Below are 114,327 nucleotides of genomic sequence, written 5' to 3' on the forward strand. Positions count from 1 at the left end.
CCTGTCTTCTCCATTTTTTCTCTACTAGTAATACTATACTATTATTCATTGCTCATATATAATATTGTAGTACTGTTCTCATCCCATTCTCCTATTTTGTGAAACTCTGATATGTAAATGATAGTGTCATTGACTTGCTCTATTTTTCTGTTCGTTCTCTTTAATTGACTTGCTTTATTTTATTCTATGTAGTTGAATTTGTTCCTTTATATAACAAAAAAAATGCTTGAAATTTCAACTTTTAAGTGGTAATTTTTTTTATAACATACGTCAAGAAGAAAAAAAAGGTGAAAGATGAAATTGATATCATAATCTATATATATATATATATATATATATATATAAGATGAATTTGTTAGGGTTTCTGTGAGTAGAATGAGATGAAAATGGATCTTAGTTGGGGGAAGAACCCTCTCAGCATAAAAACTGCGAACTCTCTCATTCCCTTGAATTTGTTACTCTTATCCCTCCTTTTATGACTCAACAATTATTTTATTTTTTTTACTATGAATTTTTCTTTTTATTTTTATATTGTGAATTTAAGATTTTTTTTATATTTTTAAAAAAGAAAATTAACATAAGACATTGCAGTATCTAATTTTTTAGGATTTAGGATTTATGCCTTCATTAGCTTATTTTTTAAAAAATAAAATATTGTTAAAATATTTGTTAGAATAATTTACATTTATAAATATCGTTAAAAAATTATCATATAATATATAACTAAAATAAATAAATATATATATATATATATATATATATATTCTCTATATCTAAATACTCCTATTTATATAAAAAGATTATATATCTAAATATTTTCTCAGTATCGAATATACTAATTTTTTTAATATAAAAAATTATCTTTTGTTTCGATATTTTCGTTTTTACATTTTTTTTATAATGATTGAGATATTTGATCCATTTGGATAGCCAAGATATATTCGATCTTGTATAATTGGTGTGCTTCTAAAAATAATAATATAATTTTATTGATTTTGTCTCTTATCCATAATTATTTATATAACTGGTTTTCAACATATATTATTTTAGTAATTCAAATGGGAGATTCACATGAAAATAATAAAGAAAAAGGAAAAGAGAAAGAAAACTATGAAGCTTAGACCAAGGAGGATTCCGATGAATTGTTACAATTGATAGTGGATGCTATAAAAAGATGATAGAATATTATTTAGAATTATTATTATTATTTATCTAAACATTATTGTTTTTTTTTAATTATTTTATCTTTGACTCTTTTTAAATTTGAATGTATGAATTTTTTTTAAATCTTATCAAATGTCAAAACTCCACAAAATCCCACAGAATCCATTAAAATCCTGATTTAAAAGTCTTGTAGAATCCATTAAAATCCTGATTTTAAATCTTGTAGAATTCTGCAAAATCTTAAAAGTCATGAAAATCCTGCAAAGTCTTTTAAAATCCGCAAGATTTTTTTTCACTAAAAAAGTCCTTTAAAATCCTAATCCAATACACCCCCCTAAGATGTCCTTCCTTCCCTTTTATAAAATAATTAAAATAATTAAACATATTTTCTCCTATTAATAAATAACATAAACATAATTCTTGATAAAAACATGTTCTCATAAAAATAGTCTTATGGCAATAATTCAAATATTAATTAAAAATCACGTTTTATATTAAAATAGAGCTTACAAAAAATAGATAAATAATATAAAATATATTTTTCCCTTTTAGTAAAAATAACATATGTTTTATATAAAAATAGAACTCATATCTACTAGCTAAATAATATTAAAAATCCTTCTAATAAATATATTAAAATATTAAAAAAAAATACAAACGTATCATTAATAAAATATATTTCATAAAAGTTACCTATATATCACTAATCAAAATAATCATTATAAATCATGTCTCATAAATAAAATAGAACTCATATAATTAATTAAATAATATAAAAACTCAAAAATAACTATATTAAATATCAAAATAATTCCAAAAATGTTATTTATATAAAGTATGAAAAATCAAGGTGTTACAACTCTCCCCTTTTTTAAAATTTCTTCCTTGAAATTTACCTGCTAAGAACAATATTGAGTACTCTTGTATGTGGCTCTCAAATTCGCAAGTCATACTCTCCTCAGTTCCCTATTAGAAACTATACTTGTAGGAAAATTCATATAACCTCACTACCTTATAGATGTACAACTCTATCAATCTCCCTAAGGAATATCTAATATCAAGAAGGATAAGGTGAGCAACCTTGGTGAATCTATCCACCACAACCAAATAGAATGAAATTTCTTAAGCATCTCAAGCAAACCTACAATTAAGTCCATTGATACATCATCTTACTTCCAAATTGGGACGTCTAAAGGTTGCAAAAGTCCTAAAGACTTATGGCGTTCTATCTTAGATCGATCTTCTTAAATTTAGGATTATTAAGCACCCAAACTTTATTCTTGAATTTCAAAACAACATCAACTCCTACTCGGAAAAGGGTTATCTATACTCCTACTAATCTTCTCCACTTGGTTCACTAAGAAAGGATCTAACTCCCGGTCTTCTCTAATCTCATCCATCAATTTACTAGTCACTTTAACATACTCAATCTAATGCCCCTAGGGGTAAGTTCACATATCACACTTAAGTTTCTAACCTCCTCAATCAGATCCAACCCTTAAATCATCAAAAATGATATGTGAATGTTCATCCTACTCAAAGCATCTACTACAATATTATCTTTACTTCTATGACCCTCTCAAAAGATCAAGCACCTAAGCATAAGTTCACTAGGTACACATACTCAGTCTCTAAGTGTTATCACTCCATCTATACCCAAAATAAATTTCCCTCCACTATCTTATTCTATAGCCTCGCGTTTTGCCACCAAAAATGAAATTTACCGAAGTAAATTTCCCTGAACCAAACCACTCACGACTTCCACACAAAGCATTCAATTAGTGCAATTTATTCACATCATCAAGTACAAGAAGTACCCTCTTATGGCAAAGTCTTTCCTTTAATATATTTTTTCTATATTCAATGTTATGTATCTTTGCTTTTGTTTCTTTATAGATATCAGACAAAAATTGTTCTTGTAAATAGACTTGGCCATTATTTTGGCCCCAAACTTTTGTAAAATGTGCTAGGAAACTCCTTCCCTCAAAATTGCGGCCAATCTTATTGTAGATGGCTTTTGCAATGGTTGGTTTACCAATCCCTCCCATTCCCCACATCCTTAGTAGTAAAACATCATTTGATGCTTCCTTAGATCCTTAGTAGTAAAATATTCAATCTAAAATGTTCTATGAATGTTGTCCTTGTGTTGCAGATGATCATCAATTGGAGGATGTTGATGATGAGGCTTAGACTTCAGTGGGCATGCTCTACTAGGATATGTGACATCGGGGCAAAATTAGGACTAATTTAGAATGTTGTTTCCATTGAACTGCTTTGAAAATCTCAAATTCCTTATATTTGAAATTTTTGTTTTGGATTTATTGGTTATAAATTATGAATGTGAATCCTCTATTTATGATAATTGAGATTTTGATTTTATTTCTAAAAGATTTTAGTTTTTATTTATTATGTAATTATGTATGTGTAGTAGAGAGTGTCACACATATTCTTCTACTGCTTTAACTTATGTTTCTTTGATTTCCTAAAAATATAGTTAAGTAAATAAGAATCATCAGTTTTAACATACCATCATTAATCGCTAACATTTATAAATATTAGCTAATTTACAATTTTTTTATGAACAAGTAATAATTACCATTTTTACTCTCACTCTGCCATATATATTTCCTCTCTGTTTTATCTTTTATATATTTCGCTTTTTATAAAATGCTTTTAAAGATGACCTCTCAATAATAAAAATAACAAGAAAAATAAATATACAGAGAAAGGTTGATTTAATCTATTAATAGCAAATTTAAAATTGCGCAATTTCCACCGTACATAAACTGTTCAATTCCGTGCCAAAAATATGAGAAAGCAAAAGTGTGTTATTCATGCAAAGACTCGGTGGTTGTTTTAATACACACTGTGGAACAATTGTTGTTATTTTAATATCGATAAGAAAACAAGAAACACTAAATTTACCCGTGTCCTAAGAGAGGCAATATATTAATATTATTGAACAGAAATTTTATCCTTTTAGATATTTTTTAAAAAATAACAAATTAACAACATGCATCACCACCACCTTGACGGTCAAAACGCAATAGACCAAACATAAACTTCATTTATACTAACAATTTCCTAACCATTGAGTATATTATATAATATTGGACGATTGTAGATTATGTTTCAAAAGTAAGATCCAATTTTATATTTTTTATGTTTAGAAACTTCATTTTCTTATGTAGTCCAAAATATTCATCTTACACTCTCCACTAGAGCCAAGATACAATGAATCGTGAATTAATGAGTCAGATTAACAATTTGTCTTTAACTTTTTAAAAAGTATAGTCACCACTTTTGGAAGAGGAAAAAAAAAGTCACTTTAATTCAACGGATGACTTCGAATAGTAAGATTTTTTTTTCTTTTTCTAAACTATTTTTATTCTCTCAACTTAAATATTATTCTTTGATCTAAATTATTACTACAATAATTAACAAAATCAGATAAAAAAAAATATTACCTTTATTTTAAAAGTAGAGTGTCTAAAGTGAACAAAAATTATCAAAATATGTAAAAAAAAATATTAACTAAGTAAATAAAAATTTAAATTTATCCAAACAAAAAAATTGTTAGATAAATTATTATTCATTTTTGTCCCTCTATTTTTTAATATTTAATTTGATTTTGTTTTTAAATAGTCCAATTTGGTCCTCTATTTTTTTTTTAAATTAATATTACCTTTCTATTCATTTCATTAATGGCATCGTGTCAATTTACATTAAAAAAATAACACTAAATATTTTTAAAAATAAAAAATTAATTTAAACTATTTAAAAATAATAGATCCAAGTTGAATTTCAAAGTTTAAAGTATAATTTATTAAAAGAAATTTTATTACAACAATCAAACTCTGTTCCCATTAAAGAAAAAGTAGTGCTAGAATTTTTATTAGAATAATCAAACTCTGATCCTATTAAAGAAAAAGTAGTGGTATAGGGAGCAAGTGAAGAAAACATCGCTAGCACGGACATTAAACAAGTTCCATCATATAGTAAAGGAATTATTGAACAAGGTTTATATCCTACTTTTAAAAGTTACAAGCATTCATCACCACCTCCACATTCTAAAAGCAACACACTTAAAAATGATTAGTTCTTAAAGCTATTCTAAACCCACCTCGACTTCTATATTAAAGTAATTAGAAAACTCCATTCCTAAATTTTATCCTTTGGTAAATAAGAAGTCCACATAATTATATCATGCTTAAAATATTTTTTTTAAAAAGGTTTCTTTATCTTTTACTTTTTATAGATTAAAATAGACTTTTTTATTTTCAAAATTTATTTTTAAAATTTTTTTAATTCATATAATTTAAGATAAATTTTTTTATTCCTTATAATTGTAGGTTTCTTTTAACCTTTTTAGTCTCTGTGTTAATTTTTTATAGCTTTATCTCTTTTGCATGTGTTGACATGATAGAAATATTAATTTGATTTTGTATATTTGATGTCGAATTTAATTTTCTGAAATTACTTTAAATTAAATCTTTTGATACTTTATATTTCTTTTGAATCCTTGCTAGTAACACCATTATTAAAATACCTTTTTTTTGCCCTCACAAAGTTAAAGACTTCTATGATATCAATATAAAACAAACAAATTTACAAACAAAAAATAATAATAATAGAAACTAAAAAGATTATAAAAATGAAAGTATATGGACTTAAAAATCTATCTTAAATTGTATGAACTAAAACGGATTGAAAAAGATAAATATAGAGATTAAAAAAATTTATTTTAAACTATAGAGACTAAAACTTAAAATAAATGAAAGCATAAGGGATAAAAAAAGTATTTTAACCTTATATCATTATTAGATTAGTGTTAGTAGGGTCGAACATGAGTTTCTTAAGGCCCTGGATGAACAAAAACATAATGTCCTTAATTATTTAAGTATGTTTTAATATTTTTTTATTGCAAGATTATTAGAATATCAAAAGTATTCTTAGGACCTGTTGGTTTAAAATTGGAAGGTCTCAAATAGTTAAAGGATTCATGAAGAATTCTTCGACAAAGTTGAAGAAAGTTGGTTACAAGCAGTTAGGGGCGATTCAAGGAAGTTACTCACAAATGCGTGAACATCAGGGTAGTTATATACCATAAGAAGTTGATATGTATTAACTGTTTCTTGAAGAAAGTATTCAAGGATTGAGAAGTGTAGTAAGTAGTTGCCAAAAGTTAAAAAACGGTTAAGAGAGGTTACACACATCGCGTAATGGGGAGCGGTTACGCATATCACGTCAAACCCATACAAAATTAACTACTCCCACTTAACCTCTATAAATAGGTGAGACAATCTCATTTCAAGAGGTCGGAAAATCATGCTTAAGGACTCTAACAAACACTCATTGCCTGCACATATGGCTCCCGTATACAAGATTGTTGAATATGACTTCTTGGCCACCCTTTTTCCTTTTCTTTTCTTAGAATAATTCTATCTTAGTGTAGCAAGGTGTAATTTCGTAGTTCATTTCTTTCTCAGAATCATCATGAGTTGTAATTAGGGATGGCAATGGGGCTCCGTGGGGGTGGGTAATAATAAACTTGTCCCCGCCCCGCTGAATGAAAATTGACCACATACCCACCCCATATTCGCGCGAGTATCTATTAAGCGGATATTCATGAATTTCTTGAATACCCACGGATATCCATGGATATTTATAATTTTTTTAAAAATTAAAAAATTATATTACAAATAATTTTAAGTTTGTATTTAATGTCATTGAAATATTAAAAATAAAAATTCAATGTTAACTTTGAACTTGTATTTAACGTTAATTTTGTTGACATAATAATAAAAATGCAAGATAATCAATAACTTAAAATACATCAATCTCACACAAGTAAGTGAAAGTATCATATCATAAAGCTATAATAATTCAATCTCATAATTCCAAACGACAGTAAATAACTTAAAATATATAAATCTTATTGGTCCAATCAAAGCTAGAAAATTAATCAAATTACATCCAACATAATTCTATGGAAAGAAAATAAGATGAGAGAGTGTAGTTTTATGGTTATGTGGTACAAGGATAATTAGGATATTTAAGAAATATTATTAAACGAGTACCTGTGGGTATATATATCATTATACTTGTCCGCGTCCCATTTATAAAAGGATAAAAAATTATCCATCTCGATCATCCATAGGCACCCAATTAGCCTATCCATTTATTATTTGTAGCGAATTTTACCCGCAGATACCCGTGGGTGTGAGTATTTTTGTCATCCCTAGTTGTAATCTGAAATTTACTTGAAACAAACAAGTTATGACTACTATTATCAACGTATATGTTGTCCATTCAATTTTCCTGAATATGTACATGCATGAAACTCGTTTTGTGATAACTATTGATGAATATTTGAAAATCTTTGCATTCTAATTTGTAAGGAATTGAACCTCGATTAATTTTATGGGTTTGTTTCGCTGTGATTATCTATCTTCTGTGTATATAAGACTCATTCCAGAAAAAATCATTGCATACTGAGAGAATGTATATTTGAAGTCCATATCCTAGCAATACATAAAATTTTAGTTACTACATACCTAAATTGAAAACTTTGCTAGTTTGAACAAAAAGGACTCATAAACGAATTTCACTAAACAATACCATTCACATTAAATATCTCATTAAATTTAATTTTAAGATTCTAGAAAAATATAAGAGATCACAAGAAATTCCCATCAATCAGTCCTTGAAGATAGGTTCATGACTTGGTGATAAGTTTGGATATGAATAACTGGAATCCGATGCTGAGCTGTAGACTTGAGATAAGGTTGGGCTGTCAAGGTGATAAGCATTATCTTCATGCATAAGAATTTGTCCACGTGTATCAACACTTTCAAGAATGAGTTGTTCTGCTGGAGACGTATTGACTGGTTGACATACTTTCTTAGCAACATTGTAATAATGTATATCTGGCTCAGGAGGACAAATGACATCTAGTGGCTTTAAGTTAGCACATGTAGAACTTCTGTTAATAACTTCAGCAAAAGTTCCGTTTAATCTGTGAAGTTCAATGATCAATTCACTCTGATAAAAAGGTGGTTGATCTTCTTGGGTAAACATTTGAAGATTGGGATATGTAGACCACATTTGAACTTGGTTTTGTGTCCATAATAATTTTGTTACTGGATGTTTAAAATATGGACGATGAATAATGGCAATAGTAACCATTTTCTCTAAGTTCCATTGACTAGGATCATGGTGCTATCGGATCCTTCTTTTTTCAGCTTCAAGGTCCTCAATCCATTTTTGTATAGGTTCATACCAGGACAGAAATTCCCATAATAATGAACCTTCATTTTTTGTATCCTGTAGAAAATTTATCATTTCCTGGGTAGGAAAGATTAATGGATATTGATGGAGTAATGAGACGCTCCATAAATACCACATGTCATCTTCAAGAAATGTTTTTCCCAATAAAATGCCAAAGATGTTCAGAAAGGGTGTGTCTGGATTAAACTAATTCGGTTTGGGTGGAATATGGTGTTTGTGGAGAGAGGCTGCCAGATAAGAAAAATATGTTGTCTGACAAAGTTTTGCAAAGTTGCAGGGAAAATAGGGAAGTCTAGTGTAATTTCTAGAGGAAACTGTTTCTTCCAAGGATTATGTTGAGAGGATGAGGATGATGGTTCATTCATCAAGATCATTGGATAAGTATAATTAGAAGATATTATACTTATATGATGTTGTTCAGGTTTTTTTGGTCTGGAAAGGTAGTCTGGAATAGAATTGTCTTTCCCTTTGATGTGCTTGACTGTAAAATCATATCTAGAAAACCATTCTTTTAGCCTGAGTATTTGTGCATTGGGAGGAACCCTGTTTTTGAATTCTAACATTCGTGGGAATGCAGAATTATCTAGTTAAATTTCAAACTAATGTCCTCTGAGATGGAAATCAAATTTTTGAATTCCATGTTTGACTGCTAGGGTTTCTTTAAAAATAATGTGGTAATGAAGTTCTGAATCTTTAAACCTTCCACTAGCATATCCACAGAAAAAGCTGTTGTCCTTGGACATCTTCAATCAGAATTGCACCCCAGTAATGATCACTTGCATTTGTTTGCAGAATCCTTTTTCCTTCGCCTAGTATTTTTAGCGGAGGAAGATTTTGAGCAATTTTCTTCAAGATTTTTCCTGCTTCTGTTTGGGCTGATCCCCATGGAGGGGGATTCTTTTTCAGTAGCTTTGATAATTGTGAAATATAAGGAGCAATGTTGGGAATAAAGTGTCTAACATAATTAATAATTCCCAAAAACTTTTGAATCTCTTTGACTGTCATATCCTTTTCTGGAAATTCTGGGAGTCTTTCTACAATGTGAGGTTATGGGATATATTTGCCATAAGAAAAATGCATACCAAGAAAATTAACCTCTTTGACTCCAATCTCAGATTTCTTTGATGAAAGCATTACTCCATACTAGTTACAGATTTGATAGAACTGTTGTAGGAGTTCTTTATGACTGTCTTCATTGGGAGAGAAGAGTAGTATGTCATCAATGTAGATCGAAGCACTGTGTAAGATGGGTTCAAAGGTTCGAACCATAGTCTTCTGAAACAATGAAGGAGCTACTTTCAAGCCAAATGGGAGGACTGTTCATTGGTAATGAGCATTTGGGATGTAGAAGGCTGTTTTTGGTCGATCTTTAGGATCTAGGCCAATCTGCCAAAATCCAGATTTAAGATTAAACTTTGAGAAATAGTATGCATCTTTTATGTAGGCATGGAGTGAATATATCTTTGGAAGAGGAAATTTGTCATCCTTTAGAAACGTGTTTAAAGGTCTGTAGTCGATGACAAGTCTCTTCTTGTTTCTAGCTTGTTCAGCTCTCTTATTCACATAAAATGCTGTACATGCCCAACTTGAGTTAGTGGGCTCAATGAGTCCTTGTTCTAACAATTGTTGGCATTCTTCTTTGCCTGCTTAATATTCACTTGGTGACATTCCAGGATGACAGGCTTTGGTTGGATTGATATCTTCATTCATCTTAAAAGGAAGTTGAACAAAAAATCTTTTCTTGTCCACAAAGGTTGTGGATGTTTGAAAAGATCATGACTGTTAGCACATAGTTTCTTGAGCTGATCTCCGATATCTTCAAATCCTGGAGGAAGTTCTGCTAATGAGAACATATTTGATTTCTTGCAGAAAGGCTTGAATTCTCTTTTGTATTTTAATTCATGAGCCAGAATCTGTAACTTGGTGCTCTGGACTAAAAGATCTCTACCAATGAGAATATCCTTTCCATGAAGACTATCTCCAATTACTTTCATCCAAATTGTACAATCTGGGAAGAGTTTAATCCCAATTTTTGAGGATGTAACTAAGTCTGTCTGATAAGTCTTTCCATTTGCAGCTATGAATTTATGAAGTTGAGTTGTCCATAAATTTGAAGGTAATATATATTGTTGGATTGAGCATCGTTCTAGATGCACCAGTATCAATGAATGCAATGACTTTGATAGGCACATGATATTTTGTTGGCAAGATGAATGCTTCAACATTTGTTAGTAATGGAATTTCCTTTTCCTTTTGAAAACATACCTCTTCTGTTTTCAATATGGGAAAATGATTGCACTCATCATCAATGTAGTCAGATTGTTCTGAGGAGCTATCAGTATCTCCTTCTGAGTGTGTGATACCAAAGACAGTTGATTCGTCTGGATTTTCTTGTTCATCGAATAGAGATTCCACATTTTCATCTTCTAGTTTGAGGGTGCTTATCAACTTTGTGGCCTTCTTTTTGTTAGGACAATTTTTTGCGAAATGTCCTTTTCGTCCACAAATAAAACACCGGTTGTTGGCTCCTTTTCCTCTGAAGGGTTTTTTCTTGAAGAATTTGAAATTTTTTCTTCCCTTCTTCTTAAAAGATTTAAACTTCTTTTTCTTGCTGGATCTATCTTTGCAATGGCAGCTGGAGTCTTTGTACTTGATTTGCAGATATCCTTTCTTGCACACTTGCTTGTATTTGGGTTGCTCATCAATCATCTTTTTGAACATTCTCTACTGATTGCAGATTTTGTCCAAAGTAGCAATGCTAGTCTGGTAAATTTCTCCCATAGTCATCTGGAGAACATCTTTGTTTGACTATTGTAATATCCTCCACATCTCTTCTTGTAATGCTTCTGGGAGAGAACTGACATATGTATTTTTTCAGACTGGCATCATTCATACCATTGAGCTGGTAAAACCTTTGGGACATTCTTTGATAATGACGATCAAGATCTTCCTTTTCTAGAGAGCAACATCTCATTTCAAAAATATTCTCTTCGGATAATTTGATCAAGGAGAGCTGATTCTCCAAGGAAATGATATTGAAGTCCTCCAAGAAATTCATCAATGGAAGTTCTGTGAAGATTATCTTGATTTACTCGTTCTAAACTCATGTACCATTCTTTTAGGGTGCCTGTCATGTTGGCACAAAATTCTTCAATAACCTTATATTGGTCTGCATCAAGATGAACCATCTTTGCATCTAACCATGCCTTGAAGTCTAAGAACTTCTTTCTCCATTGGGATGGTGGTATATGATCTAGAGAAAACAGTGGAGATCTTGTTGGAATATGAGTGTTAATTTCTTTGCTATGCAGGCCATCTCTTTCTTTTGCCATCATTGTTCTAATAATATGGCTGATATTTTCTTGAGAATCTGTTTCAACTGAAGTCTCTGTTAACTCAAAAGAGTTTTCTGAAGAAGTGTATTCGGATATAGAAAAGTTCTTTTCAGATTTTTCTTCTATATCTGAAGTTTCTTCTGTATCATCTCCCTCTGGTTTTACCATCAATGATTGAGTAGGAAATTCTTCTGTACATTCTGGAGAAGATGTTTCTACTTCAGTTTTCTTTGTTGATGGTTCTAGTAGAGGCGTCTTTTCAGGAGATTTCTCCTTTCTTTTTTCTCCAATCAAAAGGATTAGAGATAACTGGTGCCTTCTTTGGTGGGAACAAAGGAGTAGACATGCCTGGTCCTGAACTAGTTCTTGGAAAAATTCTTGTAGGTCTGATGTAGCATAGATCATCCTCTAGAATAGTAGGATGTTTCTTTTCTTCAACAAGCCTAACAAGTTCTTCATATTGTTCTTTAGCTTTGTCTAGGCTTCTTTGTTTGTTGAGAACTTCCATACTAAGTTTTTGGATCCCGTTGACTCCTGCAATTTCCTTTTCGAGTTGTTCAATTTTTTCCTTTAGTTCTTGATGGTAGGTCTGTAACTTGGTAGACAAAAGCTTGATATCTTGATCCATAGATATGTGCATTTTTTTCTATCTTTTGATTGATCTCCCTTAGCCATGTATTTTGGGCTACAACATTTTCTGTATGCCAATTTAGCACTTCCTCTGCTTGAGAAAGAGCTTTCATCCTGCCATCAGTGGTGACTTCTATCTTTGTCACAAAAGGTTTGACATCTACTCTGGTTGCTGGAGTGGTTCTTCTCTCAAGTGGTGGAAATTCCTCTTGAGAAGCCATCATGCAGAACTCTGTTCTTTGTACAGGAAGGACTGTACTGTAATGATTTTTTCTCCGGCTACACCTTTCTGGAGGAGGCCAAGTGATTAGTGAGGGTTCTTCAGGAGGTGGAGGAGAAGACTTTCTTTTTTCTCTCCTGAGAATTTCCAGAACTTGATCATAGATTGACAAGGGCCTTGGAGGTGTTCTGAAAGCCACTCATTGTTGTCTTCTGGGAGGAGGCTTTCGTTGTTATGATGGAGGTTTGCATATATCTTTTCTATCAGAATCAGAATCATCTGAATCTGAGTCATCATCTCAATCACCACCCCGATCCATCCAACAATTGCAATCAGGGTCGCACATTTCTGGTGCTACATCCCACATAAAATGTCCATTTATTTTATCAGAATAAATGGAGCTTCCATTTGGTCTAAAAGCATAGATGGGAACAGTTGTCTCCCTTTCTCCAAGGGAGATTATCATGGTGCTGAAAACGTCATTACTTGTTGAAGCCTCGATGGGATCTTTCCTCTTGAAGATGGTTTTAACAGAGCCATCTTTTAACCTTTGGTAGGAGTATTCAGTAGCAACTACAGGGTTCTGATTATTCCTGTAGCTTTCATAACTACTGATCCATTCTCGTGGAATCAACAGTTCTAGATCTCCTCGAGAGATCTGCTTTGGGATTTGGACTATGGTTGGCACTTGGTCTTCTGAATTGGCAATGACCATCAATGCATTTTCATTAAATTGTGCTTCTGTGGGAAGATCATAACAGTGATCTTGCACCCTGAAAATTAGTTGATGGTGTAAAGTGGCTACCAACGCTGCTTCTTCTTGCGGTGCTCCGACAATTTGTACTTGCACCTTGAACCTTTTTGGGAGAGTTGGATCTTTTAATTGGACATTAAAGTTTGGAAATATTGTTAAAACAACACTTCCAGCATTTAATGTTGTTAGGACGGATCCAATGACAGCATGCTCATAGTGATGGAAGGTAGAGTTTATAAGGGAGACTCTAGCGGTAACTAGAAGACCTTTTCTGCCATGTAAGGTTAAAACTAACCTTACTACTCCAAAGTGGAGAGCGACATATCCTTCTTTCTGCCAAAGCTTTATCAGGGATGGATTTATTTCTAAATCCACATACTGTTCTGCAGAGGTTGCCTTCAGGGCACACTAGTCCATCTTAGTGGTTTGAATGAACTCCTTTACTCCAGGTCGAGGAGTTGAGACTAGCTTTCGAACATTCCAGGTAAAAGAACTTTTGTGGCGTCTAAAGACATTGTAAGGGCTTAAGAGGGGTGGTAAAGTACTCTCGATCTGAGCATCCTCTGGAATGCGGGAATACTCAATCAAGTTTTCAAGTTTGTCGGATAGGGTTTGTTTACAAGACTTTGGGATCGTAAGGTTGATTTGTGAAGAGTGGGTTATAGAAGGACGTGGGTTATCTGTTTGTAGGTTACTCATGTTTGTGTAAATCTTTCCTTACTCACTTTCTTCTATGTAATTATACCTTATACCCTCTTCAAAAAGAGAGAAATACTTTGCTATTGCGTTTAGGCTCTAATACCATTCTGTACGGGAGCCTTAAATGTTATTAACATCATTATAAAACTCCTATCATTGAATATAATTATAATTAAGATTTCACGACCGAGCTTTTCCACACCCTTAGCGTACTTTCTCAGGTCCTGTTGTAGACCCCTAAAATTGTCCGGGTCAAAAATAAGACTCAAAGACTCTCGAAGACCGAAGGAAAGTCAGCCGAAAGGACTCCTGGAAGACCCTAGGATGATTCTTTGTAAGTCTAGGAGTCTTAGAGTAGCTTAGAATAAGGGTGTGCGAGGATTGGAGCTCAATACGCCCTCCCAGAGGTTCAGTATGGCCGTACTGAGCCATTTGAACTGCAATACGGCCGTAATGAACTCAATACGGCCGTACTGAAGTTTTTGAACTTCAGTACGGCCGTACCAAATTCAATACGGCCGTACTGTAGTTCAAAAGCCCAGTACGGGCCGTATTGACCTCCCAGGCCGTATTGCGCCTCAATCCTATAAATAGGACGTCATTGGCACGTCCTTCCACACTTTTTCCATACTTTTTTACACATTCCTCAACCCTCCTGCTGAGTATTCTTGGGTTTTTGAGCTATTCTCTGCCCTAGATATCTCTCCGGGAGCCGATCCGACGAAGTTCTTGAGTCATGAGCCATTAGCTTGAGATTCGAACAAGTCGAAGGGAAATCTCTTTGATTTCCATAGTAAAAATTTGTCTTTAGGGGAAAGGAGCGAGCGGACGTATAGTGGGAAGGAGCGCCAAAAAGCCTCCTAACGTTGTTCTGATATATATAAAAGCCCGCTTCGGAGGTTTCTTTCTAAATCCTTTCTTTTACCGCTTTTATTGATTTTTGATTGTCGCATTGCATGTTTAGAGCTTTCATCATGTAAATATTTAATCTATAATTGTTTCTAATAAATAGGGGTAATTTAGTAATTTTACATTGTTATTTATGAAATAATCCGTCATAGGGAACCCGAAAGGGGCGTTGTGGGGTGCTAACACCTTCCTCGCACGTAATCGACTCCCTTACCCGACTCTGGTTGTAATGGCCAAGGTTGATTTATGAAAATCAATTGCCTTATATCTTTTTCCAATGTTTTGAGTAAAATATTGGTGGCAACTCCAAGAACCCTTCTTTTTACGAAAACCACTAATCCATGGAGGGTCCCGCTTGGGATTAACATGGATTGGTGAGAGTCATTTAAATAAAATTGTTAGCTCGACGAGGTCTCAGTTTGAGAATAAGTCGTTCTAACAAACCATCATCTTTCAAAACTTAAAAAGAGTCCAACCATCGTCGCGAATGCCAACGTCCGTTTCGGCGGGTGGCGACAGATGGCGACTTCACTGGGGAAGCCTCGAGAGTCAATCCCATTTAGTGATGGATTATTTCTAAAATAATAGTTCAAAATTACTTCATTACCCCTCGCTTGTATGATAATATGTTTTATCTAGCTGGCTTTAATAACTGTTGCGTGTTTAAATTTTCGCAATTGTTTGAAATATAAACTGCACACGAACCTTTGCACATAACAGTTCCCTCTATACCCGGGGGCATGAGTGGAAAGCCATAGGGAGTGGATGTTAGTACGGCCGGTTGTCGAATGGGTCTATAGGTGCCCGTAGACAGTTGTCGGAAAACATCACTCAAGGTGATAACCATGAACTCGAGTCCGACAGTGCGTTGGAGCTTTCCATCGACTTACGACGAGAGGAATTGGGTCCCTATAATGGGGGCACCTTGGGGGCCTCAGACCAGTGAGAACAGTTAGAACCTCCTTGAATATGCACTTTTCTGCAGGATACCCCTACCTCGTGATTCGCTCGTGACTATTCGTGGATGAGTGAATTGTTTGTGCATCGTTTATGTGACATTGTTTGAGCATACATTGCATTCTTTAAACATACAACATTCCTTTTTTTTTTTAAAATAAGAATAAATAGGAATAAGAATCTTCCATTACATGGTGTTAACATCTACCCTCATCACATTCATGTAGGTAGTTTCCCTTTTCACCCCAAAAAATACAAAAAAACAAAATACCCAAAAAAGAAAAAGGGTTATTTATCCAAACCAAGCAATATCATGCATCATCTTAGGAATATCCTGAAAACATGATAATGCTTAGTTGAATAAACACAATGCATGCATATTCAACGCCATCATCTCATATCATGCATTCTTATCAAAGATCATGGAGGGATCTAGGTTTACATTTCATACATCCCTCCTAGTAATTCATTAATAAACATTAATAAAAAGAAAGGATTAATCGATGCGTATGTTCAGAATGGATCGCACGCCGTTTGTTATTAAGTGTAAACCAACAACCGCGCCAAGCGAACGCACATCAACTCCGTTGTTGGTAATCAAGACGAATAAAGGGGAAGGTCCGACACCGTTAAGGATCACTGCTCCAAGACCTTTTCCCTACGAATCGAATAAGGCTGTGCCATGGATATACGACATCCATTCTTTTGCCGACAGCGATATCTCTAACATCGCTGGACTTGGGGGCATGACTAGGAGTGGCAGGATCTACACTCCCGAAGATCTTCATGATAAAGCTCCCAAGAATAAAGGAAAAGAAAAAGAAAAAGAAAAAACCGAGGAAAATAAAGAATCTGAGGAGGAGACTGACGAGCTGTTAAAGTATATCCGACAGAGCGAGTACTCCATCATGGATCAACTTCATAGGACGCCAGCAAAAATTACTCTGTTGTCGTTGATCCTAAGCTCCGAACCGCATCGGCAAGCTCTGTTGAAAGTCTTGAACGAAGCATACGTGTCGCACACTATCTCCCAAGACAAATTTGAGGGGATTGTTAGTGACATCACGGCTAATGATCACCTCACTTTCACCGATGAAGAAATCCCCGCTGAGGGACCGAATCACAACAAGCCCTTGCACATCTCTGTAAAGTGCAAGGAATACCACATCGCTAAAGTCTTGGTGGATAACGGATCTTCCTTGAATGTGATGCCAAAAAGAACGTTTGATCAAGTGGCAATCAAGGGAATCCAAATGCGCCCGAGCAACATGATCGTCCGAGCTTTCGACGGTTCTAAAAGAGAAGTGGTGGGAGAAATTAATCTTCCAATCCAAATTGGACCCACCATCTTTAATGTCGAATTTCAAGTGATGGACGTTACTCCTGCATACAGCTGTCTCCTCGGTCGACCTTGGATTCATGATGCGAAAGCTGTTCCCTCTACGCTCCACCAGAAAGTCAAATTCATAGTGGGTGACAAGCTGGTGACTGTACAAGCTGAAGACGACATACTCATCAGCAAGCCATCTGCCATACCTTACGTGGATGCAGCAGAGGAAGCTCTAGAGACCGCCTTCCAAGCATTGGAGATTACCAATGTTGAAACGTTTCCCCGAGAAATGAAGAAGGTAGCCTACATGCTCACCAAGAATGGATACTTGCCTGGACAAGGACTTGGCAAGGACTCCCAAGGAATTCCCGAGCTACCCATCATCAAGGATAATCCGGGGAAACAAGGGTTAGGATACAACCCTAATAAAGATCAAAGGACGAAGAGGAACCAAGATCCTTCTCGACGTTCTTTAAGCCAGATCTTTAGGAAGGCCGGTTCACAAGCGTCAAGGCCGGTCGTCGTCATCAAGTGCTCTTCTCCTTCCGATAGGGATGTATAGACCTGATGACTGTTAGAGATCACTCCTCGGGGACAGCCCGACCCCCGAGCCTCGATAGGGCACATGTTTCCACTATGATTATAATAAAATCATTCTTTATTAATTCTTACTGCTTCTCTTCTCGCTTACAATAAATTTCTAGACCACATTATTCTTAACCCTGTTTGAATAAGCATGAATGAAGTTGAAATTGTCTTAATAACAATAAACCCGCATCATTTTAATGCGAAAGTGTGTGATAACTTGGAGCACCATTCCTTGGCCTCGACAAGCGCCATCATGGATAAAAAAGGAATCCTTTAAAGAACAAAAATCATAAAAACAAAAAAGAAGCTCGGCAGGAAACCCAAAAAGGGGGCTGCGCAAAAATAAGAGCAAAAGACCCGCTAGGAATCCCACAAAAGGGTGACCTAGGCAAAAGTTAGGGTTACAAAAATAAACAAAAACAAAGGTCCGCTAAGACGCCACAAAAGGGTGTTTTAGGCAAAAATAAGGACAATCAAAAAGCGAAAATAAATCCATGATGGTACCATGAGCTGAATTCAAAAAGAAAGGTTCAAGGAAACTATCTAAGTTGTCAAATCACAACGTCAATAACAAGACTTCCTTAACTTCATAAGTGTTTAATCAAACAAGCCTAAACACATAATCCTACCTTGGCCAGCCATTCTTACAAAAACCATTTTCGAAAAAATAATCCCCTCTAAAACACAAACTTCCGAACAAAAAATATCTTTCCCTTCTTTTCTCTTGTCCCAAACGATTTTAGAGTAATCTAGCGGAAACATGGAGATATAGTGGTCAATAGGAAGGTTAATACATCTTCTAAAGGAAGGGAATGATCACTAGGTTGATGACACCAATCTCGATATAACACGCATCATTCCTCGGTTACAGAAATCGGCAGCGCACAGCCCGTCTAAGAGGAATGGCAAAATCCAAGCAAAGAAACGCATCGGTTAATTCTTTTGAAAAATAAATCAAATAGAATTAGGTGCATCATACCGCATACATGCATACAGATGATAGGTGTACTGGAAGATCACTTATTCTCTGTTTATTGAAAAAACAAACAAAAAACAAAAAAAAACAAAAAAAAGCAAAACTTCAAAAAAAACAAAGCGCCCGTACCATGTTCAGTACACCCGTGCTAAAATTAGGGTTATGAACAAATTTTCAACTCAAATATGGGCGTACTGAAATGAATACGGCAGCATTGGCCATAACGTCCACACCAATACGGGCGTATTGAATTCAATACGGCCCGTATTGGCCCATTCTTTTGTACATCAACAACATCTTCATTCCTCTGCATACTTTATCTGTGAGTGTGTTTGAGATCCCTCCAACAGAAAAAGCCAAAATCGACAAAAAAAGGAAAAATTCAGAAAATCCAACAATCATACAGAATAACTGAGCCTGGAGAGGCTTGCCGAAATAATACTCCCCAGAGACATCTCAGCTTGCACTCTTGGGCCGAATTCCCAGTGAAAGCTATCAGAGCAAGATCAGCAAGATCCCCCAACGGAAGCATGATCGTCCAAACAAAATATCCAAGTCAAAGGACTTAGACTTCCTCAGTAGAAGATAGCTTTCCAACTCAAGCGACGAGTGAAGCTAAGCCTGAAGAGGCTTTCTAAATAATACTCTGGGATACATAAGATCCTCAATCCCCATTCGCCTACTCAGAGGCACTCCTCCAAAAAAGGGAAAATCCAAAAAGATCAATACCCATTCCCCAAGCGGAATTCGGTATTCAACCAAACACCGAACGTCAAGATAATCCGCCTAACAGAAGAGGCCAATCAAAATCATCACAATAGAATCCCCCAGCGGATAACAGCCTACGCAGAGGCAATAAAACCAGAAAATCAAAAAGAGTCACCCGAATAAGGATAACCGGGATACTCCACCACCGTCGAAAGGATGTCAGCCAACCATAAGGCACCGCTCACATCAGAAAGAGCATCTTTGTGTCTACATCCCCAAGGAATCAGAATTTTCCCAGTGGGCACCAACTACGCAATGGAAAGTTGGGACACTAGAACCTATGAGTAACTGCACATCCCCTAGACGGATCCCTGCGCTATTCAGCCCTCAGCGGCACCAAAATAAAAAACAACCGTCGAAGCAGCATCGTGGACTGTGGAGACAAAATCATCACAAATCCCTGGAGAGGGCAAACTCACGCTACCAAAGTGACCAGAAGCACGGAGGTATGCAACCCTGGGGAGGGCAAACCGCAGACCCTGGAGAGGGAAAACTCACGCTACCGAGGTTGTCAGAAACACTGAGGTATGCACGAGCCTGGAGAGGCGACGACTAATACTCAGCTACCCCGTCGTCAGAAACACGGAGGTATGTAGCTACCGAGGTTGTCAGAAACACCGAGGTATGCACGAGCCTGGAGAGGCGACGACTAATACTCAGCTACCCCGTCGTCAGAAACACGGAGGTACGCAGCTGCCAACATCGTCAGAATCATGGAGGCATGCACACCCTGGAGAGGGCAAACTCACGCTACCGAGGTTGTCAGAAACACCAAGGTATGCACGAGCCTGGAGAGGCGACGACTAATACTCAGCTACCCCGTCGTCAGAAACACGGAGGTACGCGGCTGCCAACATTGTCAGAAACATGGAGGCATGCACACGCTGGAGAGGGCAAACTCACGCTACTGAGGTTGTCAGAAACACCAAGGTATGCAACGAGCCTGGAGAGGCGACGACTAATACTCAGCTACCGACATCGTCAGAAACATGGAGGCATGCAGACCCTGGAGAGGGCAAACTCACGCTACCGAGGTTGTCAGAAACACCGAGGTATGCAACGAGCCTGGAGAGGCGACGACCAATACTCAACCTGGAGAGGCTACTCAACAGTTTTCCCACCTGAAGACACTACAAGTCGGAAGGGTGGCCTGTTCCCCGGACAATTGGGTCAACTCCTTTACTTATCAACCGGTACACCAAAAAGCCGTTTGACTAAGTAAAGGGGGGGCAGCTGTAGACCCCTAAAATTGTCCGGGTCGGAAATAAGACTCAAAGACTCTCGAAGACCGAAGGAAAGTCAGCCGGAAGGACTCCTGGAAGACCCTAGGATGATTCTTTGTAAGTCTAGGAGTCTTAGAGTAGCTTAGAATAAGGGTGTGCGAGGATTGGAGCTCAATACGCCCTCCCAGAGGTTCAGTACGGCCGTACTGAGCCATTTGAACTGCAATACGGCCGTAATGAACTCAATACGGCCGTACTGAAGTTTTTGAACTTCAGTACGGCCGTACCAAATTCAATACGGCCGTACTGTAGTTCAAAAACCCAGTACGGGCCGTATTGACCTCCCAGGCCGTATTGCGCCTCAATCCTATAAATAGGACGTCATTGGCACGTCCTTCCACACTTTTTCCATACTTTTTTACACATTCCTCAACCCTCCTGCTGAGTATTCTTGGGTTTTTGAGCTATTCTCTGCCCTAGATATCTCTTTAGGGGAAAGGAGCGAGCGGACGTGTAGTGGGAAGGAGTGCCAAAAAGCCTCCTAACGTTGTTATGATATATATAAAAGCCCGCTTCGGAGGTTTCTTTCTAAATCCTTTCTTTTACCGCTTTTATTGATTTTTGATTGTCGCATTGCATGTTTAGAGCTTTCATCATGTAAATATTTAATCTATAATCGTTTCTAATAAATAGGGGTAATTTAGTAATTTTACATTGTTATTTATGAAATAATCCGTCATAGGGAACCCGAAAGGGGCGTTGTGGGGTGCTAACACCTTCCTCGCACGTAATCGACTCCCTTACCCGACTCTGGTTGTAATGGCCAAGGTTGATTTATGAAAATCAATTGCCTTATATCTTTTTCCAATGTTTTGAGTAAAATATTGGTGGCGACTCCAAGAACCCTTCTTTTTACGAAAACCACTAATCCATGGAGGGTCCCGCTTGGGATTAACATGGATTGGTGAGAGTCATTTAAATAAAATTGTTAGCTCGACGAGGTCTCAGTTTGAGAATAAGTCGTTCTAACAAACCATCATCTTTCAAAACTTAAAAAGAGTCCAACCATAGTCGCGAATGCCAACGTCCGTTTCGGCGGGTGGCGACACCTGTTACTTTCTTAATCATAGCTATATTAATAATAAGAATTCTAATTCTAACGCTAATAACAATAAGGACCGTTCAAAAGGATCATTGATCAAATATATTTATGATGCACAGGTTCCACTTTCATGGCAAGTGCAGAACATACTCTATATTTAATAGTAGAGCAAAGTATTCTCTCACGGAAGGAAGTCTAAGACATAATAACAAGAATAGAGTTTTCAGGAAAGAGAGAAGTGTTTAGAAACTCATGAAAATATAAAACATAAGTTTTGTTTATGGTTGAGGTTCTCTGCCTCTCAACATTGCACAAGCCTTGCTTATATAGAGGAGCCGAGCTCTCGGACTTGAAATCCTCCTCAAGCAGGTTTAAGACCATCTGACAATATAGTATAATGACTCATCCCTATGGTACAATGACTCATACCTAATGAAAAAATTAAAAGAAATAAGTCAATAATATATTATATTATATATTACACTTTCATCTTTATATTTAATATCACCAATTTATTTTTCTAAAACCATATGTAAATTTTTAATTGAGAAATAGAAACATCACATATCAATTCATTAGTGGTTCTTAATTAATTAATTTATTTTATATAATAATATTTTTTTTATATAATTTAATTATGTAAAAAAATGTTTTTATATGAATTATAAAAAACTAGTACCCTCTTAAAATGGAACTGTAAGTGGTTATCTTTATCTGTGCTCACGACCACCACTAAAGATGTTAGGATTCGAAAGATTTGTTTTCAAAATGTGTCTCAACGAGGATCATAACTGATTCCCTAGGATCTCGCCCCAGACGAGGTCCCTTATTTAAACATATTATATCTTATCTCAGGCCCAAGGTCCAAAGCAACCCTAAATCACACCAAGGTATGTGCATTACTTATACGAGACTACTACTCATACAAACCCTAACTTTAGCATCGGAGTCTCTTTTGCAGGTACCCCTCCCATCTTGGAGCACCAGCGTACCGGTAAAGGAGGCTCACCGATCTTACCTGGCAAATCAGCTCTACAGTAGATTTTCGGTAAGAACATTTGGCGCCCACCGTGGGGCCGATCAAGACAGCTCTTATTGGCCACCTGTATGGTTTTCACCAGAAGCCATAGTAGACGGGCGACAGATGACGCAGATCATTCAATCACCATGGACAGCGACGCTGCAATCTTGAGGAGACTGATCGACCAAGTCGAACAGATGCGACAACAACACGACACTAACCTGCGCAACATGCATGCCCAGCACGAAGCCGATCTAGCGGCAATGCGGACAGCCAACGAAGCAGACCTTGCCGCGTTACGCGAAGAAAACGAGCGCATTCGCGCCCAACTCCCTCGACGCACCTCTGACCACTCTCCTCACGAGAGCAACATTCATGAAGACGAAGCGCACTCGGCCTCTCAAGCCCGGACTGCGACTAGGGCACCGACCTCACGACCCGCCACGCACCAGTCTCACACATCGACACACAAGTCGGGCCAAGGCGCCAGCAGAGCCCCCAGTCATGCCGCAGAGGGCCAAGAAACCTTCCACCGTCATCCTTTTGTGGATGGCATTATGGAGACTCCACTCCCCCGCGAATGGAAGCTCTCCATCTTGATCGCTACGACGGCTCGACGGACCCCGACGAGCACATCGACCTGTATACAACCCAGGTAAACCTCTACACTAACAGTGATGCTATCCTATGTAGGGTTTTTCCAACCTCGCTCAAGGGAGCGACACTCCACTGGTACACCCAGCTATCCGCCGAGTCCATCGACAGTTTCAACACCCTGATCCGGCGGTTTACAGCGCAATACGCCACAAACCGACCTCATCACACAACCTCGGCCGCTTTGGCCAACCTCAGGCAGAATGATGATGAACCTCTACGAACCTTCATGGAACGCTTCTCCAGCATCTCCGTGAGAATCCGGAACTTGAATCCCGAGGTCGCCATGCACTCCATGCTCATGGCCCTCAAAGCTGGCCCCTTCGTCGACAGCCTATGCCGGGATCCCCCCCGTGACATGGACGAGCTTCGCGCTTGTGCTGCCGGATACATCTAGATAGAGGAACACTCCGCTTTCCGTGACCAGGTTCGTGGAAAAGGACCAGCAAAGTCAGAACAAGGACACAAGGATAAAATCAAGGTCAATAACGACAGCCAGTTCAAGAAGTCAACAAGGACGAACAGAGGGGGCAGATACGACTTCTACACTCCCCTGAACGCACCTAGAGTCCATATCTTGGAGGAAGCCAGTAACAGCAACTTGCTCGCCCTTCCACCACCAGGTCACACTCCCAATAGTGCCGACAAGTCCAAGCACTGTCGGTACCATAGGAACCATGGTCACACCACGGAGGAATATCGCATGCTTAGGGATTGTATCGAAGAGCTCATTCAGGCAGGTCACCTCGGCCAGTACATCCAGCGACAACAGGGTAACCGAAGCGGCTACGGCGGCCGGATACGAGGTAGAGGCCGTGGTTCAGGAGCTAGCGCCGACCCACACCCGGGCTCCCAACAGAACGCCAGCAGCGCGGTACAAGCCGAGATAAGCCAAGAGACTGAGTCAGCTCCCTTACGAGGAGTAATCAACATAATTGCAGGCGGTTTCGCCGGGGGAGGCGCCAGCAGCTCGGCTTGGAGAAGACACCTGCGAAGCATCAACTACGTCCACTCTACCACCTCGGCCCCGCACCAAAGCTCACCGCCGATCTCTTTCTCTGACGAGGACTACGCTGGTGTCAGCCCTAACCAAGATGACCCCATGGTCATCGTCGTAGAAATAGCCAACTGGGAAGTGCAGAAGACACTCATTGACCAAGGAAGTTCGGTCGACGTCTTGTACTGACCGATGTTCCTCAGGCTGGACGTCCCCCATTCCTCATCCAACCTCACACGGAACCCCTGATCGGTTTCGCAGGAGAATGAGTTCACACTCGGGGATACGTGGACCTACTGACAACTTTTGGAGCACCTCCGGATACAAGGAGGGTCATGGTTCGGTACCTCCTTGTGGAAGTCAACACTTCCTACAAAATTATCGGGAGACCAACCTTGAATCAGCTCGGAGCGGTGGTATCCACTCCACACCTCACCATGAGGTTCCCAGGAAATGACAGAAAAATTATCTCTGTCAAGGCAAATCTGAAAACAACTCGGCAGTGTTACGCCGAGAGCCTGGAGATCTCCTCGTCCGGCAAGCAAAGCAAGGGGAATCCCCCCACCATAGCTCCCTAAGTTCCATCTCTTTTTTGTACATGAACGAAGTCGTGCACTCTTTTCCTGCCTCAGTCTTTGACTGAGAGGGTTTTTAACGAGGCACACAGACATAATAAATAAAATCACTCATTTTGCTCAATTTATATTCTTACTTTTGGTTTGAAGGTCGAGTTCGAACCTTAATTAAATCGTTGTACTCAAACTTGAGGTCGAGTACGAACCTCAAACACATAAATTTCGAGGTCAAATACGAACCTCGATATTCTCACCTAAGGTCGAGTCCAAACCTTAATTAAATCGTTTTACTCAAATTTGAGGTCGAATACGAACCTCAAACACGCAAAATCTGAGGTCAAATATGAACCTCGATATCCTCACTTAAGGTCGAGTTTGAACCTTAATTAAATTGTTCTACTCAAATTTGAGGTCGAGTACGAACCTCAAATACGTAAATTTCGAGGTCGAATACGAACCTTGATATTCTCACCTAAGGTCGAGTTTGAACCTTAATTAAATCATTTTACTCAAATTTGAGGTCGAATACGAACCTCAGACACACAAAACCTGAGGTCGAATACGAACCTCGATATCCTCACTTAAGGTCGAGTTCGAACCTTAATTAAATCGTTCTACTCAAAATTGAGGTCGAGTACGAACCTCAAACACGTAAATCCTAAGGTCGAATACGAACCTCGATATCCTCACCTAAGGTCAAGTTCAAACCTCAACTAAATCGTTTATCTCAAATCCGAGGTCGAGCCCGAACCTCGTCAGCCAAGGTCAAATACGAATCTCGGCACTCTCACTTAAGGTCGAGTTCGAACCTTAATTAAATCGTTCTACTCAAATTTGAGGTCGAGTACGAACCTCAAACACGTAAATTCTGAGGTCGAATACGAACCCCGATATTCTCACTTGAGGACGAGTCCAAACCTCGATATTCTCGCTTGAGGTCGAGTCCGAACCTCAACTAAATTGTTGTACTCAAACCCGAGGTCGAATACGAACCTCACAAAATCCGAGGTCGAATACGAACCTCGATATTCTCACCTAAGGTCGAGTTTGAACCTTAATCAAATCATTCTACTCAAATCTGAGGTCAAGAATGAACCTTAAACGAACCAAATCAGAGGTCAAACACGAACCTCGGTATTTTCACTTGAGGGCAAGTTTAAACCTTAACGCGTATATTTGAGGTTCGAATACGAACCCTAAGTATTCTCACCTAAGGTCGATAACGAACCTTGTAAAGATCCCTCTAACCCTATTTGAAGGTCGAACGCGAACTCTAACACATTTGTTTAAAGTCGAGTCCGAACCGCGTCATTCAAGGTCGAATACGGACCTCGACAACCGCTTCACCCAAATCCAAGGTCGAATACGAACATCGACGCTTTCGTTAAAGGTCGGGTCCGAACCTTAATCAAATCGTTTCACCCAAATCTGAGGTCAAATTCAAACCTCAAATAAATCAATTACTCAAATATGACGACGAATACGAACCCTAGACGCACCTAAGGTCGAGCTCGAACCTCAACTAAATCGTTTAACTCAAATTCGAGGTGAGTACGAACCTCAAACACGCAAAACCCGAGGCTGAGTCTGAACCTTGATATTCTCACCCAAGGCCGAGTTCGAACCTCAATTAAATTGTTGCACTCAAGTTTGAGGTCGAGTACGAACCTCAAACACAAAAAATCCGAGGATGAACCCAGATCTCGACACGATCAAAATGAGTTACCTAACAAAAACACAAGGCCGAATCTGGAACCCAGAACCTTTCACTCTGCTTCAACTCGAGGTCGGCTTCGAACCTCGGCGCTAATAACTTAAGATCGAACCTCACCTACTTGAAGTAAAAGTACCACCATATGCGAAGGCATACAACAGACATCAAACGTGTATCCCAAACCGCGCAAACAGAAAAAATTAAGGGCAAACACAGATAGATAAAGCAAAATACATACATACAAACTCATGTCCACTAGTTCAATACACGAATCCGACAAAACAAGCAAAAAAATGAGAACAGAGGAACCAAAAAGGCCTAGACAGAGGCATTGTCACTAGAGCTCTCCTCGACGTCATCTTCCTTGATCAACCTCCCAAAGCGGACAACCTTCTCCACATGCATGGAGGAAAAGTCGAACCCAGGAGCAAGGAGCCGCACCTGGCGAGCAGCCTTTTGGAAGCCCTTCTTGTGCTCCATCACAACGGAGCGCTCGACCTCCGCAAGCCTGCCTTCCACGGCCGCCTTCCCCTCCGCCAGCTCTGCAAGTTCTGCCCTTAAGGTGGCAATTTCGTCCTCCCGGCCACCTAGGACGACCTCGCTACGTAGGCGCTCCTCGGCCGCCACCGACAACTCTCCCTTAAGAGAAGTGACAACGTCCTCTAGAGCCCGCACTTGGCCACGAGAATACGTCACCTCATCCTCTAAAAAGCAGACGTGACCCCGAGAGAAGGCGACGAACTCCTGCAGCTCCCCCACCTGGGAGGCATAAGCCTCATTAGACCGCAAGGCGATCTCGAGAGATTTCTGTACCCTTGCAAGGTCGCCCCGCGCGGATCGGAGCTCGGCCTCCTACCGTTTTGCCTCACCAAGGGCAGCGCTAAGAGCTTTGTTCTCCTCCCTCAGGATCTTATTCGCATCCTTCCAAGGTCGGAGTCGGCCCCTCAGCTTGCCCAGCTCTTCCTGCTGCCTGGCCAGGTCCTCCTATTGCTTGGCCCACCTGGGCTTCCAGTGGCCCATTATGCCCATGGCCCTCTGAAGAAGGACTTGGGCAGCGTCGAAACTATCCTCAGGGCCGACCTCGTCTATCAACCCCTGGTCCTCGGAGCTCAAAGAGCCTTGAGGGAAGAACTTCTCAATGGTCACCCCCGCGCTCCACAGTGAGTCCGTGTCGGTCGAGGTGCTCACGTGATCCAGCCGCACCTTTGAAAGGCCCTTCCCGAAGCGATGGGCTAGATATCGACTCCGGGAAGCCCCCTATAATGAGCCAGACGGCAGCGCCGAAGCCGCAGCGGTGGACAAGGGAACCTTACGACTTGGACCCTCTCCATGAGCCTCAACAGAGGCAGAAGCCGGCGTCCCCTGCTCGGCATCTAGAAAGTCCACAATAGGGACCACCGACCTCGCCTGCGAAAACTAGCCCCATGTCAAAAAATAAACAAGATGGCGTACCGAGAACCACAAAAATAAAAAGAAACACTACTTATCTCAACAACACGGGCAGCTCGCCCAGTGGCTGGGGCCACTACTTCGGCAGCGGGAGCGGCTGGCCCAGCGCCGGGGGTTGCCATCCAGGCAGTGTTTCCTGCCTGCGAAAAACGACCCCAAAATCAGGCAGCCAGAAAGCATAAAAAAAGATAAACGAAAAATCCAAGAGACAAGATACTCACCACCTCGGCAACTTGAGCAACTTGCTCAGCAGCCTGGGCTCCTACCTCGGTGACGGCCGCCCCGGCCTACAAGAGGACCCATACCGCCTCAATAAACCAAACAAAGTCAACACAGAAGACGCGAATAAGGAAATAGGACACTCACCTTGGCGGCCTGTGCAGTAGGCTCAACACTCTGAGCCACCTCCCAAGTAACCACCGGAGGAGCCTCTTTGGACGGCGGACTCTCGGTGAGATCCACCGCATCAACATCAGCGGATTTGGAGGTCACCTCCTCAGCATCACGAGGGGCGGAGGTCCCCCCGACCTCTTTCTCCCCCCTCTTTCTTTTAGGAGGGCAACCTCCTCCCCTTGGGGCTCGGGAACATCAAGCTCGGTAACGTTGTAGCGATGCTTCAGCTCACGCCACAGGTTCCTCCCCATGATGCCTGCAAACGGAAAACCAAGCACATCGGCAAAAGAAAATTACGCAAGCCCTAACAAACTACCAAAACACGAAATACTCACTCTCTAGACCCCTCTCCTTGTAGGGCAAATTCGCAAGCGACAGAACAAGCTTGCAATCCAACGGACGAGGGAGCGCAGCAAGGTTATCAATGGCGGCCGCCTCTGAGGCCGTCAACTTCAGGTCACCCAAACCGTGAAACCTAGACGGTTTAGGGCACCAATAAAAAGGAAATTTCGACAACCCACCAAAATGAAACACCTCATCTTCTAAAGGGTCGACGCCCACAAGACTAACCCGGAAGAACTATTGTTTAAAATTCTTATATGACTGGGAGTAGAGAGTAAACAAACCCCTATCCCTACTCCCATTCAAGGACAAAATGCAGTAGGGCAGAACGCCTATCTTCAGTTGATAAAAATGAAGAAAGACGTGAAGAGACACCTCTATCCCCAGAACTGTACACAGGACTTGAAAAGCCCTCAAAAAACCCCAACTGTTAGGATGCAACTGGCAAGGAGCCGAGTTAATAAAATTCAAAAAATCACACTTGAACTGAGTGAAGGGAAGACAAACACCTAAATCCCTAAAAAAGCATAGGTACATATAGAAATGAGGAGGGCCGGTAGGTGACCCCATGTACACACCCTCTCCGGCCTGACAGGGTTCGAGCTGGATCATATGGGAAATGGAAGGGTCACAGACCCTACACGACCTCAGAATCCCGTTTACCTCAAGAAAGGACCGAAAAACACTTTGGACCTCCGCCATCTCACGTTTAACCCAGTGATAACCAGGGACGCTTGGCTCCAGGTCCTTGGGCGGCGGCGGATCCTTCTTCTCAACAGCGGCCCTTCCAGCGGCCACCGCCTTGCCGCGCGCCTTGCCCTTGGCAGGCGCAAAAGAACCAGCACCACTTCCACCGGCCATTAAAGAAAGGAGGAAACTCGGAAAAGATTTGAGGAATAAGAAAGAGGAAACAATAAAAAGGAAGTACCTGGTACTCCTCCTCAGAAAATAACCCTAACAACGAATGGGTTACTGGAAACGGCGGCGAAAACAGGAAAAAAGGAGACGAAGGATGAACAGAAGCAAGAAAACGGAAAGAGCCAACAAGAAGTCGAAAGAGTGAAAAGTGAGTAAGTGAAAAGAGGAAGAGGCGCGAGGGAGAGCAAAAAACTTTCCCCAAATTCAAAACGGCCACGCCACGTGTCAACCAAGGGGCACGTCTGACGATACATTAATTGCAAAACCATCATTGCATAACCGTCATTTCCCCTGACGCGTCACTTGCACGTTTCCAGGAAATGAACAGTTGTGACACATGGCATCTCTACAAGCAACGTACGCAAAAGGTCACTTCCCCCCAGCGAGCTCGGTCATAACTCCTCGACCTATGGTCTTTGGAGCTCGGGGGGCTAGTGCACTATCCGTACTAATAAGCCAAGCTCCGAGCTCGGCATCTCAGCACAACACGACCTCGGGCACGCGCTACATGACGTCATCTCGGCACTTAAGTGAATCATAACTGATTCCCGAGGATCTCGCCCCAGACGAGGTCCCTTATTTAAACATATTATATCTTATCTCAAGCCCAAGGCCCAAAACAACCCTAAATCACACCAAGGTACGTGCATTACTTATACGAGACTACTACTCATACAAACCCTAACTTTAGCATCAGAGTCTCTTTTGCAAGTACCACCCCCATCTTGGAGCACCAGCGTACCGATAAAGGAGGCTCACCGATCTTACCTGGCGGATTAGCTCTACAGCAGATTTCCGGTAAGAACACTTTGCATTAGAGATGCATGCATGCATGCCTTATTACCTTACATCATATATATAAGTTTCCTCACAATTAAATTATCTTAAAATTAAATTAATTTATCTTGGAGTAGATCAAGGGAAAAGAAAAACAACAATTCATGTAATTAGGTCCTAGTATTAGTTAATAATCTCTTGCAATTCAATAACTTATTATTAAAAGGGAAATAATGTTAACAGAATATCGCATTGTTCTAAATAACCAGCCCACACGTTAAACTATTTTGTTCAAGAAATTGTCTCCACAACTATTATTTTATGAGTACAAGTACCGAAGATGAATATTCAAATATTGTTTAAATAGTGATTTTACAGTGAAAAACAAATAAATGCATTCCTTTTCAGATGACCCAAAAGAAGAAAAGCGACCCTAGGCACACAGTACGTAAGATCTCCCGAAACAACTTTAACCAGCAAAGTGATAGCATCATTACCAGAATAGGAGGCATGCACAGCCAGGGATCAACTTCGAATCATGCTCAAGTTGGAATCTTCAAAAGCTAAGATCCCGAGCTAAGTGGACCTTCCCAAGCACCCTATGCTTAATCAACCAGAGCATTAGTAGCCACAAATCTACATGTAAAACCACTAATTAACTGCCCAAAACAATCACTAATCAATGCACCACAAATAAATGCATCAATACAAGAAGAATCAATATTGACCTAATAAACATCTTCACCATCTTTTAATTTTCTTTTTCCTTCTTTTATTTTTTTTTCAAGTCATCCATGTGGATTCCACTTGAGAACAGATCGACTTGACCTCATTCATTTTCATCATCACCAGAAGCAATGACATTCTCAATTGGTGCATGGCAATGCTCCACTTTTTCAACCACTGGCTCATATACAAGATAAATTGTTGTCTTGTTCACAATTAGCCTTTTCCCAAAAACAACAACAATTTCCACTTTGTTACCAGGCTCTATATTTGATACTACCCTCTACCACTCCTCATCTTTAAAGGAGGCCAATGCATCTCCCTTGTAAAGCAAAATGGTGGCTTTTGTGTAATTTTTCACCAACAAATTTTTTAGGTCATCTGATGTTACATTGTCTGGGGAAGAATAATGGACATCACATATCATTGTCTTCAAGTTATGCCTATTCACTTGAGGGATTTCGAAAATCACAGAAGAACCTTCGCTGCTGAAAGCCAACCAATCTGGATAACTATCACCTGGGACCAAACAACCACCGTGCTCACTACTCGACATATTCTGTAAAAATGAAAATATGCTCAAAAGTTTATTTAACAATACATTAATACCACCTTATAATTAATTCAAAACTTAAAATATATAACAAGTTTTCTTTTTAAAATTTGAAAAAAAGATATAACAAGTTAATAGCTCATTTTCAAATTAAAAAAAAAAATATGACCTTTTGATTGGGGAAAAAATATTTTGAATGGGAACATGTTATAGAAAAAAAAATCATTGAAAATTTTTTAGGCTATGCATAAAATATTGACTTCGATTATTTAAATAAAGATTGTTAGATCAACTCAAAATAATAAATAATAAATATATAACAATAAATGATTAAGTGAATTGTTGGTGGGTTAGGTTGATGGGTCTAAGTAGACAATTCGACACACTACGATTTCAATCGGGTGGACCGAGTCAAAAGTAGGTTGGACTGAATTTTATAACCAATTACGAATTTCTTTATTTTTTGGTCCAATCAAGTCTGTTTTTAAGGTAAGTCGAGTTGATCAATAAGTTAAAATCTACTTTGACAACTTTACCAGATGTGTATTTAATTAACACGTCATTTAATATATTTATTTGCTAATAAGACATTAAGTGCTTATAACTTATAATTAATAAATCTTTTAATTTTATCTTTATTTTTTTTATTCAAATGCTTTTTCTCCTCTTGAATCCATAAAAAATTAAATAATTTTTTCGCATATAATTATCTTTAATAAATATTTATTTTTAATTTTAAAATATTAGTTAAATATATATATATATATATATATATATATATATTAATAATTAGATTTGGTATCATACATAAATATGTATAAATATTTATATATTTTTCATATTTTTTTTTTAAATTTCTTTATTATCTTTATTATTATAATAACAATATATTATTACATGTAATTTTTTATTATATTAACATAATATAAATACAATAATAATTTTTTATTTCTTATAATTATAGTATCAGTCTACTATTAGTTTTTTTTTTAAATTAATAATTTTTTATTTGTTATTAATATTATTTTATTCACTTTCAATTAAGTTCAAAATTATGATATATATATATATATATATTAATATTAATATTTTCATTAAACATTAATCAAAATTTTATTATCATTTAGAATATTTTAAATACTTATTATAATATTCATTTACTGTACAGTATTAAGAGATATTTATTTTCTATTATAGATAATTTGAGTTTTAAGGTTATTTTAATTTTAATTTGAAATTTACATTTTCACATATTATACAATAAATTTAATGTATTTTTATTTAAATAATTTATTTTATATCTTACTAATTTAAAATATCTCGATAAACTTGACAAACCTTGGTGTAAATAATTTTTTTTTACATAATCTTACTTATCAATTTAAAATATCTTATATATTTAAGTAATATTTTGAAATTTCGTTTTTATAATATTATTTTATTATTTTTAAAAAATTATTATAATGTGTAGATTTTTTATTGTTTATTTGACTTTTTACCATATTGTATTTCCATTATTATAGACATTATTGGTTTTATTTTTATAATATTAAAAGTTTTTGAAATTAAGATTATATATATATATATAACTTTTATATTTAAATTCTAATCAGAATTTTAATTATTATTTTAAATATATTATGATATTTTAAATATTGTAATATTAAGAGATATACTATTTTAATAATATTATAAATAACTTAAATAAAAAATAATATATGTCACTATTTATTTTATTATAATTATCGTGCACATAAATAATATTTTTGAAATGTTATTAGTTATATATAATATATATAATAATATAATGTAACTATAATAAAATATACACTAAAAGTTTTGAGTTGTATTATTATACATTAAAATAAGATAAAATTATATAAAATATATAATAATACAATTTCATATTGAAAGTAGTTATTTCTTAATAATAGTAAAATAATATTTTAATAAATATCTAAGACATCATAAATATTTTAAAAATAATAAGATAATGATTAATATTTACAAGAAAATAATCATATAAAATTTAATTTTATGGTAACATCCCATATTTCTGAAATAAAATAAATAAATAAATAATAATTATGGACTTGATTAATTAATTAGTTCATTTTATAATATAGATAATATTTTTTTATTAATTAATAAAATAAGAAAGGGTTACAAAGGAAGGAGAGTTGGGTTGGACTCTAGGCCCAACTTAAAAGATATTCAAAACAAAGCAAGATGTTAGATTTTCATTACGCATCCATTTAAAACCCTAAAAGCACAGAGGAAAACTCTAGAGGAGACCATCGAAGAGATTGACTACAGAAGCTTATAGTGTAGTGGAATCATCACTCAAGGTAAAAAGGGGGGTGACATAATTGCAACTATGGATGTATATGAGGGATAAGGTAGAGAGACAATCCCTAAGACTCTTAGGTCTTGATGTGAATTTCTATGGTCCCTATATGTGAATTTGTTATTGCAAATGTTGTGGTGTTCTAATTAATAAAATTCATACATATCTTTTCATTAAGTTAATATATGATGAATTGATGTGTTTTGGAGGGTTAGGGTTATTATATGCATAAACTTTGGGGTTTTTGGGGTTTTTGATTTGATAGGATAAATTTGAATGATCAGATGATGTGGTAGTATTATATGAGTGTTATTTAATTGTTTGGTCGAATGAATTGAGAAAAATAATGACTTGATGGATTTTGGATGAGTTGAAAGGACCTAAATTGTGTACCTTGTGATTCTACAAAGTGTAGAGCCTACGACAACGCTTCATGGCACATGCGTGAATGCGTAGTTCCTATCACTAGGCATGAAATGAGTCACATCGAATGTAGAGATGCCAAAGAGGTCTCTGACTTTCCTACACCAGGTAATAGGTGTCTCATCTAAGGTCACATTGATGTCGTTTTTGAGAATGATTGATGTCGGGGCGTGACTTTGATCACGCCAGAAGAATTAATTCTAAAGTGACACCTAACATAGGTTACATCATGTTGAGCATGAATCTAGAAAAGAAACCTCTGATCTCTCCACATTGAGCGTAAGTTTAACCATGTTGGGTGCCATGCTTATTTCATTATTAATTGAGTTATATAGATGAATTAATAAACAGAGGAATCGTGGGGAGTGATTAAGTATTGGAAATTAAAGAATAGAATTAATGAGTTAAGTAATTGGATATAAAAGTATAAAAAAAAAGGAACTAAAGAGAGTTATGGCTGCAAGAGTTTAAGTGAACAATATATTCTTATAGGTATGCATAATGAGTGTGTATGATATTGATTTAGGAGAAATTATGAGGATGCATGATGTGATGAGTCACTATGAGGTAATATGGTGAAATGTGTGGATTAGTCCAGGGCTATGGTCATGAGGCAAGTTGTAATTGATGGTTGTTGTAGTTATGTGATGAGGTGGTATTGTTAGTAGAACCTATGCATACATGTTTTGTTGCATGATGGAGTGAGTTTATACAGGTAGGTCTCAAAAGTCATCTTCCCGGACCTTGGGAGTGTTATCGTGGAGACCCTCTAACGAGAGGCAGAGAAAGGTTCACTTTTTACATCTTCACATTCTTTGACACTTTGGTGCTCTGAAGAGAACGCATTTGAAGAGCAAGGAGAAGGGATCATCGGAGAGGAGGTAGAGGCTTAGATTTCATACGTTGCATCACTCTAGGTAAAAGGAGAAAGTGATAACACTCATCTCTGGGAATTGAATTTATGCATGAAGGGTAGAGGGATTGACCCCAAATCCCATAAGTTTTATATTTGATGAATTCTTGTGTGCGTTTGATGTTGTTTGTCAAGTAGAGTCCTAATATGAATTTTATTTGGTGATCTAATGTTTTGTAGTAATTAATTTGGCGTTTTGTAGAAAGGTGTTAGAACCCCAAGGGAAAAGAATTCATGAATTTTAGGGATAAGAATTGTAGATACTAATTGTTGAATTCATATTGGATGGTGAATTTTCTAGACATAAAACGAGTTTTGGTTGGTTATAATTTGTATGATTGATTATGGAGATGTTTGTTTCAAGATTCTGTTTCGATGTTTGTGAGTTTGGTGCTAGATCTCACACAATGCTGGGCTCCAAGGCTTTGAGCCAGGTGTGCCTTCATGTGTTTCAAGGCACTGCCAAGACGTGCTGGTGTCGGACAGGTAATTGTCCACACCAAGCATGAGATGACTTGGGTGCCCTCTGTCTCGCCTTGAAGCTGAGAGTGGTTTGGTGAAGCTAGGCACAAGATGACTAGGGTGCCCTCTGTCTCAACTTGAAGTCGAACATGGCCTGATGAGGTCGGGCATGAGAAGGCTGGGGTGCTTTCTATCTTAGTTTAGAGTCGAGCATAGGTTTCTAAGCTCGACGTAGATTGTCAAGAAGCTTCTTTATGATGTGTTAAATGATGTTATTATGATGTTGATGATTGATTATATGATGATGAAAGTGTATCAATATACCATGCGAATGATGATTATTACAAAAGATGCATATTTGTATATGAAAAAAAAGAAAAAAAAAGTTGTTAATTACTTTAAAAAGAAAGACAAATACGTGAAACACTTAGGAAGAAAGCATATTAGTTTCAAAATTTAGTCTTCAAGTTTTAATTCATTTTCTAGTAATGTTTACAACCTTGTATTATTGGCTCATCATATGTTTCCTAGGTACACTAATTAGATAAAAAAAATGGGTTTCAATTCACCGTAGATTAGGCTAGAAAAAATTGGTTCATCATATGCTACAAATATTGTTTGTCAAAACAAAAAAATTTTCCTAGATAAAAACAATATCACTTTCATGAAGTTCTTAGGTACCCTCCATGATCTCATGAGTAAAGCATGTATGTAAATTAAAGCATATGTAAAATCACAATTGAAGTGTTATATATGTTACCATGCATGTAATAATCGCTTGAAGCTTGATTTTATCATTTGCTAACTATAATCATATATAATAATGTTGGGTATTGGGCTCCCTTCCTATGTGGAGAAAAGGCTCAAAATTGAGAAGCCCAAATTTTATCTCACTTAAAAACCAAGTGGAGAAGGGTCTATCACAGGATAAGAGAGAGAGAAAATTACACAGCCGTCAGGGAGAGAAAGAAGAGAGAAAGAGAGCAGAAAATTTGGTTCGCATACACAAAACAGTTTCAGTAAAATTGCGATCTCCACTTTGTTTACCGTTGGATCGAGCTGGAAATTTGATAGCAAGTTCTTAACACGGTGATATTCATTTTGATCGTTGGGATCGTGGATTGGAGGTCTGTGGATGGAGAAATCAATTTCGTACAGTTGTTCTAATTTAAGGTTTCTTCTTCTTTATTCTTCAGTTGGAAGGCCTTGTTGCTTTAATATATCGGTTGGTTGTAAGCATTTTTTTATGCATTTGATTAGACTCTCTTGTAGCCTAATTTAATCATAGTTAAACTTGATTGACTGGCTTGCGCCCATGGGTTTTTACTTCTCACATTGAGAGGGTTTTCCCACGTTAAAAATATTTGTGTCTCTTTGTGATTATTTTCTGCCATTTATTTGTTTTCTTGCTCCTCGTTGGTTTTTGCAAGTTGGGGGAATTATTTTCGCAGCGTACTTTAGTACTCTTGATTATTATGTTTTCGTTTCCCCTATCACAGTGGTATCAAAGCTCTTTGGTTTGGGGCTATATTTACTTGCTTAAACAATGGAGGCAAATACAAAAATGGTTCCTTTGAATGGTACAAATTATCATTTGTGGAAGGGCAAGATGAAAGAGTTGCTATTTGTGAAGAAAATGCATCTTTCTGTCTTTGCTACTCAAAAGCCGAATTCTATGTCTAAAGAAGATTAGGACTTTGAATACCAACAGGTGTGTGATTTCATTCGGCAATTTGTAGAATACAATGTTTATAATCACATTGCAAATGAGACACATGCTAGAACTTCATGGTAGAAGATTGAGTCCTTGTATGCTTCTAAATCAAGGAATAATAAATTGTATTTGTTGAATTGTCTGATGAATTTGAGATATAGGGAGAGTTCTTCCATTTCAGATCACTTGAATGAATTTCAAGGGCTCCTAGATTAGTTATCTGGAATGGGAATCAAATTTTATGAATAATTTACCTGAGTCTTGGGAGACATTTCGGGTTTCTATTACCAACTCGACCCCTAATGGTGTTGTTTCTTTGGAAGCGACAAAGAGTGGTGCTCTTAATGAAGAGATGAGAAGGAAGACACAGGGTTCTTCATCTCAGTCTGAGGTGCTTATCACAGAAAATACGGAGAGATGTCGGAAAAAAGAACCGAAGGGTGGTAGAGAGAAAAGTAAGAGCAAGTCCAAGTCAAGATACAATAATGTAGAGTGTTATTATTGTAATAAACCTAGGCATATCCAAAAGAATTGTTTTCTATGGAAAAAGGAGAATAAAGGCAAGAAGGGTAAGCAGAAAGAGAAAGATCATGATGATGATGATCGTGTTGCTATTGCTACGTGTGGTGATCTTGTTATTCTCAGTGACCATAGGTTAATTAATCTTGTATCAGATGAGAGCATGTGGATTGTTGATAGTGGTACTACACTACATGTTACACCAAGGAAGGAGTTCTTCACATCTTACACTTCTGGTAATTTTGGAGTGTTGAAGATGGGTAATGATGGTGTGTCTAAAGTGATTGGTGTTGGTGATGTTTGCTTGCAAACCAACATGGGAACGCAGTTGTTGCTTAAAGGAGTCAAACATGCTCCTTATGTTCGTTTTAATTTGATCTCTATGCGTATGCTTGATGATGGTGGTTATGATAACCACTTTGGCTTTGAAAAGTTGAAACTCACCACTTTGTTTACCGTTGGGATCGTGGATTGGTGGTCTATGGTTGGAAAAATCAATTTCGTATAATTGCTCTAATTTGAGGTTTCTTCTTCTTTATTCTTCGGTTGGAAGGTCTTGTTGCTTTAATATATCGGTTGGTTATAAGCATTTGTTCATGCATTTGATTAGACTCTCTTGTACCCTAATTTGATCATAATGGAACTTGATTGACTGGCTTGTGACCGTGGGTTTTTACTTCTCACATTGAGAGGGTTTTCCCACGTTAAAAATATTTGTGTCTCTTTGTGATTATTTTCTAACATTTATTTGTTTTGTTGCTCCTCGTTAGTTTTTGCAAGTTGGGGAAATTATTTCTGCTACGTACTTTAGTATTCTTGATTACTGTGTTGTTGTTTCCCCTATCAAATAATGGACCTTCTTACTATCAGATGGGAAGCTTAGATTTGACTATAATAGGAGTCCTTCAACCCTCTCAAATTTATGACATTATTTGTTGATGGTGAGGTGTTTGGTAGCTTATATGAATGGTCAAGGGGGGAGTAACAGGGTGGGGTCGAAAACCTTGAGATGATGAGACACTACAAGGAAAAAGGTATCTAGCGAGAGTGACCTAAGTGGAAGTATTGCAAAGAAGAGAAGTGAGTAGGAAAGCATTATGTGACAGGGTAGGAATTTCTAAATTTTAAAAGAATGCACAAGGTAATGACTCGTAAGAAATGTATACAATGTAGTGAAAAATATAGTATTAGTGAGAAAGCATTGTCTTATGCTATGTTAGGATGGGATTTAAGAGACTAAACATATCTTGAAATTAAAATGGTGAAAAGACTTACATTGGTTGGTCTTAATTATTTCTTTTGTTTTTGTTTTACATTTTTTAAAATAATAAGATGTTGAATATTATCTATTTATTCACATTTATTAAATTATATAAGTGTTTCTCTTTTTAGAAGTTATTATTAATGAAAGGAATATTTAATCTTTACTTATGTTCTACTCTCTCTCTAATAGTAGCCTTAAGAGTAATAGGAGTAGCGTTAGGAATATATTATTGGGTGCTTTCATAAGCTTACTCCACCTCCCATGGATGATTATCTCTATACCATTTATGCTCAACTAAAAGCTCTACAATCCAAGCTTCATCCGCCAACAACTAAAAGACCTCTATTATGCCACTGACTTTCACCATGGACAGATTGATACCCAAGCTTATATCTATCAATTTTCCCCCAACCCCACTGTCAAATTCCTTCACATTTCAAAAGACCCTTTGCCTTAGAGACAATTCTCTTCAACCTCCACCCACCCAAAAAATTCATCTTCGTCCATTTTCATTGCTTTCCAACATATCAACTTGGCACCGACACATTTCATCCCAATAAATAACAACATTCCTATGCAGCACCACATAAATTTCCAATACCACACTCCCAATACCATCCAAGCTTCAAATGTCATGTCTCTACCATCCAATTTTCAAAGCGGATGATCTTAAATATTTACCTTATTTTATTTTACTTTTTTAAAATAATAAAATAATAAATATTAACACATAGGTAAATATTATCTATTAATTAATAGGCAAAAATATATTTTTCGTCCCTTATATTATTTATTAGTGTCAATTTAGTCTCGCTCTAGTTAATAGAATCAATTAGTCCCGCATCTTTAAAATGTATCTCAATGTTTGATCTTCCGTTTCTTCCCTTTAAATACTTAACAGATGTGACATGTGTCATGCTATCATACCACGTGGCATGACATCATGACACGTGGCATGACACATGACGTGATACGTGGCATGATAACATGACACGTGACATGATAGCATGACACGTGGCATAGAAGCATGACATGTGTCAAGTCATCATGCCACGTGTCATGACACGTGTCAGATCTATTAAGTATTTAAACGGAAGAAACGAAAAGTCAAACATTGAGATACATTTTAAAGATGTGGGACTAAATTGATTCTATTAATTAAAGTGAGACTGAATTGAAACTAATAAATAATATAAAAAAGGGCGGCCCAGTGCACGAGGCTCCCACCTAGTGGGGTCTGGGGAGGGTAGATGTACGCAGCCTTACCCCCGCAAGCGGAGAGGCTGTTTCCAGGACTTGAACCCGTGACCTCTTGGTCACTAAGCAGCAACCTTACCGTTGCGCCAAGGCTCACCCTCAAACTAATAAATAATATAAGGGACAAAAAATGTATTTTTACCTAATTAATCTTAATTTATTAGGTTATATAAGTGTATTGTGTATACATCTTTAGTGGAATGAAAATATATTTAAATTTTTATTTTATCTTCTAGTCACTTTAATAGTAATCTTGGAATATTGTCAGTAGTAGATTTCACAAATAGATATAAATATACATTAATTTCATGTCTATATTTTTCAATATTTTATACTGATGGCATATAATAATATACACTTTCACAAATAATTTTTGTATGAAAAAAAATTTAACTAAAAAATGATAAAGAATATTTAAACATGATTTTATGAGAAAAATAACAATTCGAAACATGTAAAAGTAAAAGAGAGATAGAAAAACCTGTAAAATATTCTGTTCCAGAGTACAGGTCACTTCACAACTCATTCCCATTTGAAATAAAAGGGATCTTATGGAGCTATTTGATCTTGAAAAGTGCATTTTCCAGTTGCACGAGGCTGAAGCATTCATATTCAATATCTGTGATGAGGTTGCATATGATTCCAATTCCTTAGAATTCGTGGTATATAAAGCATCTAAAATATTTGTTGCATTTTGAGATAGTTGAAGTTCAGAGTCGCATTCTATCCAAAGACTTCGAAGTTTTGAAAGTTCCTTGGAAATAGATGATAAATGATGGGAATTACTAATTGCCAAATCCAATTGAATGTCAGATGCCATACCCACAAATGTTTCAATGTGTGGTGAGAGACTACTCATTGGTGACATCCAAGACCAAATGATAGAAGGGAACACATCACGGGAGAATCCTTCATATCCGCACAATGAAATATATCCAATGTTTTTTGATCTTACTATTGAAAATGGCACTTTTGTTATTGCCGTTTTATCTGCAACAAGGGTTGTCAAAGACTCCATTTGTTCAAAATCTTCTTCTAACGTGTCAATCTTTAAACATCCAGAATGAATGAGTGTCTTAAGAGATTTCAATTTATAGATACTTCTTGGAAGATTACGAAGGCCAATACAATCTTCCAAGTTTATTATAAGAACTTTTTTGAGACATCCAATGGTATGGGAAACCTCACACAACATTGGACAATCTATGAGTATTAGTTTTTCAAGATTAGGCAAATTTGAAAAGTCTGGAGTCTGTCTTAAATAATGAGAATGACTAAGATTGAGAATTTTCAATTTATTCATCATCTGCAAGAAAAAAATATCAGAGAAAAATTAGAGCTAAAACAATAAATAAATGGAATAAATTACAATGTGTCACAAATCTTGCAAGTAGGAAATGAAGTATTTGTAGTGATGAAGTGTTATTTTTTTATTGCCAATATATATTTGTTTAGTTTTACTTTTGCTTTCAAAATCTTTCACCCAAGACTTTTTTATGTATCTATATCACATCAAGTATTAAAAGTTGTGAGTTTAAAATTTTGGGATGATAGATATATTTTGTTTTAAATTTACATCTTTAATCAACAACAACAAAAGCCTTATGAGCTTCTTCAAAACTTCTTTAGTTGAGTGACAAAGTGCAAATTCTTACCTCTCCTATTTTTATTATAAAGTCTGCTTGTATTTTACAAAGAAGCTGAGTATATATAACTATAGTTAGCTAATAACTAAGTAATTTCCCCTACATATGCAGTGACTAACTATTTTGACTAAATTCTTTTTGCAGGGTACAATTTCTTGAGTTCCTCATTATATTGAAAAAAATAGAAAGATGTTTTAAGTAGAGAGACACAAAGCATTCTTATGACATGCACACTAAAGGGAGGAAGGAGATAAGGTATAGTTGGATAGGGAAAAAGGAGGAATGGAATGGCCTTCTTGCCTATTGGGATGATCAAGGAATACCCACAAAGATAGATGAACTTATCTTAGTAGTGTTCACTATAGCGTCAACTTAGTTGACTCTAATTACCATCAGCTCAAATGATAAATTTATACTAAATTTTCACTTAGGGTTTAAGGCTTTTGTGATTTAGCATCAATGGCATAAATGTTGTTACATAAATACTTTCTTTTTTTTTTGGATAAACTTGCTAATTACTAATTTTAAAAATTAGGAAAGCAAATATTCCATACGAACAAATAGAATGCTTAATAACCTGACTTGTAGTATTTTCAATGTAAGAGAGACTCAGCAATTATAGATGAAGATTATGTATAAAAGTACCAAATAATATAATAGGCTTTCTATTTGAGACAATTTAAATTACAACAATAAATAAGAAGCATGAAAACAAATCTTGAATGCAAATAAATAAATAAATTATTACCTGGGTCTCTTTCCACACAAGTTTAATACTACTGTTTACTAACTCAATAGAAACTAGGTTTCCTTGATAAAAGTTTGTTGGTATGCATCATAAAGAAAATTCGTGCCAACAAAGCCACCTAAGATCTCTTGGAAGATAGTCAAAATCTCCAACAAGTTGTACACTAGCAAGTTGAAGCAATCTGAGTTTCTTCATCTTCTTAAATGCTTTAGTTCTCAAACATTTTGTGTTAGTTCTTGATAACTTCAAAACCAATCCTTCAATGGCTTTTGTTCCCTATGTAATAAAATGTTCAAATGGGTAAAGTATGCATAGCTTAAAGATATATAGTACCCAAAACTCTCATGAAATAATTGATCAATTGTTTCTAAGAGCTAGGAAGTAGAAAACAATTTATAACCAAACTAATATTCCATGTTATCGTGACAATCAACCACACAAATGAATGCTAGCTAACAACTGATTCATACATGTGTTGTTTGCCTCCTCTGGCTCTAGATATTTTAAATTCAAAAAAATAATAAATAAAAAATCTTACAGTTTCTTTTGATAACACTTCAAGCACATCCTCATGAAACCATAACCTACTACGCTCCTCAGGTTCCTTTGGTGATTTTGCACGAATGATTTCTCTTCCCATGTCTCGTAGCAAATCATGCATTCGAAGCTTGTTCCTATCATCAACAGTTACAAGGCAACGCTCTACAAGGACATGTATTCCAATTTCTGCGAATAGTCCACAACCATTTAATATACTTATAACATCATTACGATCCATTCCGATAAAGAAACATGCTATATCAAGGAATATTTCTCTCTCTGTATCATCACTTAAACCATCATAGCTTATTTTTAACTTCTTCTGTACTTGACCATTAGGAATTATCTTGAGTTTCTCCAATACATTCTCCCACTCTGTTACATCCCTATCAAACAAATAACTCCCAAGCACTTCAAGCGCTAGTGGCAATCCCCCAGAGTATGCAATTACATTCCTAGAAAGTTCAATAAATTTTTCACTAGGATTTGCTTGCTTGAATGCATGCACTACAAAAAATATGCAATTTAGCGATCACCAAAATCAGTCGCTAAATTGCAAAAATCGGTCGCTATTTATATTAGCGACCGAATTCAATCAGTAGCTAAAACCCTGGTCGCTAAGCTATTTAGCGACCGAAAATTTTGGTCGCTAATTCCGTCGCTAAATGGTTGAAATGATGACCAAATTAGTGACCGAATAAATCGGTCGCTAATTCGGTCGCTAATACGGTCGCTAAATGGTTGAAATGATGACCAAATTAGTGACCGAATAAATCGGTCGCTAAATATTTATTTTTTATTTTATTAAATTTTATAGACGTCGCAAATTTTGTCGCTATGAACCACTCATATTTGGCCTCTTAAGGATTTTATTTCACAATACTTAAGTTTTTAGCTTGTTTTGTCCTCAATTACACAATTTTTAGAAACTTCCTAGGATGTCACCCATCCCAGCATTACTCCAAGTCAAGCACGCTTAACTGTGAAGTTCTTATGAGATAACCTACCGAGAAGCAAATGCATGTTGTTAGTGTAAGTAGTACAAATTAATTCATTTAAGTTATCCTCAACTATACAATCTCATACTTACATTATTTTTGGATCCTTATCATTTTGGTATATCCGGACCGTTATAAATATATAATAATATATATAATAATTATATTACTAATAATAATTATTATATTATATTTAATTAATCTTTATTTATATATATAATTACTTTTATAATTAACAGTCTACTTATTTCTATTTAAAATTAATTTTATAATACAATTTAAATTATTTATTATAAATTTAAAAGTTTAAGTAATAATTTATATATTTTAAAATGAGAAGGGTTATAATAACACTGGTATAAATTTTATTAAGTATTATACCGCTCAATAAATTTATATTAAATGTGAATTTTGTAAATCCAACCGATAGATGAAAGTTCATATCACTTTATATATTTATATCAATTTTTTTTAAAATTAAATAACAACTTAAAAGTAATCAAAGTGCTCATATTTTATTTGAAATGTATATATCACGTCAATTTTATTTTACAAGAATGAAGTATCAAATCATCTTGAATTCATGTAAGATTTTGTATATATGATCTAAGATAATCTTCATTACAAGTATATCCATACATAACCATCTTCAAAAGATATTATCATTTAAAATATTAAATCTTACAGAGATTTTTACAGACTCGAAGCCAGGGTTCTTAGCTATGAAGGAAACTCAAAGAGAGGTAGAAGTTTAAGGCTCGGAAGAGTTGTGTCCTTCTTCTCTAAATGAGAGGCCTTTTATAGACAAAGAGCCAGACTTTACTCTACTGATAACACATCTTAGACATACACGTGTTATCATCTAAACAAAAGTATTACAACTGGCAAACCTTTACTATTTAGGCTGCCTACACAAAAGACAAAATACAACTGGCGAATCTTTACTTTAGACCGCCGACACAAAAGACAAAGCACAAAAGCATCTTTTGGGCGACGTGGGAAACAAGGGACCCACGACTTCTTACTCAGATGCCATAATCTTCACAAGTCTTTAGATATTCCATCTTTGGTCTTCATCTACGACTGCCTTTAATTTTTCCATAATAGCCCTTATACGATTTTCAATGTGATTTTTAATCTGAAATTCATATTCTGCAATTTTTTGCTTAATTTGAACAACCTTTTCATTGGATTGCTACAAATTAGAAAAATCAATATCCTCATCTTCCGGAGCTTGAGCCATCTGGATGGCATAACAATTTTCAACTTCTTCTTCGTCAGATTCTGTTCCTAAAGAGGACAAAGCATCTAACAATTGCTTTTTCAGTATAGCTTTCTCTTCTTTAGAGGAAGGGAGATTTTCCAAAATATTCTTTGTAAGTGGCTTTTCAATCTTCAGAGTGGGCTGGGCCTTAGCTGGTGATTGAAGACCCAAAGTTTTCCACTTCTGAAACCTATCTTCAACATATTTGACTTCGAACTTCTTCCACCAAAAAACTTTTTGGTTTTTCGACAAATAATTTTCGGATAGGTGTCTTCTTTATGTTGATGGATTTCAAGAAGATGGGCCAAGAGTCAGCTTATGCCCATAGAAGAAAAAAATTTTATAAGACGTAGATGGGGTGGTTGATTCGGGGTGAGGATTTTATATTTTCGGTATATATTCAAAACATTTTCAGGAATTATAGATTGGACTGGACTTATTTGGAAAAACCAGTCTACAAACCAATTAGGAATTGGAAGGGGTAATTCATTTTTAAAACTGATATACCAAGAATGTTTAGGGTTTTCTTCTAATAAGATATAGGTCCACGCCTTTTGATAATCAAAATATGAATATGAAGGAGGATCAAAAGGTCTAGAGAAATTCTTTTCGGTGAAGGGGTGTTGCTTCCAATCATGGTAAGACAACACTTTAACTATTTTTAGTGTAGAGTAATTTATTATGGATGGTTTTTTTGAATCTGCTACTGGGGTAATTTCTACTGATCCTGAATCTATTAAAATAAATTGATAAAAAATTTTGTTTTTCTTTAAATTTTCATTTTTTGGTATCCAACTCCAGTGAGGAGGAGCTAGACTTTTTACTATCTTCTAGGGATCGTCTTCTTGCCAGTGATCTTCAATTGTTACAACATGTTGACAATGTTCAAGGATATGAAATTCTTTTGGGATGTTTTTAGAGGTAGAAGAGGTGGCCTTTTCAGGAGTATTTGGGCTATAGGCCAATACTGTGAATTTTAAGGTATTGGGTAGTTTTCGGGTTTGGGATGCTTTTGAATATGATGGAGAGAAGTCATCTAGCGAAAGGCTAGATGGCCCGGTTTTTTTAGAGGGATTGGGCTGAGAGCCCATTTTTGGTGTGGTCATGGGTGAAACCCTGCAAAAATTCTCTTGTTAAAAATCTAGAATTGAATTATTCTTTCCTTTTATAAATTCAATTTCAAAATCAAAACAAGATATTAAACTTTGCCATCTAGCGAAAATCTGTTTTGAAACCAAATTCTTAACATCTTTTTTTAAAACTTCTTTTGTTGATTTACAATCTATTCTCAAAAGAAATTTTTTGTTTATTAAATCATGCTGAAATTTTTGCATGCATAAAACAATGCTTAAAATTTCCTTTTTAATAGTCCTATATTTGGTTTGGGCTGAATTCCATATTCCTGAATGATATTTTACTATTTGTTCAGGATGGTTTCCTATTTTTTGTTTAAGTATTCCCCCATATCCTTATTCTGACGCATCTGTTTCTATTATCAATTTGGCTTCGGGATTTGGGATTCCTAGACAAGGCAAGGATTTTACTTGGGCTTTTACTTCCCGAACTACTTTAGTTAACTCAGGAGTCCAAGGTTTTGGATTTTTTCTAAGCCTATTATAGAGGGGTTTACACAATATTTTAATGTTTGGGATAAAATCTGCTATATAATTTACACAACCCAAAAATCTTTGTAATTGATTTTTATCTTTTATTTCATTAGGAAATTTTTCTGAAAATTCTATACTTCTTTTTATAGGGGTAATTGTTCCTTGATAAATATCATGTCCCAAAAATCTAATTTTCGTTTGTGCCAGTTTAATTTTCTTTTGGGAAATAATCATTCCATTTCTTTTTGTTAGATTTTTAAATATTTTCAAATGTTTTAGATGTTGTTCAATTGATTCTGAAAATATTAGCACATCATCTATCTAGACTAGTGCAAATTTTGAATATGGGTTTAATATAGTATTCATTATATTTTGAAATTCGGAGGGGGCATTCTTAAGTCCCATTGGCATTACATTCCATTCATATTGGCCAAATGGTACTACAAATGTTGTTTTGTATTTATCTTCTTCTTTTACTTTTATTTGATAATAACCACTTTTCATATCAAACTTTGAAAATATGGTAGCATTATAAATTCTACTTATTAGTTCTGACTTATTAGGAAGAGGGTATCTTATCCATTTTAATACTTTATTCAATGGCTTATAATTGATGACCATTCTAGGTTCTCCTCTTTCTATTTCCGAAGCATTTTGTACATAAAATGCTGCGCAACTCCAAGGAGATTTACTAGGTCTTATTAATTTTTTATCTAAAAATTGTTGAATTTCTTTTCTACAATATTCTAAAGTTTCTTTATTCAATTGTACTGGCTTAGCTTTTGTGGGAATATTTTTTTTCCACAAATCCTTCTTCATATGGTAATTCTATTTCAAAATAATTTCGTTCCCAAAAGGCATTAGGAACATCTGAACATATTTCTCTTATTATTTCTTTTTCAATATTTTCAAATTCTTTTTTAATCCTTGGATCTTGTAATTTTTCTTCAATGTGTTTATATTTTATTTCGTTTTTTAAATATTTTATTTGTTCTATTTTTGCTTGTATTCTTGTTATAAAATTTTTTTCAGTTATATCTTTTACATTATGTATTGCATTTGTTGTTGCTAGTTATATAAATTCAAATAACAATTCTTTAAATTGTATTCCTTCTGAAGTTACTGTAAAGGGATATATTTGGCTTACGAAGGGTGTTCCTAAAATCATTTCTTCACTTATGTCTGGAGTTAAAATAAAAGTATTTTTAAAACAAGTTCCCTTATTACAAATATAAGCTTTTGAAAGTTTATATTTTACTTTCAATTTATTAGAATTTGTGGCTCTTAAAGTTTGAACAGTTTTCTCATAATATTAGGTTGGTATTAAACCTTCTCTTATACAATTTAAATCTGCTCCTCAATCTACTAGAGCTGTAAAAGTTTTATGATAATTTTTTCCTATTTTTAACGTTTCTTTTATTAACCATTTTTGCTGTATTATTTTTATTTGTCTTATAACTATATTTTCTTCGGAATTTGTTGAGATAGATGGTTTATCCTTTTCAAGGATTTCCTTTATTAGTTCATTTTGCTGATAGTTTTCTTGTTTTATTTCAATCAATTGAGTTTTTATAATATTAACTTCTCCCTTTAAATCATTTATTTCTCTTTGTAAATCTCTAATATTTACAGGTTTTTCTTTTATTGAGGCTTTCTTTAATATTTGTGAAAAATCATACCCACTAAATTCAGGAGTGGAAGTAGATTCTTCATGGATTTTGTCTTCTAATATTAAATCTTTTAATTTACTTAAATATTCTAGTTTTTCTTCTTCATTAGGAATTTTTTCTACCATTTCTAATATTAATTTTGCTTTAGCGGTTATTACATTTATACTAAATGAACATGAACATGGATTTTCATCACATTCGCATTCACTGTCTTCATCACTTGAAGTGTCTGTATTATCTATATATTCTACACTACTATTATCTTCTTCCTCACTTTCTGATTCATAAAGTAAAAGTTTTGCAATTTGCTCTTTTAATTCTTCAAACATATTTAAATTATTTATTTTTTCTTTAACTCTACAATCTTATTTCATATGCCCATATCTTCCACACTTGAAATAAACTATTCCTTTATTTTTATTAAGAAAGGTTTGTTTTTTATTAAAATTTTTCTTATTATTATTATTATTATTAGTAGTAAATTTTCTTTTCTTAAAAGGCAGGGTATTTTTTCTAAAAGATTGATTTCTTTTAAAAGGTCTTCTAATATTCTTTTTATATTTTCTTGATGGAGGTGTTATGCCTTCGTACCCATATTGAGCACAAAAATTTCCCAATTCTCTTATTTCACTTTCTTTTTGTTTTTTAATTTGTTTTTCTAGTTTCATATTATTACAGATTTCTAAAGCAGTAGTTTTTATTATCGCAATTATTCTTCCATAGGTTAATTCTTGTAAGTTTTCATCATATGTTTGGCTTAATTTTTCTCTAATTTTTGTAGCAAAAACTGGGGACAATCCTGCAATAAATTTTTCTTTCCAAAAGTTTTCTTTACAGTCTGCGCTAGTCATTACCATCATTATAAAATTGTCTACGTACCATCTGAAATCTCCTAAAGTTGGACATCTTAGATTATGTAAGAGGGTATTTGTCTTATTATCAAAGATATTTGAATCTCCCATAAAACTTTGAATTATAGATATTATTAAGGTTTCTACCATTAATGGGATGGTTATTCCTTCTTCTACTTTTACTATATTTAGAATATAATTTCTTTGTTCTTGGGTAAGATAATTATCCCACCATCCTTTTAATGATCCGGTAAATCTAGCTATTAAAAGTTTTACGGTTTGAGCCTCACTATGTTTTGCTCTGTAAGCTGAGGCAGCCATTGACATTTCATGAGTTTTTCTTAATATTTGATGTTCTGTTAAACCATCTATATTCCATTCCGTTATTCCTTCACCATTAAAGGCAGAAGGACTTTCTAAATTCCATTCTTCAAATTGTATGTCTGGAAGGGTAGGTCTTCTGTAATAATTTCTAGTTATAGGCATATTATTTGTATTTGGACTTTGATTAAATTTTCTTTGTATTTTATATATATTATCTTCTAAATCTTCTAAATTTATTTTTCCTATTTCTTCTTCAAGAATTTTTAATATATTAATGTTTTTTATATTTAATTTTTCTAATTTTTTATTAATTTCTGTTAAAAGATTATCAGTATTATTTCCTAATTTAAATTCTTTATATTCTTCATCAGTAAATCTAGTAGGAGTTATTAATGATCTTTCCAAAGGTTTTATTCCTAAAGGATTTTCATTTTTGCTTTCAGATTTATCTTCATAGATTTTTATTGCTACTTGGTGTAATAATTGATTTGTATAATTTAACTGACTGTGAACATTTTGTATATCTAAAACTGCTAGATTTTCTTCTAAATTTCTTCTTTCTCCCATTTTGAAAGGTGAGGCTATTACTTCTTTATTTTCTATATTTGGAAAGCTTACTTCTTCTAAAGGAGGTATTTCTCCTATTTTTTTCTCCTGACTTAGTCTTCCCTATTTTATTAGCATTTTTTAAAACATTTATTGTTAAAGTTTTAAGGCAATTTTCTTCAAACCATTTAAAATAAGGAGTATTTTCTTGAATTTCTTCTAAATGATTATAATATTTTTCTCTAAAATTTTTTAATTCTTCTTGTGTAAAAGTATCAAAAAAACCATTTTCTTTTTTCTTTATTTTCTTCTGCTAAAAATTCTTGTTTCAATAATTCTTTATTTATTTCGTATTTTTTAATTACATTTATGGAATGGTCTATATTTTCTTCTCCTGCTAATTCAGTATTTGATGGCGAATTATGAGTTTTAGGTTCTTCCCAATCATATTCTGGTGTGGGTACTGTATGATCTGGTCTAATTCCTTTTAAATTCATAGTTTTATGATATGCAAAACTAGGACTATCTAAGGAACTTCGTTCTGTATGAAAATTTTGAGGAGATGCTCTTGAGCTTTCCCCTATTCTTAAAGAATTTATTCTTCTTAATGGGGTAAAAAAAACTTCTACTCTTCCTGATTTATATTCAATTATTTCTTCTATTTCTACTGGGTCTGGAGGGTCTGGTTTTAAAATATCTTCTATTCTCCATTTTAATCCAGTGGTTATTTCGTTATGCTTTAAAGTTTTAGGAACTACCACACTTATTTTTTCAGGGTTTATCAATAGCATAGTAGTTTCATCTTTAGGGGACATTAATAAAGCCTTAGGAGCTAAATGGGTTTTCATGACTTTATAATATATTCTATACACTACTGCTACTGGATATGAATTTTTATTCCATTTGTTTTCAAGTATTTTAACATCCAATATTACATTATTATCAGTATTATGAAAACTCTTAAGAGCTACTGAATAATTTGGATAATTATTAATATATACTGGTCCTTGATGTAAGTTTGTTTCGAACATGGCTAAAATTTGATTTTCAAGTTCAGTTGGCCTATTATCTCTTAAAGCTATAAACATAGGCGTGTCCATGCCTAATTTGAATAAGGGTTTTATTGCTATTTGTATTGATCCTATATGCATGTATTTATAGTTTTTTATATGTTCGGCTATTAATGCTTTAGTTATTAATGGAATTTGTTCATGACTTGTTTTAAGTTCAATTTCTTTGTCTACTGTTTTTATTATGTATTCAGTTGTAAACTTATCTGTCAATTCTTTTTCATAAATATTTGAAATTTTTAGTTTTGGGAGGGTCCACTTATTCAACTGGTTTTCTATTTCTGGAATTATTAATTCGTGTTGCATTAACTGATTCATATTATTTTTTTCATCATTTTTCATATCTTCTTCAAACTTTTCTTTTCCTTTAAATATTTTTATTAACCTTTCCATTCTATCACACAAGTAGCTCTCACACGGGAACACCTACGGGTTTTACTGCCTTTCTTCAGGACTTACTACCACTCACCAGCTTACCAACGCTAAGACTACCCACAATGAACTAGGCAAGGTTGAGCTAATAAATTTATTTTTAGGAAAATTTAAGTTTGTAGATGATATTCCATTTGATATGAAGAATAAAATATGAGTCAATCATTCCATAGAATTAATATTCTCAAAACTTATACTTCCCAGTAATGGTGGCAGAGCCTCCAAGTTAGGTTCATATAAATCCTTTAAATATTAATACTATATTACACAAAATTTTTGATCTTCGGCTCTGATACCATTTGGTACCAGATATCCATATATATATACACTATATTAACACTATATTAACTTTACAACATGAATTAATAATCCCAGAAATAGAAAACCAGTTAAATAGGTGGACCCTTCCAAAATTGAAAATCTCTAGTATATATGAAAAAGAATGGACTTCAAAATTTACCTATGAATATGTTATAAAAACAGTAGATAAAGAAATTGATCTTAAAACAAGTCATGAACAAATCCCTTTAATAACTAAAGCCTTAATAGCTGAACATATTAAAAATTATAAATATATGCATATAGGTTCTATTCAAATTGCTATTAAACCTTTGTTTAGGTTAGGCATGGATACTCCTATATTCGTAGCTTTAAGAGATAATAGGCCTACTGAACTTGAAAATCAGATATTGGCTATGTTTGAAACAAATTTGCATAATGGACCAGCATATATTAATAATTATCCAAATTATTCAATAGCACTTAAAAGTTTTCACCATACCGATAATAATTTAATATTAGATGTCAAAATACAAGAAAATAAGGAAGTAGTAGCATCACCCTTTAAAATGATAGGAAGAAGAAATCTAGATGAAAATCCCACAGTATTAGATATACAGAATATTCATAGTCAAATAAATTATACTAATCAATTAATACATCAAGTAGCTTTAAAAGTTTATGAAGAAAAACTAGAAAGTGCGGATAAAAATCCTTTAGGAATAAAACCCTTAGAAAGATCTTTAATTACTCCCACTAGATTTACAGATAAAGAATATAAAGAATTTAAATTAGGAAATAACACAGACAATTTATTGTCAGAAATAAATAAAAAATTAGAAAAATTAAATATAAAAAATATCAATATACTAGATATCCCTCAAGAAGAAATAGGTAATTTAGATATAGAAGATTTAGAAGATAATATACTGAAAATACAAAGAAAATTTACCGAAACACAAGCTACTCATAATATGCCGACCACTAGAAATTATTATCAAAGGCCAACCCTTCCAGATATACAATTCGAAGAATGGAATTTAGAAAGTCCTTCCTCCTTTAATGGTGAAGGAATCTCTGAATGGAATATAGATGGGATGACAGAACATCAAATCTTAAGAAAAACACATGAAATGTCCATGGCCGCTTCAGCATATAGAGCAAAACATAGTGAACAACAAACTGTTAAATTGTTAATAGCTGGATTTACAGGAGCACTAAAAGGATGGTGGGATAATTATCTCTCTTCTGATCAAAGAAATTATATTTTAACCGTAGTAAAATCTGAAGATGGAACTCCCTTAATGGTAGAAACCTTAATAATAACTATAATTCAAAGCTTTATGGGAGATTCAACTGTATTTGATACAAAAACGAATATTCTTCTACATAATCTAAGGTGTCCCACTTTAGGAGACTTTAGATGGTACGTAGATAACTTCATAATAATGGTTATGACTAGGGAAGATTGTAAAGAAAAATTTTGGAAAGAAAAATTTATTGCAGGATTGCCCCCAGTCTTTGCCACAAAAGTTAGAGAAAAATTAAATACCTTATATCCTGAAAATTTGTCTGAATTAACTTATGGACGAATAATAGCTGTAATAAAAAATACTGCTTTAGAAATTTGTAATAATATGAAATTAGAAAAACAAATGAAAAGGCAGAAAGAAAGTGGAATAAAAGAGTTAGGAAACTTCTGTGCTCAATATGGGTACGAAGGGTTAGTACCACCCTCTAGGAAAATTAAAAAGAAGTTTAGAAAACCTTTTAAAAGACGAAACAATTTTGTAAAGAAAAATAATTCACCCTTTAGGAAGAAAAAATTTTCAAATAATAATAATAATAATAATAATAATAAAAATTTTACTAAAAAACCAAATTTTTCTAATAAAAATAAAGGAATAGTTTGTTTTAAATGTGGAAGATATGGTCATATGAAAAAAGATTGTAGAGTTAAAGAAAAAATAAATAACCTAAATATGACAAATGAATTAAAAGAACAAATTGAGAAAATACTTTTATATGAATCTGAAAGTGAAGAGGAAACAAGTGAGGAAGAATATTTAGAGAATATAGAAACTTCTAGTGAAGAAGAGAGTGAATGCGAATGTGAGGAAAATCCTTGTTCTTGTGCATTTAATATCAATGTAATAAATGCTGAAATCAAAATAGCTTTAGAAATGGTAGATAAAATAACCAACGAAGAAGATAAAATAGAATATTTAAATAAATTAAAAGACTTAATTTTAGAAGAAAATCGTGACGAATCTACCTCCAAACCTAAGTTTGAAGGATATGATTTTGCACAAATAGTAAAGAAAGCCTCTCTAAAAGAAATACCTGTAACTATTAATGACTTACAAAAAGAAATAAAAGATTTAAAAACTGAAATAATTAATATTAAAACTCAAATGATTGAAATAACTCAAGAAAATTATTAACAAAAAGAACAGATAAAAGAAATTCTTGAAAAATTAAATACTCAACCTTCTATAATCGAAAATCAACCTTCGATAAGTCAAATTAAAATTAGTCAACAAAAGTGGCATATTAAAATAAGTTTAAAAATAGGGAAAAATTTTCATAAAGATTTTATAGCTCTAGTTGACTCTGGAGCAGATTTAAATTGTTTACGAGAAGGTATGATACCTACTCAATATTATGAAAAAACTGTTCAAAAGGTAAGAGCAGCAAATTCGAATAAACTAAAAGTTAAATATAAGCTATCTAATGCTCATATTTGTAATAAAGGAAAATGTTTTAAAAATACTTTCATACTAACTCCAGATATTAATGAAGAAATGATTTTAGGAACTCCGTTCCTTACTCAAATATATCCTTTTGAAGTTTCTCAAGAAGGGATAAAATTTAAAGACCTTCTATTTGAATTCATAAAACCTGTTAAAAATAAAAATATTAACAATTTAAAAGACTTAAATGAAGAAAACTTTTTAACAAGAATAGAAGCTAAAACTAAACAAATTAATCTGTTAAAAACTGAGGTAAAATATAAACAAATAGAAGAAAAATTAAAAAATCCTAAAATCAAAAAAAAATTTGAAAATATCGAAAAAGAAATAGTAAAAGAAATTTGCTCTGAAACTCCTAATGCTTTTTGGGAACGACATTATTTCGAAGTTGAATTACCATATGAAGATGATTTTTCTGAAAAAGACATTCCTACCAAAGCCAAACCTGTACAATTAAATAAAGAAACTCTTGAATATTGTAGAAAAGAAATTCAACAATTTTTAGATAAAAAATTAATAAGACCTAGTAAATCTCCTTGGAGTTGCGCAGCATTTTATGTCCAAAATGCTTCGGAAATAGAAAGAGGAGAACCAAGAATGGTCATAAATTATAAACCTTTGAATAAATCATTAAAATGGATAAGATATCCTTTACCTAATAAATCAGAATTAATAAATAGAATTTATAATGCAACAATATTTTCAAAATTTGATATGAAAAGTGGATATTATCAAATAAAAGTAAAAGAATCAGAAAAGTATAAAACTGCATTTGTAGTTCCTTTTGGTCAATACGAGTGGAATGTAATGCCCATGGGACTTAAAAATGCTCCATCAGAATTCCAAAATATAATGAATACTATCATAAATCCTTATTCAAAATTTGCATTAGTCTATATAGACGATGTGTTAATTTTTTCAGAATCTATTGAACAACATATGAAACATTTAAGAATATTTAAGAATTTAATCAAGAAAAATGGAATGGTAATATCTCAAAAGAAAATAAAATTGGCTCAAACAAAAATAAGATTTTTGGGTCATGATATATATCAAGGAACAATAACTCCTATTAAAAGAAGTATTGAATTTTCTAAAAAATTTCCCAATGAAATAAAAGATAAGACTCAATTACAAAGATTTTTGGGATGTGTAAATTATGTAGCAGATTTTATCCCTAATATAAGAATTCTTTGTAAACCCCTTTATAATAGGTTAAGAAAAAATCCAAAACCTTGGACCCCCGAATTAACAAGAATAGTTCAAGAAGTAAAAGCCCAAGTGAAAACCTTACCTTGTCTAGGAATACCACACCCTGAAGCCCAACTAATAGTAGAAACAGATGCTTCGGACCAAGGGTATGGAGGAATATTAAAACAAAAAATAGATAACCACCCTGAACAAATAATAAAATATCATTCGGGTATATGGAACCCAGCCCAATCCAAATATAGTACTATTAAAAAAGAAATTTTGAGCATTGTTTTATGCATGAATAAATTTCAGCATGATTTAATAAATAAAAAATTTCTTTTACGAATAGATTGTAAATCTGCAAAAGAAGTTTTAGAAAAAGATGTTAAAAACCTGGTTTCTAAACAAATTTTTGCCAGATGGCAAAGTTTAATATCTTGTTTTGATTTTGAAATTGAATTTATAAAAGGAAAGAATAATTCTATACCAGACTTTTTAACAAGAGAATTTTTGCAGGGCTCAGTTTATGTCGAACCCCATAAAGAAAATGGGCTCTCAGCCCAATCCTCCTGAAAAATCTGGGCCATCTAGCCTTTCGCTAGATGACTTCTCCCCCTCATATTTAAACCAGACTAGAAAACTCCCACATACTCTGAAGACCCCTCTTGAAAACAAATTTACTGTATTAGCCCATACACCAAAAACCCCTGAAAAGGCCACTTCCTCTACCACCAAAAATATTCCTAAAGAATTTCATATTTTAGAAAATTGTGAACATGTGGTTACTCTTGAAGATCACTGGACTGAAGAAGATCCATGGAAGATTATGCAAAGTCTAGCTCCTCCTAAATGGAGTTGGATCCCAAAAAATGAAAATTTAAAGAAAAATAAAAAGTTTTATCAATTTATTTTAATAGATACAGGTTCTGTTGAAATAACTCCTGTATCAGATACCCGAGATCCTTCTATAGTAAATTATTCAAAATTAAGAATTATCAAGGTTCTCTCTTACCTTGATTGGAAGACCCATCCCTTCACAGAAAAACCTTTTCCAGACCTTTCGATCCTCCTTCATATTCATATTTTGATTATCAAAAGGCCTGGTCATATATTCTCCTTGAAAATAACCCAAAACATTCTTGGTACATTTCCTTTAAAAATGAATTACCTAGTTCAATTCCCAATTGGTTTGTAGATTGGTTCTTTAAAATCAGCCCAGTCCAATCTATCATACCTGAAAATGTTTTGACTATATACCGAAAATATAAAGTTCTTACCCCAAATGAATTACCCCATCTCAGATTAATAAAATTCTGTTCAGCCATGGGAATTAGTTGGCTTATGGCCCATCTTCTTGAAATTCATCAACACAAAGAAGAGACCTACCCGAAAACTATTTGTAGAAAAACAAAAGTTTTTTGGTGGAAAAAATTTGAAGTGAAATATGTTGAAGATCGTTTTCAAAAATGGAAAACAATGGGCCTTCAAACATCAGCATACAAGGTCCAGTCCAAATTGAAAATAGGAGAATCTCTAACATCTGAAAATTTAGAGAAAATTTCCTCATCCAAAGAAGAAAAGTCGCTTTTAAAGAAAAAACTGATGGAAGCCTTATCTTCCTTGGGTTCAGACTCTGAAGACGAAGAAGAAGTTGAAGATTGTTATGCCATCCAAATGGCTCAGAAGCCCGAAGAAGATGAAGAAATTGATTTTCTTAATTTATAGCAATCATCTGAAAAGATTGTTTTAATTAAGAAAAATTCTGAAGAACATCTTGAAAAACAAAATATGCAAAATAAGAAGAAATTGGATGAACAAGTGCAACGTATCTTGGAAAAATTGAAGATAAAATCAGATGAAGATCAGTACTGGAATACTATTGAAGAATAGTTTAGTGCATCTGAGTAAGAAGTCGTGGGTCCCTTTCTCCCACGTCGCCCAAAAGATGCTTTCTTTAGTTTGTCGTTTGTGTCGACAGCCGAAAGTAAAGGCTTGCCAGTTGTAATTTCTTTTTCTTAGATTGCAACACGTGTATGTATAGGATGTGTTGCTTTAAGTAGTGAGGCTCTTTTCTTATCTATAAAAGAGTATTCATTCGGAGTAAGAGGACACAGCTCGCCTGAGCCTTAAATCTCTATCTCCCCTTGAGTCTCCTTCATAGTTAAGACGCCCAGCCTTGAAATGAGTCTGTAAAAATTTGTAAGTTTAATAATTATGCTTAAATATTTTATTGATGGTTTTGCACATGTACATCTGTATGATAATTATAATCTCTTTGAATCTTTTGTAATTATCGAATTTTATTTTTATGAAATTTCATTTTTAATTCCTGTTTATATATATAATCAAGAAATTAATAGTGACGAAGAATATAATAACTTTATTAGCATATTTCTTCTTTCAAGTAGTAACTTTGAATATTTAGAAGATTTTTTAAATTTATTCTTATAATTATTCTTATCTTCTTCTCTCCTCCTCTCCTTCCGCATAAAAATGAGCGCTGATACCTAAGTTGGTATCAGAGCCAAAAACCTGAAAAATTTTGGCTAATATAGTGTTAATATTTAAAGTTCTTATATTGACCTAACTTGGAGGCTCAGCCACCATTACTGGGAAGTATAAGTTCTGAGAATATTAATTCTGTTGAATAATTGAAACATATTTGTTTTCTGCATCATTTGAATATCATCTTTTGACTTTGAAATTTCCCCAGAATAATTTTATTATCCCAACTTTGCCTAGTTCATTGTGGGTAGTGGAAAAGTTGGTAAGCCGAAGAGTGGTAGTAAGACCTAGTGAGAGGCAGTAAAACCCGAGGTGTTCCCGTTAGACTACTTGTGTGATAGGATGGAAAGGGTAATAAAAATATTCAAAGGAAAAGATAAGTTAGAAGAAGATATGAAAAATGATGAAGAGAATAATATGAATCAGTTATTACAACATTAATTAATAATCCCAGAAATAGAAAACCAGTTAAATAGGTGGACCCTTCCAAAATTGAAAATCTCTAGTATATATGAAAAAGAATGGACTTCAAAATTTACCTCTGAATATGTTATAAAAACAGTAGATAAAGAAATTGATCTTAAAACAAGTCATGAACAAATCCTGAAAAAATAAGTGCAATAATACCAAAAACCTTAAAACATAATGAAATAACAACTGGACTAAAATGGAGGTTAGAAGAAATATTAAAACCAGAACCCCCAGAACCAGTAGAAGTAGAAGAGATCGTAGAATATAAATCAGGAACTGTTGAAGTTTCTTTTGCCCCTTTAAGAAGAATAAATTCTTTAAGAATAGGAGAAAGCTCTATGGCATCTCCTAATACTTTTCATACTGCTAGAAGATCATTAGATAGATCAAGCTTAATATATCATAAAAACATGAATTTAAAAGGAATTAGACCAAACCATACGGTCCCAACCCCAGAATATACTTGGGAAGAAACAAAAACTCATAACTCTCCATCACAAACTGAACTTGCTGAAGAAGAAAATATAGATTCTACTATAAATGTTATTAATAAATTCGAAATAAATAAAAATTTATTAAAACAAGAATTTTTAGCCGAAGAAAATAAAGAAAAAAGAAAATGGTTTTTTGAAACATTTACCCAAGAAGAATTAAAAACCCTTAGAGAACAATACTATGAACATCTAGAAGAAATTCAAGAAAATATTCCATATTTCTTATGGTTTGAAGAAAACTGTTTTAAAAATTTAACTGTTAATGTTCTAAAAAATGCTACTAAAATATGGAAAACTAAATCAGGAGAAAAAATAAGTGAAATACCCCCTTTAGAAGAAGTTAAATTTCCAAATATAGAAAATAAGGAAGTAGTAGCATCACCCTTTAAAATGATAGGAAGAAGAAATCTAGATGAAAATCCCACAGTATTAGATATACAGAATATTCATAGTCAAATAAATTATACTAATCAATTAATACATCAAGTAGCTTTAAAAGTTTATGAAGAAAAACTAGAAAGTGCGGATAAAAATCCTTTAGGAATAAAACCCTTAGAAAGATCTTTAATTACTCCCACTAGATTTACAGATAAAGAATATAAAGAATTTAAATTAGGAAATAACACAGACAATTTATTGTCAGAAATAAATAAAAAATTAGAAAAATTAAATATAAAAAATATCAATATACTAGATATCCCTCAAGAAGAAATAGGTAATTTAGATATAGAAGATTTAGAAGATAATATACTGAAAATACAAAGAAAATTTACCGAAACACAAGCTACTCATAATATGCCGACCACTAGAAATTATTATCAAAGGCCAACCCTTCCAGATATACAATTCGAAGAATGGAATTTAGAAAGTCCTTCCTCCTTTAATGGTGAAGGAATCTCTGAATGGAATATAGATGGGATGACAGAACATCAAATCTTAAGAAAAACACATGAAATGTCCATGGCCGCTTCAGCATATAGAGCAAAACATAGTGAACAACAAACTGTTAAATTGTTAATAGCTGGATTTACAGGAGCACTAAAAGGATGGTGGGATAATTATCTCTCTTCTGATCAAAGAAATTATATTTTAACCGTAGTAAAATCTGAAGATGGAACTCCCTTAATGGTAGAAACCTTAATAATAACTATAATTCAAAGCTTTATGGGAGATTCAACTGTATTTGATACAAAAACGAATATTCTTCTACATAATCTAAGGTGTCCCACTTTAGGAGACTTTAGATGGTACGTAGATAACTTCATAATAATGGTTATGACTAGGGAAGATTGTAAAGAAAAATTTTGGAAAGAAAAATTTATTGCAGGATTGCCCCCAGTCTTTGCCACAAAAGTTAGAGAAAAATTAAATACCTTATATCCTGAAAATTTGTCTGAATTAACTTATGGACGAATAATAGCTGTAATAAAAAATACTGCTTTAGAAATTTGTAAAAATATGAAATTAGAAAAACAAATGAAAAGGCAGAAAGAAAGTGGAATAAAAGAGTTAGGAAACTTCTGTGCTCAATATGGGTACGAAGGGTTAGTACCACCCTCTAGGAAAATTAAAAAGAAGTTTAGAAAACCTTTTAAAAGACGAAACAATTTTGTAAAGAAAAATAATTCACCCTTTAGGAAGAAAAAATTTTCAAATAATAATAATAATAATAATAATAATAAAAATTTTACTAAAAAACCAAATTTTTCTAATAAAAATAAAGGAATAGTTTGTTTTAAATGTGGAAGATATGGTCATATGAAAAAAGATTGTAGAGTTAAAGAAAAAATAAATAACCTAAATATGACAAATGAATTAAAAGAACAAATTGAGAAAATACTTTTATATGAATCTGAAAGTGAAGAGGAAACAAGTGAGGAAGAATATTTAGAGAATATAGAAACTTCTAGTGAAGAAGAGAGTGAATGCGAATGTGAGGAAAATCCTTGTTCTTGTGCATTTAATATCAATGTAATAAATGCTGAAATCAAAATAGCTTTAGAAATGGTAGATAAAATAACCAACGAAGAAGATAAAATAGAATATTTAAATAAATTAAAAGACTTAATTTTAGAAGAAAATCGTGACGAATCTACCTCCAAACCTAAGTTGGTATCAGAGCCAAAAACCTGAAAAATTTTGGCTAATATAGTGTTAATATTTAAAGTTCTTATATTGACCTAACTTGGAGGCTCAGCCACCATTACTGGGAAGTATAAGTTCTGAGAATATTAATTCTGTTGAATAATTGAAACATATTTGTTTTCTGCATCATTTGAATATCATCTTTTGACTTTGAAATTTCCCCAGAATAATTTTATTATCCCAACTTTGCCTAGTTCATTGTGGGTAGTGGAAACGTTGGTAAGCCGAAGAGTGGTAGTAAGACCTAGTGAGAGGCAGTAAAACCCGAGGTGTTCCCGTTAGACTACTTGTGTGATAGGATGGAAAGGGTAATAAAAATATTCAAAGGAAAAGATAAGTTAGAAGAAGATATGAAAAATGATGAAGAGAATAATATGAATCAGTTATTACAACATGAATTAATAATCCCAGAAATAGAAAACCAGTTAAATAGGTGGACCCTTCCAAAATTGAAAATCTCTAGTATATATGAAAAAGAATGGACTTCAAAATTTACCTCTGAATATGTTATAAAAACAGTAGATAAAGAAATTGATCTTAAAACAAGTCATGAACAAATCCCTTTAATAACTAAAGCCTTAATAGCTGAACATATTAAAAATTATAAATATATGCATATAGGTTCTATTCAAATTGCTATTAAACCTTTGTTTAGGTTAGGCATGGATACTCCTATATTCGTAGCTTTAAGAGATAATAGGCCTACTGAACTTGAAAATCAGATATTGGCTATGTTTGAAACAAATTTGCATAATGGACCAGCATATATTAATAATTATCCAAATTATTCAATAGCACTTAAAAGTTTTCACCATACCGATAATAATTTAATATTAGATGTCAAAATACAAGAAAATAAATGGAATGAAAATTCATACCCTATAGCAATACTTTATAGAATATATTATAAAGTAATGAAAACTCAGTTGGCTCCTAAAGCCTTATTAATGAATCCGAAGAATGAAACTACCATGTTATTAGTAAATCCTGAAAAAATAAGTGCAGTAATACCAAAAACCTTAAAACATAATGAAATAACAACTGGACTAAAATGGAGGTTAGAAGAAATATTAAAACCAGAACCCCCAGAACCAGTAGAAGTAGAAGAGATCGTAGAATATAAATCAGGAACTGTTAAAGTTTCTTTTGCCCCTTTAAGAAGAATAAATTCTTTAAGAATAGGAGAAAGCTCTATGGCATCTCCTAATACTTTTCATACTGCTAGAAGATCATTAGATAGATCAAGCTTAATATATCATAAAAACATGAATTTAAAAGGAATTAGACCAAACCATACGGTCCCAACCCCAGAATATACTTGGGAAGAAACAAAAACTCATAACTCTCCATCACAAACTGAACTTGCTGAAGAAGAAAATATAGATTCTACTATAAATGTTATTAATAAATTCGAAATAAATAAAAATTTATTAAAACAAGAATTTTTAGCCGAAGAAAATAAAGAAAAAAGAAAATGGTTTTTTGAAACATTTACCCAAGAAGAATTAAAAACCCTTAGAGAACAATACTATGAACATCTAGAAGAAATTCAAGAAAATTATCAACAAAAAGAACAGATAAAAGAAATTCTTGAAAAATTAAATACTCAACCTTCTATAATCGAAAATCAACCTTCGATAAGTCAAATTAAAATTAGTCAACAAAAGTGGCATATTAAAATAAGTTTAAAAATAGGGAAAAATTTTCATAAAGATTTTATAGCTCTAGTTGACTCTGGAGCAGATTTAAATTGTTTACGAGAAGGTATGATACCTACTCAATATTATGAAAAAACTGTTCAAAAGGTAAGAGCAGCAAATTCGAATAAACTAAAAGTTAAATATAAGCTATCTAATGCTCATATTTGTAATAAAGGAAAATGTTTTAAAAATACTTTCATACTAACTCCAGATATTAATGAAGAAATGATTTTAGGAACTCCGTTCCTTACTCAAATATATCCTTTTGAAGTTTCTCAAGAAGGGATAAAATTTAAAGACCTTCTATTTGAATTCATAAAACCTGTTAAAAATAAAAATATTAACAATTTAAAAGACTTAAATGAAGAAAACTTTTTAACAAGAATAGAAGCTAAAACTAAACAAATTAATCTGTTAAAAACTGAGGTAAAATATAAACAAATAGAAGAAAAATTAAAAAATCCTAAAATCAAAAAAGAATTTGAAAATATCGAAAAAGAAATAGTAAAAGAAATTTGCTCTGAAACTCCTAATGCTTTTTGGGAACGACATTATTTCGAAGTTGAATTACCATATGAAGATGATTTTTCTGAAAAAGACATTCCTACCAAAGCCAAACCTGTACAATTAAATAAAGAAACTCTTGAATATTGTAGAAAAGAAATTCAACAATTTTTAGATAAAAAATTAATAAGACCTAGTAAATCTCCTTGGAGTTGCGCAGCATTTTATGTCCAAAATGCTTCGGAAATAGAAAGAGGAGAACCAAGAATGGTCATAAATTATAAACCTTTGAATAAAGCATTAAAATGGATAAGATATCCTTTACCTAATAAATCAGAATTAATAAATAGAATTTATAATGCAACAATATTTTCAAAATTTGATATGAAAAGTGGATATTATCAAATAAAAGTAAAAGAATCAGAAAAGTATAAAACTGCATTTGTAGTTCCTTTTGGTCAATACGAGTGGAATGTAATGCCCATGGGACTTAAAAATGCTCCATCAGAATTCCAAAATATAATGAATACTATCATAAATCCTTATTCAAAATTTGCATTAGTCTATATAGACGATGTGTTAATTTTTTCAGAATCTATTGAACAACATATGAAACATTTAAGAATATTTAAGAATTTAATCAAGAAAAATGGAATGGTAATATCTCAAAAGAAAATAAAATTGGCTCAAACAAAAATAAGATTTTTGGGTCATGATATATATCAAGGAACAATAACTCCTATTAAAAGAAGTATTGAATTTTCTAAAAAATTTCCCAATGAAATAAAAGATAAGACTCAATTACAAAGATTTTTGGGATGTGTAAATTATGTAGCAGATTTTATCCCTAATATAAGAATTCTTTGTAAACCCCTTTATAATAGGTTAAGAAAAAATCCAAAACCTTGGACCCCCGAATTAACAAGAATAGTTCAAGAAGTAAAAGCCCAAGTGAAAACCTTACCTTGTCTAGGAATACCACACCCTGAAGCCCAACTAATAGTAGAAACAGATGCTTCGGACCAAGGGTATGGAGGAATATTAAAACAAAAAATAGATAACCACCCTGAACAAATAATAAAATATCATTCGGGTATATGGAACCCAGCCCAATCCAAATATAGTACTATTAAAAAAGAAATTTTGAGCATTGTTTTATGCATGAATAAATTTCAGCATGATTTAATAAATAAAAAATTTCTTTTACGAATAGATTGTAAATCTGCAAAAGAAGTTTTAGAAAAAGATGTTAAAAACCTGGTTTCTAAACAAATTTTTGCCAGATGGCAAAGTTTAATATCTTGTTTTGATTTTGAAATTGAATTTATAAAAGGAAAGAATAATTCTATACCAGACTTTTTAACAAGAGAATTTTTGCAGGGCTCAGTTTATGTCGAACCCCATAAAGAAAATGGGCTCTCAGCCCAATCCTCCTGAAAAATCTGGGCCATCTAGCCTTTCGCTAGATGACTTCTCCCCCTCATATTTAAACTAGACTAGAAAACTCCCACATACTCTGAAGACCCCTCTTGAAAACAAATTTACTGTATTAGCCCATACACCAAAAACCCCTGAAAAGGCCACTTCCTCTACCACCAAAAATATTCCTAAAGAATTTCATATTTTAGAAAATTGTGAACATGTGGTTACTCTTGAAGATCACTGGACTGAAGAAGATCCATGGAAGATTATGCAAAGTCTAGCTCCTCCTAAATGGAGTTGGATCCCAAAAAATGAAAATTTAAAGAAAAATAAAAAGTTTTATCAATTTATTTTAATAGATACAGGTTCTGTTGAAATAACTCCTGTATCAGATACCCGAGATCCTTCTATAGTAAATTATTCAAAATTAAGAATTATCAAGGTTCTCTCTTACCTTGATTGGAAGACCCATCCCTTCACAGAAAAAACCTTTTCCAGACCTTTCGATCCTCCTTCATATTCATATTTTGATTATCAAAAGGCCTGGTCATATATTCTCCTTGAAAATAACCCAAAACATTCTTGGTACATTTCCTTTAAAAATGAATTACCTAGTTCAATTCCCAATTGGTTTGTAGATTGGTTCTTTAAAATCAGCCCAGTCCAATCTATCATACCTGAAAATGTTTTGACTATATACCGAAAATATAAAGTTCTTACCCCAAATGAATTACCCCATCTCAGATTAATAAAATTCTGTTCAGCCATGGGAATTAGTTGGCTTATGGCCCATCTTCTTGAAATTCATCAACACAAAGAAGAGACCTACCCGAAAACTATTTGTAGAAAAACAAAAGTTTTTTGGTGGAAAAAATTTGAAGTGAAATATGTTGAAGATCGTTTTCAAAAATGGAAAACAATGGGCCTTCAAACATCAGCATACAAGGTCCAGTCCAAATTGAAAATAGGAGAATCTCTAACATCTGAAAATTTAGAGAAAATTTCCTCATCCAAAGAAGAAAAGTCGCTTTTAAAGAAAAAACTGATGGAAGCCTTATCTTCCTTGGGTTCAGACTCTGAAGACGAAGAAGAAGTTGAAGATTGTTATGCCATCCAAATGGCTCAGAAGCCCGAAGAAGATGAAGAAATTGATTTTCTTAATTTATAGCAATCATCTGAAAAGATTGTTTTAATTAAGAAAAATTCTGAAGAACATCTTGAAAAACAAAATATGCAAAATAAGAAGAAATTGGATGAACAAGTGCAACGTATCTTGGAAAAATTGAAGATAAAATCAGATGAAGATCAGTACTGGAATACTATTGAAGAATAGTTTAGTGCATCTGAGTAAGAAGTCGTGGGTCCCTTTCTCCCACGTCGCCCAAGATGCTTTCTTTAGTTTGTCGTTTGTGTCGGCAGCCGAAAGTAAAGGCTTGCCAGTTGTAATTTCTTTTTCTTAGATTGCAACACGTGTATGTATAGGATGTGTTGCTTTAAGTAGTGAGGCTCTTTTCTTATCTATAAAAGAGTATTCATTCGGAGTAAGAGGACACAGCTCGCCTGAGCCTTAAATCTCTATCTCCCCTTGAGTCTCCTTCATAGTTAAGACGCCCAGCCTTGAAATGAGTCTGTAAAAATTTGTAAGTTTAATAATTATGCTTAAATATTTTATTGATGGTTTTGCACATGTACATCTGTATGATAATTATAATCTCTTTGAATCTTTTGTAATTATCGAATTTTATTTTTATGAAATTTCATTTTTAATTCCTGTTTATATATATAATCAAGAAATTAATAGTGACGAAGAATATAATAACTTTATTAGCATATTTCTTCTTTCAAGTAGTAACTTTGAATATTTAGAAGATTTTTTAAATTTATTCTTATAATTATTCTTATCTTCTTCTCTCCTCCTCTCCTTCCGCATAAAAATGAGCGTTGATACCTAAGTTGGTATCAGAGCCAAAAACCTGAAAAATTTTGGCTAATATAGTGTTAATATTTAAAGTTCTTATATTGACCTAACTTGGAGGCTCAGCCACCATTACTGGGAAGTATAAGTTCTGAGAATATTAATTCTGTTGAATAATTGAAACATATTTGTTTTCTGCATCATTTGAATATCATCTTTTGACTTTGAAATTTCCCCAGAATAATTTTATTATCCCAACTTTGCCTAGTTCATTGTGGGTAGTGGAAACGTTGGTAAGCCGAAGAGTGGTAGTAAGACCTAGTGAGAGGCAGTAAAACCCGAGGTGTTCCCGTTAGACTACTTGTGTGATAGGATGGAAAGGGTAATAAAAATATTCAAAGGAAAAGATAAGTTAGAAGAAGATATGAAAAATGATGAAGAGAATAATATGAATCAGTTATTACAACATGAATTAATAATCCCAGAAATAGAAAACCAGTTAAATAGGTGGACCCTTCCAAAATTGAAAATCTCTAGTATATATGAAAAAGAATGGACTTCAAAATTTACCTCTGAATATGTTATAAAAATAGTAGATAAAGAAATTGATCTTAAAACAAGTCATGAACAAATCCTGAAAAAATAAGTGCAATAATACCAAAAACCTTAAAACATAATGAAATAACAACTGGACTAAAATGGAGGTTAGAAGAAATATTAAAACCAGAACCCCCAGAACCAGTAGAAGTAGAAGAGATCGTAGAATATAAATCAGGAACTGTTGAAGTTTCTTTTGCCCCTTTAAGAAGAATAAATTCTTTAAGAATAGGAGAAAGCTCTATGGCATCTCCTAATACTTTTCATACTGCTAGAAGATCATTAGATAGATCAAGCTTAATATATCATAAAAACATGAATTTAAAAGGAATTAGACCAAACCATACGGTCCCAACCCCAGAATATACTTGGGAAGAAACAAAAACTCATAACTCTCCATCACAAACTGAACTTGCTGAAGAAGAAAATATAGATTCTACTATAAATGTTATTAATAAATTCGAAATAAATAAAAATTTATTAAAACAAGAATTTTTAGCCGAAGAAAATAAAGAAAAAAGAAAATGGTTTTTTGAAACATTTACCCAAGAAGAATTAAAAACCCTTAGAGAACAATACTATGAACATCTAGAAGAAATTCAAGAAAATATTCCATATTTCTTATGGTTTGAAGAAAACTGTTTTAAAAATTTAACTGTTAATGTTCTAAAAAATGCTACTAAAATATGGAAAACTAAATCAGGAGAAAAAATAAGTGAAATACCCCCTTTAGAAGAAGTTAAATTTCCAAATATAGAAAATAAGGAAGTAGTAGCATCACCCTTTAAAATGATAGGAAGAAGAAATCTAGATGAAAATCCCACATTATTAGATATACAGAATATTCATAGTCAAATAAATTATACTAATCAATTAATACATCAAGTAGCTTTAAAAGTTTATGAAGAAAAACTAGAAAGTGCGGATAAAAATCTTTTAGGAATAAAACCCTTAGAAAGATCTTTAATTACTCCCACTAGATTTACAGATAAAGAATATAAAGAATTTAAATTAGGAAATAACACAGACAATTTATTGTCAGAAATAAATAAAAAATTAGAAAAATTAAATATAAAAAATATCAATATACTAGATATCCCTCAAGAAGAAATAGGTAATTTAGATATAGAAGATTTAGAAGATAATATACTGAAAATACAAAGAAAATTTACCGAAACACAAGCTACTCATAATATGCCGACCACTAGAAATTATTATCAAAGGCCAACCCTTCCAGATATACAATTCGAAGAATGGAATTTAGAAAGTCCTTCCTCCTTTAATGGTGAAGGAATCTCTGAATGGAATATAGATGGGATGACAGAACATCAAATCTTAAGAAAAACACATGAAATGTCCATGGCCGCTTCAGCATATAGAGCAAAACATAGTGAACAACAAACTGTTAAATTGTTAATAGCTGGATTTACAGGAGCACTAAAAGGATGGTGGGATAATTATCTCTCTTCTGATCAAAGAAATTATATTTTAACCGTAGTAAAATCTGAAGATGGAACTCCCTTAATGGTAGAAACCTTAATAATAACTATAATTCAAAGCTTTATGGGAGATTCAACTGTATTTGATACAAAAACGAATATTCTTCTACATAATCTAAGGTGTCCCACTTTAGGAGACTTTAGATGGTACGTAGATAACTTCATAATAATGGTTATGACTAGGGAAGATTGTAAAGAAAAATTTTGGAAAGAAAAATTTATTGCAGGATTGCCCCCAGTCTTTGCCACAAAAGTTAGAGAAAAATTAAATACCTTATATCCTGAAAATTTGTCTGAATTAACTTATGGACGAATAATAGCTGTAATAAAAAATACTGCTTTAGAAATTTGTAATAATATGAAATTAGAAAAACAAATGAAAAGGCAGAAAGAAAGTGGAATAAAAGAGTTAGGAAACTTCTGTGCTCAATATGGGTACGAAGGGTTAGTACCACCCTCTAGGAAAATTAAAAAGAAGTTTAGAAAACCTTTTAAAAGACGAAACAATTTTGTAAAGAAAAATAATTCACCCTTTAGGAAGAAAAAATTTTCAAATAATAATAATAATAATAATAATAATAATAATAAAAATTTTACTAAAAAACCAAATTTTTCTAATAAAAATAAAGGAATAGTTTGTTTTAAATGTGGAAGATATGGTCATATGAAAAAAGATTGTAGAGTTAAAGAAAAAATAAATAACCTAAATATGACAAATGAATTAAAAGAACAAATTGAGAAAATACTTTTATATGAATCTGAAAGTGAAGAGGAAACATGTGAGGAAGAATATTTAGAGAATATAGAAACTTCTAGTGAAGAAGAGAGTGAATGCGAATGTGAGGAAAATCCTTGTTCTTGTGCATTTAATATCAATGTAATAAATGCTGAAATCAAAATAGCTTTAGAAATGGTAGATAAAATAACCAACGAAGAAGATAAAATAGAATATTTAAATAAATTAAAAGACTTAATTTTAGAAGAAAATCGTGACGAATCTACCTCCAAACCTAAGTTTGAAGGATATGATTTTGCACAAATAGTAAAGAAAGCCTCTCTAAAAGAAATACTTGTAACTATTAATGACTTACAAAAAGAAATAAAAGATTTAAAAACTGAAATAATTAATATTAAAACTCAAATGATTGAAATAACTCAAGAAAATTATCAACAAAAAGAACAGATAAAAGAAATTCTTGAAAAATTAAATACTCAACCTTCTATAATCGAAAATCAACCTTCGATAAGTCAAATTAAAATTAGTCAACAAAAGTGGCATATTAAAATAAGTTTAAAAATAGGGAAAAATTTTCATAAAGATTTTATAGCTCTAGTTGACTCTGGAGCAGATTTAAATTGTTTACGAGAAGGTATGATACCTACTCAATATTATGAAAAAACTGTTCAAAAGGTAAGAGCAGCAAATTCGAATAAACTAAAAGTTAAATATAAGCTATCTAATGCTCATATTTGTAATAAAGGAAAATGTTTTAAAAATACTTTCATACTAACTCCAGATATTAATGAAGAAATGATTTTAGGAACTCCGTTCCTTACTCAAATATATCCTTTTGAAGTTTCTCAAAAAGGGATAAAATTTAAAGACCTTCTATTTGAATTCATAAAACCTGTTAAAAATAAAAATATTAACAATTTAAAAGACTTAAATGAAGAAAACTTTTTAACAAGAATAGAAGCTAAAACTAAACAAATTAATCTGTTAAAAACTGAGGTAAAATATAAACAAATAGAAGAAAAATTAAAAAATCCTAAAATCAAAAAAGAATTTGAAAATATCGAAAAAGAAATAGTAAAAGAAATTTGCTCTGATACCAACTTAGGTATCAGCGCTCATTTTTATGCGGAAGGAGAGGAGGAGAGAAGAAGATAAGAATAATTATAAGAATAAATTTAAAAAATCTTCTAAATATTCAAAGTTACTACTTGAAAGAAGAAATATGCTAATAAAGTTATTATATTCTTCGTCACTATTAATTTCTTGATTAGAAAAATTTGGTTTTTTAGTAAAATTTTTATTATTATTATTATTATTATTATTATTTGAAAATTTTTTCTTCCTAAAGGGTGAATTATTTTTCTTTACAAAATTGTTTCGTCTTTTAAAAGGTTTTCTAAACTTCTTTTTAATTTTCCTAGAGGGTGGTACTAACCCTTCGTACCCATATTGAGCACAGAAGTTTCCTAACTCTTTTATTCCACTTTCTTTCTGCCTTTTCATTTGTTTTTCTAATTTCATATTATTACAAATTTCTAAAGCAGTATTTTTTATTACAGCTATTATTCGTCCATAAGTTAATTCAGACAAATTTTCAGGATATAAGGTATTTAATTTTTCTCTAACTTTTGTGGCAAAGACTGGGGGCAATCCTGCAATAAATTTTTCTTTCCAAAATTTTTCTTTACAATCTTCCCTAGTCATAACCATTATTATGAAGTTATCTACGTACCATCTAAAGTCTCCTAAAGTGGGACACCTTAGATTATGTAGAAGAATATTCGTTTTTGTATCAAATACAGTTGAATCTCCCATAAAGCTTTGAATTATAGTTATTATTAAGGTTTCTACCATTAAGGGAGTTCCATCTTCAGATTTTACTACGGTTAAAATATAATTTCTTTGATCAGAAGAGAGATAATTATCCCACCATCCTTTTAGTGCTCCTGTAAATCCAGCTATTAACAATTTAACAGTTTGTTGTTCACTATGTTTTGCTCTATATGCTGAAGCGGCCATGGACATTTCATGTGTTTTTCTTAAGATTTGATGTTCTGTCATCCCATCTATATTCCATTCAGAGATTCCTTCACCATTAAAGGAGGAAGGACTTTCTAAATTCCATTCTTCGAATTGTATATCTGGAAGGGTTGGCCTTTGATAATAATTTCTAGTGGTCGGCATATTATGAGTAGCTTGTGTTTCGGTAAATTTTCTTTGTATTTTCAGTATATTATCTTCTAAATCTTCTATATCTAAATTACCTATTTCTTCTTGAGGGATATCTAGTATATTGATATTTTTTATATTTAATTTTTCTAATTTTTTATTTATTTCTGACAATAAATTGTCTGTGTTATTTCCTAATTTAAATTCTTTATATTCTTTATCTGTAAATCTAGTGGGAGTAATTAAAGATCTTTCTAAGGGTTTTATTCCTAAAGGATTTTTATCCGCACTTTCTAGTTTTTCTTCATAAACTTTTAAAGCTACTTGATGTATTAATTGATTAGTATAATTTATTTGACTATGAATATTCTGTATATCTAATACTGTGGGATTTTCATCTAGATTTCTTCTTCCTATCATTTTAAAGGGTGATGCTACTACTTCCTTATTTTCTATATTTGGAAATTTAACTTCTTCTAAAGGGGGTATTTCACTTATTTTTTCTCCTGATTTAGTTTTCCATATTTTAGTAGCATTTTTTAGAACATTAACAGTTAAATTTTTAAAACAGTTTTCTTCAAACCATAAGAAATATGGAATATTTTCTTGAATTTCTTCTAGATGTTCATAGTATTGTTCTCTAAGGGTTTTTAATTCTTCTTGGGTAAATGTTTCAAAAAACCATTTTCTTTTTTCTTTATTTTCTTCGGCTAAAAATTCTTGTTTTAATAAATTTTTATTTATTTCAAATTTATTAATAACATTTATAGTAGAATCTATATTTTCTTCTTCAGCAAGTTCAGTTTGTGATGGAGAGTTATGAGTTTTTGTTTTTTCCCAAGTATATTCTGGGGTTGGGACCGCATGGTTTGGTCTAATTCCTTTTAAATTCATGTTTTTATGATATATTAAGCTTGATCTATCTAATGATCTTCTAGCAGTATGAAAAGTATTAGGAGATGCCATAGAGCTTTCTCCTATTCTTAAAGAATTTATTCTTCTTAAAGGGGCAAAAGAAACTTCAACAGTTCCTGATTTATATTCTACGATCTCTTCTACTTCTACTGGTTCTGGGGGTTCTGGTTTTAATATTTCTTCTAACCTCCATTTTAGTCCAGTTGTTATTTCATTATGTTTTAAGGTTTTTGGTATTACTGCACTTATTTTTTCAGGATTTACTAATAACATGGTAGTTTCATTCTTCGGATTCATTAATAAGGCTTTAGGAGCCAACTGAGTTTTCATTACTTTATAATATATTCTATAAAGTATTGCTATAGGGTATGAATTTTCATTCCATTTATTTTCTTGTATTTTGACATCTAATATTAAATTATTATCGGTATGGTGAAAACTTTTAAGTGCTATTGAATAATTTGGATAATTATTAATATATGCTGGTCCATTATGCAAATTTGTTTCAAACATAGCCAATATCTGATTTTCAAGTTCAGTAGGCCTATTATCTCTTAAAGCTACGAATATAGGAGTATCCATGCCTAACCTAAACAAAGGTTTAATAGCAATTTGAATAGAACCTATATGCATATATTTATAATTTTTAATATGTTCAGCTATTAAGGCTTTAGTTATTAAAGGGATTTGTTCATGACTTGTTTTAAGATCAATTTCTTTATCTACTGTTTTTATAACATATTCAGAGGTAAATTTTGAAGTCCATTCTTTTTCATATATACTAGAGATTTTCAATTTTGGAAGGGTCCACCTATTTAACTGGTTTTCTATTTCTGGGATTATTAATTCATGTTGTAATAACTGATTCATATTATTCTCTTCATCATTTTTCATATCTTCTTCTAACTTATCTTTTCCTTTGAATATTTTTATTACCCTTTCCATCCTATCACACAAGTAGTCTAACGGGAACACCTCGGGTTTTACTGCCTCTCACTAGGTCTTACTACCACTCTTCGGCTTACCAACGTTTCCACTACCCACAATGAACTAGGCAAAGTTGGGATAATAAAATTATTCTGGGGAAATTTCAAAGTCAAAAGATGATATTCAAATGATGCAGAAAACAAATATGTTTCAATTATTCAACAGAATTAATATTCTCAGAACTTATACTTCCCAGTAATGGTGGCTGAGCCTCCAAGTTAAGTCAATATAAGAACTTTAAATATTAACACTATATTAACCAAAATTTTTCAGGTTTTTGGCTCTGATACCAACTTAGGTTTGGAGGTAGATTCGTCACGATTTTCTTCTAAAATTAAGTCTTTTAATTTATTTAAATATTCTATTTTATGGTTTTGCACATGTACATCTGTATGATAATTATAATATCTTTGAATCTTTTGTAATTATCGAATTTTATTTTTATGAAATTTCATTTTTAATTCCTGTTTATATATATAATCAAGAAATTAATAGTGACGAAGAATATAATAACTTTATTAGCATATTTCTTCTTTCAAGTAGTAACTTTGAATATTTAGAAGATTTTTTAAATTTATTCTTATAATTATTCTTATCTTCTTCTCTCCTCCTCTCCTTCCGCATAAAAATGAGCGTTGATACCTAAGTTGGTATCAGAGCCAAAAACCTGAAAAATTTTGGCTAATATAGTGTTAATATTTAAAGTTCTTATATTGACCTAACTTGGAGGCTCAGCCACCATTACTGGGAAGTATAAGTTCTGAGAATATTAATTCTGTTGAATAATTGAAACATATTTGTTTTCTGCATCATTTGAATATCATCTTTTGACTTTGAAATTTCCCCAGAATAATTTTATTATCCCAACTTTGCCTAGTTCATTGTGGGTAGTGGAAACGTTGGTAAGCCGAAGAGTGGTAGTAAGACCTAGTGAGAGGCAGTAAAACCCGAGGTGTTCCCGTTAGACTACTTGTGTGATAGGATGGAAAGGGTAATAAAAATATTCAAAGGAAAAGATAAGTTAGAAGAAGATATGAAAAATGATGAAGAGAATAATATGAATCAGTTATTACAACATGAATTAATAATCCCAGAAATAGAAAACCAGTTAAATAGGTGGACCCTTCCAAAATTGAAAATCTCTAGTATATATGAAAAAGAATGGACTTCAAAATTTACCTCTGAATATGTTATAAAAACAGTAGATAAAGAAATTGATCTTAAAACAAGTCATGAACAAATCCCTTTAATAACTAAAGCCTTAATAGCTGAACATATTAAAAATTATAAATATATGCATATAGGTTCTATTCAAATTGCTATTAAACCTTTGTTTAGGTTAGGCATGGATACTCCTATATTCGTAGCTTTAAGAGATAATAGGCCTACTGAACTTGAAAATCAGATATTGGCTATGTTTGAAACAAATTTGCATAATGGACCAGCATATATTAATAATTATCCAAATTATTCAATAGCACTTAAAAGTTTTCACCATACCGATAATAATTTAATATTAGATGTCAAAATACAAGAAAATAAATGGAATGAAAATTCATACCCTATAGCAATACTTTATAGAATATATTATAAAGTAATGAAAACTCAGTTGGCTCCTAAAGCCTTATTAATGAATCCGAAGAATGAAACTACCATGTTATTAGTAAATCCTGAAAGAATAAGTGCAGTAATACCAAAAACCTTAAAACATAATGAAATAACAACTGGACTAAAATGGAGGTTAGAAGAAATATTAAAACCAGAACCCCCAGAACCAGTAGAAGTAGAAGAGATCGTAGAATATAAATCAGGAACTGTTGAAATTTCTTTTGCCCCTTTAAGAAGAATAAATTCTTTAAGAATAGGAGAAAGCTCTATGGCATCTCCTAATACTTTTCATACTGCTAGAAGATCATTAGATAGATCAAGCTTAATATATCATAAAAACATGAATTTAAAAGGAATTAGACCAAACCATACGGTCCCAACCCCAGAATATACTTGGGAAGAAACAAAAACTCATAACTCTCCATCACAAACTGAACTTGTTGAAGAAGAAAATATAGATTCTACTATAAATGTTATTAATAAATTCGAAATAAATAAAAATTTATTAAAACAAGAATTTTTAGCCGAAGAAAATAAAGAAAAAAGAAAATGGTTTTTTGAAACATTTACCCAAGAAGAATTAAAAACCCTTAGAGAACAATACTATGAACATCTAGAAGAAATTCAAGAAAATATTCCATATTTCTTATGGTTTGAAGAAAACTGTTTTAAAAATTTAACTGTTAATGTTCTAAAAAATGCTACTAAAATATGGAAAACTAAATCAGGAGAAAAAATAAGTGAAATACCCCCTTTAAAAGAAGTATTGAATTTTCTAAAAAATTTCCCAATGAAATAAAAGATAAGACTCAATTACAAAGATTTTTGGGATGTGTAAATTATGTAGCAGATTTTATCCCTAATATAAGAATTCTTTGTAAACCCCTTTATAATAGGTTAAGAAAAAATCCAAAACCTTGGACCCCCGAATTAACAAGAATAGTTCAAGAAGTAAAAGCCCAAGTGAAAACCTTACCTTGTCTAGGAATACCACACCCTGAAGCCCAACTAATAGTAGAAACAGATGCTTCGGACCAAGGGTATGGAGGAATATTAAAACAAAAAATAGATAACCACCCTGAACAAATAATAAAATATCATTCGGGTATATGGAACCCAGCCCAATCCAAATATAGTACTATTAAAAAAGAAATTTTGAGCATTGTTTTATGCATGAATAAATTTCAGCATGATTTAATAAATAAAAAATTTCTTTTACGAATAGATTGTAAATCTGCAAAAGAAGTTTTAGAAAAAGATGTTAAAAACCTGGTTTCTAAACAAATTTTTGCCAGATGGCAAAGTTTAATATCTTGTTTTGATTTTGAAATTGAATTTATAAAAGGAAAGAATAATTCTATACCAGACTTTTTAACAAGAGAATTTTTGCAGGGCTCAGTTTATGTCGAACCCCATAAAGAAAATAGGCTCTCAGCCCAATCCTCCTGAAAAATCTGGGCCATCTAGCCTTTCGCTAGATGACTTCTCCCCCTCATATTTAAACCAGACTAGAAAACTCCCACATACTCTGAAGACCCCTCTTGAAAACAAATTTACTGTATTAGCCCATACACCAAAAACCCCTGAAAAGGCCACTTCCTCTACCACCAAAAATATTCCTAAAGAATTTCATATTTTAGAAAATTGTGAACATGTGGTTACTCTTGAAGATCACTGGACTGAAGAAGATCCATGGAAGATTATGCAAAGTCTAGCTCCTCCTAAATGGAGTTGGATCCCAAAAAATGAAAATTTAAAGAAAAATAAAAAGTTTTATCAATTTATTTTAATAGATACAGGTTCTGTTGAAATAACTCCTGTATCAGATACCCGAGATCCTTCTATAGTAAATTATTCAAAATTAAGAATTATCAAGGTTCTCTCTTACCTTGATTGGAAGACCCATCCCTTCACAGAAAAAACCTTTTCCAGACCTTTCGATCCTCCTTCATATTCATATTTTGATTATCAAAAGGCCTGGTCATATATTCTCCTTGAAAATAACCCAAAACATTCTTGGTACATTTCCTTTAAAAATGAATTACCTAGTTCAATTCCCAATTGGTTTGTAGATTGGTTCTTTAAAATCAGCTCAGTCCAATCTATCATACCTGAAAATGTTTTGACTATATACCGAAAATATAAAGTTCTTACCCCAAATGAATTACCCCATCTCAGATTAATAAAATTCTGTTCAGCCATGGGAATTAGTTGGCTTATGGCCCATCTTCTTGAAATTCATCAACACAAAGAAGAGACCTACCCGAAAACTATTTGTAGAAAAACAAAAGTTTTTTGGTGGAAAAAATTTGAAGTGAAATATGTTGAAGATCGTTTTCAAAAATGGAAAACAATGGGCCTTCAAACATCAGCATACAAGGTCCAGTCCAAATTGAAAATAGGAGAATCTCTAACATCTGAAAATTTAGAGAAAATTTCCTCATCCAAAGAAGAAAAGTCGCTTTTAAAGAAAAAACTGATGGAAGCCTTATCTTCCTTGGGTTCAGACTCTGAAGACGAAGAAGAAGTTGAAGATTGTTATGCCATCCAAATGGCTCAGAAGCCCGAAGAAGATGAAGAAATTGATTTTCTTAATTTATAGCAATCATCTGAAAAGATTGTTTTAATTAAGAAAAATTCTGAAGAACATCTTGAAAAACAAAATATGCAAAATAAGAAGAAATTGGATGAACAAGTGCAACGTATCTTGGAAAAATTGAAGATAAAATCAGATGAAGATCAGTACTGGAATACTATTGAAGAATAGTTTAGTGCATCTGAGTAAGAAGTCGTGGGTCCCTTTCTCCCACGTCGCCCAAAAGATGCTTTCTTTAGTTTGTCGTTTGTGTCGGCAGCCGAAAGTAAAGGCTTGCCAGTTGTAATTTCTTTTTCTTAGATTGCAACACGTGTATGTATAGGATGTGTTGCTTTAAGTAGTGAGGCTCTTTTCTTATCTATAAAAGAGTATTCATTCGGAGTAAGAGGACACAGCTCGCCTGAGCCTTAAATCTCTATCTCCCCTTGAGTCTCCTTCATAGTTAAGACGCCCAGCCTTGAAATGAGTCTGTAAAAATTTGTAAGTTTAATAATTATGCTTAAATATTTTATTGATGGTTTTGCACATGTACATCTGTATGATAATTATAATCTCTTTGAATCTTTTGTAATTATCGAATTTTATTTTTATGAAATTTCATTTTTAATTCCTGTTTATATATATAATCAAGAAATTAATAGTGACGAAGAATATAATAACTTTATTAGCATATTTCTTCTTTCAAGTAGTAACTTTGAATATTTAGAAGATTTTTTAAATTTATTCTTATAATTATTCTTATCTTCTTCTCTCCTCCTCTCCTTCCGCATAAAAATGAGCGTTGATACCTAAGTTTTTTCTTAAGATTTGATGTTCTGTCATCCCATCTATATTCCATTCAGAGATTCCTTCACCATTAAAGGAGGAAGGACTTTCTAAATTCCACTCGTATTGACCAAAAGGAACTACAAATGCAGTTTTATACTTTTCTGATTCTTTTACTTTTATTTGATAATATCCACTTTTCATATCAAATTTTGAAAATATTGTTGCATTATAAATTTTATTTATTAATTCTGATTTATTAGGTAAAGGATATCTTATCCATTTTAATGCTTTATTCAAAGGTTTATAATTTATGACCATTCTTGGTTCTCCTCTTTCTATTTCCGAAGCATTTTGGACATAAAATGCTGCGCAACTCCAAGGAGATTTACTAGGTCTTATTAATTTAAAGTTCTTAGATAAAAAATTAATAAGACCTAGTAAATCTCCTTGGAGTTGCGCAGCATTTTATGTCCAAAATGCTTCGGAAATAGAAAGAGGAGAACCAAGAATGGTCATAAATTATAAACCTTTGAATAAAGCATTAAAATGGATAAGATATCCTTTACCTAATAAATCAGAATTAATAAAATAGAATATTTAAATAAATTAAAAGACTTAATTTTAGAAGAAAATCGTGACGAATCTACCTCCAAACCTAAGTTTGAAGGATATGATTTTGCACAAATAGTAAAGAAAGCCTCTCTAAAAGAAATACCTGTAACTATTAATGACTTACAAAAAGAAATAAAAGATTTAAAAACTGAAATAATTAATATTAAAACTCAAATGATTGAAATAACTCAAGAAAATTATCAACAAAAAGAACAGATAAAAGAAATTCTTGAAAAATTAAATACTCAACCTTCTATAATCGAAAATCAACCTTCGATAAGTCAAATTAAAATTAGTCAACAAAAGTGGCATATTAAAATAAGTTTAAAAATAGGGAAAAATTTTCATAAAGATTTTATAGCTCTAGTTGACTCTGGAGCAGATTTAAATTGTTTACGAGAAGGTATGATACCTACTCAATATTATGAAAAAACTGTTCAAAAGGTAAGAGCAGCAAATTCGAATAAACTAAAAGTTAAATATAAGCTATCTAATGCTCATATTTGTAATAAAGGAAAATGTTTTAAAAATACTTTCATACTAACTCCAGATATTAATGAAGAAATGATTTTAGGAACTCCGTTCCTTACTCAAATATATCCTTTTGAAGTTTCTCAAGAAGGGATAAAATTTAAAGACCTTCTATTTGAATTCATAAAAGAATGACCAAGAATATACCAAGAATATATTCAACTCTCCCCCCCCTCCTCTCTCTCTTCTCACTCTCCCCCTTTCCCTCTCTCTCTTTCTCGCTCTCACTCCTTTTTCTTCTATCACCTTATCAATTTTAACAATATTATTAAAGTCTATTTTACTTTTATATTTTAATAATATTCAACAATATTTTATTTATTTAAATAAAATAAAATAATATATTTTTATTCTTCTTAATTATAATATAATTTTTTCCTTTTTGTCTTTTTTTTGAATTCTATATTTAAATAATTTTAATAATTTTTTAACTTTTAAAAATAATTTAATGTCATATTTAAAATAAGATTTAAGTAAATAAATATATCTAATAAATTTATTTTAATAAATAATATTTTTATAAAAAAAAATTATATACTTAAAAATATACTATTATAATTAAATATAAAAATCCTTAATTTTTAAAAATTTTGTATAAGTATTTTTAATAATTCTACAAACAACCAAACAAATTTTAACTATTTTCAAAAATCATGTTTCTTAAAATTTATAATTCCTAAAAATTACGATTTGTATAAAAATATTTCTCCCCTATCAAACATTTAGTAAAGTATATATTCATCTTTTAAATATTTCACCCTCAATAAAGTCCTTTGTATTGAAGTATTGAGAAATGTTGAGTATTAATTTGATGAAAAAAATGTGAGAAAGAAGGAAGTGTGAAGTTACCTGAAATTTAGGACTACAATCCCAGAGATGCCAGTAGCCTGATGAAGTGCCTCCCTCCAACGCATCACCTTCTCTTTTCCCCATACAGTCGAATTGAACAGGTTCTCACCTTCATTTTCTCCCAACCGCATAAGCTTTTTCTTCAATTGCAAAACCCTCTCCTCATCTTCTTTTAAACTCCTCTTCTCAAGTTCTTCAAATGCTTTTCCAAAATCGCCTTTTTGATGGCGCACTTCAGAGGGATCAACACCATAGAACACTGGGAGAACTATGTTCCCTATGGTCCAGTGACACTCCATTATTTTCTCCAGCTCATCCATACACCATCCAGACCCTGCATAGTTTCTTGAGAACACAACAACACAAATTTCAGACTGCTCAATTGCTCGCAGCAATGAGTCTGAAATGTGATGTCCCCTTGTAAGTGACTCATCATCCTTGAAAACATTGATTCCAGCATTCTGAAGAGAGGCATAGAGATGTGAAACGAAAGAACCACGTGTGTCCTTCCCTCTGAAGCTCAAGAACACTTCATGGATTCTCCTTTCCTTGATGCTCTCTTCATTGGTTAACATCGGAAATATGTCTTCCACATCTGATGTTTCATCATCCTGTTGCAAAGGGTTAGGAGAAGATTATCTAGTTGGCAAGGTGTTAGGTAAAAGGGAAAGACGTAGCTGTACCAGAAGCGCTTCATCTAGCTCTAGCAGTTCCGATAGCCGTATATCCTCATCAACTCTGTTGCCATAACTGAACTCATGTAATGGGCTGTTTCTTGAGTCATCCATTTTTGCTATAGAGACAACACAAGACAAACACTCAAATTCTCACTTTGTTAGTTGAGAACGTTAAACAGAAACATCAATCGCACAAATCCACCTCAAATAAAACCCCAGAGAAAGCAGAGAACTTACCCTTTTCGGAACTTCACACAGCAAAACAGGAACCTCTCCCCAGATCGAATGAAAACGGACCACCAAAAGGGATTGAAAAAAGAGAGGTATAGAGATCTGAAGTGAAACTCAATAACACCTCAATGATTCTGCAAGTTAGACATCGAATATGGAAGTGATATATGAAAGTAATTTGTTGCCTCCGAAAGCTGAAGAAGAAACGGAACACGAAAAATATAGCGTCAAACCAAATCTCTGCTCTTCGGTTTAAAGGCAAAACCATTCTAAGCTTTGATCTAAAATTTCGACCAGATAAGCTCAAGGTCAAACTAAGTGATAGGAGCATTGCCCATCAATTTTCCTTTCCTCAAGAATATAATATTTTCACGAGTTTTATCTTTTCACATTCACGGTACATTTTTTAATATTTTTTTTATAAAAATATAAATTTAACTGACGTAATAATTCAACTTAATATTCTTATTAATTGAATTAATTATATAAAATTTATACAATTTTAAAATTATTTAAGTCATCACGTCATTTATATTAACGTATAATATATATAAATATTTATTTTAAATAACATTCTAGAAAATTTTAAAGTATGTAAAATTCTATATACATAATTATAAGCGTAATACATTGGGTATGGAAATAAATAATTTTAAAAAAAGAACTTATTTTGTGCGAGTTCATGGTCTCTGATATTTATGGTCTCTAATAAATATCAGTCATTATTTTTGATAATAAATATATTTCATACCAATAATATGATTAAAAAAAGTAATATTACATAATTTAGCTATTAGATCACATAAATTTGTAGTTTACACAAATTGTTAAAGTATAAGTTTTAGGTTAAATTATACTTTTGGTTTCTTTATTTTTATTAATTCGTAATTTTGATCCTATTATTTTAAAATAGAAATATTTAATCTTTTTATTTTTAAAATAATGAATTTTAGTTATCTTGTCAAACTGACATTTATTAGTTATTAAATTTTAATATTTATTTTGTATTTGTGACACTCTCCATCCCGCATCATATATTTTTAACATAAATAAAACATAATTCTCTTTTAAATAAAAGAATTCAAAGATATTGCAATCTAAATAAGATGTTCTCTCCCAAATCTTGAGTAGAGAGTTCACATTACAGAAATCCTTTCATAGAACATAAAATCGCTTAAACATAGATGCTTAGTTAGAATTAAATAACATAGTGAATTCCATCAAAATGCAATAAACGAAATTTCCCTAATGCTAAACTCCGGTGTCACATGGCCTAATCAGAGCTTCTTGACTAGACTCCTCCATCAAAACCTTCAGCATCCTACTAAGGCTCACCTGCACATCACAATAAAACAAGAAACACAAACAGCAAAGGGACTCAGAAACATCTCACTCAAGCTCGGGTGAAAAAATACATGTCAAATAGCACACACCCAACAATCATAACACAAGGTAAGAGTATAATCCATACATAGCCAATTATCACACACACAATCACTCATCATGCAATGATGTCATGAACTCGACTCGTAAATGCATGTATGTGGCGCCATTTGAAATTTGTACAGATATCATCACTGGTATGCTAATACAGTAGTACTTGGGGCATGTTTAATCATATCATTGGTGGCCCACAGCTCACCTAGGAATTCACATGGATACAATGGTATGTGGCCTTAGCGACACACCTAGAATAATTTAATAGACTAACATGTTGTCTCAGTACACACCTAGAGCCAGATCTGCACATGATGCATGTCACACATTCACTATTTTATTGACTCAACATTGCACTTATCACATCTCATCATATCTCATGTCACATTGTCTCATAATATCATGTCACAGGTCACACGTTCACTTTTCACATTTTCACATCATATTTACATAGTCCCATATAAGAAACTTCTCATAAACCCAACTTCATGATTTCACACATATTTTTTACAACCAACCAGTTAATATAATATTTCAAAGGGTCAAAACACTCCAAATGTTACACCCAAAACACGAATTCATCATCAATTTTACATATAATGCCACAAAATTCATCAAAGAACATATCCCTAATTTCACTTCATAGGGTTTCCCACAGAAACCCACAAAGCACTCTAATTCAAATCAAAACTTGTCTATTTTCAAAATTAATCGCATATTCACATCCAACAACCATAAAGGAACACAATAGAAAACTCAAACACAAAAACAAAAAAAATTAAAAAGTGTCTATTTCTAAGAGCATGCATCAAGCAAGGGATTGGGGGTCAATCCCGCTACCAAACATGTCCATTATTGAAATTGAAAACAAATCCACACTCAAAATCACACAAGGAACGCAACAGAATAATCAGAAAGCAAAATAAAAAACTTTCATAAAGTGTTTGTTCTGATAGACATATGATTGGGGGCCAATTCTGCTACCCAACACATATTCCTACATCCCGAGTGAGATTTTTCACTCTCCCTTACTTGGATGAGCAAAAGATGAAGCACGTGTCATATCTGGTTGACCTCCTTCTCCTAACTCTCCTTGGTCTTTAGAAGCGTAAGAGAGAATGAGGGTCAAAAGTGAATACGTCCAAATGATGTGTAACTTTTGATAACTTCCTTAATCCCTTTATCTCAATTAATAAAATAAATAATAATAATAATTAATCATTTATCAACACGTCCTTCTTTCTCTTTCTCATAAAATAATTAATATAATACATATAGAATTAAACATATTCCTTTCTTTAATCAAATAACATGAACATAATAATAAAATACACTTTATAAAATAACTCCTACTTCACTAATTAAAATAATAATTAAAAATTAAGCTTTATAATAAAATAGAGATCATATAGATAATTAAATAATATCAAAATCCTTTAATAAACACATTTAAAATATTAAAATAATTATATAATATAACATTAATATAATTTTATGAAAATTGAGATGTTACAATACTTTAATGTAATATTTAGTAATATGACATTTTGAGATTAAAAAAACTAAAAAAACCATGCAACTAAGATTTATTAATAGAATAAATACTAATCACTTGTTAAAATATATACATAAATAATTTGTTTTGTATATTAGTTTTTATTTTTTTTTTAATTTTTTTTACATGTCACTTCACTAAATATCAGGTAACTTAAGTGATAAAAAGTTATTAAACAACATCAAAATTTATTATCAAGGAACATTAAATTAACAATAGGACCTATAACAGCCCGATTTTCACAGATTGTACGAAGGCCCAAAGCCTAATAAGGGTGATTTAGTAGCCTAGAACGGGTCGTTCCCAAACTGGAACGGGCCGTTCCAAACTACTAAAATTGCCTACAAATCTTAGTTGAGAACGGGGCGTTCCAAATTACCAAAAAGGCTTGTAACCCTAGTTGGAAATGGGTTGTTCTAGTTTAAGAACGGGTCGTTCCAAACATGGCTGTTATGGGTTAAAATGTAACCCTAGAACGGGTCATTCTGGTTTTAGAACAGGCCGTTCTGGATGTGAAATTTTACACATGACGAAGATTCTAGAACAGGCCATTCCGGATTTGAAACGGGTCGTTCCGACCACTCCTGATACCTATAAATAAAGCGCTCTAGCACTCCCAAAAAACACACTTTTCAGTTCTGACTTCTTTTCCTTCTACATTCTCTGAAGACCAAGGGAAACCTAGAGGAGGAGACCAACTAGATCCTGCTTTAATTTCAGCTACTGCTTATCGAGGTACGGGAAAAAAGGGAGATTTATGTGTAGAGTTACATGAGGGAATGGGTGGAGAAGAGTTCCTGTGAAATTTTTAATAATTTTATAATTGTCTCTGTTTGGAGAATTATTGGTATTATGAGATTCTGTATGTGTTTAAGATTAGGAATATGCCAATAATTTGTAAAAATGATGGTCTGGGAAAGAGAACAAAATCATAGAAAAGTGCAATGACTTAAGTTTTGGAAAAATTGGGGGTTTTACTATTTGAGATAAGATTCTACTAAATTGATGATTCAATTAGGTTTTATATTAATGTTATTGTTATATTATATGGTAAAAATTGATGATCTAGATGAGGATTCATGGTGAATTGCTCGAGGAGTATGTGAACCACTATTTTGTGTGGATTTTGTGTATGTGTTGTGGAATTGAGTTATGGAATGTGAATGTGATTGTGGTTCCTCAAACTTATGATCAGGGGTGGCACGACTTTGGGTAAGTGATGCTATAGAGATGGCGTTACCTTGGCATAGTGTGGGATGTGTGAGGCAATTAATACGTATCACTTATGTCAGGGATGGCACGACCTTGGGCAACAAATGCTACATGGGTAACGTGACCTTGGATAACATATCAGGGGTGAGCATGACCTTGGGCTGCTACAAGGGTGGAGTGACCTTTGGCATAGTGTTAATTGCAAGATTTGTGATGGATTGGTGTGATTATGAAATTGTGAAGTGAAGTTGATGCAAGATTGATAGAATTATGATATGTAGAAATGATTGTAAATATTTCATTATGTACTGAGTTATGATGAGATTACATTGTAGTGTGTTTGTGTGTGCTTTACATATAGATGTTTTCTTTTCTCACCGTACAATTTGTGGATGTTTTAGGTGAGGAAGATTCGGCTTTGAGTGGTATTTGGAATGCCAACAGTTGAGTTTTGGGTGTACTCTGAAATTGTGACATCGGGGGAGAAGATTTCTAGGACATGGATTTTTATATGTATAGTTGGAGTTGTACTTATTATTTTTAAAAATAATTTGTAAACTCTTATGTTTATTTTCCAATTTTATTTTTTAATTATTTTGGATATTGAAGAACAGTTATGGAGATTTTTTGTGAACCCTTTTTACCAACATTGAAAATTTTATTTGTTAGTTTTATTTACCTTATTACTATATATGTGTTGGGGTAGTAAGGGTGTCACAAGACCAAAATTTCATATTTTTAACAATAAAAGGATTAAATATCTTTATTTAAAAATAGAAAGGTCAAAAGTGTAATTTAACTATAATTTTAATTTCTTTGATACATGGAGTCAACCAATACTAACCCTATTTTAATAGTTAATCAAATTTTATAAATTAAACGTAAACGACTATCTTGCACAATAGTATTTTTAGGATTATTCTTTGACGAGAGCATTTTGAGAATTTTTTTTAACTATTCAATTTTTTTATTTATGATATTTTCTTAAAAAAAAATTTAATTTTAAAATAAATTATCAATAATGAAAAATAATATAATTATTTATGTTAAATATAAAATATAATTTATATATTAAAATATAATATATTTATTTAGTTTTACAACTTATATTGGACCAATTTGTGCTATAGTTGGACCTCAAACATCAAGGTATCAAATTTGACTCTTGGATTTGATAAAAAAAAAATAGAGACAGAAAGAGATAGCCTTAATGTAGGCAAGTTTTGGTAGAAACTAGTTTTTGGTAGAAACTAGTTTTTGGTGAGTACATGCTTCTGTAAATAACATAGTACACAAAAAAAATATTTATGTATAAATAATTTATTATAAATTTTAATCATAAAATAAATATTTAGTTTGTTAAATATAAAGATAAATTACTAATTATTATGATAAAGTTAAGCTAAAAAGAAGACAATAGGGTGCATTTAAATAATAAAAAAATATATCTTATTTTCTTTGAAGAATATAATCTTCAACATCAAAAATAAAACTTAAAACTTTAGATATGTACTTTATTAAAAAAAAATAGACTTAACTAAACATTTTCAAAGTTATTTATTGAACATCAAAAATAAATTTATGTTATACAAACAAATAACCGAAATATAAGCTTCAAAATCATTGATTGTTTAACTTAACATGATTATATTAGAAAAAAATTTAAGGTATTTATTTAACTAATATTTTAACTTGTGTAATACATAAATTAAATGTTTATTATATATCAAAATTTATATCAATTAATATTTTAGTATGTTTAATATAAAAGAATATTTATTATATATAATTAAAATTTATAGTAAATTACATATAAAAATAAATATTATATTTGAATATATAAATTATACTTAAATTTTTATAAATAAATATTTTTAAAAATTCTTCCCAAAGACTCTTGATCTTGGCAAAATACTAGCTGACAAACATTGAACCTTGATTGCAAGAAAAGATTACTTTTATCAATTGGAAAACCCGAGGCTCATTTTGTTGCCTATATCAGGAGTTTAAATCTTCCAACAAGATTGCGGCTATGGAGGAGTAAATGACACTCGTAGTAATGTCTTTGTTGACTGAATTGAGAAGCCAAGATCTTACTATGCTATCATTTCTTTTCCACAAAGAAAGTTTAGTTGGATTAGTTGGCTTCGAGATTGAACCATCAACAAATCCCATCTTGTTCTTGGATTCAAGTGCGATAACAACACGTCTCCAAGAATCGAAGTTGTCACTATTCAAAGGTATGGACACGAGGCTTTGACTTGGATGATCAACATGGTGAATGAAAAAAGGATCATGTTGATCAATCTAAATTGGAGAAGCATCAGCCATGGTGATCGCAAGAAAAAAAATTGGAATCAAAGTATTCAAAAGGGGATCAAAAATCTTCTGATACCATATCAAAGCTCATTCAATGGTGAAGGAGAAGAGCAAAGAACAAGGAGAAAGAAAGAAATATGCTGAATGAAATATTATTCATTGATGACAAAAGAAGAAATACAAAGCTATATATATATATATATATATATATATATATATTATATTTATTTATATGTATATAACCCTAGGATAAAACAGAATGGGAAACCAATTAACTTACACAGGCTACCTGCTAAACTAGTTTAAACTAACAGCTAAAAAATAAGAACTAATTAACAACTTAAATAAAATAACAATTAATCAAAGGACAATGGAATATTGTAATACTTATGTAGGATAATCTACATCGGTTCTAGAAGGTAATCTACATCGGTTATAAAACCGATGTAGAATAGAACGACGTAGAAAAAAAACAAATTTACATCGGTTATAAGTAAAACCGATGTAAATTTTACCACTATTCTACATCGGTTATACCAACAACCGATGTAGAATATGTGTGAAAGTCACACAACTTGGCGCTGGTTCCAGAAGATGGAATAGGTGTGGAAGTCCTTGGTGGGGTCGAACCAGAGGTTGAGTCTCTGTTCCCTGTTACCTACTCCATTCACGTACACGTTCGTTTGGACCGAGTAAGGTTCACCAGTGGTGTTGCCCAGGAAAAATCAAACTCGTTGAGACTTGGGCCGTTTGATAACATCTGCATCACACAAATTGAAAATGAACTTCAACGTCTTAGTCATTTAATATACCATCAATTATTGGACTAGGGTCACCATCCCTTGTCAAGGTCATAAATATAGGTCAATACAAAGTGGAATAAATTGCACAGGATTGTTAGGTTGATCAATGTCAAAATGAAGGGATCTCATTGTAGTTTAAAATATGAATCTTAAATAATTCTAAATCCTCTCTTTATAATGCTTCTTATTTTTAAATATGTCCACTGTTAGATTTAATATTTATTTAAAAGATATTATGAGAATTTGCAAGAGGATAGAATGATAGTAAGGTATAAAGCTATAGTTAAAAAATAGGTTCGTGGCTTAAAATATGGAGACAGATATACAGAGACAATAAATGCAAGAATCAATTGGATGTGCAAATTCACGGGTTGAAATGAAGTAGGTAGTTGTCACTAATGCCTCTGGTATAAGTCAATTCAAAGAGTTGTCTGCACTTGAAAATAATTTCTACTTAAAAAAAAAAAAGATTAATTTTTCACTTACATAGAAAGCAGTAACAGTTCCAGCAGAGTCACCCTCCACAAGCTTGAGCTGGATGGTCACTTTCCCAAACATATACTTGCTCTTGGATCCAAATCCAGCACCTGCAATGTCCCAAAAAAAGCCACATTTTTTTAACATAAATTAACAAAAATAACATTTTGCAATGATATTAAATGAGCTATTTAGAATCAGATCTAACAAAAAACAGTCTAAAATTAGACATGATGGCATTCAGTTTTGAGAGATCTCAAACAATAACCTTACTGAAAAGGGTTTCAAAGGTAAGAACATTATACAAATCAGTAAATGGCAAATTACCAAGGGGATGAATTTTATGCAAGTGAGAAGTGAAGTGAAGTAAAGCGAGTAATTTAAATCCAAGATTTCTATTGTTCATTAGATTTCTTATTCTTGATACAGTGGACAATTTTCCCCTATTAAGTATTAACACAATTATCATGTTGCCAACTTTATTTTCTTCCATAAAATAATGTGTATCAAATCAAGCACAGTTGGATGATCAAACAAAAGCAAACTTCATTTTTAAATTATGTCCAGAAACAAAAAAATGCCATCCATTTAAGAAAATTAACCAATCTATAGCAACTGAAACAGCAAAGTTGAAACAATTGTGATATTTACCTTCTCAGGTCGTGTCTCCACCTTGAATCGAATTAGACCTAGACAGAGGAGAAGAACTACAGCCAAAGATGAAAGCAACACCATAATTGGATGTCTAGCTACATATGATCCATATTTCCTGATCATGTTTCAAACATGAGTTCAGATGACATTCTATCTGGGATGAGATATATGTTGACAGCATAGGCAGTAACCTGTAAAAATTTGTCATATATCCTTGCACAGCAGAGAGCCGGACACCATTTCTGTTTTGTGGAACATCTTGCATCATCTTATAATCAACATCAGTCAAAACAAAGTCAGAATATAGAACAAGCATACATGAGGAAGGAAAGGAAACAAAACTTATATTTTTAAGAGAAAAAAAAATTAAGGAAAAACAGTTCTCACAAACATGTTTACAATGAAGAAATTGCGTACATACATGAATCTGCATCGGGAGGTTTTCATCCTTCTCCCTATTATGAGAATACAGGGCACCATCATTAATCACATTAGACACTGATTTTATTCTGTATGTTGGTTTTCTTTCCCTTACTCGATGATACAATCCCCAACCCAAGAAAACACAAATAAGTATAATGTATAAGACTGTTAAAATCAAGTCAACACACTTCACCTACAATTCCAAAAGGTAAAAACCATGTTAGTTAATAATACAGAGTAGGCTCCTCAAACCACATTTTATTCATCATGAATGGAAAAAAATACACCCGGTAAATATCATCATGAATGGAAAAGAATACAAACCAAGAACTCTAATGCATCCATGATCCATCTACTTCTCACTCTTAATATATGCATGCCAGTATACACAGGGCAACGAGAGATTAATTAAGGAGAGGCCTTGTGCATATATTCAGTAATATCTTTGAGCACCAGCCCCAATAAATTGTAGAGCCCGAGAATTCATAGTGCCAAATTTTACCTCCTTGCAGGATTCGTATAACCCTTTACCAAAAGCATCAGTCACAAAATAGTCAATCCCACCCACTGTCAAATTACCACCAAACTGTAAATTGTAATAATTAGACCCTATTAGTTATTATCGCATTGTAAAGGCAATGTAGTAAATTGTGATTTGCATCCAAAATATTGATGACAAATTGTCAATAATATGAAAGAAAAAGAACACCAAATAGGCTATTTTTTGAATTTACTAGTATTGTTGAACCAAAGCAGAAGAGAATCATCTCAAAGGATGCCTATTATTTGGTTTATTTTATTTTGATAAAACAATAATTGTTATCATAAAAAAAAAAAGACTAAAAGCACAGAAAAAACAATCTTGAGAAGGAGCAGGGGAATAAAACAATATTTAAGATTAAATTCTTGTGGTTTAAAAGAATGATAAATAACAAAACTGCTCGTAGAAAAGTACAACATTATAGGAATGTGTTGGATCTTACATTGTCAACTGAAGTCACATTGATAAATAAACTCTGGTTCGGAGAACATGTAAGCTCACAGAACAGATTGAAAAAGTTTCTTAAGCATGCTGGACAACCTACAAGAAAAGGAATTGCCTGCCATAATGTACAGTGTGTTAAAGGCATGTTAACAGAATTTCAAAATTAACTAGAAAGATGTAGACACGGCAAATCATGACTAGTCAGTATATTTATAGTAGTATCCATAATTACATAAAATCTTTGAAACCAAAGAGAGAGAGGCTGTGAGATCAACTCAAATCTTCAGCATGGTCAATATGGATATATAATTAAAATAAAAATGATAAAAGATTCACCTGTTGGACTTGCGTCCTTAATGTGTCAAACTGAGCTTCTGTACAACAAACATTCCCAGTAATTGTTGGACACAAACTTTGGATCTTTGATGAAAGCAAAGCATCTGGTTGGGGAAAGATAAGAGAGAATGTTCACTAGATCATGACAACCTTTAGAGCTTTAAAATTTTAATTGTTTAAACTAGAAGATGTGATACACCTTATAACAAATCAAAGTTCAACGTCACAAATCATATCCTAGAATAAAACTCTATATGCAAAAAAAGAGTTTCAGAAAATGAATCTTTTAGAAAGGAAAAGATATAGAGGCAAATTGACACTAAAATAATGATAAACTGATAAATACCTTAACGGCCGGGGAACCATATGGACAGTTCACTACTTTACCATCACTGCGCGTTCCACAAATTCCATACATTGAACAATAATCCTCAGAATGTCTTTTCCTACATAGAACAAAATGGAAATAAATTTTTCTCTTCTTTAAGACCATAAAAAGTACACGTTCAACCCTGTCCTGTGTCTACACTCAACTAAGATATAGAGGCTAGGGTTTTGGCAGAGAGGCCGTGGGCGAGGCGCAAGAGGACCATGGCGACGGCGTAGTCGGAGGGGAGGGAGAGGTTGGAGAGGGCGATGTGGGGCTTGAGCTTGTCGACGACCGTTGTGAAGACCGGGTAGGAGAGGCCGTAGAGGGAGCGCCAGTGGGCGTCGTGCAGGGGTGCCTCCAGCGACCATATGTGTTCTGTGGAGAGCCCGCGAGAGCGCACCAAATTTGGCTTCAGTCTTACGGTTAAATGCAAAACCCGGTGTAGAATAATATTGTCGTTCGATTTTTATATCGGTAAGAAATAGAACTGATGTAGAATAGTTTACATTTTCAATTTACTTACAAAATTGTCTTACATCGTTTACAAAGGAACCGATGTAGATGTTACGATGTAAAACAATAATTTTATAGTAGTGGATGCATATAAGAGAAGCGAAATTATTGTTAATGATTTGGAAGATAACCGCCTTGAGAAGGTTGAAAGTTAGGTTGTTGTTGAGGGAATTGATTCTAAAACTAAAAATTGCCTTGAGCAACATAATTAAGATCAAAACGATGATAGCAATTGGTAGCTGTAACAGTAACGTTCCCAATAAATAATGAATAACAATGTCCTGTATTGTATTATGTATTGAGTATGGGTTTCTTACAATAAAGTATGAAAAAACTCTAAGACATATATCAGAATAGAGAAACAAATGGAAATAGCATAACAGAGAATGAAGAAATCCCAGAGACGGCCAGAGGAGGAGAAAGACAAATCATAAATTCCACACCCCTTATTACTTTTGTTTTCTTCTTTTATATTTACTTTAACTCCCAAACGTAATCCTTGAGCGCTGAGTTAGTTACTCTTTTCCTCTGACTTTTTCGGTTCACCATGATTTCAGCATTACCATCCACGTGTCCCACTCCCGTAACAGTATTCCCATGCATTTCATCAGTCATTTCTTCTGCACTCGTGACAGTAGCAATGTGACCAAATTTATTACATACTTGACATTGAACATTGCTATGAAGTATGAACACCATGGCCACCTCTTCGGCCAAAGCAACCTAGCTCGTTTACCATGGCCACCATGACCAAATTGAGTGCACACTTCAGGAGAGGTCGTCCTCACAACATATACATTTTCATTATCACTAGAAACAATTTCATTCTTATTTGATGTTTGGTAGTGCTCCATTAATATTCAGTTATTGCTTCGTATATGAGATAAACTGTTGACTTTTTCACAATTAATTTTCTCTCATACACAACAACAATTTCCACTTCGTTTCCAGGATCTATATTTGATAGCACTTTTTGCCACTTCTCATTGTCACAGAAGAGTAATGCATCTCTCTTGTAAACTTGAATGGTGGTCTTTGTGTGATTTATCAACAGTAAGTTTTTCAAGCCCGTTGATTTCATATCGTTTGGTGAAGAATAATGAACATGACATATCATTGTCTTCAAGTTACGCCCATTTACTTGAGGGACTTTAAAAATCACGGAAGAACCTTGACAGTCAAAAGTTAACCATTCTGGATAATTATCATCGGGAAGCACATAACTGCAATCACTGGTATTTTTATTCTGTAAAATGAAAATATGTATGCTTAACGCTTTTTTTGGTAATTGGATAAAAGAATATATGCTTGAAATTTTATTGAAAAATACATTAATAACCTTCACAATTAATTCAATACTTGAAGATATAAGAAGATTATAACTCTTATTCTCATCAATAAAAGTAATCTTTTGAGTACGGAAAGACTATAATGAATGAATATAGCTTGATAAAAATATTCTTGGTCCAACAAAAAAATTCCATACCTTGAAAAAAATGAAAATGTGAGAGAATATCTTTAATATAAAATTTGATTTTATATCCCGACAACCTATTTATAATAGAAACTCATAAGAAAACAATACTCAAGCAACACTCTTAAAAAAATATTTCTCTTTCGTCTAGTGTTCTATGTGAAAAAATTGAGATATGAAAATAAATAGAAATAAACAAGAAAAAAATGGAAAATAATGTGTTGCTAGGTTTCAAAAATTGAACCTAATAATATACAAATTCAGGGTTTTCCAATCATATGTTGTAACATGCTGCGTAATTGCTTATATGCTAAAAAAACAAAACCCTTCTAATTCTAATTGCTTATTTAGAATATATATATATATATATATATATATATATATATATATATATATATATATATATATATATATATACTTGAGGAGGGATCAAATGACTTTAAGAGTAACTCTTGCTTAAGTTACTTTATTCAATAATTCATGATCTATGTTGAATTTCAATAATTCGACCGTTAAATTAATTTATAAAATATTTTTTTATGATTATCTATCAGTTTGAATCAATAAAATGAAGTATAAAAAAATTTAAAATTTGTATACTTGGATCTATGCATTAAAAAGTTTTAAGTTAATGATTGGATCGTTGAAATTCAACATAAATCATGAGTTATTAAGTGGACTAACTTAAGCAAAAGTTACTCTTAGAGTCATTTGATCCCTCCTTTCTCTCCCGTTCTCTCTCTCTCTCTACATATACATACATATATATATATATATATATATATATATATATATATATATATAAGGAGGAATCCATTTATTTGTAGATTTACTCTATTCAATAACTCATGTTTTATATTAAATTTCAATGATTCAACTGTTGAATTTAAAGGTCTTAATGTATAGATCAAGTCTGCAAATTTTTTAAAAACTTTAAAAATCATTTGATATTTCATTTCGTTATTTCAAATTGATGGATAATCATAAAAGTATTTTAAATGTTGATTTGAATTAATGAAATGAAGTATCAAATAGTTTTTAGAGTTTTTAAAAAATTTACAGACTTAATCTATGCATTAAAAACTTTTAATTGAATGGATGAATCGTTAAAACTTGATATAACATATAAGTTATTGAACAGAGCAAGTATACCTAATCTTACTCCTAGAATAAATGGATCTCTCCTCTCTCTCTCTATAGAGGGAGTCATGATTTTTTGACATCATTTGTAAGTTTAAAACCTTACACCAAATCTTATATCTTTAATAACTTTTTATTTAATGCAAATTGAATACCGATAAAATCATTAAATTATATGATATGATATTTAAGATCATGTATATCAAATTTCATATAATTAAAAAAAATTATTTAATAATTCATCATATTACTTTATTTTAATATATAATTAATATTTAAATTATATGTGAATATCTAGTATTGGTTAATACATATAAAAAATTACAAATCATATTAAATTTGATATACATGACTGTGTACAAAATCACATAGTTCAATAATTAAATTTGTTAAATTTGCATTATTAAAAAAATTATTGACACGACAATCATGTTAGTAGCCACATTAGCTACCACATCATCAGGTAATTTAATATTGTAGTCACATGGAAACTTCTTTTGTTTTTGTTGTAAATTATGTTTATAGATGGTTAATATTTTGATTAGGGACGAAATGGATTTAGAAGAAAAAAACTACTAAATAAAAACATATTCATCTATTAAAATTTCGATAATTAGATAAATATCATAGAGAAAGAGGGTGAAACCTGCAAAATGCTTTGTCTCAGAATATCGGTGACTTGGCAACTTATTCCCATCTGAATTAAATGACATCCCACCAATTTTTGTGACCCTGAAGTGTGCGCATGTTTGTTGCATTTGATTAATGTAGAAGCATCAATATTTGACATTTCTGAGGTAGTTGTAGTTGATTCTAAATCCTCAGAATTTGTGGCATATAAGGCATCTATAATATTTTTTGCTTCTCGAGTTAGTTGAAGTTTTGAGTCACACTCTATGCAAAGACTTTCAAGCTTTGGAAGGTCCTCTAAAATATATGATAGATGATGAGAACTGCTATTTGTCACATCTAAAGAAACAAGAGATGACATTCCTACAGATGTTTGAATGCAGGATGAGAGACTATTGGTTGGTGACATCCAAGACCAAATGATAGAAGGAAACACATCACGTGAGAATCCTTCATAACCACACAAAGAAATATACCCAATGCTTTTTGACCTTACAATTGAAAAAGGCATTCTTTTTATTGCAGTCTTATCCGCAACAAGGATTGTCAAAGACTCCATTTGTTCCAAGTCTTCTTCCAACTTGTCAATCTTTGAACATCCTGAAAGAATGAGTGTTTTAAGGGTTTTCAATTTATAAATACTCCTTGGAAGGTTATGAAGACTAATACAATCTTGCAAATTTATTCGAAGAATTCGATTGAGATGTCCAATGGTATGAGAAATCTTAGACAATTTTGGACAATCTATGAGTTCTAACTTTTCAAGACTAGGCAATTTTGAAAAGTCTGGAGTCTGTGTTAAAGAATGAGAATGACTAAGATTGAGAATTTTAAGTTTCTCCATCCGCTGCAAGAAAACAAATACCATATAAAAAAATTAACAATAAAATTTTTAAAAAATAAATGGAAGTATTACAATTGTATATGTTATAAACCTTGCAAGTTAGAATGTAGTATTCATTTTTCTATTGCGTGCACATATACATATATGATTAATTTTACTTTTGCTTCTCAAATAGCCATATTTATGTATATACATTAAACTTTTAAACATATAACAATATTTAATTATGAGTCTTGTAATAGTGTGTAAGTCATATCTATAGGGAAAAATGTATATATACATAATAAAATATTAAAAGTTGTTTATGGGAATTTTACAGAGTTTAATATTTATTTTTTGGAGGATATATATGTTTTAAAAATAACATTCATAGTTTCGGTAATCAATTAATAAAAATTGTAATTCTTACCTCTGCCTTATTTTTATTATAGTAAATTCAATGAACAAAACTCAGGTGGTCTTATATGCTTTGGGTGTTTGGAGCTGAAAAAGAGATTTCATGTATATTCATAACAAATAAAATTTATTGGAGTATATAATCTACAATAAATTAAATTTTGACTTGTAATCACCGCAAAACTTTAGAACAGATCTTTTATATATATATAAAAAAAAAATTGCTTTAGTCAACCTTTATTTGCATCACCTTAAATGCAAAATTGATACTAGATGTTCACTAGAGGACTTTTGTGGTTCAACATTAACAACACTAAAATATACTTTTTTTAAATTATGTATGAATAAATTTCACATTCATAGTGAATCAAGTTTAAACATTTTTTTCCTATAGACTAAATTTTTTGGCAAAAAATGTTAATTATATTCTTAATTTAGAAGTTACGGCAACAAATGATCCACAATAATAAATAATATTCGTGATAACTTGATTATAAGGTAAACTTAACTGAATGTATTTCCAATGTAAAAAAATGGAAAAGCACATACAAAGTTTGTGTTTAAAACTATGAAATAGTAAAAAAAAAATTACTATTTTAGAAAATTTAAATTGTAAAAATAAATAAGAGTGAAAACTGCTCATGAAATACAGAAAGAAAGAAAAAATTAATACCTGAGCTTCTTTCCACACAAGTTGAACATTACTGTTTTGTAACTCGATTGAAATAAGATTTCTTTGATAAAAGTTTGTTGGTATGTATTTTAAAGGAAATCCATGCCAACAAAGCCATCTAAGATCTTTGGAAAGATATTTGAAATCTCCATCCAGTCGTACACCAGCAAGTTGAAGCAACCTAAGTTTCACTATCTTTTTAAAAGCTTTAGTGCTCAAACATGTTGCATTATTTGTTGATAACCTCAGAGCCAGTCCCTCAATAGCTTTTGTTCCCTATGAAATAATGGAATAAAAGGTAAAAATATGCATAGTTTAAATATATGTGCTAGCTAAGGCTTTCATGAAAAAATTCATCAATTGTTTTAAAAGCTAGGAAGAAAAAACAATTCACATCTAAATTACTTTTCAACTCAATTTGTATTTTTCTTTCTTTAGCTTTAGATGCTTTAAATCCAAAACAATGAATAAACATCTTACCGTTTCTTTTGATAATACATCAAGTGCATCCTCATGAAACCATAACCTGCTACGCTTCTCAAGAACCTTTAGGGAATTTGCACGAATGATTTCCCTTCCCATGTCCCTTATCAAATCATGCATTTGAAGCTTGTTTTTATTATCAATTATTACAAGGCTTCGCTCTACAAGGACACGTATTCCATTTTCTGCAAAAAGTCCACAACCATTTAATATATGTACAACATCATTCCGGTCCATGCCAATAAAGAAACAAGCTATATCGAGAAATATATCTCTTTCAGTATCATCATTTAAACCATCATAGCTTATTTTTAACTTCTTTTGTATTTGATGATTAGGAATTCTCTTGAGTTTCTCCAATACATTCTCCCACTCTGCTACCTTCATATCAAACAAATAACACCCAAGTACTTCAAGGGCTAGTGGCAATCCCCCGGAATACATAATTACATTTCTAGAAAGTTGGGTAAAATTTTCTCTAGGACTTGCTTGCTTGAATGCGTGCCAACTAAAAAGCTCAATAGATTCACCTTCATCCATGCCTTTCATTGTATATAGTATGTCAACTCTCCCTCTAAGTATATCTTGATCTCTAGTGGTGATGATTATTCTACTACCTGGAGCAAACCATTTGTCACTTCCACATAAAGCATTCAGTTGGTCCAATTCATTCACATCATCCAATACAAGAAGTACCTTTTTATAGGAAAGTATTTTTTTTAATATATTTTTTCCTGATTCAACATTACGTATCCTTGTTTTTGTTTCTTTGTTGATATCAAACAGAAGTTGTTCTTGTAAATTGACTTGGCCAGCGTCTTGCCTCCAAACTTCCCTGATATTTGCAAGGAAGCTCCTTCCCTCAAAATTGCGGCCAATCTTATTGTAAATGGCTTTAGCAATGGTTGTTTTACCGATGCCTCCCATCCCCCACATCCCCAGTAGTAAAACATCATTTGATGGTTTTTGGTCTAGCAATTGAACAATTTCTTGCACTCGAGGTTCTACTCCCACCGGATTATCAGCAACAAACAACTCTGTCTTATCTAACAATTGTGTCACATTTTCAACAATGTTTTTGATAGACTCATTTTCATTCCTGTATAAAAAAACAAAGACGAAGTACATTAAATATGACCTGTGTGTATCAACAACATTTTTGAATCCCACTTTCACTTGATTACTTGTGTGGTTCATGGATCTTTGAAATATTTGACCTATGAAGTGCTTTAAATACAACCCCTCAGTAAATTGTATTGAAGTATTAAAAAAAAAATATGAGTATTAATTTGATGAAAAAAGGTGAGAAGGAAGGAAGTGTGAATTAAGTAACCTGGAATTGAGGACTACTACCCCTGATATGCCCGCAGCCTCACGAAGTGCCTCCCTCCGACGAAGGTTGTTAAGCCGCAGATTCTCTTTCTCCCATTGAAATATGAATTTGTCATCACTTTTTAAAATCCTGTTCTCAAGTTTTTCCAATTCTTTTCCAAACTCGCCTTTTTGATGGCGCACTTCAGAGGGATCAACATCATAGAACACTGGCAAAACAACCAGCCCTATGGTTCTGTGACACTCCATTATTTTCTCTAACTCATCCATACACCATCGAGACCCTCCATAATTTGTTGAGAAAACAACAACACAAATTTCAGACTGCTCAATTGCTCGCAGCAGTGAGTTTGAAATGCGATGTCCCCTTGGAAGTGACTCATCATCCTTGAAAACATTGATTCCCGCATTCTGAAGAGAGGCATAGAGATGTGAAGTGAAAGAAGCACGTGAGTCCTCCCCTCTGAAGCTCAAGAACACTTCATAGATTCTTCTATATGCTGCTCTACTATTTTCCGTAGGCTCAGGCAATGTAAACCCGCCTTCGCCGGCCTCATTGATCTCAAATATGGGAATTTGAACAGAGTAACGGGGGGCAAAAATGGAAGACATGAAAGAAATTGTGGCCTCACAAAGCTGATGAACAAGAAACAAGACAATGAGAATGGAGCGTCAAACCAAATGTTTAGCATAAAACCATTCTAACTGGAGATTAAAAGTAATATTTTAATTGCTAATAATTAATGTCAAGAGTTGTTGAGGCAAAAACACCAAAAAAAAATAATATAATAATAAATTAGTGGCTGCGTTTGAATGGAATTTACTTTTATTTTTTTAGACAAAGAAATATGCGCACTAGTTGACTAAGAAAGATGTCTCATATAGTTTAGTTATTTGAGTGTCTGGTTTTTGTTCATGCTATTCGGCGGGAACCTTCTAGTTGTTCACACTAGTTTTTTTTTTTTTTTTTTTTTTTTTTTTTTTTTTTTTGTTTCTTTAGTTTTCGGCTTTCTCATTAATAAAAAATGCTACTTTTCAATTTTAAATATATATAACTAAATTAAAGTTTTAAATTTATCTTTTTTCCTTGCAAAAGAATTACTTTTTTTTTTCTATTATTAGTGTGTAATTAGATTTTATCAAAACCTCTAAAGCGTTTCAAAATATTTATCAAGATTAATAAAGTCTAATATATTTATATACTATATAATTATATTTTTAAAGTATGTTAATCACAATTTAGTTTTAAATTTTGTGAATAGAATTTTTTATTAGAAAAGATAAAACTCGCTTAAATGATCATTATACTTAAACAAACTATTTTATCAAATAAAAGATATTAAATCATGTGTGAGGTATACATTTTGTTTGACGTAGTCACGTAGGCCAACGCGCTTTGTGACATTTTCTACACACAGGAAAAATACCGTGTATTTCCTTTCAAAAATTAAACACAAAAGGACAAAAAATAATAGATATATTAGTAGGCGGCTAGCTCGTACGCGTTTCGGCCCTTTTCTTTTTAGGTTTAATTTTTTTTAAGTATGTGTAATTTTAATTTTAAATATTTATTATAAATTAGCTTTAAAAATTAAGTATTATTGATTTATAATTAACAACTTATTCAAAATTAAATAAAAATAATAAAGCATTTGTTAATAACATTACCTGATAATTATTTAACTTTTATTTGATATAATATAAATAACAAATAAATTGGTTAGAGCCAGAAAAAATGCATAAAAAATAAAATTAGAGTATCATTCAATTGGTATGAATTGTGTCAACTGAAAATTAAAAAAGATCACTTAATACACGAAAATAGGATAGAGAAATTATTATCAATACATTTTGTGACAACTATTATCTTATGGTTTAAAACGGTCATAAAATGTATATTTATTGAACTTATTTTTTTTGTTTTTGGCAATTAAAAATTGTCACAAACTATTTTTTTTTAATTCTTTTTAAACATATATATGTGATTTTGAAACCGATAGAAAGTGTAAATCGATTAAAAAAATTACAATCGATCAAAAGACATTTGCATAGAGACAATATTTTATATAACAAAAAATCAAATAAAATTTAATTTTTTCTATTTATTTCTTTTCTATTTTTTTCCTATTTCTCTTAAATCAAGCAAGTAAATTTCTATTCAATTTCTTAGTTATTTGTATTTACCTATATTTCTCTTCATTGTATTTCTCACCTATTTATTTCCTCTCTACCAAACACAATTTTAATTATATTAGTTTTCATATAAAGAACAAAATTACTTTTTATTATAGACATGTTATGATCCTTTTATTTCAATTAATATTTGTAATATATTAAGATAATTTGTTTTCTTAATTTTTGAAACTACTATTTTCTAACGTGGCTGCTAATTGTGGGCAGTATCACTTATAGATACACGTCACCATTTTTTGTTTAATTTCTTTTTTATAACATGTTAAAGGTAAATCAATGTGTTTAATTTTGAAAACTAAGAAGATCAAATTAGTCATAAAGAATTTTGATAATCAAAATTATACATTTATTAAATTATAGAAATATTTAAAAGTAAATTTAAGGATTTGACTTTTATAAAGTAAAGAAGTGTATATTAGAGTATAAAGTGTATTCATATTGTTAATTATAAAATCAATTAACAATTGTGATATACTAAATTCTTACAAAATAAAACTTAAAATTAATTATAAATATTAACCGTTGATTTTTTAATCAATGATTATTGTAACACCTAATTCTAATACCCAAATTATACAATATAAAATTATAAAATTTTATAATATTTTATAATTATATCATTAACAATATCTATATATTTATTTAATAAAAATAAAAGTAAAGAAAAGAATATCTTGTGAATTTAATACATAACATATCGTTCTAAAATATTTAGAATAACGTATTATTTTACACATTATTCCTTTTCCTTACTCTATTAATACAATATATATATTCATAACGGAAAGAAAATTACAATTAAAATAATATGATTGACAAGTAAAGTTATAACAGATCCATCAAATAGCCTCCGTATTCCAATTTCCTTCCATGTAGGACAGCAGTAACAATAACAGCAAAATGATCTGGAATCTCAAGTTGATCCATCTATTTATAATATATTTAATTAAAAAAAAACAAAGAAAAGAAAGGAGTAAGAACAATATCAAATAAATACAATAATTCGAACGAATAAACATAATTATTTATGTATAAAATTTTAACATATATATATATATATATAAATATATATTTATACAGATTAAATATTAGATTTTCTTGATACAATAAAATTTGAATTATACTTGTAGTGACTAGTCAGGATAAATGAGCATCATTATAACACCAACCAAAAATTATTCCACCTCCATTTCTTACTCATTTAAATCCCCAAGGTTAAACCTCCAGCTACAAATAATTCAAACTTTATCGTCTATGGCCATAGAGTATTAATTATCTTTAAAATGAGTAAAAGACATTTTAACAAATTATATTAATCATAAAAAAAATTACTCAAAATAGATTTAAGAATAATCATAGAATAAGTAATAGTAATTAAAGGTTAAACAAATATATGAGGTTAGAAACACCCCACTAAATAATAACGTAAATAAATAAACATAATAATTAAAAGTTAAATAGTTAGATGAGGTTAGGAACACCTCACTGAATAAATATAACAATAACATAGTAATTAAAAGTTAAGTAGTTAGATGAGGTTAGGAACACCTCACTGAATAAATATAACAATAACATAGTAATTAAAAGTTAAGTAGTTAGATGAGGTTAGGAACACCTCACTGAATAAATATAACAATAACATAGTAATTAAAAGTTAAGTAGTTAGATGAGGTTAGGAACACCTCACTGAATAAATATAACAATAACATAGTAATTAAAAGTTAAGTAGTTAGATGAGGTTAAGAACACCTCACTGAATAAATATATAAATATAGTGCAGTTAGAAACACCTTACTGAATAAATATATAAATATAGTGCAGTTAGAAACACCTTACTGAATAAATATATAAATATAGTGAGGTTAGGGGCACCCCACTAAATAAATATAATCAAATAAATGCATAAATAATTATACATAATAGTATATAAAATTTTAAAAAGATAAGGTTCTCCTCCCCCTTACCTAGATAAGTATGAGTTGAAACTAGTGCAATATCTCTCTAAAAACTTGGGCAGAATCTCTTCCTCTTTCTCCTTAAACAAGGAACTAGAGCAGAACCTCCTTTTCTTTCTCCTTCTCTCTCTCTTACTTTCTCTCTCTATTTCTCCAGAATTTCCTTCTCTCTAGAATTCTGAATTTTCAAAACCTTAGGCCCCTATTTATAGAAATTTTGAAGTTACTATGCACTATGCACTATTCATTAAAATAATATTATAAGTTACTATGCACTATTCACTACAAAAAAATCAAGTTTTAGCGACCACCAAAATCGGTCGCTATTTATGTAAATTCAGTCGCTATTTCATTTAGCGACCGAAATAGCGACCGAAAAAATCCGTCGCTAAAACCCTGGTCGCTATTTGAAATAGCGACCGAAATTTTTTCCGTCGCAATTTAGCGACCGAAAAATCAGTCGCTAGCCAATAAAAATCCGTCGCTAAAATTTTGGTCTCCTAACTTCTGAGACCAATTTTGCGACCGAATTTTTTGGTAGCAATTTCCGTCGCTAATTTTTATATTTATTTAATAAAAATATTTTATAAATCAGTCGCTAAATCGGTCGCTAAAAAACTAAAATAGGTACGAATAAAATCGGTCGCTATTTCGGTCGCTAAAAAACTAAAATAGGTACGGATAATATCGGTCGCTATTTCGGTCGCTAAAAAAACTGAAATAGATACGAATAAAATCGGTCGCTATTTCGGTCGCTAAAAATCTAAAATAGATTCGGATAAAATCGGTCGCTAAAAATTTGAAAACCAATTATTTTGTTCACTATTTCAGTCGCTAATAACTTGAATTAGCTACAAATAATTTCGGTCGCTAATTCAGTCACTATATTTTTAAATTCTTTTTTAATTATAAATTTATACATGTTAACAAATATGAAATTAACAATATATTTATAACGCCTCATATTAAATGAGTATGTATTTATTATTTACTAACGTTACAATTCAAAAAGATGGTCTTTAAAAACTTAAACTGCTAGACTCCATATTACAAATGGAAGACTATAGACTTAAAAGAATAAACAAAGGAAATTTTTCTATGATGAGGAAGACTAACAGGATAGAGAGTGGGGAGGAGAGATTATAAGGAAATTTAGGTGATGGAAAAAAAGTATAGTAGTAGGATCAAGTATCATGAGTCATAACAGAACAAAAAACTACAATACGGTTTTCAAATACTTTCAACAAACAACACAAGTCTAATGATAAAATCTAAACTGCCAACAAAAAAAAAAAAAAAAATCCATGCATACTCCCTTTCTCTTCCGCTTCGTCCTCCTCCTGTTCCACTTCTTCCTCATCGTCGTTGTTGTCTTTCTCCTCTTCACAACCTCATTAAATATAAGGATAAGAATATGGATTAGATTCCAAGAAGCATTTAATGACTAGTGATTTTCTCATGTGTTTGTAATGGATATATTTTGTTAGAAAACAATCTCAAACTAAAAAAAAATAAAGAATGGACAATTTGTTAGAAAGCAGAGAGGTACTATCAATTTTAACATTCAATCAATGAAATGATATACAACGATGCAAATTACTTGTGTTACAACTTAAAACATGCAAAAGTGTCTAACTGATTAAAATAATCTATAAAGAATAAACCTGCTCTTTATCAGCAAGTAGAATATTAGTTGTAGCATGGGGGGACTCCAAAAATTCCAAAAGCTTTGCCGACAGCTCCTCCTGAAACCATATCCATTTAATTATTTAATTTCAAAAAGTACTAAACTCTCTTCTCAAATGAAATCAGTATATATTATTATGACAAGACTTGCCTTCTTCACATTGGTCTTGTTTATTTGAATATTAAGAACATCACAGAAGTCCAACAACTTTTCTTTGACAAATTTGTCAATCCTCTCCTTTACCTTGGTTCTCTGTTTGTCCTGCCAAGAATGATAAACACTACTAGAAAAACTGTATTCTAAGTTGATTATTTTGTCATATCTACATCGGTTCTAAAACCGACTTAGATGAGGGCGACTTAGATGAATGAACATATTTACAAAGTTTACACGTCATACTAAACAATTCAACATGATCTATTTCTTAGAATGAATAAAAGAAGATAAATCACAAACCAAATCGCCTAAAGATAAAACCTACCCATCTAAGCAAAGGTGCATTGACAAATTCCTTAGTTTTCACAATTAAACTGTTGGACGAACAGACTTTCACTTACACAAAAACTATCAGCAACATCGACAATTAATGACATCCAAGCATGTATATGGTCTTGACTTTTCCTCTATCTCTTGAGGGATAGGAAGTGGTTCTAAACTGTATATGCTGCTCCTGGCACAGCAGAAGTTGTATAAATTTCCACAAATTACTTTGTTGAATGGATGCACTCTTTCCGGAATTGACCTGCATGTTAATCAAATGTGCTCATCATAGATATCCCAGAAACAGTTTGCAAGCAAAAAACAAAAGTAATTCAGACATCTAACCGTTTAACATCAACATCTTGCTGATAAATTAAAAGCCATGCAATGCTAATAAAAATAATCACGTTCCACCAAAATGTTTTATTTAATGATTTAAGGTAAAAATGTGAAGAAAAAAAATACAAAAACATCAAGAGACTAACTTATCTAACCTTAGGTAAGGAATCCGTCTTCTCCTTACAAGTTCATAGGTAGTCTGATTTGTCAAAATAAGATAACTGCAGAAAAGACAAAACAGTTGTGATATTCTATTTGTATTGAACCAGAATGTTGAACTATACATTCAACGTGATGGAGAAAAAGGGCCAGGGTGTACATAATTAAATAAGTGGTAAAGTTGAAAACATACCCTCCCAAAACAATTTCTCCAAACAAAAAAAAAATACAGAAAGGAACAGAATGAAATACCTATATAAAAAAAAAGCAATCTTATGCTAGATACAAAAATTGGGATACAGAATTACAAGAATTACCTATGAACTAGCAGTAGGAGGAGCAGAAAGACAAGACACATTGAAAGAGTAATCAATAGTTTTGATAGGTAGGAAGAAAAAATCATCGTAAGAGATATTTTTACTAAGATATCTACAAAATTAATAAAATAAGCAACTTCCTTGTACAATGCTGGCATGTTATTGATTACAAGGAGAACATATAGTCAAAGTCTTCACAAGGATATATAGCATTTCTTTAGATGAGCTCTAAAAATAATCCCATTCATAAATTTCCCAAGTGTTCAAGCATAATAAATTACAAGGGTTACACTAACACAGAGAGCATATCAATTGAAAATTGTTCTCGTGAGAACAAATTATTTTGGTCATACAACCATACATAGATGGTCCAGATTCAAATTGAATAAAATCACTCTATATATAGAGAGAGAAACAGCTTAAAACTACCAATAATTTGCTTTAAAATATCTATAATTATTCAATCCACACAGTACTTAGAAGGACATAACTCAATGGGAAAATAAAAGTAAATATGCAGTTAAAGTAACTAAATAATGTAAGGATAACATAATTAAGTTTCTAAATATGTTTCTGAGTTCATCCACAATTCCTCTCATAATAAATATTGAAAAAAAGAAGACCAAGTGCACGTTGCAATTAAAAGTGTTTGAAATATATAATCTATGCAGATAAATTAGAAGTGGTTATAAAAAGGTAAAATAATTCAAGAAATATATACACAAAAAAAGGTTGATCATCTTTATTATAATTATAAATTTTCTAAATTTTACTTAAATTAAAAAATATGTGTACATTATATATGCAGATACGATGTTGCATTGGGTATAAATACATTTGGAGTTAAGCATGTTTTGAACTTCGCCAAAAGTTGTATTAAACTAAAGGCCACTGTTCCTTAATCTAAATATCAAGACTAATTACAAATAAATAATAATATCATCAAGTAAAAATTTAAATATTGGTGAAAGTTAAATTACTTATCTAGAAAGAAGATAGCTCAGATAAAGTCTACAATAGAAAATCTTGAAACTAGAATGCAAATAATGAACTACATAATCCAATATAATTAACTCACCAAAATCAACAGTGATTACCCTGGCCAATGCAGTTACCAAGCCAAACACAATGATGATCAAACTGAAGAACACACTTGTCACAGTCATGACAATGCTTTGCTCGTGGAGGCTGTATAATGGCCACCAACAAAAAAATTGATCATCAAAGTTAAGAAGTTAAATTATTAGAACTCAAGAGAGAGGTCTCTAGTTTTCATTGTGCTAAGAAGGAACTCTTAATGTGCTAAAGGTCAAGTATATAACACAGGGAAAAAGCAGTTTACAAAATGCAGTTCAATCCATCTTGTCATTATCCATGGAAAAATTGCTTTCTCATGATTCTAATACAAGAATTCAATCCAAGATAAAAAATCGATTCTAGTATTTTTACTGAAATCTTGAACTCGTTTTTAAAAAGCAAAAACATTGACATTAAGCTGTCTTTTCTCTGTTACAAGGCAGGTTGAATTCAGAATTTTAGATCACAAATGACAAAACCAATACCCAAACAATTTTTTTAAAGATACAAGATGTAGAGTAACATCCAGGAAAGGTTAACAATATTATTAACAATCTGATGGTTATACTTAATAAAGATGCTTCAATACATGACTAGGGCAACACGTAGTTTCTTCCATCCTTGCAGTGACTTTTATGATGCTGTACAAAACGAAATGTTGACAACTAAAACCATCAAATGAATGCAGCACCATTACCCAAAGATGCATTGAAGAAGCAATAAAATATGAAATAACATATTACACATACAACAGCCCTAACATAATACACATTACAGAATGTCATTTGTCATACCTGCTCCACATTGCAGTAGGTGCATGTCCATGTTCTGCAAGGAGAATTAAGCCATAAATAACTTGCAAAAATTCAACCAAAAATGCATGAAATTGTAGATGCCAAAGACAGTCCTACCTACCTGATTGTTGACCCAAAAGGATACAAGTCAGCCACCAACTTTGACCAAGATGTTGCATTGCTTCCTGAACCATATCTTCCCATCTGGTTTCCCTCCATGGAAACAACAAAGCTCCCATTTCTGCTCGACGCTGGTTGACTTTGCTTGAGCAACATAAAATTAAAAATAAATAGTTAGATGAGACCAGAAACACAAGTTTACCTCAAATCACATGTTATCACATCCCTCCCTTTTCCTAATAATAAATTTATACTAAAAAAGTAGCATTGCCTACTTTGATGCCTCCGGTTCCTTTCTGTATACTACATTTCTCTCGTTAACAACCATCATAGCATCACGAACATAGCTGTGCATAGAAAATTAGCAAAGCCGTGGAGGGAGAGGTCCTCTTGGTCGCAAAAGAGCTTCTTGGCGCTGGGCTGGGCGGAGGAAGAGGGGGAGCGGCGCTTGATGGGGGCGACGGCAGAACAGGGCGACGGCGGAACAGGGCGCTTGATTGTCCTCAGATTTAGCGGCCTCCGCGGAAGCATCCTTCTCCGGAATCTTGGAGGCCGGTGGCGATTTGGCTTCGTGGAGCGGAGGCTTGGAGTCTTCTAGGATTTCGGTGGCCATGGATGGGGGAGGGGGGACCAGAGAATTGGGAACCCTAGCGGTGAAAAAAACCCTAGAATTGGAGGGAAAACTACTTACTACTAACCTAAAAAATAAAAAAATAGAAATTAATTAATTATAATAAATCAAAATATTATAAAAAATTATAATTCAAATCAAAAGAAATCAAAAGTATATATTAAAATTAATTCAATATCTATATTTAAGAAATTGTTACAGATTTTAAATATATATTTTAAAGTTTTTATTTTATTAAATTAATTGAAAATAAATTATATTTTATCACTTTTTAATAAAGTAAGTGAATGATAATAAATTAACTAAAATTTTTAAATATATTTTAATTAAAAATATTTTTTTATCAATACAATGACTAAAAGTATTATAATAAATAATGAAATTAAATAAATTAAATCTTATAATGATTATTTTTTAATAATACTAAATTAAATATTCTAATTATTTTAAAATAAATTAAAATAAAAAGATAATAAAATATTTTAACTGGTATTTCAAATAAAACACATTAAAATATTATAATCAAAAGAAATCCAATATTAAATCCAAAGATTATAAAAATCATAATTAAAATTATAATAAATATTTTGATATTAAATATTTGTATAAAGATATTGCTACAGATTTTAGATTTTATTTATTATATTTTATAATCAAAAGATATCTAATATTAAATCAAAAAGATTATAATAATTATAACTCAAATCCAGATAAATATTTTGATATTAATTTTATTATATATTAAAATTAATTAAATATTTTTATCAAAGAAACTAATACAGATTTTAGATTTTATTTACTATGTTTTATAATCAAAAGAAATCCAATATTAAATTATAAGATAATAAAAATTATAAGCTTCTGTATTATATATATATATATATATATATATATATATATTACTTTCTCAAAGAAATCAAGTTGGTATAAAATTATTTTCATTTGATGATAAATATTAAAATCTAGTTCATAAATAATTATGACAAGTAGAAATCAAATTAAATAGGAAGTTAAAAGATTTCTTATAAATTTTTCCCTGTTGAAAAAAAAATACTCCTAAAACACTGATGTAGCTACGAATAAAATCGGTCGCTATTTCGGTCGCTAAAACACTGATGTTTCACGGAACCAGATATGATCTTTCATTTTTCTTTTATAATCAAATTTGATTATGATATGAATTGATACGTGATTTTTTTGCCTTTAATTTATTTTGTAATCAGATTGACTAATTTTGACTTGAAGCAACACATTAAAAGAGACAATATATTTTGATCATTTATTTCAATAAAAATTTAAAAACAAATCAGCTATACTCACTTGCTCTAACTTTGATCTGAGATCCTTCATGGTTCTCAAAAGATGAATTATTCAATATTTATGTTTCTCCTTCTCTACAGCAAGTAACTGAGCTTGCAACTTTAAGGATGAATACTCTAAAAAAAATCACAACATTTAATTTGTGCTTAATTTATTTAAAATAAATAAATAAATAAACATTTATTTTAAAATTTTAAATATTTATATTTAAGAAATTGTTATAGATTTTAAATACATATTTTTAAGTTTTTATTTTATTAAATTAATTGAATATAAATTATATTTTATCACTTTTTAATAAAGAGAGTGAATGAAATAAATTAATTAAAATTTTAAAATATATTTTAATTAAAAATATTTTTTTTATCAATATAGCGACTAAAAATATTATAATAAATAATAAAATTAAACAAATTAAATCTTATAATAGTTATTTTTTATTACTGCTAAATTAAATATTCTTATTCTTTTACAATAAGTTAAAATGAAAAGGTAATAAAATATTTTAATTGATATTTCAAATAAAATATATTAAAATATTATAATCAAAAGAAATCCAGTATTAAATTAAAAGATTATAAAAATCATAACTAAATTTATAATAAATAATTTCATATTAAATATTTGTATCAAATAAATTATTACAGATTTTAGATTTGATTTATTATATTTTTTAATTAAAAGATATTTAATATTAAATTAAAAAATATCTAATATAATGTTGAGGATTTTTCAAAGTTTAGAAAAGATATTATATTATGTATATATATTACTTTTAATATTTTACAAAGAAATTAAAGTGGCACAGCGGTACCATGCGTGGCCCATAATCTCCATGTCCATAGTTCGAATCCTAGCTTTGACATTTTAATAAAAATTGCCACATCAATTGACATTTGAATGATAAAAAAAAAAAAAAAAGTTTTAGCTACTGATTTTAATTCGGTCGCTAAAATATTCAAAAGTTTAGGATTAGCGACCGAAATAAAATCGGTCGCAATTTTTTTTGATATTTATTCAAAATCGGTCGCTAATTCCGTTGCAGATCATGCTTTCATAAAACACAATTAAATAGCGACCGATTTAGCGACCGATTTTCTAGCTACCACCCAAATCCGTCGCTAATTCGGTCGCAAAATAGCGACCAAAAAATTTCGGTCGCTAAATCGGTCGCTATTTTAATCAGTCGCTATTTCGGTCGCAAAATAGCGACCGAAAAATTTCAGTCGCTAATTCGGTCGCAAAATAGCGACCGAAAAATTTCGGTCGCTAATTTCGGTCGCTATTTAGCATTTTTCTTGTAGTGATTCATTAAAATATTCAAATTAATTATAAAATTGAACCTTGCTTCCCTCGTGCCACCCTTAGCAGCCATTTACTATTCACGTATACGTATACGTGAATAGTAAAATACGTATATGTGAATAGTAAAAATACGTATATGTGAATAGTAAAAATACGTATATGTGAATAGTAAAAATACGTATATGTGAATAGTAAAAATACGTATAAAAATATGATAAACTTTCTAATAATCTCAATACATAAAATAACCGTTTTCATAAAATTTTGGAATGTTACAGTATTCATAAATACGTATACATGAATAGTAAAATATGTATATGTGAATAGTAAAATACATAAATAAAATAAATACATAAAAAAAATATTTCTTTTCATTGACTAAAATTTGGGATGTTACAATTATTATTGCACTTTATTCTCTAGATGCAATTCCTTTGCTTTAGAGTAGGTAGATCCTAAATTTAATCCTTATTTTTAATGGTTTCTTGTTTATCCATTTTCATTTTCATTTTCATTTTTATCCTAAATTTAATCCTTATTGTCATTTTTAATGAGATAGAGAGTCTCTCTATAAACCATCTCCAACATTATTAATCTCACGCTTGACATCACCAAGATAGAGAACCTTTGCCTTACCCATATCCGACGCTATTCAACCCACGTCTGGCATTGTCAAGGTAAAGAGCCATTGAATTGTTCATGCTCAACGCCACTCATCTTGTTCCCTACGTCACTAAGTTAGAAAACTCCTAATGCAATCATGCTTGGTGCCTTTTAACCCCTGTCCAACGTAACCAAGTCAAAGAGCTTTTAACTGATTCATGCTTAACACTACTCAACTTGTGTCTGACATTAACGAGGCAAAGAGTTTCTAACTTGCATCACGTTTGATGCCATGAAGTTGTGCCCAACATGAAGACGATTTCTACATGTCGCAACCCGAAAATTTCTGATCTCGCGACTAATGGTTTAGACATCCTTTAAAAGTCTCATCAATTAAGGAATGCCCGAACACCAGACTAATCCTTAATCAATAGTTTTGAAAATGAGTTCTATGGAGTTACTACCAATGTTTTAC

At 32.2% G+C, this 114,327-nt stretch overlaps 4 protein-coding genes and 1 pseudogene across 13 annotated transcripts; all 5 read right to left on the bottom strand.

Annotated features, from left to right (window-relative positions):
* Nucleotides 1-9,159: 9,159 nt before the first annotated feature.
* LOC145956045 (putative mitochondrial protein AtMg00860) lies at nt 9,160-9,588 on the bottom strand. Its single transcript, XM_083071600.1, has 2 exons — nt 9,537-9,588; nt 9,160-9,488 (listed from the first exon to the last, which is right to left on the bottom strand). The coding sequence occupies exons 1-2, from the start codon at nt 9,586-9,588 to the stop codon at nt 9,160-9,162; spliced, it is 381 nt and encodes a 126-aa protein (XP_082927726.1).
* Nucleotides 9,589-30,707: 21,119 nt separating this feature from the next.
* Nucleotides 30,708-83,162, bottom strand: LOC109803759 (toll/interleukin-1 receptor-like protein). Of its 8 annotated transcripts, XR_014432170.1 has the most exons (7): nt 82,823-83,160; nt 82,592-82,701; nt 81,909-82,519; nt 43,896-44,083; nt 43,358-43,633; nt 41,445-42,269; nt 30,845-32,070 (listed from the first exon to the last, which is right to left on the bottom strand). XR_014432170.1 is itself a non-coding variant. In XM_083070387.1 (4 exons), the coding sequence occupies exons 3-4, from the start codon at nt 42,267-42,269 to the stop codon at nt 31,795-31,797; spliced, it is 1,101 nt and encodes a 366-aa protein (XP_082926513.1). In that variant the 5' UTR covers nt 43,358-43,633; nt 43,896-44,042; the 3' UTR covers nt 30,708-31,794. The 8 variants fall into 8 exon arrangements, 7 of the variants coding, with proteins under 7 accessions (XP_082926513.1, XP_082926514.1, XP_082926516.1 ...); XM_083070387.1 differs by lacking the exons at nt 81,909-82,519; nt 82,592-82,701; nt 82,823-83,160 and having other exon boundaries at nt 30,708-32,070; nt 43,896-44,042; XM_083070388.1 differs by lacking the exons at nt 30,845-32,070; nt 41,445-42,269; nt 43,358-43,633; nt 43,896-44,083 and adding an exon at nt 45,466-47,275 and having other exon boundaries at nt 82,823-83,162.
* A 6,517-nt stretch (nt 83,163-89,679) lies between these two features.
* On the bottom strand, nt 89,680-93,435 carry LOC145949184 (uncharacterized). Its single transcript, XM_083071601.1, has 9 exons — nt 93,381-93,435; nt 93,018-93,121; nt 92,680-92,796; nt 92,199-92,282; nt 91,695-91,889; nt 91,465-91,541; nt 91,271-91,388; nt 90,629-90,729; nt 89,680-90,099 (listed from the first exon to the last, which is right to left on the bottom strand). Exons 1-8 carry the CDS (start codon nt 93,433-93,435, stop codon nt 90,685-90,687), a joined length of 795 nt encoding a protein of 264 aa, XP_082927727.1. The 3' UTR covers nt 89,680-90,099; nt 90,629-90,684.
* A 705-nt stretch (nt 93,436-94,140) lies between these two features.
* On the bottom strand, nt 94,141-101,716 carry LOC109804041 (disease resistance protein RUN1-like; annotated as a pseudogene). Its single transcript, XR_014432169.1, has 5 exons — nt 100,874-101,716; nt 99,538-100,639; nt 99,058-99,333; nt 97,161-97,991; nt 94,141-95,146 (listed from the first exon to the last, which is right to left on the bottom strand). The product of XR_014432169.1 is annotated as a disease resistance protein RUN1-like (transcript).
* Nucleotides 101,717-108,967: 7,251 nt separating this feature from the next.
* Nucleotides 108,968-111,409, bottom strand: LOC145955536 (protein S-acyltransferase 10-like). 2 transcript variants are annotated; one of them, XM_083070395.1, is made up of 4 exons: nt 110,269-110,784; nt 109,995-110,132; nt 109,874-109,907; nt 109,059-109,190 (listed from the first exon to the last, which is right to left on the bottom strand). In XM_083070395.1, the coding sequence occupies exons 1-4, from the start codon at nt 110,346-110,348 to the stop codon at nt 109,086-109,088; spliced, it is 357 nt and encodes a 118-aa protein (XP_082926521.1). In that variant the 5' UTR covers nt 110,349-110,784; the 3' UTR covers nt 109,059-109,085. The 2 variants fall into 2 exon arrangements, with proteins under 2 accessions (XP_082926520.1, XP_082926521.1); XM_083070394.1 differs by having other exon boundaries at nt 108,968-109,190; nt 109,995-111,409.
* Nucleotides 111,410-114,327: the final 2,918 nt, after the last annotated feature.

Source organism: Cajanus cajan, chromosome 3 (assembly GCF_000230855.2).
Source record: "Cajanus cajan strain Asha chromosome 3, NIPB_CcT2T_4, whole genome shotgun sequence".
In the NCBI taxonomy this organism is placed as follows: Eukaryota; Viridiplantae; Streptophyta; class Magnoliopsida; order Fabales; family Fabaceae; genus Cajanus; species Cajanus cajan.

Excerpts from the sequence above, each read along its gene's own strand:
- LOC145949184 (XM_083071601.1), bottom strand. The coding sequence starts at position 93,435 with ATGTATGGAATTTGTGGAACGCGCAGTGATGGTAAAGTAGTGAACTGT. Across the intron at positions 92,283-92,679 it reads ATGTGACTTCAGTTGACAAT|TTTGGTGGTAATTTGACAGT; the intron begins GTAAGATCCAAC and ends TACAATTTACAG. Across the intron at positions 91,890-92,198 it reads TATACGAATCCTGCAAGGAG|GTGAAGTGTGTTGACTTGAT; the intron begins GTAAAATTTGGC and ends TTGGAATTGTAG.
- LOC109803759 (XM_083070387.1), bottom strand. The coding sequence starts at position 42,269 with ATGATGAATAAATTGAAAATTCTCAATCTTAGTCATTCTCATTATTTA. Across the intron at positions 32,071-41,444 it reads TGGAACAGAATATTTTACAG|AATATGTCGAGTAGTGAGCA; the intron begins GTTTTTCTATCT and ends TCATTTTTACAG.
- LOC145955536 (XM_083070394.1), bottom strand. The coding sequence starts at position 110,112 with ATGGGAGCTTTGTTGTTTCCATGGAGGGAAACCAGATGGGAAGATATG. Across the intron at positions 109,908-109,994 it reads CCTTTTGGGTCAACAATCAG|AACATGGACATGCACCTACT; the intron begins GTAGGTAGGACT and ends TTCTCCTTGCAG. Across the intron at positions 109,191-109,873 it reads CCTACTGCAATGTGGAGCAG|CCTCCACGAGCAAAGCATTG; the intron begins GTATGACAAATG and ends GCCATTATACAG.
- LOC145956045 (XM_083071600.1), bottom strand. The coding sequence starts at position 9,588 with ATGCTTTCATCAAAGAAATCTGAGATTGGAGTCAAAGAGGTTAATTTT. Across the intron at positions 9,489-9,536 it reads CAAAGAGGTTAATTTTCTTG|AAAGACTCCCAGAATTTCCA; the intron begins GTATGCATTTTT and ends CTCACATTGTAG.